The sequence below is a fragment of the Gopherus flavomarginatus genome, chromosome 3, assembly GCF_025201925.1.
Source record: "Gopherus flavomarginatus isolate rGopFla2 chromosome 3, rGopFla2.mat.asm, whole genome shotgun sequence".
NCBI classification, from domain to species: domain Eukaryota; kingdom Metazoa; phylum Chordata; order Testudines; family Testudinidae; genus Gopherus; species Gopherus flavomarginatus.
The window spans coordinates 62,664,962-62,793,819 of NC_066619.1; the positions used below are offsets into that span (position 1 = coordinate 62,664,962).

The window sequence follows — 128,858 nt, forward strand, 5'->3', positions numbered from 1 at the left end:
GCTCCCTGGGTACTAACAAACACTCCAGAGTTAAACACAAGGTTGTTCTTGGGTGCTGTTGTCGGTGCTGCATCCTCCAGCTTGCATGGGCTTGTTTATTAATTGCTTCTCACAGGATAGCAGCAGAGGGCTCCAAGTAGCTAGTTTTTCAGATGGTCCATTATCAAGATGTAATATGAAGGCCAATCAGAATTTTTGCTGACAATGTGTAAAATGTATACTACATTGTAGTGGGTGGCAGTGCCACACCAAATAAACTCTTTAGTATGTCTTACTATGTTCCTATTATTGGGTCTGAATCTTTGTTTCCAGTCATACGTTACCTGTAGCATCGTCAGAAGACAATGTGTATTTTATAAAAAAAAAATAATAAATGAACTTCAGAAAATGAATTCAATAAATGCAGTCATCAGGTAGTCAAAAAAACAACAAATTTATTAATACTCTGAGTATAAAACCAATCCAAAGATCTAGCTAAGTTTTTTTCTGTTTTTCTTTAAGCTGACTACAAAACATGGCCATACTGGAACAAATTAAGTCACTGAGCACTATTTTTGGGACTACAGTTTAAATCACTTAAAAATTAAGGACTAGATGGAAATGGATCCACTTGGACTCATCCCAGGGCCCACCCTCCGCCCCACTTAAGTCAAGGGGTTTCAGGCAAGTGCTGAGGTGCAGCTGTTGAAATCAACTTGCAGGATCCAGCCGAGAAGGACCTAGATTGTGAGTACAAATAACTGCAGATGCAAAACTGCACTGACAAAAACTGGGATTCAGTTAAGGCTTTGAAAATTTGGTGCTTAACTTTTTTTCAAACGATTAACAATCATTCTGACAAATTTAGAAAACTGAAGATTCACTCAATTTTTCTGAATACTAAGAACCTGAGTATTTAGTAAAATACTGTTTTGAGATGGATTTTTCACAACTGCTTTTGTTTGTTTCCCAGAAGCTGCATGCGATCCTAAAGCGCTGTTTAATTAGCCTGTAAAGTAAAATTCAGAATCTGTTACATAGGTCATGCTAGTTCTAGAGAATAAATAGTACACAGCAGCTAATCTACACAGACTTTTAGCCATGTGTACCATTTCTCAGAGTGTTGGAGGATCTTGACTGCATTGTACATTCTAATGTTCAAAGATAAAATTGATTAAATTTATGTTGGTCACATGCAACAGTCAGAACTAACACTTCTTAAATGAGTGATGGTTAATATGCCCTAAGGTGTCAGAGTCTTTGCATCCCTGTTAATTTTCTTTTTGGGGTCAATTACTCTGAGAATAACAAAAACAATCTTTTTCTATTTATTTTTAGTTCAGAATTTCAAACTACATCTCTCCATGTCATGGAGAGAGAGAGAACATCAGTTTAAAATGTTTACAAATGCAAAACTGCAAGAGATGCAAAATTCAGTTGACATATGCAGATTTGTGTTTCAAACAGCTTGTCAAACACATTTCTTGGCATGGTTATAAAATCAATTTTATAAATATTTACCGCAATAATTTTGTGGGTGTCTGTTCTACTCTGGTGCACATTCAGAATTCCCTTTAGTATGAATTTAGTAACAGTGACCAGTGGTGAGGGCATTTCCTGACAGTTACTGAAGGACATCATAATCAACAAGAAAGCAGCCATTCCTTTAGTGTTCCACTAACAGTTTCACTTCCATCTGAAGAGCACAAAGCCCTTTACAAACATTAATTAAATAAGCATTACCACTTTAGTGAGGTAGGGAAGTTTTACAGATAGGATTCGAAAGCCCTGACCAAGGATTGCTAGCAACCTAGAAATCACACTTCTGTCTGAAGTTTCTGATATTTCCCATTCTACCTTATTACAACTGACAGATCTGAGGAAAAACCAATCTGTTTTCACTTTAAGATTATGCATTTGACAATATTTTGTGTACACTCAGTTTCTCCATTTCCCATTTTACTGTAAGATGACCATCTTTCTTCTTTGTCTTAGGTTTGTAATAGGAGAAAAGGCCCAATTATAATAAAAATGAGTAATATTTAGTAATCACTTTTAAATAGGTTAATCTTCTGAAAAGGACATTTATTTTTTAAAAGTGCACTTTCATTAGTTGGAAGAGCTAATTAACAGCAAATACTGAAATCACTCTGACCCTATCAAAAAGTTACTAATTATACTGATCTAAAATATTAAATATCTTGATCCTGTTGAACTTTCAGATTCAGATCACATTCTAGTATTACTCTAATATAATTCTATATTAAAAAGGAGTATAACACTTAATATAAAGGTAAGCGAGTAATTCACTTTCCACAGCCAAATAGGGCATAATAAAAAATGCTCTCATGAAGCAATAGCCATATAATTATAAAAAGAGGAGGTATAGGAAAAATAAGTTAGTTATTCAACTGCACTTCTTATCACTTCTACTTTTGAAATGTATTTATCCTAACTTTAATTGCAACCTAATTATAATTGCAAACTTATTTTTCCCATACCTCCTCTTTTTATAATTATATGGCTATTGCTTCATGAGAGCATTTTTTATTATGCCCTATTTGGCTGTACATCTTGATACAGGAAAGGATTAAATTCCTCATGGAATTATTATTATTACATAAATTATTTTGAAGGACTGACTGCAGATTCACAAAATACAGATAAAAAGCAAGTGCTAAGAAATCATCTCACCTTCATAATTTCAATACATCTCCATGTTAAACTAGCATACCTATAAACATTCCATTGCTGGGCTACCCTGAGCAGAAATTGCTAGCTGTACCTAGTGTTTGGCAAGGGGATATAAACTTCTATGTCATCTCATATGTGGAGTGTTCCATTTATAGTTCAGTTGTGTACTCATCCATTTTCTGTAATTTCACAAATTAGCTTTTCCTCAAAATAGAGTAGTAAATCCATTTTTTAGAATTCAAGTATTCCAATTTTAGAATTCAAAATCCCCAGTTTACACAGGCCACGATGAGCAATTTTTATTGCTCAACAATTGTGGATGATGGTTTATTATTGGATAGAAGGTGTGCATATAGAGCCATATCTTGCTCCTATTGAAATCAACAGTCAATCTCATACAAAGGAACAGAATGGGGCCCATATCAGCAACTCTAAGTAAATCTCCTCACCCCAAAACAACAAAAAAGCTTTAGATTTTTTAAAATGTTCACTGTTTTGTAATTTAAATTCAAATATTCAAAGCCAGATGCAATAAATCCTTCACATGTTATTTTTTAACCATATTTTGATTTTTTCAAAGTTTATGTCCATCCATCGTATATTTTCTTCAATGATTTCTACAGCTTGTTGGACACAGCGGAGCTGTGAACTTTTTTCATCCAGAGAATTGAAGAATTCTTTCACCTATCAGAAAAAATTAGAATAAACAGTTGATGCATGATTAAGAGGCAGTGAAGTCTAGTAACTAGTGCACAAGTATAATGGCAAAAAACTCCAGGTTTCCAGTATGACCTATGGTAAGTCTCTTAACTGTCTACATGACAGCAGTTTTCTAAAAAACTTCACAGCATTGGTAAAACCAGAGCTCTGCCACACTGAGGCACCTAGTGTTGAGAAGGCAGCTAAAACAACAGCAACCATTTTTTAATATCATCTCAATTAAACCGGCTCAGAGCAGCGGCAACAGTGGATCATTTTTAGAAACTTTTTTTAACCCCAACCTACAGCAAAGTCAACAGGAGGCTGAGGGCTCAGCATGGAAACCCCCATGGTAGCTCTCAGCCCTGGTATTCCCCATATCACACCCCCATTGCAGTGACAGAGCCCTGTTGTCAGACCTTCCTCAGCCAACAATTACTTCCCAGCTAGTGTTTTTAAGAGAGAGTCCCAACCATCGAAGGGAAAGATAGTCTGTGGTACAAGTTAGTGTTAATGACCGACAAATGCTACCAGAGGTCACTACAAAACTTTCCCTATTATTGAGATGTGAGAAGTCATGCTTTGCAGAGTTACTGGGGGAAAACAAGTCATTTTGTCATTTATTGAATATATTCATGTTTGTTTGAAAACATGACCTCTGCTTGATCCTACAGTAAAATCAGATTGAAGGCCATGTGGCTGCTGCTGCAAGCAAGACCTAAATTCTGCAGCAAGTTCCTTGGATTCTGTAGCAGCTTAGCGGTGAAGCTCCATTTAGATTTAAAGCAGAGGCTTTCAATGAAGATTACAACTAACAATATAATCAATATAGTAACAGTGCACGCATTTTGCACTGGGCCTCAGGTTTTCATCTGAAAAGTGGCAATAGAACTTCCCAACCTCACAGGAATGTTGTGAAGATACTGTACATATTAATGCTTGTGAGGTACTGGGATACTATGATGAGCACCATAGCAGAGTGTATAAATAAAATTGGCCAGGCTAAACTTGACAGAAGCGTACGGAAATGACAAGCCTTCCTATTGCAACTTTTCAAATGAAAATCTGAGGCTGAGGCATTAAGGAGACACAAGAACTCCATGTCAGAGCAGGCAACAGTCACCTGACGCTCACCCAGTATTAACCACAAGGCCCTTCTTTCCCTTGCTCTTGGCACATACTGCTATGCTCAGGGTCCTCAAACCCACAGTTTGTATAGCATTTGTATAGCTTCAGGGGAGCTACAGTACTACTTCAATGTTTACTAACTTCCAATATTTACATGATCCTTAGGCTTAATCCCAGTTATGCCTATCATCTTCATAAAACCATTTCTGCACATAAAACACACTCTGATGTTTCCAAAGGAGTCTAAGGAAGTTAGTCATCCAGCTCCCTTAGGCAGCTCTGAAAACCTCAGCCAGAATGCAAGATCTAACAGTAAGACACTTCACCTCTGCAAGCTGTTCCCTCGTAGAATATTGATTTGTCACTCCGATTACCATGTGGGCTATAGAAGCTGAGCCAAGTTCAAACCTAGCAAAAAAGCCAAAAACCAATTACCAAAGATTTATGAAATGGATGATTTAATTTAAAACAGACACATAGGTGTCAAATATAGCTCGCATAAAGGTCTGAGGAAAACAATCTGCACAACTTACTTTTGTACAAGTTTATTCCAGTTTTCCTTCAAAAATTTCCATGCTAGATGATAGCCAGATGGGTTTTTAGCAACAAACACGATGATATATGGAAGATCCTGGGTTTTTACTACATCACCAAGCAAACTTTGATCCATCATCCTAAAAAACCCCAGTGAGGATGGAAATGGAAAAGGTAACTAGACTGTTAGGCAGAGATGACGGATGGGTTACACTGTTAAAACTGCACTTCTCAACACCTTGGCTAATCACTATAACTGTCTTACTTTTTTTAAGATAAAATTTGCTTTAGCAAAAGACTTCTGAGCCATTTGCATCACCCTAGTCCCATGATGTTCATGAAAGTTATTAAGATTATCTCCATTTCAGGAAACCTAGAATAAAATCAACATAAAGCTTTGAACTTTAACAGCACCTTTCATCCCAGGATCTCAACATTAATGTGAACCTTAGTTGTCCTGAGAGAGAGAAAAGTATCATCCCCTTTTTCCAGATAGGGAAACTGAGGCATTCATAAAAAAAATTGAGTGCCTCTTGGTAGCATCAACGCACAATTAAATGACTTGCTCAGCTTCACAATGCAAATCAGTGACAGAAATGGTATCAGTAACATTTCTAAATGTTCCTTTCCTCCCATGATGCTAAAAGGAGAGAGGCCGTGGAGCTGTGGCTGGAGCTTTCTAAAAACACTGAGGGACAATGTTTTTAAGAGTCAAGCCCCCTTGCATGCGTAAGATATATATATAGGCACACTGCAATTACAGTAACTTTACATGCAAAAGGTAATCAAGTGCCTAAATAGTCACTTGTTTCTGCCTTTCTCCAATTGACAGCTGAAAATGCAAACGTGTATGCACCAGCCTCTGGTGTCAACTTTTAAATTGCAACTTCCCCTTCTTTTATAAGGCATTTTATAATACTGTACATTGAAGATGCTAGAAAAGTGCTCATTGCTGTAGTTCACATTTCAACCAAGTTTGGTTCCTCCCTCTCCACTGCCATACAAACACTGCCTTCATAAAATAGTAAATTACTCACCACTGAAGTTTGTCCTTATTTCTGCTAATACTGAGAGCAACTTCAATCTGATTTCTCTCAGTGTTGAACCAAGGCAGCCTGTATTTACTAAAAAGGAAGTCCCAACCTTCGATTGTCTGGGCTCCAACAGCATATACTGCAGTTTTAACATCATTGGGCAAACTGCAATAAATTGGACACCAAGTTACACTCTGCTTCATATTTCCATTATGATGGATATGTCCATTCTGATTCACTACCCCATTACCCCAGTTTTACACCAGGAATCATTCTGGTGTAACAAAAGGGTGAATTAGGCCTTTAATTTTGATCTGTCTGTCCTATTAAGGATTCCTAAGTGTTGCCAGAGGACGAGTTTGCCTTCAGTCTAAAAGTATCCTGGTATTTACTGTTAGTGAGACTGAGGGCTTGTCTACATCAGAAAGTTGCAGCGCTGGTGAGGGAGTTACAGCGCTGCAACTTAGGAGGTGTACACATCTGCAGGGCACCACCAGCGCTGCAACTCCCTGTTTGCAGCGCTGGCCGTACTCCCGTTTTGTCTCGGGTGTAGAGGATCCAGCGCTGGTGATCCAGCGCTGGTAATCAAGTATAGACACTTACCAGCGCTTTTCTTGACCTCCGTGGAATAAGCAGGTATCCCAGCATACCTGAGGAAGCCTCTGGTAATCAAGCTGGTCTCCTTCCCCGTCTTGCTCTCGCGTTCCCCGAACCCCGAGCAAGCAGGTCTCCTTCCCTGAGGTTTGCTGGGTGGTTCCGGGAACGCGAGAGCAAACCGCGGCGAAGCTGGTCTCCTTCCCCGGTTTGCTCTCTCGTTCCCCGAACCCCGAGCAAGCAGGTCTTCCCTGCGGTTTGCAGGGTGGTTCGGGGAACGCGAGAGCAAACCGCGGCGAAGCTGGTCTCCTTTCCCGGTTTGCTCTCTCGTTCCCCGAACCCCCGAGCAAGCAGGTCTCCTTCCCTGCGGTTTGCAGGGTGGTTCGGGGAACGCGAGAGCAAACCGGGAAAGGAGACCAGCTTCGCCGCGGTTTGCTCTTGCGTTCCCCGAACAAGCAGGTCTCCTTCCCTGCGGTTTGCAGGGTGGTTCGGGGAACGCGAGAGCAAACCGCGGCGAAGCTGGTCTCCTTTCCCGGTTTGCTCTCGCGTTCCCCGAACCCCCCTTGAAGCCGCCCAACAGCGCTGCAGTGTGGCCACATCTAACACCACTTGCAGCGCTGGTTGCTGTAAGTGTGGCCACTCTGCAGCGCTGGCCCTATACAGCTGTACTAATACAGCTGTAACAACCAGCGCTGCAAAATTTTAGATGTAGACATGGCCTCAGTAGGCAGCACATGCTATCTTGAACTTAGAAGATCTGGATTCAAGCCTCATTCCAGAGCAGATCCTGTTTTGCCAAGGAAGAGTTTTATTAAGAGATATTAGTCATTCAGAGATGTTTAAATACTAGTTTTGTTACCTATGTAAGAGTTACAGATCCTATGTCACTTTTTTAAAGAGGTGTCCTGGTCAACAAGGTCTTTCCCAAAGATGACTGGCAAAAGTTTTTTTAAAAAATTGGGCTTGTTTCATTATTTGGGTGTTTTTCACATTGGAAATATCAGGAATTCTGGTTTTGCTAGATGGTACCTCAGGATGGTGATATCTCAGGATGTTTACTGTGAACTCAGACTCGTTAAATTAGGGGGTGGAGAAACTGAATCTTTAACAAAGATGGCCTGTATCCAAAATGTTAGTGAGTAGCAGGTGATCTGAAAGTATATAGTATAAAATAAAACCCTTCAGACCTTCTTTCTCCATCATAAAAAAGCAAAACAAAGGGGCACAACTCTAATTTCCATTTTTCCTTTCACCTTTAGTAAATCAAGTTCCAAAGTACAAGGTTGTGTATGAGCTATCAATGAGTATACAATAGCTGTCAAGTCCAGAGGGAATTGGGAGACTGTGAGATGAGAAAATTCCTGAAAGGGCTGGAGTATGGGCAGCTGCTTTATTACTAGATCAGTTCACCAATACTAAATCAAAAGGGAAAACATTAATTCATCCTCCACCTCTACTGATTTTACTATGAAAACAGACCGTAAAGTTCCATTGGATTCCTTCCATTTCATAAAATATTCTTCTGCTTTGTCCACACACGGTTGGTATTTGCGCGCACACGCAAACAGGAGTAGGGAACTGCGAAGCATTCTCTCGGACACTGAGCCCTCATCATTCCAGGACTGTTTGTCAATTAGGTCTTTAAACAGATTGACTATGTACCCCTAAAACAATTTAATAATAAAAAATTATATTTAACACACTTAAGTATAAATACTGCCTCTTCAAATGCATTACTTCTGCTGTTGTTGGCACTGGTAATTTAAATCAACATCTAAACCACTCATCTTTGGTTAAATCCTCCAATAAATCTTCAAACCCATGTCATTTTTTAAATATTTTCATTTAACAAATTTTACCAACATTTAGCAAAAATTAACTTATTAGCTGCTCACCTCTTTTTCTGAAAATCAGGTTTTTGTGCCATACCAACCATCAGTTACTTTAATGCATCAGTTTTAAATATAATGGGATGACCAGTAGTTTCAGTGTTCAACTACTTCACCAACTATTACCATGATCCTACAAACAGACCGATGTGGACAGACCCCTGTGCAGCCACCATTTAATTGTCCCCTCTCTGTACATGCAGGCTGACAGCCCCCCAATACAAAAGCAGCCCAAATATAGTGGGCATCTCCATGGATGTAAAGATTCACCCATGTGAATCTGATTACAGGATTGGGGCCTACACTCCATGGGACCTAGTGCATTCAACTCCGTGCTCTGTGTAAAATTAGTGGGCCAAATCCAGTGCAGCCAGTGCTATTCCAGGGGTGAATTTGGTTCAGTAAAGTTAACTCAGCAAATTCTGGAACAAGTGAATTAGAAAGAAATCACATCTTTCCTAAATAATATAAATCATCATTACTACAGCATCACCTTCTAAGTATAATTATAATACCAAACAATAGTTCAAGCTATTGCATCTCAACATTCTCCAAGGAATTGCTCTGAACGCTCTACCGATCTCATTTTCTCCAGAACTATACTTAGAGAAAAGAATAAGATTTGAAACACCCCCATTTCTTGTAAACACACATTTCTTGATTATTTTACCATCTTCTTGTTTCACAGCCTTGCCTTCCTGGCTGTTGAGAGCAGGGTCTGGAAGTACTAATCTGACAATAAACAGAGCAGAGTAGCCCGACAGACAGAACAGTCTTGTAGTTAAGGATAGGACTCTACAGATCTAGACTCTGCCTGTGTCTCAGTTCCCCATCTGTAAAATGGGGATAACACTTTCCTACTGGGGTGCTGTGAGGATAGAGGCATTAAAGTTTGTGAAGGGCTCAGATACTGCTGTGTTGGGGCTATAATAGTCTTTAGATACATAGCAGAGGCAGCAGTCTTGGTAGGATACTTGTGGTCACGAGGAGGACCACTGCACTTGGACTGATTGTGTATTTGCCTGGCAGCTACATACCACATACAGAGAAAAGCGGATTGAACAGTGGCTGCTCCAAAAGAGATAAAACTACCAGGACCTTGCTACATCTCTGGCAGCTGCAGGCTTTTCTGAACTGCCTGGATACTGGAACAATAGAAAAACATTTAGCCACCAGGGAAAGGAATTCACTCCTGGTAGCAGTCCCACCCCAGGGTTTCTCAGGCTGGCAGTCAAAGGCTCATCTTCTCTTTCCCACCTTTTTGTCTGTTTATCTGCAGTTGACATTTCATCTTGTCAAGTGCCTGCTCCCTCTGTTCTCCCTTATTGCCCCTGGAAAAAAAGTCCTTTCTCCTCCTGTGAGAGGGAGAAAGCAGTAAGGACTGATGGGGCTCCCAGCATAACCTCTGGTAGAACACTGCTGCCGGGTCACAGTTCTACACATCACCATGATGGCAACTTCCCCACCTACTCCCTGCCTTCGGCCAGGAAATGAATACAGAACCAGAGGCTATAAAGGAAAAAATATGACTGAAAAATAAAGAGTTTAAATTTGGGTTTAAAATAAAATAAAAACACTCCACTCTACTGGCTTGCTATTAATAACTGTATTTTTAAAGGTGTGCTTACAAGGTATGCCACTATTTTAGTGGTAGCCAGTTTTATGTGCTTTCCATCTTACCTTTAACTGATTTTCTACATCATCCATGTCCCTTTTCTCCATGAGCTTGTACATAGGAATCAGCTCATTCATACCTTGGAATACAGGCATAATTTGGGATTCATGTTTCAAATACAAAGATAAATCAAGAGCTTTAGAAATTGATAGTTTTCCAATACTGAGAGAGAAAAAGAGAGAGAGGGAGAGAGAGAACATTATAAATAAAATTAAATGAGCTAATTTCTACTTAATTCCTTTAGAATCCTGAAGTTATCATCACACAAATGGAAAAGCCTAGAAACAAACTCCTGAGAGACAAATGTGACTGACAAACTACACAAGACATGAAACCTTCTGGTATCTGATACAGCAGGAGGTGAAGATTAACGTGAATTCATGGGTTATAATGGAAGGGACTAAAATCAGTCCCTGATCTAGCTGGAAACCTGGGAGAGTTGGCAGGTGTTTGTGGTTTTTGTTTGTTTGTCTGTTTTGCAGTGGTGATGGTGGTAGTATGATTGCAGTCCCCTGGATGACAGTACTGCATGAACTAGATGGGAGGAGTATTTTCCACCACACACCGACTTTCCTCCCAGTACATCAGCAGTAATGAGAAAAGAGCATATGGCTTATCCAGTTCCACCTTCTCCCTCCCCATATTCAAGCATGGGGTGTGTGTGTCGGGGGGAAGCTGTTTAGCTGTGCTACAGAACAGGATGTGAGCCTGGAAGTGCTACTGATCTTTAGTGTTGCAGGCGTGCATTCCCAGTGAAAACTCCCCTTTCATAAGCTTCTGTGAGAGACAAATTTAGTAGGCCCAACTCTGGGTGTTGCCTACGTGTATCCGAAACAAGGGAAGGACTATAAAAGCATCCTCATGCACTCAAAAGTGGGACTATGGTGAGCTCATAGGTACGGGCTGGAGACATATTCTCTGCCTGGAAAGGCTTGCAACCTCTTTAGAAAATGGTGTAACTGTGAAAAGGGTTAAAAGATACATGTTCATGTATCTATGTACTGTCGTATATTAGTGCATGGTAAACATCAGTAGAAAGCCTTGCATGGGTACAATTCTGTACAATTCTGCTGCTGCCTGGAACAGCTCTTTCAGGTCACTAAGTGTGTGGGGTGTTTGTGTTCTTAGACTTTTTACAGTTTGTTGAGGTTACTGTCAAGTGTGAATTGAGGTAAAGTAGCATGTCATTAAAGGCAGCTTAGTTATCACATTTTGGAGAAATATTTGGAGCTTGCAAAAGAGGGTAAAGACTCAGCCTACAAAAGCTCTTGAAATCCTTGCACGGTTATGCCAAACACTTGACCTGCAACAGGAAATGGTTCAGTATCTAAGGTAGTGGTCGCACACAGGCCCCTCCAGACTGCAAAGTGAGCTTAAGTGATGGGGTCGTGAAAAGTGAACCACTGCCCATAAGGGACTGATTTAAGACACCAAATCTTAGGTTTAATTGAAAACCTTATTCTAATCCTAATTTTCAAAAGGCAGCAGATCAGCGCTGCTGGAATCCACTGATTTACACAGTATCACAGACAGTTTTTTGATTATAATAGTTATGTTCTCAGGGTCAGTGTATGTTCTCAGTTACATGACTCCCCTGAAGTCAATGGAGACATTCCAGATTTGCATTGCTGTAAACAAGATCAGAATCTGACCCCATCTCTGTTTAAAGGATTTAATAACAAATTATACAAGAGTAAATGTTTTCTGCTTTAGTGATACACAATATGAATTGTCTCATTTGTCTTTTTAAGACTCATACAGTGTGCCTTACCTCACAAGCTGAAATACATTGTTAATGAGACTTGCTCTATCATTGCTGCTAATTGCTGTATGGTTTTCTTTTAAAAGGCTAATCAGAGCATCCCATCCATCATCTTCATAGTGCACAATGTAATAACCATTCATTCCCAGATTGAATTTTATCCATTCTACCTCTTCTGGGAGGATGAGGACATCTGCAAACAAAATAAATTATAACTCCATTCTCTCTTTATTGATTCAAACACTTTGACAAGAAGACCATGTAATGGATAAAGAGCTCAGCACTTGCCATTTCATACATTACATTTGGACAAAATATAATCCTCATAAAATAGCTAATGCTGGTCTTGGTCTCTTTTTCAGAAAAGGAAGAGATGCTATAGTTTCTGAATACGTTAAGAGATACAGCTCAGTAAGATTGTCATAAGAGTCTGTCAACATTTTCACTACAAAACCCAATTTTTCCAGCAGGTTATATCTAATTCAGCTGTTTTATATCTCATCTGCCAAAAGCTGGCATTCTCTTGTCCTCGTGAACCATTCTTTTTTAAAAGCAATATTGAAATTAGATCTGTGATAACAAAAATAAAATGCAGACTGCCAGTTTCATCCCCCCACCCCGTCAAATAGCTGTAGAGCTAAAATGGCTAAACTTTGCAAGCACTGTAATTAATCCTTCAAATAGATTGATCACTTTAAAGGAAGTTACCTGTTTTAGTTGTCAGCAAAAATCTTTGCACTGTGTCAGATTTACTAGTAATGTACGTTAATGGAACATGCCACAAGTACCTATTGCAAAAGTAAAAATGGTTATTTTAGTGACAGAATATTTAATTGCAATAGCTACTCTAGAGAAGGTTGGACCTATGTTTGAGTAGTGAGCTACACTGTTATGTTGAGGACAGATTCGGACGTGACTGACTCTGAAACACTTCTTGGGAGTATGTGGAGGTGAGATTCATGGTGTAGGGAGACTTACGCAGACTTCATTACTTTCTTAGCTGAGACAAAATGTGGTCATCCTTTTGCTACAATATCCTACCTCAATCTCAACTTACAAGAAGATTACCCTAGAAAGCCCAGATATAAGACACTTTTATTTCTATGGACTTATTATAATGGACCTCAGTTATAGCTTCTTAACACTATACCAGATTTCAAATAAGCAATGCCAAATTGTAATTTTTGTTCCTTTAAGAACAGCAATAGCAGTTACTACTATGCAGAATAAATTGTCACTAGTGGATTTTCCAGTCTGCCTAGACTATGACGGAGAGCATCATTTGCTCATTTTCTGTTATTACCCGGTTGATGGAGAAGAATCTGATCCCTTCATATAGTGCTCTTGATGCAGATGGACAGTCTTTCCTTTTACTGTGACAGTTACTAGTGGAAAACCCTTTTGTAATGTCCAAGTGTTCATCATTGTTGTCACATCAAGAATCTCTCTCCTGGTCCAGTGCTGATTTATATGGGGAAAAACAAAATACATAAGAACAGAGTGAGGATGAAATATACTGGAAAGAAAGCAGAGATGAGTGAGTGGCAACCTCATAAGAAGTACCAACCGTTGATAATCGAAAAAACAAGTTTACAGGACTTATACAGTGAAATTTGGATTGGGGCCTGGGATATCATTGAGACTTTTTCACCTTATGGTGGACAGAATAACCTTTAAATGCTTATATGGCTGTTACTGCTATTAATCATAAGTGCACAATCAGTATTGGGCTCTTTGGGGGAAAGATTTTTGTTCCATCTCAGGATTTGTTCAAGCAAGCATGTATTCAACAGGTAAAACCCAAGGAAAATTTTTAACAGTAATATAAAGTCCAGGCTTCCAGCAGTATTCAATAAACTTATATTCTCACAAGTAGGGTTCTGAGCACAATAGGCTCACACTCTCAGGAAGGGAGTATACTAATTTAAAATGATGAAAACTGAAGAATTAAATGTTAGTGTACAGTAACACAGCAGATTTATAACTAGCAATAAGTAGAAAATAGAAGCTTACTGCACTTGAAGATGTCTGTTGGTTTCTGGTGCAAAAGCCATCACCTTGCAGTTGGCTTTCCTGGGTGTCACCCGCAGGACAAGTCTGAAAAAATTAAATATTATTTCCCTTTAATTTTACAATTATGAATAATTAATGCAGCTTAAAGTGATTAATCTGTCCAGTAATATATTAGGTTGAATGGTGGTTATTCACAGGGAGATACTTGGGTACAACCCCCTATGACTTTGCACTCCATATCTTTTATAAAAAGAACAGGAGTACTTGTGGCACCTTAGAAACTAACAAATTTATTTGAGCATAAGCTTTCGTGGGCTACAGCCCACTGCTTCGGATGCATAGCTTATGCTCAAATAAATTTGTTAGTCTTTAAGGTGCCACAAGTACTCCTGTTCTTTTTGCGGATACAGACTAACACGGCTGCTACTCTGAAACCTGTCATATCTTTTATGGAAATATGCTTATGAGTGTAAATATAATGTAACTGGAATACAGTTTATGCAAAAGGTCTCTTGTAAGGTATCATTGCAAAGCGTATAATCTACTGAGTGTGTTCATCCTATTTGTATGAATGTATCATTCTTGTATCTGAAGCTAAAAATATGAAGTATTACTCTGAAGTCCTATTTTAACTATGCAAAGTGTGGGCCATTAATGGTGGCTTGGAATCTTGATGGTTCCCATTAACCAGGACAATTGGTTGTAAATGGCTCTGTTTACTTGTAAGCCTTCCTGTATAGTGGGTGCCAGCCAGTAGGTAATGAAGTCTCACAGGACATGTGATCATGTCACCTGGTACTGGAATCCATCTTAAACCTGGTGCTTTGCCATGTAGAAGGAGAGGTTGGGATCCAGAGATGCAAAAGATTCCCGCCTTGTGCCAAAGCTATAAAAGGGGGTGAAACAGAACATACGGGGCTGCCAGTCATGAGAAATCCCTGAGTTACCACCTGAGCTGGAACTAACAAGGTCTGTACCAGGGGAAAGGATTGGGCCCAGCCTAAGAAGGAGTCTAGTCTGTGAAAGAAGCTTATTGATACATCTCTGAGGGTGAGATTTACCTATATTCAGTTTCTTAAAAGTATTAGGCTTAGACTTGCATGTTGTATTTTATTTTGCTTGGTAACTTACTTTGTTCTGTCTGTTATTACTTGAAACCACTTAAATCCTACTTTTTATACTTAATAAAATCACTTTTGTTTATTATTAAACCCAGAGTAAGTGATTAATACCTGGGGGAGCAAACAGCTGTGCATCTCTCTCTATCAGTGTTATAGAGGGCGGACAATTTATGAGTTTACCCTGTTTAAGCTTTATACAAAACAAAACGGATTTATTTGGGGTTTGGATTCCATTGGAGTCTGGGTGCTGGAGATAGGAAATCTGCTGAGCAATTTTGGTTAAAGTCTGCAGCTTTGAGGGCGTGGTTCAGACCCTGGGTCTGTGATGCAGCAAAGTAGCATGTCTGGTTCAACAAGATAGGGTTCTGGAATGGCAGGGAAAATGGGCTCAGAGGTAGTTTCAGCATGTCAAGTGACAGTCCCAAGGGGGTCTCTGTGACCAAACCCGTCACCCTAGCCCCCCAAGAAATACTTGCATGTGCCAGACTGTTCCATAGATCTTCGTTTTTTGTATTCTGATAGCTGTACTTCCGCAGATATTGTACAAGACCAGCTTTAAACACATCTGCATTCAAGTAATCCCTTAACATATTTAGAATACAAGCTCCCTGCAAAGGAAGTGATAAACATTTTACAAACTAATCTTTAGATCGGGGCAGGGAAACTTTTTGGCATGAGGACCGCATCGGGTTTTGTAAATTGTATGTATGGCCCTGCCCCCACCACCTATCTGCACCCCCACTCCCGGGACCCCTGCCCCATCCAACCCCCATTCCCTGACGGCCCCCCCAGGACCCCTGCCCCATCCACACACACCCGCTTCCTGTTCCCTGACCATCCCTGGACTCCTGCCAACCCATCCAACCCCTCCTCTCATTTCTGACAGCCCCCCAGGACCCCTGCCCCATCCAACCCCCCCTTCTCCCTGTCCCCTGACTGCCCCCAGAACCCCTGCCCGATTGCCCCCCTGTCAGCCCATCCAACTCCCCCTCCTTAACTGCCCCCCCCCCAGGACTCCTACCCCCATTCTAAGCATGCTTCGTGAACAATATTCACGGAAACAAAAGTGTAAGGAAAAATAGTTACATATACCTCTACCCCGATATAACGCTGTCCTCTTGAGCCAAAAAATCTTATAGGTGAAACTGCGTTATATCTGGGCAGAGGTGTAATTTACCTTTTCATAGGAAACATCATCGAACATTTCTTGAATTTGAGCTGGATCTTCCACAGGAGTAGACACAGGATGTGAGGAATTTAATGCATCCACCTCCATGGCATCAAAACACTTGCCTAAAAAATAATCTTCCTAATAGGGGAAAAAATGTTTTTTTTATTCAAGGACTACTGAATACAGATGTAACAGCAAACCAAACTGAAGATGAAAATATTTGCACTTGAAATGTTTTAGATTTCTTCCATGTGATTTTCAGACTGTATAAAGAAAACAAAGCATCTTCTTTTTAGAATATTTAGAAAAAATATTCTAAATATTTTAAATATTCTTTTTATTCCAGCACTTGCAGTAAATGCATTATTTTAAAACAAAATACATCTCATTTAGAGATTGCAATCACCCATTATAAAGCTATTGCAATGCGCAAAATGCTGCACAGACTTATTAACATAAATTGATGTCAGTGAAACTACTTATATGAGTAAAACTGAACAAATGGGGTTTATCCTAAAGCCCAGAAAAGTCAATGGAAAGATTCCCACTGATTTTACTGGGTTTTGGATCAGGCCCAAATGTCTTTGTAGGAACGCGCCCAAAGTAGCGATCTCTGGTGAAATGAGAATGTGAAATCATCTACATTCAGACATTCCAAAAGGGTGATAAGTCTTTCTAAGATACAACACACCGGCTTGGTCCACACTATAGACTTATGCCAATACAACTATGTCGCTCAAGGGAAAATCCACACCCCTGAGTGACGCAGTTATATCAACCAAACATCCAGGGTAGACAACATGATGTCGACGAGAAGACTTCTCCCGTTGACATAGCTAACGCCTCTCGGGGAAGTGAATTAACTACACCAACAGGAGAAGGTCTCCCGATGGCATAAGTCGTGTCTTCACTAAGTGCTACAGTGGTGCAGCTGTGCTGCTGCAATGCTGTATGTGTTGCCCAGCTTCACTGCAATCAGAATAATCTGTAATCAGCTTTGATCATCTGTATTTAGACAATGTTATAATTTCTTTGTAATCCTTAAAAGATGATTAACCTAATTACTCTAAATTAATTATTAAAAAATATATAAAAACAACAACATTAGCTCACGGAAAATCTGTGTGCTGCCCAATAAGCTTACCATTCCAAATCATCAATAAATTACTCTCAGCCATTTTAAAATATGGTTTAAAATAAAAAAGGGGAAGTAATTAACACTTACAACTTTCAGATCTGGATGAGTAATACTGACTGACACATACTCCATAAACTTTGCAAATCCTTCATTTAGCCAAAGATCATTCCACCATTCCATGGTAACTAGGTTTCCAAACCACTGAAAAAAAATATTGCTCATAATTTGTCAGCCTTGTCTTAAATTGACTAGTTAATTCACTCACTAATTTATGCAGACCCAGGAGAGAAAGGTTTGGGAGTTCATGGGGCAGTGTGAAAGATCCCTAGCATGAGTTTACCACTCACTCCACCCATCAATTCTGTAATGTGTTCCTGTGGCGTGGGTCCTCATGCCCACCTATGGGCTCAAGAAGCGTCCAAATCAGTCATCCCAGTAGACACTTTGTTTTCACTCTTCTTATTGCTGTGTAAATTTTAAATACTTTTCTTATTCTTTGTCATAATATTTTGTCATTCTCTAACGGAGGACAAAGACGAGTTAAACACAGTATAAAGGTCTATGATAAATGGACTTTAACCTGATTAAGGGCTTCCTTATCAAACGTGGCTCTAATATAAAACAGTATTAAAATGTATCCAAGAAATTACACTTTTACACCCACAAGTTTCTTATGAGTAACACAGTTAAAATACTCTGGAGAAAATAAAAATGATGCAATCATGTTAGCCCAGTAAATAATATAAAATCAAGTTACAGATGATTCAGAACCTTTTAGTCTCAAAAGCCAATCTATTTCAAAAGTTTCTAATAAGTTTAACAATTTGTTTTCAATGTATACATTTTTCTCAAATATCTAGGATGACTTGATATTGTACCACACTGCCAATAAAACCAAACCAACAAACATTTAGATCCCATCGTACTCCCGTAACCATTACCTGATGAGCCAGCTCATGGGCTATTATCATAGTAATCCAAAGTTTAGCTGATGCCGAGGATTTTTCAGGGTCATATAGCAGAGAAGATTCCCTGTATGTGGTCAGTCCCCAGTTTTCCATAGCTCCAGACTGAAAATCAGGAATAGCAGCAAGATCTAAAAATAAATAATAATATCTCACTTATCTGTGTGATCTCTCTCTCACCCTCACCCATTTAAGACAGTATCAAACACATTTTTATTAAAATAAAGAGAAATAGTTTTCATTAGTTTCAGTAGTTCAAGTGCAGATTTTATATATTTTGAAGTGATATGAAGTATAACTTGACAGACTGTTCTGGGTAGCACAACACAAGATGCATGTCACAAAATCTGTGGCAAGTAATGACAGCACAGGGCAGAAAGTGGTTAATTTTATTCTGGACCTTCTATTGTGCAAGACAGAGAAGGAGCTACTCTACGTAGTGTGACAGACCCAGACCAGTGTGGTACAGGAGTCTGGTCGAGGGCAAATATACTGATCACTGGCTGAGTAGTTTTCTGTTCTCTGAGTGACTAGAGCAGGGGCTGCACTGGAGTAATCAGGAACCTGCTAGAACCAATTAAGGCAGACAGGCTGATTAGAACACCTGCAGCCAATCAAGGCAGGCTAATCAGGGCACCTGGGCTTAAAAAGGAGCTCACTCCAGTCAGGGAGGGAGGAACTAGAGGAGAAGAAGTGTGTGTGAGGAGCTGGGAGCAAGAGGCACAAGGAGCTGAGAGTGAGAGGCTGTGCTGCTGGAGGACTATGGAGTACAAGTGTTATCAGACACTAGGAGGAAGGTCCTGTGGTGAGGATAAAGAAGGTGTTTGGAGGAGGCCCCGGGGAAGTAGCCCCGGGAGTTGTAACTGTCATGCAGCTGTTACAAGAGGCACTATAGACAGCTGCGATCCACAGGGCCCTGGGCTGGAACCCAGAGTAGAGGGTGGACCCGGGTTCCCCCCAAACCTCCCAACTCCTGATCAGACACAGGAAGAGTTGATCCAGACTGTGGGGAAGATCACTGAGGTGAGCAAATCTGCCAATAAGTGCAGGACCCACCAAGGTAGAGGAGGATCTTTGTCACAGTAGGAAACTAGTTTTTTGTTAACAGTTTCCTTTACCTGATACTGGGTGGGAAAAGCTCCCATCAACTTAAATGAAAAAGATAAGCCAATGCTGAGGGTTTTTTTGAAAATCTTACTGAGTGTATGGAATCATTACTGCTTACATTTTAGGGAATAAGTATTCATCCATTTTTCTACAATTTTAATTTTTTTAAACATAAAACCATTTTTTCAACAAAGCAAGGCACTCCAAGATGTGTGGTGTGTGGCCACGTAGGTATTTCTGAGGTGGTTGGAGTGCTTGGCCTTGGCTCTCATACCTAACAATGAGCCTGAAGTGTGACAGACACTATGAGAGCATGGCTGCCACCCACTCATGTTTCACTGGTTAGCTGAAATTCAGCCAGGTGTGGAGAGATTATGCTAGGTTCCCCATATAACATTAAATCCACTGTAAAGATGTGTAGAGGTGCCTTAAGCAGAGCAGTGGCAAAGTGGGAAAAGGACTCTGCAATCCTTAATTGTCACAGAGGGGATCTCAGCAGCCACATCCATATAGGCCAGTTTGGAGAGTGATAGTAGGGACATGTCTGGAGGAGGGCCATAGGATCTAAGGTCACATGGATGCAGTGGCTCTATTCTCGAGCAAGTATCACAGACAAGGTAGTAGCATCTCACTGACTGGAATAATGGTTGCAGGGATAGGGGCTGCTGTTACCTGTTAGCTCTGTGTTCTTGGGGAACCAGAACACAGTATTTAACTTGTCTGACTCACGAAGGACTCCCCTCCCCCAGCCTCTCTTTGAACCAGAAGAAAGACTTACAAAAAGCAATGAAAAGTCAGTGGAAGACACACATAACCCCCTCCGGACAAGGGTGACAGAATTAAGGCAACTCCCTGAGCCCCATTTGCATTGAAGATGGGACAGGGAGGCATCTCCATTAGCATACAGAATGGAGAACAGAGATTCCAAGGCAAGAACTGCACTGACCTCTGGGACCAGAAAAGCAGGGAAGCACTGATAATGGGGGATCTCTGCTCCAGATGTTAATGCACCCACCCCAGCACACACCAGCTCAGCAGTTATCAGACCAATTCTAGTAATAAATCCTTTATTGGCATCCAAAATACTGACGCCGCCTAATTGCATTGTGAGCTTCCTCGAAGGAACACTGCCCATAGCCAGGAATGATCAGTTCCTATCGTCTAGCCTGAATGAAACAATATTGGTATATTCCCTTGAGCCATCAGTTTACCCATAAACAAATCTAGTGTTCTCCCTTGAACCATTGTTTTTTCCCTACAAAAAACCCCTACCCATGCTCAAGTAAGTGTCTGATGCCTGGATCCAAAATCTGCATCAGTTCCCTTGGGACTTCATCTTCTCCTAACCGATTGTGCTGGGGGCTCTGCCTGTCTCCTGCACTCTGGACCTTCAACTATCACCTCTACCTGGGAACCCTGACTGGTTCAAGCTTCACAGAGTGGTGAGAACCCAACTTTGTCTCGCCTTTTTTTTTTTTTTTTTTTCCTACTCTAGGTATAGTTTCTAACCCAGACTTACATGATCAGGCATAGTTTTCTAAACCTGACTTTTGTAATCTTAAACTAGATTTAATATTGTAACTGGTTTGTTTGTTTGGCTTTCCTTGTATGGTTATTACCTGGCAATAAGTAACTTTTATGGTTAAGCTGGTTGCTTCCTTCCCTCCCGCTCTCTCTCTCGTGTTTTTGGCTTCCGCATTTGCTCTGCAGCAACGCTCCTCTTACCTAAGCTAAAGATCCCTGCAGTGCCCAAAAATCCTGTGGAGTTTTCTCATCAAGTGGGTTACTACCCGAATAATCGCAATGTGCAAGTGGCGACAGGGACGTGCTGAACCTGTGGCATATGAGGCTGGCAGCTTGGAAGTGCTGCTCGACCCAGCCTGCTGAGTTCAGGGACAAATAAGGGGAGTGCTGATTGACCTGGTCCACTCAGATGAGCTCTGTTAATGTGTGTGTGTTCATCTGATTCTGAGGCTCGAGGAACCCAGCCCTGGGGAACCTAGGTCCTGCAGGATAGCTCCATTGGGAGGGAACTTGCAGAAGGGAGAAGTAGAGCTCCATATGAAAACACAAGTGGTACACTGATAGAATTACAGAACACCACCATCACCACCAAGAGTAACCCTAATAAATGAGCATACCCCAAAGTAATGGGCAAATCTGGTAACACTGCATTTTGACCCCATACCATGGCCCAGATTAGAGACTGGTTCAACCCTTATAAAGTCAGAGATTAATAAAAAAACCAAGTGGCGGAAACGTTTTCAAGCAGTACTTTTCACAGACTAATTTTCTCTACCTGAAATATCAACCAACAGTGCTGGCAAGGAGGCAGCATACAATATGTTACATTATAAATATGTTAATATTTTCACAGGCTATGTGATATCATGGAAAAACAAAGGGCCAAGTGTTCCCTCCCCTACTCAAAATGAATGCCCAAGTCTATGCAAGACAATTCTGGAAAAGTCAGGAGGCACTGAGGAACATGGTCACCGTCTGTTGCAAACTTGATCCTATCCTACAAACTATATTACATGATTTGTGTTCTATTAAACTCAACCTAATAAGGAATTTAAATAGAATGAATGATAAAACACTTGCCTTGTTTGGGTAAGGGATATGGAATGCTGAAGTAATTCTCATAGAAGTCTAAAAGTTTCACTGCTGCATCCAAGGCATAATCAGCTTGGTTGATCTTATCTGGTACAGTATATACAGATATCTAAAATACACAAGCACGGAAGGTTTGTGAATACAAATATAAGTAGTTTTAGAATAGAAACTGATTTGTTCTCTGCCTTATTTCAATTATCGCCAAAAAATATGAGCACAATTAGCTGCTTGATGCTGCTTCCTTGCCTCAGAGGTATCCTACAATTTGTAAGAAAAGCATCAAAGCCAGGAATGAGTTTTTTAAAACTGAATTTAGATTCAGTCCCTTTTATTTATTCACCAAACAGGTACAATTGCAGCGCAGGTTTTCCCACTTTACCCAACCAAACTCAACCCTTTTTTGATGGGACCAGAGATGAGAGCACACAAACAGATTTTAAAAGTAAAACTACTAAAAATCATAATTCAAATAGTCCATCTAATTAAAAACACATTACTTTCTTCTCGCTCAATTCCATAGCAGCTACAGACATGTAAATATAGTTAACCAAGACCTTTAGAATTAAACCATTTGCAATTTTTATTGTTCCTATCACACAGCAAGATTGTAGAAAACGAGACAAATTTACCTTAACTCCACTGGTGGTCATCTTGCTGACTGATTTAAAATCCGAAACAATAAAGGCCACTAGATAAGTGCTCATCTTTACACTAACATCAAAATGGTCTTCAACTAGCCAATTAGCAACACTCACAGATTTCACCTAAAATTAGAGCACAACTTTTGTCACACAACAATTCTATGAGCTGGAACACCAGAAGGTTTGTAAAGTTTTTTTTTTTTTAAATTCATCACTATTATTTAAAGAGTCACCGAATAAAATAAAACAAAACTAAAGGAAAACCCACCCTTTTGTATGAACTTTTTCTTATCTAGCCTGTTATACTTAAAACTGAATGAAATTAGAGAAATAATTTCTTAATTCTTTTTCCATTTGCTTTGTACATTTGATAGTACCTTGCTGTCTGCTGTACCAGTCAATTGGTTTGTCCTGTGGCTGCATAAAAGAGCCACACAGGGAAGAGGAAAACAGTTTAAAAAGACCCAGTGAACTCAAAATCTTCTTAAGATGACATTCAAAATTTCTAATTTCTGAAAGAGAACCCTCTATATAATATGTTCTTTTAATTTTTTTTAATTGGCTTTTTTTTTTTTTTTTTTTTTTTTTTTTTTTTACTGTTCCCCTGTTTGTGTTTATAAGGGTCTCTTCAGCAAATAAGAAATTGACAATACAGAGGAAACAGTGAAACCTACTAGACACAAAGTGCTATCCAATGCACAGGCCAACAAACCAAAAACAATTTTTTCTTTCTAACTGTTTTCAGTTGTAGATGCTACTTGCAGGTATAACACACACAAAATTTTCAAACAAATGTGATTTTTCAAGTTGACTCTGTCTCTTAAAAAAAGCAAAAGCAACCTTTAGTAGATGCTCAGGAGTACATTTCAGTACTAAGGCTACGTCTAGACTACCCGCTGTATCGGCGGGTTAAAATCGATTGCTTGGGGATCAATATATCGTGTCTCATCTAGACGCGATATATCGATCCCCGAGTGCGCTTATATCGATTCCGGAACTCCACCAACCCCAACAGAGTTGCGGAATCGACAGGGGGAGCCGCGGACATCGATCCCGCATGGTGAGGACGGGTGAGTAATCCTATCTTAGATATTCGACTTCAGCTACGTTATTCACATAGCTAAAGTTGCGTATCTAAGATCGATTTCCCCCCGTAGTGTAGACCAGCCCAAAGATGTAGTTGCATAACTCCCTGCATAGTTAATACATGTCACACTGCATCATGCTATTTATCCCTTCCTCCAAACTCCCTTGAAGGTTAATTTTTAAAGTCTGGATGGTCCAAGTTTCATGTACAAAATATGGAATTATGGGCTAGATCCTACAGGTCCTGAATGCTCCCAACTTCCATTGCCTCCCATGGGAGCGAGGATGCTCATCATCTCACAGGACTATCCCCTAAATATGAACTTTAAAACAGCCAACAATGAGGAGATAATGCATTTTTCCTTTTTAATTCAATGTTAGAACTACTAGAAACAACAGTACACATATGAGCATCAAAGTAAAACAGTTTAATATCAAAGTGAATTGCTCTTGCTTGGATATTCTGCTCTACTTTAACTTTTTCTTAAACTAAACAATTCTAAAATGTAACATTAGAAATATCCACATACTATTGGCATATTAGATAGTGCGAGGTGCTTTGGTTCTCTCCTAATCTTAATAGAAAATCTGGCTTTGAAGGATGGTTCATCAAAACATGGGAAAGCCATGCGAGCAGCTGTTGGCTCAAACTGTGTTGATGCAAGTACCCTGTAATTAAACAATGGGGAATAAAAAAAATCTACATCTGAAACATGCCCATACATTGCAGTATCAATACAGAACATCCATCTCTCTGGTGCAAGACAGAAAGGTAAATTTGATGTTCACTTCGTAACTAGGTACTTTTATAGCCCCCATTTCAGCAGTATCTGAACAACTCACAATACCCCTTTATCAGGCCAAGAAGTACTACCCCCATTTTATAGATGGGAAACTGAGGTAGGAGACTAAGTAACTTGCCGAAGATCACACAGGAAAATGTGGCAAAGCTGAGAATAGAACCTGGCCTCCTGAGTCCCACAGCACTCTAACCAGAGGACCATTCTTCCTTGCATCAAAACTTCCAGTAGTATAAATAGGAGTTCTTGTGCATTAAGGACCACTGAATTTGGTCCATAATGAAAAAATTCAATTCCTTTCTAAAAGGACTGAAAGTCCCAACAAGTTAAACACTGGAATATGATTTGGTACAAATTCAATTCTCTATAACAAAGCATAAGTCTCAGTGAAGAAAGCAGAGGCTCTAAAAGAGAAATTAGAAACTAAATGAGAATAAAATCTAAAAGCAGCAATTTAGCACGGTTTATACCTAAAAAGTCAAGTATAGTTCACTCTTCAGAAACAAATGTTAATTGAAAAGATGATTACCTCACTTCTCCTTCCTGGGTTCTATAGGTGCTTTTATAAAAGCCGTGGAAACTCTCTGACAGATTTGCAGAATATTCAATGCTAACAGTGTAGTTTTGTCCAACATGCAATGGAAAAGCTGCCAGGAGGGCAATCTGCTCAAATGGTGGGTATTCCAAAACCATCACTTCTTCTTCAGTGTGACTATTTCCCATTCTCCTTTGGATGGCAGCCCTGGTAATTTGCAGGTGTTTGCTGTGCAGGATGACTGAACTAGTTTGTTGGTTTACTGTAATCTCTATTCTGGCAAATCCAGTAAAAGTTAGAGTTGTAAGATTAGGATGGAGAAGAAGATCATAATGCACTGGGATGACATGCTTGGGAAGCCTCATTTTATCCCAAGGAAACGGTTTGCTTCCATTGCCAGACACTACATCAGCTGTCTCCCTGTTCTTGCTACTGTGGTCATTATTCACAGAAACTGCAACATTTAAAATACTTATGGTCATCATCATCATCATGAGAGAGGATTTATCTGCAAATGGCAGAGTAGAGAATAAGGCTGCCATTCTTGCCTTACTTATGTTGATTTCCACATATGATAATCTAAAAAAGAAATATGTGTAAAACACAGTTAGTATTAAAGATTTTTCTTTATGGTAAATGTCATGGACATCACCAATGAGTACTGCCTATGATCTAAAAAAATACAGTAAGACCCTCATACTGCAATCAAATCCACATGGGCAGACCCTTAACCTGTGTGGAGCCCAAACGACTTCTGGCACAGAATCACAGAAGCTTTGGGTTGGAAGAGACATGGGTCCAACAGCAGGATCAGGCCTAAATTATCTTCACATTCTGTAACCATCTGTGTCTATTTCCATTAGCAAAGAGATTTATACACTTTTTCTTGCCATGATCCTTCCAATCCTCTTAATTTAAAATGTCTCTGAAGGCAAACCTTTCAGGCTGTCAGTAAGCTTTGATATTTTTAAAGCCACAGTGTACTCACTGGTTATAAATAAATAGGAACAAGTTTTAATTGCAATGTTATTTACTGGGAGAGAATATAAACACATAAAAGCACAAAACATTATACAAAAAACAAAAGTAACAGAAGAAAATGCAATTCTTATCCCTGACATACAGACCCTGGAAGGAGCAAATCAAGGGGAATGAAGATACTTCCAAGGTTTTTGCTAGAAAAGAGATCAGTAGTTTGATAATTTAGCAGGCTCATGCCAATCAGTTTCTTCTGGAAACAGCTGATCTCTCTCCTGCAGAGAGAGCAAAACATCTTGAAAAAAAACAAGGCTATTCAAGAAGTCCATAATGGTGTTGCACAAGAATGCCAATGTCAAGTAGAGGAGGATAAAGTGAACTTCCATTTTATTCTGTTTGTCAGTTGTATATGAAAAATATTCATGTCCTGCCTGACTATCTGTGAGAAGGCCATTCCTGGCATGAGTCTGACATTTGCACAGCTTATTTTCAGGGCACGGTGCCAAAACAATGTGTTTGCGGGTTTTAAAATCTGTAGTGGTGCAGAGTTGTGAAGCAGGTGATGTTGGGGGGCTCAGGTGAGTGTATTGGGACACTGTTTGGCAGTGGAGATGTAATGTTGGGGGGCTCAGGTGAGTGTGCTGGGGCACTGTCTGGCAGTGGGGATGTAATGTTGGGGGGCTCAGGTGAGTGTGCTGGGGCACTGTTTGGCAGTGGGGGTGTAATGTTGGGGGGCTCAGGTGAGTGTATTGGGACGCTGTTTGGCAGTGGGGATGTAATGTTGGGGGGCTCAGGTGAGTGTGCTGGGGCACTGTTTGGCAGTGGGGATGTAATGTTGGGGGGCTCAGGTGAGTGTGCTGGGGCACTGTTTGGCAGTGGGGATGTAATGTTGGGGGGCTCAGGTGAGTGTGCTGGGGCACTGTTTGGCAGTGGGGGTGTAATGTTGGGGGGCTCAGGTGAGTGTATTGGGACGCTGTTTGGCAGTGGGGATGTAATGTTGGGGGGCTCAGGTGAGTGTGCTGGGGCACTGTTTGGCAGTGGGGATGTAATGTTGGGGGGCTCAGGTGAGTGTGCTGGGGCACTGTTTGGCAGTGGGGGTGTAATGTTGGGGGGCTCAGGTGAGTGTATTGGGACACTGTTTGGCAGTGGGGATGTAATGTTGGGGGGCTCAGGTGAGTGTGCTGGGGCACTGTTTGGCCATGGGGGTGCTCAGGTGGCAGTGGTGGGGCGCTCGGGGGCGTTGAGGGGGGAAGATTTCGCGGGGCTCGGGGCGCTCTCTGGGTGCGGACGCTGCAGCCCCCTCAGGGCCACGCTGCCCTGCCCGCCTTTGGCGGTGAAATGCAGCTCGGCCCCCGCCCCCGCCCCACCGCCGGGGGGACCGGGACGCCTCCCCCCGCACTCTGGGCCCGGGCCTCGTGTTCCCCCGCCCCGGGAGGCGAGGCGGGTCTGCTAGAACCATGCTGCCCTGGGAGCGCTGGCCCTGAACCACCCGGTTCGCTACCTGCTCCGCGGAGGCCCGGGCTGGGTGAGCGGCGCCGGTACCTGCTGCCGGGCCCAGCCAGATGGAGGAACCGCGCCGCCGCTGCCTGCATTAGCTGCGCCTTGGAGAGTGAAAGTGAAAGCAGAAATGCCTCTGGGGCCCTTCCAGCTCCTCCGCCCCGCAGGCTCTGTTCTGGGGCTCCCCCACATCCCCCGCTCTCCTGGACTGGCCCCAGCAGGAAGGCGGTTTGGGCGACCCTACAATAACATAGTCCCCTGCCACCGAAAGACAGCCACAGGGAGAAGCCCGATCCAGCGGGATGCTGAGCTCTGAGTGCCTGGAGCACCCACAGGCGGCCATGTGGCTCGGGGGGTGCCAACAAAGGAGCAAGTCCAATGTTGGCTCTTAGCGTCTGTGGACGAGTGAGAGCAGGGGCGGCTCTAGCCATTTCGCCGCCCCAAAAGCAGGCAGCACGCAGCGGGGGGGGCGCTCTGCCGGTTGCCGGAGCCGCAGGACCAGCGGACCCTCCGCAGGCATGCCGCCGAAGGCACCCTGCTGCCGCCCCCCCGCCAGATGCCGCCCCAAGCACGCGCTTGGCGTGATGGGGCCTGGAGCCCCCCGAAGTGACAGTCAACTACTGGCCAGCACCGATCAGACCACAGCAGGCTGTGGCTGTGGCTTTACTGGGAGTACCAGGTCTGTCTAATACACATTAGCTGATTGTGATTGACCCCTAGGGTGGGAGCCTATTGTTTAGGTTAGTTGTAACTTTCTCTTTAAAACTATGTTCACCATTATATTTTAATGCATGGCCTATTTTCCTAGAGCAGCCCTGAGTTCTTTGGGGGTGTTGCCAACACACAAAGTGCCAGAGGCAAGCAACAGCGGTTCCTTGCCCAGCGTGCTTAGCGCCAATGAACACACCAGGGTGGAGAAGCAAACAACCAAGTTTATTTGAGCTCAAATAAGGTGCAAGGGAGAAACACTCTCAAATCCTGCACATCACACACAGATGGGGTACTAGTATTTATAACCCCCCTCTTGTATCCTTTTTTCTATGATGTGTGGGCTACTTTCTCATGCACACGGCCTTGGCCATCACATCTGCTTTTCATTTATCTTATCTAGTATAAGCAATATCTAGTAGTAACCAGCCCTGCTAACTACAGCCCTATTGTTTTAGCAGTTAGCTTATAACACAGGTGGTTACAGTCAGCACTCATTAGTACAGAAAGTTACAGTCAGCATTTTAGTACAAAAGGTTACACAGGTTTAGTGAGGCTGACACAAAAGCTTCTAACATGGAAGTACTTTGGTTCACGTAGGCCTTAACATCGGCCTTAAGCAAGGAGATTTCTACCTAGTGACACCAACAGGGGTAAGGGCCACTCTGTTCAGTAACACTAAGAAATAATTTTGGTCTTGTAATACTAAAAGAAAGAGTGTTTGGAGGCTGTACAACTCAGATATAATTATAACAGCCTGCATCATTTACACCTGTGGTTCCACCTTATTTCCACCACTTTTTTTTTCAGTGACTTAAGGATTCCAAAAGTGCAACCCATACAGAGCTGTGATATAGTGTATGATCTTCTGCAGCCATTCTGTTCATTGTGGAATAGACTGTTCCTCACCCCTACACCTGGCTGTCTAGATTCCATCTCTCAGAGCAGAGGCAAGATCATAGGGGCCTAATTCTCCCTCTTCTCTCCATGAGCAAATGGCCAGAGGGGACAGAGCTGGTCAAGCATGAGGAGCTTCCTTTCCCTTCAAGACCTGAACACCTCAGCAAGTTAGACACTGAGGAATTGTAACTGAAAAATGACTAGGAACAAAAAATTTGTTCTTTGACTCATGGTAGTTAATGCATGTTGAAACTTGATAAGCAATTGTAATGTAGATAAGTCCCCTGATTCAAAATTTCTTCCTGGTGCTCCTCCTGGGACACTGCAGGTAGGCACTTGTCTCTTCCACAGCTCTGAGCAGAAAGGCCCAATCTAGCCCTCTGCCTCAGACAGACCAATGCTAATGATTCTAACAATGCCAAACCCCAAAGTCTGCTCTCTCTCTACATCTTGTGGAGCCTTCATCCTTGTCTATATGAGAAAGTTATACCAGTGTAACCAAATTAGTTTAGAAACAGGTTTATTTATCCATGTATGTGGATACTTTAAGTTTTCAGTCTTAACTTTAGAATGCCTTATATCAAATTAGCATAAAAAAGGCACAGAACCAATTTAAGCTAAATTAAGGCATTCCAAAACTGAAATAAGTATCCACACAAGGGATTTGCATTGATTTAACTAAATCTGTTTCTAAACCAATTTAGTTAAATCAGTACAACTTCCTTGGGTAGACAGCCTTTAGTTTTCTGTTTTCCTCTGTGATGAAGTCAAACAGTAAACAATATTATGCTGACTTAGTTAATTATCACTTATTGGATGCTTTAAGAAAAATCCAAATTGGCTTTATTGTTTATGATTAAAGTTTCTGTAGCAAACTAGCCAAACTTTTTACTAGTAATGTTAGTATATCACATATTAAAACTACAACTGTGCAGTCTAATCGTATCTCTTAGCAGGGGAGTCAGTGGCAAGTAAACCCCCAAATTAGTGTAGTATGAACTTAATCATGTTGATTACTCTCAAGACTACAGCTACAACTCAGAAACAACCCCTCATTTGTCTGGAGTGTTCAGAATTGTAGCAGGGTGGCTTGCCCATGGGTTGGAGAGCCTGGGCCTAAACCAGCCCTGATTACAGGATGAGCCACATCTTGGTTGAATCAGGTGATCCTGGGTAAAAGACAACAGGAAGCTGCAATCCCTAGTGGGTTTCTTGAAGAGAAGGAACTGAGTAGAGCTATGTGGAAAGAGGGTCTTTGGCAGTGATCCTGAGGAAGGGAGAAGTCTGCAGGAAGGCAGGGTTATGCCTTGCTTAATCCTGAGTGGATGATTGTTTTTGTGTTTGAGAATATTGTTAATTTTATAAAAATGCAGAAGCTTCTCAGAAGGACTGTAACTAAAAGAGGGAGTGTGGAGTTTGTTTGTTGGGGTGGGGAAATAGGAAGGGTGCAGAAAAGGACCATGAGGGGGCATTTGGGTAGCAGCTGGCCTTATTATGAGTGTATTCTATGACAAGGTTAGCAGGGAATTGTATCAAGTATCAGAGGGGTAGCCGCGTTAGTCTGGATCTGTAAAAGCACCAAAGAATCCTGTGGCACCTTATAGACTAACAGACGTTTTGGAGCATGAGCTTTTGTGGGTGAATACCCACTTCGTCGGATGCATGTAGTGGAAATTTCCAGGGGCAGGTATATATATGCAGGCAAGCTAGAGATAATGAGGTTAGTTCAATCAGGGAGGATGAGGCCCTGTTCTAGTAGTTGAGGCGTGAAAACCAAGGGAGGAGAAACTGGTTTTGTAGTTGGCAAGCCATTCACAGTCTTTGTTTAATCCTGAGCTGATGGTGTCAAATTTGCAGATGAACTGAAGCTCAGCAGTTTCTCTTTGAAGTCTAGTCCTGAAGATTTTTGGCTGCAGGATGGCCACCTTAAGGTCTGCTATAGTGTGGCCAGGGAGGTTGAAGTGTTCTCCTGCAGGTTCTTGTATATTGCCATTCCTAATATCTGATTTGTGTCCATTTTCCTTTTCCGTAGCGACTGTCCAGTTTGGCCGATGTACATAGCAGAGGGGCATTGCTGGCATATGATGGCATATATTACATTGGTGGACGTGCAGGTGAATGAACCGGTGATGGTATGGCTGATCTGGTTAGGTCCTGTGATGGTGTCGCTGGTGTAGATATGTGGGCAGAGTTGGCATCGAGGTTTGTTGCATGGATTTGTTCCTGAGCTAGAATTACTATAGTGCAGTGTGCAGTTACTGGTGAGAATATGTTTCAGGTTGCCTGTGGGCGAGGACTGGCCTGCCACCCAAGGCCTGTGAAAGTGCCTTTGCTACGGAAAAGGATAAATGGACACAAATCAGATATTAGGAATGGCAATATACAAAAGCCTGTAGGAGAACACTTCAACCTCCCTGGCCACACTATAGCAGACCTTAAGGTGGCCATCCTGCAGCCAAAAATCTTCAGGACTTAGACTTCAAAGAGAAACTGCTGAGCTTCAGTTCATCTGCAAATTTGACACCATCAGCTCAGGATTAAACAAAGACTGTGAATGGCTTACCAACTACAAAACCAGTTTCTCCTCCCTTGGTTTTCACGCCTCAACTACTAGAACAGGACCTCATCCTCCCTGATTGAACTAACCTCATTATCTCTAGCTTGCCTGCATATATATACCTGCCCCTGGAAATTTCCACTACATGCATCTGTTGAAGTGGGTATTCACCCACAAAAGCTCATGCTCCAAAACATCTGTCAGTCTATAAGGTGCCACAGGATTCTTTGCTGCTTTTAGGGAATTGTATGAATTTACCTGTCTGGATAACTGTGCTTCCCTCTCACTGTGTAGTGCCATCCCAGGGAAAACCTAGGAGAACACTAATTGAACCTTTCTGTGCCAATCCCAGAATCTGAATACAGGAGGCATATATGAACTAGCTGGGGACTGGGAGTTCATAAAATGAAACATCTCAAAATTACAGTAAATACAGTGCATGAACTGTAGTATGGTGCATGGCATTGCTTTCTTGGTCTTCAAACCACTGTAAAAGTGTTTCTAATGCAATGGAGGCATCAGACTGTGAAGGGATGTTGACTTGTTGTTCTTCAATATAACTCTGATCTGTTTTTTGTTTTGTTTTCACCTGTTGGAAAAAATGGTTCATATAACTAGTCATTTTGTATAATTGGTATTTATAAAATGAATGGTCTACTGTAACTCTGAATGTGGAGGGCTCCACCGGTGCCTCTCACCATTTGAAAGATAAATAGGTTTTGTCAGTTCAAAAACTGCAAAAGCAGAAGCTTAAAGTCCTATTGTAACTATTTAAAATGTCCAGCAAGAGGATCAGAAGTTCTCTGGGAGCATTCAAGCATGCTAATCTAAACCACCTTGTGAAAGTTACAAGTAGTAGCTAGAAAGCAAGTAGGCCAATAGCCATGTTGTCTATTTTTATTTTTTTGGTCTGGTACAGACCAGATATCCCTTACATGGATCCAAAACTCTTAGAAATGGCAGTAAGTTATACCACATTTCATCAGACTTTGATCAGTGCTATAGCTGGGTACTAGGGCTCTCAAATCACTTTAATCTCAGAGAACAGTGATGACTAGAGTTAATGTAGCTTTAAAAGATATAGAGCTGTATACTCTCATATGCCCCCCACATCTCTGTCCCTCTTTAATGTGGGTCTTCTCCAACAGGTGTTTGTAGCCTTTGAGGCCTTTATGGAGAATCAGAAGAAACAGGTGTTTATCATGGTTCCAAGTTGCTGATGTATAAAAACCTCTTTTGAGCAGCTGTGGCAACAAAACTAGTTGCTTACAAGTTATATGCAGCATTTATACAGATGCTCAGTAACATCGTGATGAGCTAGTTATAAAATCTAGATACCTATAGATACACAAACTCTTCCCAAAAAGTTCTGGTAATAGCTTGTTTTCTCTTCAGTTGCTGCCTTCAGGTGCATTCTTTTTCAGAACTTTCCTCGTGTCATTGCCTCATTTTACACAGCTGAAAACATACTATTGATTTATACTATCCAGTGCCTATACCAATATGGGAATCACGGCTGACTCAATTTTTTGTTAATCCTGAAGTACTGATATTGTGTGGAGGAGGAGTTGAAATAATTTGGGTTATTGAATTTTCTATTAAAATGCTTCTTTCCAAGAGTCAGTTATGTGGGCCATACTATCAAGTAGAATTAGCTGCAATATGTGATCATGAACAGTTCGACTTCGTTACTGAAACTTGATGGCCAAGCCTAGTTTTTGCTGTGATCATTGGGCATAATAGCATTTTATGTAGTTCCTCTGATACTTACACAGTATGATTAGTATCACAGTCCTGGTCTTGAGACCTTTATCTAGGAATGATGTCTAGGATTCCTAGTGAATTTCTTTCCTTCATGTTAACAAAAGAGGTTAATACAATTCTAAAATATAGGGATCATATGTAGAATTGCTCTGAGTGTCATTAATTATTGTGTGGATTAGTGACATGGAGGAGAAAGAGAGTCTGGAAAGGTGGGGTGGAAAGTGGATAGTATTCAGTTTATTTTTTTTGGTGATTCTGGTGTTTGTCAATTATGGAGAAGTGTTTTCATAGTGATTTTATTTTTCTAACAAGTGCACTGTTTTTCAGAACAGCTTTATGAAAAATACTGCACTGAACAATAACATCAATATTTCTCTTCTGCACAATTAATGACCAAATGTTATAGTCTCAGAAAGTGCTGTTTATTTGACAACAGTTATGACAATAGAACAAAAATCCTGTACAGAAATAGGGAAGACAGCCCATGATTATGACAGTCTTTTTGGAGAAAAATCCAGTGGAGCAGCTCATCAGATCTTTGACTTCAATGGACTTGTGATAATTTACACCAGTTTAAAATCTGTACTGTTGATTTTTATTTTAAGGTTTTTTAGTCAGGGGTTTTCAAATGCGCCTGGGAAGTGCCTATGTTTATTCCTTTTCTATTTTTAAAGCTTTCTAAAATGTCAGCCTCCAGTACACATCTTTACTTGTAATGCCTTAAAAGTAGTTTTACTACAATTTCAGTTTTAGGGATAGCTGCAGAAGAAAAAGCATATAAATGTTATTTGTGAAACAAATACACGAAGTATGGGACAGCAGATTGCAATATTTTATCAGAATGCAAAGTTGTTTCTGAAAAGATAAAAAATCTTTCAACTCGCAGCCACAAGAGGTTGCTATTTTCCTACTTTTGTCTCAACAAGAGTGGGTGATGACAAACTGAAAAGAAACTGAAAATAAAAGGACCATTCTGCCTTCTGTACGGTTAAAGAAAGAGACGAGACGGTAACGTATTATAGCACTTGTTTGCTTGTTTTATTTATGTTCTGTATTTTATTTTTACTAGATTTTAAAAAAATTACATACATGCACTGTTAGGTATGTATATATTTATTTATAAATAAAAATAACTGAATAAGAGAACCCTTTATGTTATCCTAGGCCTCTCTTACTGGGTTAAGAAAGATTAAAACAATCAGACACTGAAGGTGAAATTCACTCTGTGCAGAGGGCCAGCAGAGGTCCTGTGCAACACTTAAATCATATTTCAAAGACTAGGCCCTGATTCAGCAAGGCACAAAACCTTACAATTAACTTTAAACATGAGCATTCTCTAGAATGTGTGAGGGCCTGAGCTTGAGCCGTAAGTGAGATTTTAGGGTAAACCTTCTTAGTAAACCTTCTGCTGTCCCTCTGCACGGGGGATGAGGAGCGGGAGGTGAGAAATCCAGACTGAGTTTACAGCCAGCAAACAGTGTTTTGCACATATAGCAAATACTTAAGGGGAGGCAATAGACCATCACATTTACCATAGTTCTTTATTCACTGATAAAGACAATTTAGAGATTTTCCATTCACCATTAAATCTCGGGAATGACGGTAGCTTTGTTTTTTCCTGATGCTAAGTTGTAACTATTTGCAAAATGTCTTTCATAAATGAATGACTTTAAAATGTGAGTTGGAACTGTGAAAAATAGTAATACATATGTAAAACTGGAGATATCTTTATTCACTCAGCTTCACAGTAAAATAACTCTCTTGCAAGCAAAAGTACAAAATATAATTTCAGTAGTTTTACTTTTATCATTTGGGACAACAAATTAAAAACAGCCAGGTACTGAGGCTTAGAAGTGGGGCCCTGATGATTTGTAACCAACAGACAATGTTTAACTGAATTGGTTGCACATTTTTAGTGTGGGTCATTGGTGCACAGTTTGATTGGTATTCTGTCCTCTGGGCATTTTAAGTACAATTTGTGCTTCTAAGAGTGATTTTTCCAGTTTTGAGCCTTCAATTTTATCTAACCTATATATCTTGTATTTATATATTTTGTCATGGATATTTTTAGTAAAAGACACGGACAGGTCATGAGCAATAAAAAAAAAAAAATTAACAGAGGCCTGTGACCTATCCCTGACAAAATGGGGCACTCAGCTGTGGGGTCCCCACACTACCTGCAGAGGTTGGGCAGCTACGGGGGCTGCTCCCAGCTCTGGGGGCCCCCACTTCCTGTGGGGATTCAGAGCTTCAGAGTCCCCCAGCTCGGAGCTCCAAGGTACCCACAGTGCCCATGGCGGCTCAGAGCTCTGGGGTACCCCACCCTCTGTGGCAGCTGGGAGCTCCAGGGAGCCCCCACCACCCACATTGGCCGGTAGCTGTGGCGGGGGGGGCCCTGCTACCCGCTGCAGCCTTGCCGCTGGCAGCTCCATAGGGCTACCAGCTCCTATGTCCATGGGGAACTGCGGGGTCCCCCTGCTGCCGTGGGCGGCTGGGAGATCCTGCAGATCCTGGCTGACAGGGCTGAATTCACAGAGGTCGCAGGAAGTCATGGATTCTGTGACTTCCACGACCTCCATGAAAAAATTGTAGCCTTTATTATAAAGTATCTTAAATCAAATCACAGGTTTCTTTGACTCTTCTCTTTAGTTGAGCTCCATACCAGAGCTGTTAGCCAGACGTGTCTGAGTTGCACAGCTCTTAAAATTTCTTCAGTGGTTGACTGACATTCAGGCAGAAAAATATCTGCACCTAAGCTATGGCATCACAGCATCATTTGTAGGGGCCCTGATCTCTGACATTTGGCTCTCTGCTGCTGCTGAAATGCACAGCTTGGTTTGTAGCACTGGGTCCTCTGGTACTACATTTGGGTTGTTTTGAAGGGCCCTACTTGGTTTCTCAGGGCTGCTTGCTGCATCGTCATTTTCATGGCTGCTGAGACGATGCTAAATCTTTTCTTCATCCAAGCTCGCAATTGGAGGAACCTAACATTTCTTATTGTAATCTTGCATTTGTTTTAAAGACAGGCAAGGTAGTGCTAAATACAGAAGCAAAAACAAAGCAGGAAGAGCCAAAGAGACTTTTAAAGAATTATTGGGGGCGGGGGGGTTCCCCTTCCGTTGCACAAAAAAATTCATTCACAATAAAGGCTTGTTTTTCAAAAATGAAGGTATACTGCTAGCATGATTGCAATCAGGTTTTTAAGCTTGCAAATACATTTCAGTCCACTACTAGCCCAAATACCTTGCACTCTCACATAGCTGTGATAAATATGCATACAGTTGCACACACTTCTGAGTTTCAGTTTTTGAAAATCAATCCTTAATGATGCCTTCACCTGAACATTGAACAAAATACTTAAAAACATGGGTCTGGATCCTGCAATCAGATCCATGCAGGCAGATCCCTATACCAGCATGGAGTAGGCTGAATGATTGGGTCCGTGATGGGCAAAATCCCTACTAATTGGCAGCGCAATGTTAACTCATTTTTTAAATAAGTCAGGTTTTGCCCCAAATAACTTGATTGTACATATATAGAGTGCTCATATTGGTCCTTTTCTGCCTTTCAGGATAAGCAATTAAGAAATTCTCCGCTAGACAGAAGATATGCGTTTTTGTTTTTGCTTTTTGATTGTTAGAATAAAATGCTGAAGTAGCTAAAATACAAAATCTGATAAACAAATACAACATTTCAGTGGCCAGTGGCAATGCTATTGCTTTTACTCATTTTGAACTTTGTTGGAATTAATTATGCCCTCAGTGGAGAAAGAATCATTGAAAACACATCTTTTCCTATAGCAACAAATGGACAACCATTTCCGTGGAATAAATTAAGGCTCCCTGGTTGGATCCTCCCAGTCCATTATGACCTTGTAATTCACCCGAATCTGACTTCATTAATATTCACGGGATCTGTGAAGATTGAAGTCACTGTGGTACATGAAACTAGCACCATAGTCTTACATAGCAAACATCTGGAAATCATCAGTGCAGCTATTGAGGAGGAAAATGGAAAGACCCAAGCAGATTTAAAACAAATGAAAGTTTTGGAATACCCGCCCCATGAGCAAATTGCCTTTCTATATGCTGAACCATTGCAAGTCGATAAGAAGTATTTCCTTTCTATAAACTATATTGCCAATCTTTCAGACGGTTTCTATGGCTTTTATAAAAGTACTTACAAAACTAAGGATGGTCAAACAAGGTAAGTAAAGGCTACAAAAGACTTCATACCATATTGTTATATTGATCTTTTCAATATAAAGCTCTTGTACTTTAAACTGGAGAAAATAATGCTGACTTTTTATCTCTAAGGGTTTTATTTTGTTTGCTGTACATTAATACTGCTATTGTTGTATTCTACTCTCTTCATGTAATAACGTCTCCCATACTATAATTGTTGGTTTGTATTGTTGCTGTAGTTTTTCTTTTCTGACTTTATGAAAAAGATTAACAATGTAATATAATATATATATATATATATATATATATATATATTCTATTTATATATATATATATATATATATATATATATATATATATATATATATATATATATATATATATATATATATATAATATTGTTAATCTTTTTCATGAAGTCAGAAAAGAAAAACTACAGCAACAATACAAACCAATAATTATTCTAAAGCTCTATTTAAATAGAAACTATAAGAACTGATTACTATATCAACCTCAATGAATACACTTTTAGGATAAAATACTACTGCATTCTGTACAGTGAATACGTTGTCTAGAGTGTAGATTTCAATTTCATAATCTGATCTTGATTCCAGTGTGAGACTTGCAGTGGCATCAATGGAAATTTCAGTCAGCTGTCAAGAATCACTGAGAGGCAGTTTAATTAAAGTCAATGGTGCTTAAGTTCTTAAATCACTTAGGTGCTTTTGAAAATTTTATTCTCTGTAGGTAAGGGTGCAAACATCTTCATAAACTTTTCAGGGGTGAGACAGTCTTCCACTATGCGCTTGTATAAGCATCTCGGAGTTACCAATGTCTGTGAGAGTTTATAAGTAATTCCTAATTAATTGTTCCAAAAGAGTAAGCAGAATAAGAGAATCTTCACTTTTTTCTTATACTTCTTCTGTATTTATATGTTTTATGCTGTAGTTTGTCACCATTTTGGTCCCAGGATATGAGAGACTAGGTGGGTGAGGTAATATCTTTTATTGGATCAATACAGTCATTGGATCAATTTCTGTTCGGGCCCTACCAAATTCACAGTCCATTTTGGTCAATCTCACGGTCATGGGATTTAAAAAATCATAAATTTCATGATTTCAGCTATTTAAATCTGAAATTTCACGGTGTTGTAATTGTCGGAGTCCTGACCCAAAAAGAAGCTGTGGGTGTATGTCACAAGGTTATTGGTTGGGGGTGATGCTACCGCTAGCCTTACTTCTGCACCACTGTTGGCAGCAGTGCTGCCTTCAGAGCTGGGCAGCTGGAGACCAGCGGCTTATGGCCAGGAGCCCAGCTCTGAAGGCAGAGCCACCGCCAGCAGCAGAGCAGAAGTAAGGCTGGCTTGATATGGTATTGCCACCTTTACTTCTGCACTGCTGCTGGGAGGACACTGCCTTCAGAGTTGGGTGTCTGGCTTAACAGCTGCTGCCCAGATCTGAAGGCAGCGCAGAAGTAAGGGTGGCAATGCAATAACCCCCCTAAAATAACCTTGCAACACCCCTGCAACTCCCTTTTGGCTCAGGACTCCCAATTTGAGAAACACTGGTCTCCCTCATTAAATCTGTATAGTATAGGGTAAAAGCACACACACAAAAAAAACAGATTTCACAGAGGGAGACCAGATTTCACAGTCTGTGATGAGGTTTTCCTTGGCCATGAATTTGGTAGGGCCCTACTTACTGAACCAACTTCCGTCAGTGAGATAAAGACATTACCTCACCCACCTAGTCTCTTTAATCAGATTACATGTTGTTCTGAAGAATCAAAAATCGCTTCAGTGGCAGCATGGTTACATAGTTAAGATCTGTCTCTGTTATGACTTAACCATTTTGTAACTTTGCCAGAGGACAATTGTATTGTGACCTGGTATCTGGATTTTGTCATGGTCAGAGAACCTAGTTACAACAAATGACAGGATTCTCAAAGGTATATGAGTGCCTAACTCCCACTGAAATCAATGGGAAAATATTTGAAACCAATGGGAGTTAGATGCCTAAATACTATTGAGGATCTGGACCATTGTGCTTCAAGGACAGCACCCACTAAGTGCCTAGAAAAGTCTCTATGGCTACCTTACTGTTTTTATTTTTGTTATCCAAGCAATTTTCCTTATAGGCTATCAGTGAATGTCAAATGAGTTTTGGTTTAGTAATTCACCTTGGTAAAGAAAAACACTTTTCTTGCAAATTCTGCTGCTTGCTTTGTCCTTTCAGATTGTTGGCTTCTACTCATTTTGAACCTACTTCAGCCCGGATGGCATTCCCATGTTTTGACGAACCATCCTTTAAGGCAAATTATACAATAAAGATTCAGAGGGATGGGCAACATAGTGCACTATCTAATATGCCAAAGGTGAATTTTTTCATATCCTCAACTGCTTTGCACCCATGTATGTGTTTTCTTCCTTTCTTTATTGGGTGGTTGCTATTCATGTGTTTATATGAGACCAAATAAGGTAGGCCTGTGCTTTCCTTATATCATGCAAAGAGTTGTTTTGTCCCTTGTTTTTACGTTGTCCATAACAGGAGAATAAGGGGGTACATAGAACTAATTCAAAGAAATAATTCTTCTTGCAGCATCAGTCTGAGGAATTCATGGCTGTAGAATGTCAGAGGCAGATACCATGGAAGAGTAATTTTGTGACCTCTTTAGCAGCATCTATAATTATACATGCTAAAATAGCAGTAATCAAATCTCATGGCATCTGTTATTCAAGATGTCAGAATAGATGGCCTTAAAATCTGAATGTATGAATCACACTTCAAGGCATAAACTGATTACTAACAGGGACAGGAAGGAATTTAGCAAAGCAGGAAGGAATATTGCAAAAAACATTCATTTACCTTTCTCTGAAATATCAGGTATGGACTATTGTCACAGGCAGAATACTTTGACTTGATCAACCAATAGTCTGATCATCTGGTATGGCAAATCCTATATTATTATTCTGTTCTATATTAAAAATAAAAAATATCTAAGCTGATAATCGGTCCTTTAGTCACCAATTCTAATTATTCTATCCTTCAGCTGCAGGAAGGTTAGGCAGGTAATCTACTCCGTCTCCCAGTGCTTGCCTAAGTTCCTTCTTAACTTTCACATTGGATAATGTTGAACAATTTTAAAAAGAACAATGGCAGTTTTATTGAAAAATGAACTGTAGCTACATACTAGAAGTAGAACTGAGTATATGTGGTCTGTCCCAATTCATGTTTTCTAGGTAAAGACTCTAAAGCTAGACAACAACCTGTTTGAAGATCACTTTGCAGAGAGCGTAAAAATGAGCACCTACTTGGTAGCATTTATAGTTAGTGATTTCCAGTCAGTCAGTGGTACAACTTCATCTGGAATTAAGGTAGGTTTTAAAGATGATTATATATTCAATTGAGAAACCATCCATTTCCCTTCCTTCCATGGTCAGCATAGATCACCCAGACTTAACAATTGGACTTGCTTTCAGAACCTGTCAACAGTGCTCTTTACTTGGCTAAAAGGGTCAGCAATGTGCAATGCAAATCAAGTAACTTTTACCTTCCAACAGTTTGAGCATGCTGCCTACACAATGGTCCTAGCCTTTGTTGAACTTTTAGGAATCAAATCTAGGGTTTTCCCAACTAAAATAACCAACAGATCACATCAAGCACTTGCCAGCTATACTGAAGATATAGAAAGTGGATAAGAAGGTATGGAGTGTTGGTTGTTTATTGGTATGTTCTCAGTGCAGCATATTTTGCTCATGGGATCTGGACAGGTAGACATTCTTCTTTTTGCTTTAGCAAGATGGCATAGGTGCAGATCCACAAAGGTAGTTAGGCACCTAAATCCTAGTTTTAGGCACAACTGCAATCCATAAAACCAGTGCTCACTGCCTCCTAACCCTATAGGTGCCTAAACTTACTCAGTTGCCTATATTTTCACTGTAAAAATTCCCTAGATGCAGGAGTTTCTGCCCCTGGGCATGTACACTGCTATCTCGCTTTAAGCATCTGTATGTCTGTCTCCCGCCTAAGCCTTTGTGCGATGCATGAACCATTAAGATAAGCAGAGGAGCACCCACCTCATCTGTGGGGCCCAATCTAGTAGGCATGCTGCCAGATCAGGTCCCATTCAAAATCTGGTACAAGGAGGAGATGGTGCTGCTACTGCCCACATTATAACTTTTAGTATAGTGGTTAGAGCATTCACCTGGGATGTGGGAGACCTGGGTTCATTTCCCTTCCACTCCCTAAGTGAGAGAGATGATTTGAACAGGGGTCTCCCACATCTCTCAGGAGAATACTTCACCCACTGTGTTATGGGCTATTCTGATGTCAGTCTCCCTCAATCTCTCACTCTGGATAAATACTTAGTTACTGAAGCAGGGGGACAGGACCTCAGGTCTCCCACCCAGGGGTGGCTCCAGGCACTAGCGCTCCAAGCGCGTGCCTGGGGCGGCAAGCCATGGGGGGCGCTCTGCCGGTTGCCAGGAGGGTAGCAGGCAGGTTGCCTTCGGTGGCATGCCTGCAGAGGGTCCACTGGTCCCGTGGCTTCGGCAGCCCTCCCACAGGCGCGCTGCTGAAACCACGGGACCGGGGACCTCCCGCAGGCAAGCCGCCGAAGGCAGCCTGCCTGCCGTGCTTGGGGCGGCAAAATACCTAGAGCCACCCCTGCTCCCACCTCCCAGGTGGGTTCCCTAATCATCAGGCTACAGAGTAATTATATCTCTCATCTAATGACTCTTTAACAACAAGGAGTCCAGTAGCACCTTAAAGACTAACAGATTTATTTGGGCTTAAGCTTTCGTGGGTAAAAAAACCTCACTTCTTCAGATGCATGGAGTGAAAGTTACAGATACAGGCCTCCCTGCAACCTGAACTTGGGTGTCTCGCTTTGTGAGAAGGGTGGGCTTAGAATACACCCCTTTCCTAGGCTCCCTGCCTAGTATATTGGCTTTTGTAAATAGCATTCTTTGGCACCTATTTCTTCCCAGTTATTATACAGGGAACCTAAGCACCTAACTCAGGCTTTGTGTATTGCATTGTTGTTCCAGTGATTTTTCTAGGTGGCTAAAATCACATTGACAGTCACAATGTCTAAGTCCTTTTGTGGATCCAGTCCATAGTTCTTACTCTGCATTTTGCATCCTTAAACTAAATTCAAAGGAAGTGAAAAGCAACCAAACCACTGCTTCATTGAACTTTAAGCCATATTTCATGTAGTTGTATATATTGTATTTATTCAACAGGTGTCAGTATATGTCACTCCAGAGAAACTGAATCAAGCTCGTTATGCACTGGAAGCTGCCATAAAGATATTGGAATTCTATGAGCAATATTTTGGTATCTATTACCCTCTCCCAAAACAAGGTAATTTGCCTAATGTTCAATAAAACAGGAGGTTGTAAGATGGTAAGTAAATATGAGCCCATTATTATTTATTTATTGTTGCTTTTTATTTATAAAGTGTGGTGTAACAGGGTACAATCCAGACCAGGGGTAGGCAACCTATGGCACGGGCGCCGAAGGCGGCACACGAGCTGATTTTCAGTGGCACTCACGCTGTCTGGGTCCTGGCCACCGGTCCGGGGAGCTCTGCATTTTAATTTAATTTTAAATGAAGCTTCTGAAACCTTATTTACTTTACATACAACAGTAGTTTAGTTATATATTATAGACTTACAGAAAGACCTTCTAAAAAGGTTAAAATGTATTACTGGCACATGAAACCTTAAATTAGAGTGAATAAATGAAGACTCGGCACAACACTTCTGAAAGGTTGCCAACCCATCATCCAGACTAATGAGTAGCTGTGTCACTCCTGCTCTGTAACCTAGGGTGTCCTTCACAATGCCTTGCTGCTCACAAACAGACTCCAGCATGTAAGTCACTCCCAGTATGTCTGTGTTTGCTACAGCCAGCCAGACACACCTTGGCTATTACCAACCTTAGTTTACCACAGGGTGAACCCAATACATGCCCAATCTTGGTTTTCCCCCCCCCAGGGACATATATCCCATACTTCCCAGCCCTCTCCTGGACAGTGCAAATATACTGAGTCCATTATTCCTTTAAGGAAATAATATGTGCACAACTTGTTGTCCCAAATGGAGCTACTCAGACATGTCAGCTTGAACACCCTGGATCAGATAAAACAATAAAGCAAGTGTATTAGCTACAAAGAGAGAGATTTTAAGTGTATACAAGTAATGAGACATAAAAGTCAGACATGGTTACGAGAAAAATAAAGACAGAACGCTTATTAATGCCTAACTTAACAAATTATATTCAAAGCAAAATTTTCTCACCACCTACTCTTAGCAGCCTTGCTGACCAACTTCTGTAGGTCACGACCCCTCCCCCAGAATCCAACACCTGCTTCTTTTGTCTCTTCAAGTACAGTGAATACATTAGGCAGTGAAAGAGAGAGAGGTGCCTTCGAGTATTTGTTCCTCCTTTTTATAGTTTCAGTTCCTCACTTAAAAAAGTTTCCAGCTGAGAACCAGGAGCCAAAAAGTATATGTGGAAAAATATTCCCTGCTGTTTTTTTCACTTGTATGAACTTTGTCTTCCCTTCCTATTTGATGATTCTAACTTGCATTTAAGCAGTATACAAACAGAGCACACATACCTTTGTTTAGAACAAACATGTTTGCCAACTTAAGTTTGGGCAGGGCTGTCAGGTTTGGAACATGTTAATATCATCATATAGGAGAATCTCATAACTTCACAAACAATGTCGCCACACATTTTATCAGGACCATACTGACCACCAAATTATCAGTTTCCAAATGGTACCTTACAAGGCATGTGTACAGAGATTATTACAATAGTGAGTAGGGTGTGAATACATAAGTGTGTTATGTCACATATAGCATGTATAAGTGCTTTGCTTAAAAACCATGAAAATGAGATCCCTGCCGTGAAGATCTTGCAATCGAAATAAACATACAGAAAAATGAAGGAAGGCATACAGCAAAAGTAAAATATTTGCGCAGTGACATAACCTGCATCCTGTTAGTTCCAAAATTTCCTAGCTTTTGTATATGTATTTATTTTATTTATTTATATATCTGAACCAGAGAGACATAAATGTGGGAAGTGATTGCTAATGGTATTCTTAGGGCTAAACAATTATGAGGATCCTTGAGGGGATGGTTGAGGATGCTTTGCCTAATTATTAATCTAGATATTTGGTTTGGTAAATTAGGGAATCCATTTTTTAAAGAAGTGATAAATAGAAGTAGTTACTTTACAGTGGCCAAATTCTCTTTCTCATGCTCTTGGAAAGATTAACAATTACAGAATAGTCTCTTTGAGCAAGTCTTGCTTCTCTTGGCAGCGTTTATTCTTGGATAACATTAAAGAAATTATACAATACCAGGAAGATACTTCACTTTTGATCATTTTTTGGTGGCAGGAGGCACTGTAAAGAGGTACTTCCTCTGTATGTGAAAGTTAGTTCCTGTAGCTATTGAAAGCTATAGACCATCAAAGCATTTCTGGTAGCTGGAAGAGATTTAAGTATGTGGTTATTATGTTACCTATTCACATATAGCCTGATCAACTCCCATTGACGTCAACGGGACCTGAATCAAACCAATAGTGGAGACATTTTCATTTAGTATTTCCTCTACTAGACTTGAGCACTGATTCAAATGTCCCACATATAAATGTATATTAAGTTCCGTTGCTTTTCAGATCTTGTTGCTGTCCCTGACTTTCAGTCAGGAGCCATGGAGAACTGGGGCCTGACCACATACAGAGAGACTTCTCTGCTTTATGATCCTGAGACTTCTTCAGCTTCTGACAAACTTTGGGTTACCATGGTGATAGGACATGAACTTGCTCATCAGGTAGTCTAGTTTGGATAGTCTGTTGTGCATGTCCATCAGAACATGGAAGGATATGTATTATAAATATTAATCAAAACAGCATTTTTATTTTTAAGTATTTCTGCTCTGAAAATTGACTCTGTAAAAACGGCATTATGGATTCCATGTACATTGTATCTAGTGTGTCAGTCATTAAAGTGCTCATTTTAGATGGGAAAACATGTCTTTCTAATTACCAGCTCTGCAAACTCACCCTAAGATCTGAGTGTTAAACTGGTTTCTTTCTTTTTGTTCATCATCACCACTAATAAAGGTACCTTAGGCCAGATTATGCCCTTAGTTAAACAGTGAAATTCTGCTGCTTTCAGAAGGTTTGCTAAGTGTAAATGGCCTTAGTTAAAAGTTCTGTCTAATTAAAATGGCCCCCATCATTAAAGCATCTAGGCATTTTATAAACATTAATAAACTATTCACACACAACCCTTATAAGATAGGGGAAGTTTTATAGCTTCTTTTTTCTCTTAATAAGTGGGGAACAGAGGTACACAGAAGCTAAGTGCCTGACTTCCAGAAGCACTCAGCACTCACACTCTGTTTGAAGTTATTGTGAAATTTGGATGCTCGGTGCTTAAAGTTGCTTGGCCAAGATCACATAAACAGTCAGTCTCAGAGCTGGGAATTGAAACTAGATCTCTTGAATCATCAGGTTGTTATATAAACACACAGACATTTTCCCTTTCTGAAATGATAATGTACATCAGTGAAGAGAATCCAGTTCTTAGCTATATTGGCTCTGCAATATAGTGTCAAAAGTTGTTGTAAACCCTTATATTTGCCACTTTACTAAACAACTATGATTCTGAACACAAGGAATAATGTATTTTGAGTAAGAAGTTCCCATTTTTTAATACTTTGCAGAGTAGAACTGCATTTTAAGGAATTAATACCATGATTTATCAAGAGGCTTCAGATTAACTGATGACAGTATGGTAAAGCATTGACATTAAAAACTGATTTTCTATTGATTCATAAATTAGTCTGGTTTTGATTTATTAAGGACTAATGTAGATTTCCAATTAATTTCTGTAGCAGATATAGAAATTAACTATTTGTTTGAGCTAGCATATTGAAAATATCTATATATCTCATAAGCTACTTTACTAAATATCTTATTTACTGTATTTCTAAAGTCTGGGTCAAATCTTACTCACTTGAGTCCTGAGAATGGTCCCACTGGCTTTAAACAAACTACTCCATGCTAGTAAGGCAAGCAGGGTTTAGCCTTAATGAACACTTTTTTATAAAAACCAGTGAAACATTCTAAAGATGAATGCTGGCGACATTCATTTATGTTCAAAAAAAGATTCAAGTAATCATCCTGTAATGGCTTTCCTAATAGTATACCATCTTCAATATACCCTCCTTATTTATTTAAATAAAAATAAATTGATGATTAAGAATTTGGTGTGATAAATGAACAACACACAGTAATGGTGAACACTGCACTCATCATCCATTTTATTGCCATATGTTAGAGAATGACCTTTGCTGCTAATTGATGGCATAGCTTTCTGAATGCCAAGTGATTTCCTGAGTGGTAGGATCATTGTTTTAGGTAATAAGAAATGGCTCAATTCCAGATCCTGTCCCAGAGGAAGACTAGGGTTGGGATACTGGACATGATGGCACAGCACTTGCCAGAATTTGGCCTTGTCAATAGATTTATTATTAATGTACTTATCAACTTTTTGTGACTGAGAAGAGATGCTTCACTATTAATTGGAAATCAGGCATACCTCTATCTTTTAAAACACTCACTGTCCAAAGTAATATTATTGATTTAGTTGGAAAAAGTTCTTTATCCTTCTTCTCTGTCTGGTAGCCATTAATGAACATTTTATTTCTTGATGAACCATTTGTCTTAATTCCTTTATATCTTCTTTATCTGTTTCTGAAAATATATTTTAATCTATTTTTAGTGGTTTGGTAATCTTGTTACCATGGAATGGTGGAATGACATCTGGCTGAATGAAGGGTTTGCTCGATACATGGAATTTATATCTGTTGATGCCACATACCCAGAGTTGCAAGTGGTATGTAGGGTAAATTGTTGCCTGCTTCATTTATAATTCAAGATGGTTTTCCTGAAGTGACTACACAATTACCATCTTTTTACTCTTCCAGAATGATTATTTGTTAGGTACCTGCTTTGCCGCAATGGGAAGAGACTCTATGAACTCATCTCGCCCCATATCTTCAAAAGCAGAAAACCCAACACAGATCAAGGAAATGTTTGATACTGTGTCGTATGACAAGGTAAATCTGCTTCATATTCATATGTAATGGCAATTGTTTTGAGTTGTATGACTGGTTTATAACATTACAGGCAGCATAGACAGGAAACTTGACATTGAAATAATATTAACAACTTGCCTTTATAAAAGAACAAAACGTGTGGGGGAGGGGCAGGATTTAGTATTAAACTAAATCGTGTAGAGCCCTCCAGAATGATGCTAAGCACTCTCACCGTCCACTGACACCAGAAGAATGGCAGCACCTTGCAAGATCATACCCTTATTAATTTTTTGACTTAAGCACTTTAATAGTCTGGTATTATTCCATTGTAACAAATATCAAAATGTCTGTTCACTTTGGTGAGTAAAGGACTGAGCCATAAAGACTCAATCTTGCCTTTAGCTCCCATTGACTCCACTGGTAACTGGGGTATGGAGCGCTTTGTAATTCAAAGAGAGTTGCACATTGCAGGATTGTGCCCTAAAGTTTATAGAGAGAGAGAATTCAGCATGTCTCTCCATTTCTCTTTGTGAATATGGAATTTCCATCTGTAGTTTCTCATCTGTTCTATAAATTCTTAATTAAATCTTCTTATAATAGTCAAAATAACTAAAGTACTTTGTTTAATCTCATTGTCTATGTTTAAATTACAGCTTGGAGAGAAAAGGTGCTGATGCTAATGGGAAAAAATGAGTGGTGACATTTTGGTTCCAAATGCTCTAAAATCTATCATTTTCTCACACCAGAGTGTTATAGTTGGTCTGCATTTAGTTGTCATAATACAGTTATATGCTTGGCCAAATTATTCTAAATGGTTATAATTTATGAACCATCTACTGTGAAAGAAACTGAAATAATTAGCTAGTAAAATAGTAACCTTAGATGGGATAGCTGTTTGGACAATTTACAAGATTATATAGTTAATGTCTTCCTGTCAAGGGGTGGTCCCCTTGTGAGTCCTTTCAGGCCTTGACCACACCACAGCAGGCCACCACCTGTAGTGCTATTTACATATATTTACACTCCTCCAGCCAGCTCCCCAACTTGCTCCTGGGGAAGGAAACAGAGCTAGCAGCAGTCAGTCAGTCCTGCTCACTTCTGTCTTCCTTTGGACTCTCAGCTTTCCCTTCTGGGCTTCCTTCCTCTCAATTTATATGTTCCCCACAGCTGGAGCTGCTTCCCCCTCAAATTAGCCCTAGAGTTCTACTCAGTTAATAGATCTTGTGGTTAGTTCCCAATTAACCTATACTGACAAGGATTTCAGTGACAGTGCTGAGTCAGCTCCTGGCTCAGCGTACCCTGTTACGCTTCCCAACAGCATCTTAATGAAGGACATTTCCTACTGTCTGTCTGTAAAGATCACCATAAAATATTTTAAACTTTGGGGGCCAGAAGGGAATACATTTGGGTAAAGTGAAGGCAAAATAGGAAGCTTGAAGATCAAATTTCAGCTTGAATTCTGTAACGTCCTGTTACATTGTTAGATTTCTTTTACATTAAAGAACAAAATCTCTCTATCACTTTGTCTGAGGTAGCTCACAGCTATGAGTGTAAGGTTCAGGTCAGACTGTCAGAAGACAGGGCAGACACCCAAACTGGCAGCATAGTCTGTAATTAGATTTCACCAAGCCAGTAACAAATGTGCACTCCTGGATTACTGTATTAAACTCACCAAGGAGTCACAAACAGTCTCTTTAGGCTCTCCAGTGCATCTTGCCACCCAGACAAACTAGACTTTGTGATGAAGGGTTATTAAAACCAAAAATCACCTCACATTAGGTTACTCCCAAACCCAAAGGATCAGTCATCTACCCCAGGTCAATGGATACTCTCGATTTTACCCCAAAAACAACACTGGCAGCTATTTTCTCTAGTAAACTAACTAAAGGTTTATTAGCTAAGAAAAAGAAATTAGCATTATTGAGAGGTTAAAGTAGGTAAAATACATTAACAGGTGAGTCAAAGTTTGTAAATCCAAAATGATAATAGTTGTAGTAATCTGCCAGGTTTCCAAAAGTTCCTCAGGGTTACCCAGAGTAATTCTGGAGATCTCTGCCCACTTGTTCAGTATTTCACCTTGTTAGAATCCAAAACAGTTCAGAGCTACAGAATCGATCCCTGGATCCATTCTTATAGTGTCTTTCCATGGAAGGCAGTCTGGCAGGCGTATTCATTCACTGTGTGGGCTCTTCCTTTGTTGATTAAATGCAAACAGAATCTGTGAATTTCCACTGTCTAACACAACAACCCATGCTTTGAAGTTACCAATCTTTTACAATTTACAAGGCTCCAATTTTGTGTGATGGGTAGATATAATATAAATAGAATGTGATAGCCCGAAACAACCCTTCATTAGTTTCCATTAAGTAAATTCTCTTCTTAATATTAACACACACTTTTGATCTAGGGTTAATTAAGTACAGGAATATATATAATGCAGTAGCATTCAACAGGTTACAGATAAGTGAAGACAATATCATTCACATTTCCTTTTAACATTTGAGTGAATTGGTGCACGTAGCATTTCTTTGATATTCACACACAAGTGAATTGGCCTGTGGCTCTGACTTGCTGGCTTGTCAGCGTTGTGCTCTTTCAGAATTTTGTTAAGTATAATTTTGTATTGGCAAGTGTATTTATTTTTATGCTGACTGACATCTCTGCTTAGATTGTTGCTCAGCCTTTCATCAGGTTTGCCTTTCTGCTTTTTTTTCTGAGTCTAGTTAAACTCCTTTTGACTGATCACCAAAAGCATTTTATTTCAGGCAGGATGCATAATTTCATCTGAGGTCACAACTCGTGCCACTTTATTGACCAGAGAGACTAAGTCCAGTGAGATATTACTTCGGGAGTCACATTCTGTGCTGATTTACACTCCATCCAATCCCAGTGAAGTCCATGAAGTTGAATGGGGCATAAATCAGCACTAAATTTAACCCTGAGGGGAAATTATTTTCAGCAGGGAGCTATATGGGAGCTGAGGAAGGACAAAATCCACCTTTCAAGCCCATGGGTGAGGCAAGGGCAGATCTGTAGCTACTTACTTTAGCATCTGGGTTAGAATAATGGTCACAGTCCCTTATGCACCTGCTGCATATGGGTTTGTGGTCACTAGATCCACCTAAATACAGATCCACTGATCAAGTTTGCACCTCTTTTCTCACCTGCCTCAAAACCTCCCCTAAACACTGGGTTCGGAGGATCTAGTGCCAAGTCCATTTCTTCCATACAAAGGTGATGGAGCATCCTCCTTGCATACCTTCTCTTTAGCTGTCTTTCCACACATCAGAACCACAGTGCTTCTGTCGTGTTTGGGGCTTTCTACAGCTCCTATTCTCATTGCACCCTCTGTGCTTTAGTTACAGTTGGCAGCCATCATCTTGAAATAACTTGTGGCCTTTCATCTTGGTGCACATTTGTGACTTTTCACCTCTTATGTTCTCAAAATTCTCCATGTGTTAACAATTTTGCATTGTTGTATAACATAGTTATAGGTATTTCAAGACAGCTGGAATTTATATGCTGGTTCAATTGTGTCAAATAATCTGCAGGGGGCTTGCATTCTGCACATGCTGCGGAACTTTCTGACTGAAGAGGTGTTCCAGAATGGAATAATTCATTACTTAAAAAAACACAGTTATAGTAATGCAAAGAATAATGATCTCTGGACCAGCTTGGCTAATGTAAGTTCCCTTCTTTTATTTTAGCTAACATTAAGCACACTCCTATACATATGCATCTTGGGTGAAACTTACCCCCATACAGACAGCTAGCACAAGGTCTACGTGCAGTTTAAATACCATTTAAGCCTTGTTTCGAGGACACAGATGATGTGTAGCTCTTGTGCTGTCTTTGTGCATTGGAGTGAATTTCACAGCCCAGTGACTTTCTTGCACTCTGTCTCAATGTGAAGCTGTTCAGAAAATCAGCCATTATAACTGGGCTTTTTAAATCTTTAAGAGACTTAGAGAAAATGTTTACAAAATACAAATAGATTTAAAATTTGAGAGGCACGTTGGCAGAAACGCAGGAAGAAGAGAGCTGTGGAATGGAACGGCATATTGATTGTGACTAATTCCTATCAAAGTCAGTGCCTTGAGGGATTAGGCTATAAGTGTGGAGTTGGGAGAACAAATAGACACACTTCACTGTATATGTACCGATGTGAACTATAACATTAGGAGCAAAAAAATTCATTAAATAGATTCAGCTGAGTTGAGGTGATGCCCTAAAGACCAGTAGAGCAATAATAAACTCAATACATTATTTGATACAGTAGTTAACTACTATTGTGCACGGAATGATTTCAAATGTGGAGGAATTAGCAATGGGTACAAACGATTACTTCAGGGCAGTTCATCAGCTGAGTTTATGATGCGACTTTGTTGGAATAATCATAAGACAAAGCATTGCATTAGTCCAGTCTTTAGGTCTCAAAGATAATAACAACCTTAGCATAATAATCCATTTGATAGAATGAAGGTAATACCTTGTACACTTTTTCCAATGACAAAAAGATAATGGACCTGTTCTTCAACTGCTGTAAATGAACATCAAAGCTTCATCAAATCCAGTGGGGCTATGCCCATATTCACTAGATAAGGATCTAGTCCAGTGGCCAGATCAATCCCTGGTATAATTCTGTTGACTTTAATGAAGTTTTTTATTCCTAATGCTTCTGTTTGCGTGGTTACATGTACAATGTTGTGGATCTATTCTCTCAACTTCACAGTGAAAACCCAGCTTTCTTACTGTCTACTCATTAATGGGAAGTGCATCGAACAAAGTATTTGGCTGGAGTCAAACCCATAGACAAGGTTACCCAACAATGAAGCATCATCTATTGGATATACACAGTTCAAGGAGAAAAAAATTACCTAATATTCCATTCTGCAACCTAACAACATTCCTACAAACCAGGAAAAGTCAGCATCTCAGATATAATAGAGTTGAGTATTATTAGCCAAGCAGTGAGTCACTTAATGGAAAGTAGAAAACAAGTGAGGGCATGTGCAGTACAAACAGAAGAACACTGTGTCCAGTGAGAACCCTGAGGGGCTGTACAACATACCAGGTCATATTTAAAAAAAGAAAAAAGAAGCAGCAAACTGGTTATGGTCTACTATAAAATATGTGAAGTCTGTAAATATTACAACCAAAAACCAAGTCAGTATCTTCTAAACATTTTTTTAAAAGACATGATTAAGAGCAATGTCAAGTTTATTCACATCAAGGAGCTTTAGTCATAAAAATCTATTGGAGTCAGCCTGCTACTTAACATCAGGACTAGGCATCTGGAAATTGGCAGTCTGAACACTGAGTTATAGTGTCTAAAGTTCTAGGCAAGAGATCAAAGAAATCAATATTGCACAGGTGGGACTGTTGCTGGTGGTTGGGTGAATACTTGAATGGGACCAAGTTTAAAGAGTGATTTACCGATGTAAACAGCAGTTGTACAAAGGGCAAATTCTGGATGTGACAGATTGTACCAGAAAATGACTTGAGAGACATATTTCATGTTTTTCAGGGGCAATTTCACCAGAAGGTTTTGATAATTTGACTCAAAGTATTACTAAAGGCTTTAGAATGTTTCTTCTGGGATAAATGACTTTTAAGTGTTGGTAACTGGCTGAGATTTTTCTCTTGCTGGATAACAATTGCTAACATTGAAATAAGAAAATCGGGACTATAGTAAATGGTATTTTCAGTATGACTTGCTAATCCTGTTTTGAAAATGTGTATTTTTACAGACATGTTCAGAAGAGGACTTTACTTCTGGCAAATTTTGTTACAGCAAAAGTCAGGTGGCTAAGAATGCAGTGAGTACATATTGCTATCTGCTTTCTCTTTAGTTCTTTCTGCACTAGTCTAATAATCAGTTGCATCCTTGTAATTTAACCCTTAATGTAGATATCTATTGAGCAGATACTTCCGCGTCTGCTTCACTGACATTGTGGTTGTGCTGAAGTTGGATGGAGTAAGATTGTATATCTGCTTTTCACCTGTGTTCCTTATAAAAATGGGATATGTGTTTCATCAGGCAATCTCTGTGGGGGAAAAAAATTGATTAAATAAACAACTGTAGATACTTAAATTTGTCAGGGAAAAAAAGAAAACAGCAGTGGCAAAGAAATAAAGACAAGGATGAGACTGCAGAAGGGAAACAAGGCTTTCTAATCAATTTAAAAGGACCCACTGAGCTCCACTGTCAAATATCGTCACATCAAATGACTTTAGCCAGGGCTTTGGAATGTGAGTGTAATAGAACATCATTACACAGCCTGACATGGCTGTGGTCACTTGTGAAAGCAGGCTAGAAAATATCAACCACTTAAAAAGAAACTATCAGATCAGAGTGCATGTGCGTGTGTGCGCGCACATGTGAAAAAAGTGCCCTTACTTGTGTTACTGATAGAATTTCAGATGATTACAAGTGCAAATAAATGAATAAATTCTAATATACTTTTCACCATTTTTATTTAGAGTATTTTTTTAAGATTTATCTTGACTTAGTCAGTTACCTTTGGGTATGAGTACAGGGGAGTTGCTGTTTGTACCTTTCACTCCAGTTTTTCTTGTGAGTGGGTGAAGCACATCTTTGCTCAAATCAAGAGTCAACGTTGCATTCTTGGTGTGTCCCCAACATCATCCCTGATGGAGCAAATCTGCCTTTGAGCAGGGGATGTCATTGGGCAGCCACATAAGTGCAGTGCACCTGCTATAGAAGTCGGGATGTCCCTCTTCAAGATTCACGTGAAACTTAGTGACACCTGCAGCGGGCTCTGGGCCACCAGCGCTGAAGGGAGGACGATGTGGCTCTCAGTTTTTAACATGTATTAGATCAGATTCACTGATACACTATGGCTACTCTGCTCCTTTGGCCAATTAATTCAGGTTTACAGCTGTTTTGCATCACCTTTGCGGTACAATGCAAATGAAGTGTACTGATGAACCTGGTCCAACAGCTGTTCCACTGTTAGGCATAAAGCTTGGGTATAATTAGAAGAACAGAGTGTTCAACCTGACCTAGCACTGTTCTGTTGTGCCTACAGAACCAGTTGTCATCTTGGCAGCATTGGAGACCCAGTCTATCCCAGGTTGATCTCTAGTACAATTGCTTCTTGGGTAGAGACATTTGTTCTGCCTTTTCAATGGTCCACCAAAGAGCTTCGTGATAAGGATGCAATGAGCGAACCCCTTGCTTACACTGGTTTTAGATTAAAGGAGTCACTCCTGATGTACACCTGTGTAACAGAGAGGAGAATCAGTCTCACTGTATTTATCTTGAAATTAAATACATATTTTCCTGAAGACTGCTAAAATATTAGTCTTTTTTTCTTTAAGATATTTTGTGGATGTGCCTGTAATTTTAAAACAAATGACTAAGATCTTTTTTGACTTCAGATATTATCAGATACTACTCTGAAAAGTGACAGGTAATGTTGGGGTAAATAACTTTCTGTTTTGCACTTTTTTCAGCATAGCTATTATGTTGATGAACAGTTTGATATCGCGGAGATAATGAACACATGGACACTCCAGAAAGGAATTCCACTGATTACTGTCAAACAAAATCATAAGAGAATTAAAATAAGACAAGAACGCTTCTTGAAAGGCATTTTCCCACATGATCCTCAGTGGGCCTCAATGCAGATTGGGTAAGTGCAGGCACATGCTGATGCTTGTAGAATTTGATTTACATATTTGAACCCCTATTGACATTTTCGTGTCATTTTACTGTTCTCTTCTCCTTTTTAGCTTCCTCTGGCATGTTCCCTTGACATACATCACAAGCCACTCCAAAAGTATTGGAAGACATTTACTGAAGAACCACTCAGGTATAGATTGACTTGTCAATGTCCTGTTTTGTGTTGTAGACATACCTGCTTATACTGTAGTCCTTTAATTCTCTTTTTTAAAAAATATCCCTGATCCCAGCATAGTTACAAATACAGGACCTTCCTGGAGAGTGGATCCCTGTTAATAGCAGTTGCTTGCATTTTCACATTGCTAGAAGATCTTTAATATGAAGATTAAAAAGGTGATTGTGTGTGCATTTCTGTAAAGCCTCTTTTAGACATTTTAAAACTTATTTTTCCCTTCGGAAAAGGTCTTGTCATAATTATTTACTCTGTATCTATGAAACTGCCGAGTTCTCCATTCTTTAATGAAGCAGAACTTCCGTTGAAGGCAATGAGGCACAGAGCACAGAAAACCCACAGTGTAAGAATTAATACAGGGAATTGGAGAGCACTGTGATGGTTGCCTACAGTTTTGTTAATTGAAAATTGTGGTAGATCAGTTGGGAAAACTGCAGGGTTGCTTTGTGGCCACCATTTTAGAACAAGCATCATTTTAGAATTTTTTCTTTAAAGCAACAAATGAAGATCTTAAAATTTTCAAACCTTCTAGTCTACTAAACAGAATTCAAAACAAATGTGCTTACAGTTACTTTAAAACATCAAAAGTGCCCAAGGATACAAAATTACCACCACAATAGTACGGTTTGTGAGAATTTCTAGGTCCTGTTATACAAGTTCTTGATGATCTGGTAAATCTTTTCTGTAGTGCCATCTCCTCAATGGAAATTCCTCTTTAAGGACAGTGCCTGATTGAAAGTTGAAGTCCTTGATATTGTGGCTCCAATCAAGTGGTCAGGATTGGGTGCCAGAGTGGCTGCAGAGTGTAAGGGTTTCCATGAGTGTGAACTTGACTTCCAGCCAATCCACCTTAGGAGTAGATTCTGTGACCTATTCCACAAATCTCACCATCTCATGTAAGGATATGGGGAAATATGCATGAGGGGATTTCTTAGAGACTTACCTCCCATGAGCCACATCCCACAGGCTTTTGTGCAAGAGCTGGAGATCTGGACAAGCCACTTTGTATGATGGTTTGATTGCACCTTTACCAAAGGCACATCAATTAGTACATTTTAAATAGATGAGGGTTAAGTACTACGGATATATGCTCAGTTTAAATGTTGTAAATACTTCACTTTGGAGAAGTGCTGCAAGTTGGCACTGTCCTGAGGTGTGGCTCCTTTCCTGCCTTCTCCCTGCAGAAACTGCCTTCACCATGTCCTTTTATTTTAAGTTCCCTCCACCCTTTTCACAAGAATCCCTATACAACATTCTGTTTAAAATGCTGACCTAGCTTTTGGCCCTCCCACGAAGGCCTAATGGGAATAGAGGTCTCCTGACTGTGAATCTCTGTGTGGCTAAGCTCAGCTAATCCTGTTTCTCCCTCTCACCCTTGCACTTCTTTATTATGCCTCTTCTTATCAACCCTGGGCTCCTGGGGTAATTGACTCCACCAGCCAGACTGATTGACTAATTACCCCATCAGCTTTCTCTAGGGGAACTAATTAATATCAGAGTGCAGGCTCACCTGCTTGCACCCTACACTCTGTCACAGGCACTTAGAATAATCAAAGACATTGAAGAACCAGCCAAGTGTAATATTTCCCACCAGTCCCACTTACTAATCAACATAGAGCTACATTTTTATTTTCTGCTTTATTTCTTCATATGAATTACTATCAACGAAGCATTCCGGACCTGAAAACTTGTTAACTAGTGCAACTTCTCTAGCAGTACAGGAATCTGAATTCATGGTGAAATGCAAGACCCTACATCAGTTTTCCAAGAATAGAGACTTAATTGGCTAAAATTTGCTATTAAATTATAGAAAACATTTATGAAACAAGAAACATAACCTATGACCATACACTAAAAATGTCTGGCTTTAAGATTTAGTTGGCTCAACTATGTTTATGATCTGGACAGTTACTTATTCTGATTAATAAAAAGGCTTGAGGATTAATACCATGCAGTCTTTCCATGGATTTCAGATCACCTTTCTGAAGTTTAGATATCCTGGAAGTATTTTTGGTCACATCAGAGAATGTCACTAAGAATATTTAACTGTTCAGTAACTTTTTCTGCTCTCAGATACCATAGAACTAGAAGAAGACGTCAATTGGGTAAAATTCAATGTAGACATGAATGGCTATTACATTGTGCACTACGAAGGGAATGGATGGGACACAATCATTAAACTGTTGACTCAGAACCACACCCTCTTCAGCTACAAGGACCGAGCCAGCCTGATCCACAATGCATTTCAGCTAGTCAGGTAATAATTGTTCTTTTAAAAAAAAATTCTTATGGCACAATTTGCAGCTGTCAGGACTTTGCCTATGACCTGAAGGGCCAGATATTTTAAGAATCTCCCTCCCTGCAAGTTGAATATTCTGGGATGGATTTGTCTTTTCTAAGTTAAATTCCTTTATCACCCACCCTCTGATTGTTGTTAATGTAGCGGAACCCTTGCTTTTGATTGCACAAAATAGTAAGATATTTAACAAGGCACACATATACAGGTTGGGAATGTCTCCACACAGAGCAGCTCTGTTGTCTTCTTTTTCAAGTGAGATCTGTGCAAAATTTTTTTCTGTCTCCCACCTCCTTCTAAAAGACTTTCCCTTTGGCTGTCATGCATGGTGACGTTAATTTAGCTGATATAAAATGGAGAAAGGAGGCCTGAAAGGAACATTGGGAATGGGGATGTACAAGGAGATTCTGTCTCCTCCCTGAAGTGATTTGCATCCCAGTAGGTGTCCTGAAGGGGTAGTCCCACGCTCTTCTGCCCACAGGGATTGCAACAAAGAATGGCGGGATATGCAAGGTGAGGGAGGCTTCTGGCACATTCATTCTTTATGCCCTTGCATAAGCACTAATCATACCACACTGGAAGAAGAGCAAGGGGCAATGGATGTGGTTAAATGAGGCCGCAACTTTAATCACTTAAAGTGGGAGTACTTGGCAATACATTGTATGGTGCAGGTCATCTTTCTTTCTTTAATCACTCCTGCGTAATTTCCAACCTGGTCCCAGCTATCTTGCTGCTAGGACCCCGCCATGTTCCCCTTGTATGAGGATTAAGGGGGCTAGAAAAGAAGGGTGGTTTGCTCCTCACCATACCATACATAGGAGCTGCAAATTCCCCTTCCTTGGCTTCCTTAAGGGATGCTTTCTTTTAAATCCTTTTCCAGTACACTTTATCCAATGACTGTATCCTTCCATAACAAGTACCTGCACTGGACATCTGCCAGACCCACCGCAAGGAAAGAAAACCCCGCCCATTCCTTTCCTATTCTGGCAGTGAGGGAAAAATTCCTTCGCAGCCCCCAAGGAAATAGCGCAACTAGCATAATTCCCACAGTGGGTCATGAGGAAACCCTGTACTTTTCAGATCCCCTGGGTGGGAGGGTGAGTGCTGCCAGCCCGACCCATGTGAAAGACAGTTTCCACTGTTGCACGAGTGTAGATAATCCCCACTCTTCCAGTCAGCTGGAAAGGCAGTGCCCTCCTCTCCCGGGTTCAAACACTACTTACTCACTCTCTCCCCCAATGCCTGGCTCCATCCAGGTAAACAGCCTGTAGGCAAGGATCCAGCACATACAGTTACAATGAGCACAATGTAGCCCTTAGATCCTAAGGTTCTTGTGGCAGGAATACACCTGTGTGTGGTTTGTAAAGCACTCTGTACATCTGTGTTGCTCTTTAGGCAACAAATACTATTAATAACATTGCCACTCCTTTCCTTCCCTTAATATATCATTAGAAAGACATTAACTTATTCCAAACAACCTCTTTCTCAGTGCAGGAAGGCTGTCACTGGATAGAGCTCTTGATCTGACGCAGTATCTCCAACATGAATCCAGTAACATAGTACTTCTGCAAGGCCTGGGTTACCTGGCAGGGATCTATCGAATGATGGAGAGAAGAAATATTTCGGATGTCACAGAAAGCCTCAAGGTTCACTGTTAAAAATCTAACTATGTAGTTTTATGCATTTATTTGTTCATGAACTTTAATCTGTATTTGTTTTAATGACACTTCTTGGTGACACTGAAGAGTTGAAAGATGGATACCACCGTCTTTGTAATTAGAACAGCTGTTTCCTGTTAATATAACGATGTATATTTTGATATACTTATGAAATATGGAAACATTGCTCTTAATGCAGAGTTTACTGCTTTTATTAGAACTTTGGAATATACTCAGGATGGCAGATTTAATTGCTTGTAAATGAACTGTGCCGTGTTCTCTTTGCAGAGGTACATCCTGCAACATTTTAAGCTGGTGATTGACAGGCAGACCTGGAGTGATGAGGGTTCCATCTCTGATAGAATGCTACGTTCTGCCCTCCTCGAGCTTGCATGTGACCTGCAATATCCTCCCTGTGTCCAGAAGGCAAATGAGCTTTTCAGCAAGTGGATGGAATTGAGTGGAAATTTAACGTAAATAATTTGTATTCTTCCTAATGTTCTTTTTTTCCCGTACTTTTAGTTTGTTCGCCAACATAAGATTTGGAGAAAAAGCAATTTATTGTAAACTAAATAGGAAACTGTTGTTTCCTGAAATGAAAGTAACAGAAAATCTTATGTTCTAGAGTAAATGTGTTATATATACCATATTGTCATGTAACCCATGCTTAATCATTGTGCCTGTCTACTGGCTGGACCATACATGGGTCTAGGAGTCTGTACTGCCTTTGAGCTAACAGACCAAAGTTTCTTAGCTCAGGCAGTAGCTCACAGTTTTAGATCCAGAGGTTCTGGGCTCAGTTCCCCATTGTTGACATCTCATCCAGGGCGTTATGTTGCAGTAGCATAAAATCCCTTTCTAGCTAAGTACTCTTTAGCTGTTTGATATTTTCTTCCCACTTCATCATTATTATTAGTAGTAGTAGTATTATTTTATTTATTATCTGTTTCTAGTACCACTCACAATGTGCAAATTGCTGTACAAACATAAAGGAAAGTATAGTCTCTCTTTTGAAAAAATTTGACCCACTCTGACCCTGATCCTGCATTGAGATCTACAAGTGAAGACCCCTGCATCCATGCCAAATTCCACTGATTTCAAGTGTACTCCATAGAGGAGAAGGGTCTGTGTCAGTATAGTCCATTGTAAGATCAGGGCCTGCTTTTTCAGCCATTTAACTGACTTTCATTCAGCCGTTAAAAACCCTATATCACAAATCTCAATAGAACTCTATTTCTTATATTCTTGATTATTTAGTAACATTCCTTCTGATGTCCTGGAGACTGTGTATTCTGTTGGATCTAAAACAGCTAATGGCTGGAATTTTCTTTTGGAAAGATATAAAGTGTCCATGTCTGGTGCTGAACAGAAAAAGATCTGTTCAGCTTTGGCAAGCTGCAAAGATGATGCAAAACTAACAAGGTAGGAATTGTAACATGGGGTGACTGTTTACTCACATTCTCTTCTTTCAATGTATCATTAAATTGGTGCTCATGAAGCTCAAAATGAGCTAGACAAAGCCTACTCATCTGAAAGTTGTAGCTGCTTGACACACGTTTTTACTTGTTTTTTATGTGTACACCTCAATTTCTGAGCATGACAGAGACGAAAGGTGGGTGAGGTAATTTTTTATTGAATCAACTTCTGTCAGTGAAAGGGACAAAATTTTATTTTGTTTCCACCAACAGAAGCTGGTCCACTAAAAGATATTATCTTGCCCACCTTATCTCTCTAATATCCTGGGACCAACACAGCTACAACACCACTGTAAACAACAATAGAGGACTCATGATACGCTAAATCTCTTAGGAAGATAATAATAGCCATTCGTCCTTAAATGAATCCCTTATGAAAAGCCACAAACTGGATATGTCTTTTTTACCTCCCTATATACCTGATCTCCATCATGATAATATGACAGTTAAGAGAATGAACAGGAGGAATCAATCTTCATCTGGCCTATTATTCTGAGCCACTGGTCCAAGAGAATAAATGTTCAAAGGTGGTGTCAGGTTGTAGAGAGCCAGTAGCTATGAGCCCTTGAAGCATTTCATAATGCTTGAGATAAAACTGAAAAAGAGAAGTTACACAGAACAATTTCCTGTAAGTGCAAGTAACCAAGAAATACATCATTTTTTTTTATCCTGGCTGAAATCACATTAGAGGCCTGATCTTTCAAAACTTGCTAGCATGTATCCATATATAAATATATAACCTAGCCTTTTCTTGGTTTCCTGGGGATGTTTTTTGATGCTTTAGGTTGCTGGAGCTTGCAATGGAGGGACATATTATCAAGACTCAAGACCTGTCATCAGTTATCTATAGTGTCAGCACAAATCCAGCTGGACAACATCTTGCATGGAAATTTGTAAAGAAAAATTGGAGCAAACTGCTAGAAAAGTTAGTATTTGTAACTGACAGAAACTGATTTGTTTTTATTGGAAACAACCTGTTTAGGCCATAGGATCGAGAGTCAAGAGTTATAGATTCTAGTCTCAGCTCTGCTGCTGACTCAGTGTGTTACATTGGGCAAGGAACTTCACTGCCCTGTGACTCAGTTTCCCCTCTGAAAAAGGAGGATAATACTTAACCACCATTGCACAGAGCTTTAAGATCTCTGAATGGAAAGTGCTATATAAATGCTGACTATCTCTGTTATATTGAGCTTTAACTTTTGAATTTTTTTTTGATTTTGAAAAATTCTGCAATAAAGATGAGCAAGCATCTGTAATTCCTCTTCTTAATTGAGTTTTCAATCTCAGAATCACTGACACTAGGTAGAGAAGAACTATAGTAAACTCAGAGAACCATGAGGTGAAGAGTTGTGCTCTAATCCTGCATTGTAGAGAGACTATTCCAGAAAGTATGAGGGAACAATTAAAATAAGCTATTGAGGCAGTGAGTGCACACTGTAGCCACAGAGCAGGCATTTAGGGCAGTCCTGCCTGCCTCTTCTTCCCACTGGCTGGAGAGTCCTGAATAAAAGGAACCTCTTCAGAGGTGGTGTAGTTACAATATGCAAGTGAGTGCATTGGATTCAGCCTTGAGCGGGGAGAAATTTTTTTTGGACAAAACTTTTTTTTGGTGAAAAAAGGAGATTTGGCAACACCAAAACTTCGAATTCTTGTTGGTTTTGCAGAATTGTTTTGACATGGAAAAATACCAACCAACAAAAAATTTTAGAAAAAAATGAAACTTTTTGTTTTGACATCTGTGAAACAAAATGGATATTTTGGTTTGAAATAACTTTTTGTTCAGAAATGTCCTTTAATTTTTATTTTATTTTTTTTAAAATGTCACCAAAAGTCTCACAATTGAAATAAAGTATTTTGTTTTGAGTCCAATGCAACTCAAATAATTCTTTTCAACTTTTTGATTCACCAAAAGTTCAAAAAAACTTTTGGTTTGACCCAAAACAAATTTTAAAAAATGTATCTGAATGGTCAGCAAACCAAAATCTGTTATTCACACCTCTCTTGTCCAGATGTTCCATGCGTAGCTGTGTAGTGGTTTCCGTATTCCAATGTGCAGGTGGGGTTGGGTCTAGGTTGAGCATGGGGAGGGGGCTCTGGATGTGTGACTGTGAGAGTCCACTTGCCATCCCTCTCCACTGATGAATGGGAGGTGGGGACACAGCAGCTTTTTGACTAGCCCTGATGCTAAGGAGGTAGCTGCAGAGCAGTACTGCTACCCTCCAAGGCCTGGAGAGAAAACTGTGGAAAGCTCCTAACAGCAGAAACACAGAAACTTATAATGGGGATTTACAGGAAAGACCGGAAATAATAGGCACATCCTCCCACAGGGGCTAAGCACTCAGCACTTCCAGCTCCTGATAGACACAAGAGACCAAGAATAGAAATTGAACTTGTCTCTTATGTGGCAATGAAGAGTAATGTTTACAGGCCACTAGCCTGAACTGATATTCATATATATTGCTATAGATCACATTTATTGCTACTAACATTTTACATGGAGATACATTTATAGGGTCTGTAATTTTCTCTTCTTTTCCTCAGATTTCCTCTGGGGTCCTTCTCAATCAGAACGATTATAATTGGATCAACAGCACAGTTTTCTTCAAAACAAGAGCTGGAAGAGGTTAGTCTGAGGCCAAAAGTAAAACAGGTGTCATTTGCATTCTCGTTGCTACTTAAATCATTGTCCTTCTTGCTGCATTTTGAGTTTTTGAATTCTTACTACGTACCAGCACGCTCTACTTAGTGTAAAGCCTCATGAGACTGCATCTCTGACAGAGGCCGGGGACTTTTGGTCCCAAGCACAATGAGGGGCTAGCTCCAGCTTCCCTGTGGATGCTGGGGGAAGAGCTATAAGAAGGGCGCATGGGAAGAGAAGACTGTGTGCCCAAGTATTGAGTGAACCCCAGGTTGAGTAAACTTATTAGGCTTGTTTTGCTTATTGAAATCATTTTTTAAATTATGGCATTGTAACCGAGTCCTTCGCTTGCCCCTCTTCCTGAGGCCCTCTGCTGCCCCAATAAAGCAGAGAGAGACTTCTCTTGATGCAGCACCTGTGGCTTTATTTACACAAGTTCCCACCACCAGTGATACTATTTACAGAGCTTACAGGCCTTGCGGTCTCCTCTCCTACAGGGAGTCTGCCCTCAGCCTGGAGACTGACCTTCCCCTGGCCATTCCCCCTTCTTCTGGCTGCCAGCCAGCCTTTATAGCCTGTGAACCTTCAGGCCCACAAGTACAGCCAGTTCTAGAGGCCAGGCACCAGACTTCTCCCCAGCCCCAATCTGTTCCCCTCATTGGAGCTGGCGCAGCAGGGGCTAATTAGGTGCCTTTGCAGCAGCACCCTGCTACAGGCATTTACACCTGCTGATAAAAACTGCTTTATTTCTGCTCAGCCACCCCACCAGTCTGCCCATGAAATATACTGTAATGTGTAAATGTTAGTGTTCAACTATATAAAATTTTATTACAATCCAAGGCCTGCCCCATACCATGTCCTATAAAACGATCTCTGAGTGTTAGGTTTTGTTTTGTGAGTCAGTGGGAATTGCGGGTGCTTGGCACTTCGCAAGATTAGGCCCTGAAGGAATAATCTCGAACACCACTGCAAATAGTTTTAGAATTTGTCTAGAACTATACATCCCACTTTCATTTTGGCCTGATCCTGCACCTTTGAAATCAATGGGAACAGTGCTAGGTCCTGAATGTGGATTTCTGTCATGTGAAATGTTCAAGCAGTGTAATGTGGCTCTTTATGTTCTGTACTGAGGCTTGGCTTTTGGCATGATCTTCAGCACCACACTCGGCACTAGGCCCCAGGTGGTGCCTCTTTCCCCACCCCCCATCCCTCCAAATATAGACTTTGGCAAACACTGCAGAGAGGAACCAGCCAGAGACTCTAGCCAGTAGGACCAGCTACAGAAGTAGCCAGAACAGGAACCTTGGGACATTCAGAGACCTATCTACAGCTTTTATTACATTTCCTCTGCTCCTGTACTGATTGGCTGTTTGTTCCAATCGTCTCCCTCCTTCTTCACTTCAGCGTCACTCTATACCTGCCCTTCTTACCCTCTTGTCTCCTACCCTGTCCTCACTTCCCTTCCCTTTTCTTTCCATTTAGCTTACACCCTCCTATGTAAATCCACCACCCCAAAAAATCATGTCACTAACATGAAGTTTGCTGCCATCACATTGTTCGCTCTGCTTGTGTGTTCTAACCCTCGCTCTGCCCTGTGCCTGTCTCGTCTATTTAGATTTTAAGCTTTTCGGGGCATGGGCTGTCTGCTACTCTCTTTGTGCAGTGCCTAGCACAATGGGGACCCAATATCCATTGGTCCTTAACAATGTTTATTATGGTAGTGCTTGTTAATAGTAAATTCTGTGTGTCTCAAGAGAAAACACAATGTAAATTGAGGTTATGGTCCAGGGTAGTAACACTATACACTGAATCATGTTAGAGCTCTTTTTTAGGCTGTACACTCCTGGGACTGGGATTTATCACTTAGTTTTCTGTAAGTAGCGTGCCTATGTAACCCATTGGTTAGTGTATGTTACTGGTCTTCCCGTGTGCCAGATCCACAGAAGATATGTATTTGTTACAGCCCTAGCTAGGAAGTGTTGATTCTTTAGTCCAAGGTGTTGCAGCTCAGGCTTGTAGCCTTGGAGGTCGCCCCTTCAGTCCCTAAGATGGCCAAGATGGGGGCTGTCACACTTAAGGATGTCACAATGGTAATAGTGAGCTTTTTCATAAGTAAAAACTGTCACTAATGTCATTATTTTCTTCAAATCTGATCGCAACCTTTTTAATTGATATCTTTTATAGGTGAAGTTGTTTTTTGAATCTGTAAAGGAGGAAGTGTCACAGCTGAGAGCACCCCAGATCGCCGTGGAGAATATTGAGAAGAATATAAAATGGCTGGAGAGAAATTTAGTTACATTAACAAAATGGATATTAGAGAATCTTAAGTAAAGCTGCTTGAGATCAAATGAAGGAGTGTGGTATTACTCCATGCTTTAAAATAACACATTTAAAATCAAACTAGATTTTTTTCTTCTGAACAAGTGCATAATTGCTACAGTACTTTGCTGAACATCAGTCTTGTTGAATTATGCAGTTCATTTAATGAAACCTTCCTGACATCTGATGATTTATTTTTATGAAATTTGGACTGCCATGTTTACATTGGTTTTGCGTTTTGTCTTTATGGATATTTAAGTGTTTAAGCCAATTGAAGGACTGTAGCTATAGACTTGGAAGAGTGTGTGTATGTGCATGTGTGTGCGTTTTTGATTTCACAAGAACCTTGTAAAATTAACTTTGAAGTTCCAGGGTGGGATACATATGTAACTTAGGCCTTCTACTAAATTTCGTAACAGCTGCATAGAACCCAGCCCTGCCACTGTGTGCCTTACTTATTGGTCTTGTCAGTGATTTCCTCTGTTCCCTAAAAAAAGCAGCTTTCCCCAGGTTTTGCCTTTGGCAGCTTAAGAAACATAAAACAACTTCTATCAAAGACAAAATGCTGTGTAAGTGTCATGATAGATGGAAAACAACTTAGTTTAATTTAAAAAAGCCTCACAATAAGCATATTTCTACCTTTTTAGATTCCTCTAGCATAGAACTTGTATGTGTCTCAGGCAAATCCAAAATCAAGTATTTTTTTTAAGAGATCAAAATATTTCATAGGTGTGGGATAAATTTTTAGCTAAGAAACTGAAACAAATTACTACTGTATGTTTGGATAATATTGGAGACTGTGACATGAAACAAATTGTAACAAAAAATCCAACATTAAGCTTGACATCCTCAGGGAAACAAATCTAGGACCCTTTTTGAAGACTTTTGGTTGGCCATCTTTCCTTCAAGCCGGGGCATTGTGAAAGTAGAATGGAGTAAAGAAATGCTGTATGTTCCTTTAAGCAGGAATGAGGAATGCTGAAATAAAGTTGTCAGGAAGAGAAACATTAAGATGTGGAACAATGGGTCCACTTAAGCTAATGGTGGGACCTTAGCAGGAGATCCGTAAGAGTTAATAAGGAAATAAGATATGAGTGTCTAGCCTCAGGTAAATTTACCAGTTCTGTTCCCTTTGTTATCTTGTTAAGTTCATGCCCTTTTTGTCTGTATGAATAAAGTAGCTTAAGCCTTGCATGGCACTCACACATTATCTAGGTGTATTAGCAGAGCGCTTTGCTAATAAAACAGAGTGGTCTGGCAAATTGTGAGTCTTGAATCTGACTTTGACAGGCAGCTCTAGCTTTTTTGCTGCTCCAAGCATGGCAGTCAGGCAGCCTTCGGCAGCTTGCCTGCGGGAGGTCCCCAGTCCCGCGGATTCAGCAGCTTGCCTGTGGGAGGTCTGCCAGTTCTGCACCTTCGGTGTACCCGCTGCCGAATTGCCACCGAATCCGCGGGACCGGCGGACCTCCTGCAGGCGCGCCACCGAAGGCTGCCCGACTGCCGCCCTTGCAGGGACCGGCAAGGCACCCCCTGCTGCTTGCCGCCCCAGCATATGCTTCGAGTGCTGGTGCCTGGAGCCGCCGCTGCTTCAAGGCCCAAGATTTAATGAGTAACTCCAAACCATGTCATATTGCTGTGCCATGTACACTTGGTAACAGAGAGGGTGGCCCAGATCCTCAAAGGTATTTGGGTGTCTATCTCTCATTGAAATCCATGGGAGTTAGGCACCTATTTACTTTGGAGGATTTGGGCTTATGTCCTGAACTGGGATGTGTGTTCATGGAGGAAATTAGGAGAAGTAGTAGATTGTGAGGATGGGGAATCTGCAAGTGTCTATGATAAAGGGAATCATGACTTGATTCTCCATGGGGCTTAAGTTAACACTCCAGAACACTCTGTCAGCACATATCTTATACTTCACACTGCGTAGCACTGGAGCATGAGCAGTACATAGCGCTATAGCAGCACAACTTCCAACCTGCCCTGGGCGAGCTCGAGAACTCCCATGAGCTGGGGACTCCTGGGACTCTCATATAGCAGCATCGTCTGAATGGGTCCGGCTTTCAGGTCTACTATTTTACTGTTCTTTATCTTATGTTAAAACTAATGGGACTTGTGAGCAGACCCTGAGAAAATATCTCTGTTTAATCCTGCCTTATTTCAGTGGAAGTTGTGAGCATTTAGAACTGTGTAGGATTGGGCCCTCGGGAATTTTAATTTGAAGTTGGGCTTTTTTTCCCTCAAACACACATTGTGGGATGAGTTAAGGACAGAGGATTAGCCTTAACTTTGAATTTCTAGGCTTTCTAGGGCTTGACACTTAAGCAAAATTCCCATTGACGACAGCTGCCGTGCTGATCATTTCTGTTCTAAATATGGGACTGCCACGCTGATCAGTGCATCGAAAACTGTGTCTCTTATATATCAATCAATTATAACTGATCTCCTGTACCTGAGAGAGAAGCTTTAGAAGCATTTCTGTGGCAGTGACTGGTTCCAGGGCTGCCACTACTAGCCACTATTGCTGTCTGGCAGTAGGAGTGCCTGGAAAACTCTTTAAAATACCCACTATTCACATCATTTGCATTCCCTAGATTGCACCCTTCCATCCTGGCCATGTATTACCTCACATTACACTCAGCTCAGCCATAAGAGTGGCTCACAGTGTGGAGTGGTGTGCATTTGTCTCTGAGCTATGCAGAAGGCTTTGGGAATAACGACTGAGTCAACACCCTTTGTTAATCAATAGCACTTTTGCTTTTCTTTTTTGTTTGTTTTTGTAGAACTCAGAAACCTTTAGGACTGTGCCTGTGGACTGAAAATCCCTGAGGCAAGGGAGGTGTTGTTCTTTTTGTACAAATTTGAATTTGTTGTTCAATAAATAAATAAATTCAGTCTGTTTTGGTTTTTTTGTTTGTTTTTTTTTTGCTTTGCAGCTGCTAGACTTTGAAATACTGGGGAGTTAATTTTGATTGCAGAATAGTTGTTTTATTTTCAAGTCAGTCATTATGGGCTACTGAATTCTTGAAATAAAAGCTCTGCCATACAATAAAAAAAAAGAAAATAACATACTTGCCTGTTTGTGACATGTGAAAACCAGCTTCCCAGATCAAATGGTTCCAATTATCTGGATTAGTTTTCCACCGACTGGAAAACCCCTTGGAAATAAATGAGAACCGTAAATCAGTTATAACTGAAGGTTGTTTTTGATTGTTCTGTCATAAGCTTATGATCGGTGGCTGCTATCAGTCTAGGCTTTATTATAGATTCACTCTGGTATTATAATTTTCTGTCCCACTCAAAAGAGTTTTGACACCATTGGTTATTGTGAAGGATTCTGTGCTATTAAACCACACAAGATAGTAAGATGGGCGCACACAGCTTGCTTTGACTTAGTGTGATAAATGATTGTCATGAGCTGTATTTGGTGAACAAACTTCGGAAACCCCCTGGTTGCTGCCTCCGAGTGAAAACAAAAGTGAAAATAAAAGCAGCGCAATTCAAGGCTGCAGAAGCAAATGGGAGATCGTGATATACAGAGGTCTCCGTGTGTTTGCTTAAAAAAAAAATCTAAAGCTGTTTTTGCAGAAAAGATGTGATCAGACAGGAACATGCCCTGGATCACGTAAGAGAGCAGCACTGAAAGGGGAGGCTGTGCGTGGGGAGGAGGATTCATTCTGTGCTTGCGGCAGAAGCTTTGTTAGTAGAAACTACCTGTCATGGCTTTCTGCTCCTAATTATTTTCAATACAGTCGTCAGCCATCTTTTAAACAACATGGTGTATATATACCACAGATAAATATTCCACTTTCAATGCTTTAATATTTCTTTTTGACCTGTTTTTTACTTAAACTAATATAAATGAATTATTTAAAAAAATTAACGTGCAGTTTTTATTCCAATCTTGTTTTAGGAGATTCATTTGCACAGCTCTCTTATTCTCTTTTGAGCTTTCTTAACTTTTATGGGGGTGCTCCACTGTCCAGATAGTTCATGTGGTTTAGTAGGCAAGTAAGTGAGCAGAGAACCTTGCTTGAGCCCTCTGCCCCTGAGCAAATTGGCCCCATTCACACCTCTGCTATAACCTTCATACAGTGGACAAGGGAACGATTTGGTAAGAAGAGTGAGGTAGTCTCATAGACAGGCACCAATGACCATTTTAGCAGCTGCATAGCGGTCCAGAATGCAGCTGCTACAATTACACCACTAAATAAAGACTTGCTGTGAGAAATGACACATTGCTGTGAGTACCTTATTCCACAAGTCCTGACTCCAGGTTAAGAGGAAATAGATGTGGGAGTTGAAGTCTTCCTCTTGTCCTCTGCAAATATCATAATCTCAGACAAATGCAGAATTTTTCTTCCAGGTCTGCTGACCTTCAGGGCCTGCTGTGAGGTATAGATTTTTAGGAAAGCTGACAATGAAGCAAGTATCAAGGGTGTTTAGGGAAAGTGGAGAATAATTATTTTTTCTTACTACATCTTTTTTTTTTATATAAACATTAACCCTACAGTATATTTATTTTGATATGTTGATCTAGGCTGCAATTCAGCAAGGTACTTAAGCACATGTTTAATTTCAAGCACATGAATAGTCTCTGCGGGGATAGGGCTTTATTGTATTTTCAAACAATTGTCTGAGGCACATAGGGTACATCCACAGTGTGATGAAAGGCCCGGGTCACAGCTGTGGCTGGCCTGGCTCAGCTGGCTTGAGCCCACAGGGTTTGGGCTGCAGGGCTATACAATTACAGGGTAGACTTTCAGGTTTGGGCTGGAAGCCAAGCTCTGTCCTCCAGCCTAAGCCCAAACGTCTACACTGCAATTTTATAGCCCTGTAGATGAGCCCCTTGAGCTTGAGGCAGCTGACCCAGATGACTGGTGGGTTTTTTATTAAAATGTAGATACACCCATAGAGTTTCAAGTACCTCTTGCCATTTTAAACATTTAAATATGTGTAAACTGAGCCTTCATTGTCTGTTTTTTATGCAGGAAGCTTGATTATTACAACTAAAGATTTAACAAGTGAGGCTCTGACTTTTCTTACAGTTAAGACACCTGTTTTATTTTTCTCTAGATGATACTTCATTAATGGAAAACTACATTACTGCCAGTGTGTAATGCATCCTAAGCAAACAATATTTTCAAGACCTGGAAATTTTAGCCAGAAGAAGCTACAGTTTTTTCTTTTGTTCTAGAGAGGATCTTTCGATACATGCATTTGCAATGGCTAGTCTCTGTAGATTATGTTCTTTGGTATTAGTGCTGCAGCTATTACACATTTATTCTCTGGGAGTTTATGGATTTAAACATCAAACAGGTAAAGACAATGTAACTTCCCCTACCAATGGCAAGCTATTTCCTTGGAATAAGATGAGGCTTCCTGATACGGTAGTCCCAATCCAATATGACCTGTGTGTTCACCCTAATCTTACTACTGTACATTTTACTGGACTGGAGAGGATAGAGATCTTTGTGAGAGAGAATACTAGATTTATCGTCTTGCACAGCAAAGGCCTTGAAATCACCAGTGCAGTTCTTCTGCCCAAAGATGACTTGGGGTCCAGTAAACCAGGAAAACAGCTTCAAGTTTTAGAACATCCTGCACATGACCAAATTGCCCTGCAGGCTCCTGAAATATTAACAGCTGGCCAGAGGTTCCTGGTTGTCATAGAGTTTCATGGAAGACTGGCAGATGGCTTTGATGGATTTTACAAAAGTACTTACAAAACTCGTGATGGGGAAACAAGGTAAGGAGTCTCTTCGAAGTTTTCTGGAGTGACAAGGTGGGTGAGGTAATATCTTTTATTGGACCAACTTCTGGTGGTGAGAGAGACACTTTCAAGCCACATAGAGCTCTTCTTCAGGTCTCATATCTTGGGACTGACACAGCTACAGCTACACTGAATAAGGTTTTATAGGTACTTATGCCCTGACCTCAAGGTTTTATTTTTGCCTTATATCACTGTTAATGGTAATTATATGTTTTCCTGGGATGTGACCTATATGAAAGCAAAGTGATTAGCCCCAACTTTCTGTGTATGAAACTTTCAGTGAAAATGCTAACTAAAAAGCAGAAGGTTCAGTGGGATCTGTGCAAAATCAGTCTGGGGGGAATTAGCTCCCTGAACAAAGAGCAGTATGGGGTTCTTCTCTTCCGTTGGGCTTGGGGCATGGTGCGCCTTGCTCTGTTCAGCAGGAACCCTGCTGGCCCAATTAGGAGTGCTGCTGCTGTGCTCTGAAGGGAGTCTGGTTCTGTTCTTTTGGGTCAGAGGAAGGACGGTAGCTGTTATGTGGTGCCTCAAAGGACTATACGCTGGGGAGCAATAGGTGCTCATCTGAGAGTGATGAGGAAAGCCCGAAAATTCAATGGAAATGCGATGGATAAAAATGATAGCTGAGAAGTCTTGTAGTACCTTGTATAGCTTTTGATTCCATGTTGAGGGCTTCACTTATATTTGATGGCTTAGATCAGCATTTCCCAAATGGGGGGTTGTGATACATATGTTCTGCGCGGTGAGAGGCGTCTGCATGCCTCGCCTCAGCCAGTTGCTTCCACCTCACTGTGCCAAGCAGTGAGAGGCACTATAACTCCTGGAGGCACTCACTCTGCACCCTACTCTGCGCACCAAGGTGGCAGCAGCCAGCAGAGCGGGGTTTGCAGCTGCTTTTGTGCCAAGCCCCGGGGCAGGAGGAGGGGGGCTGACTTGTACCCGAAGGTACCAGCACCATTCAGGTGCATTGTTTTTAGTAGCCTTTTTGCTTACAAGCAGCACTGCAAGATATACAATCTAGGCTGGCTAAACCAGACTCTTACTAGATGAAGGCAAAAGTGGGGAAGGAAAAGGACTTGTGGGGAGGAGTCTTATATCCCAGGTGGTGGTCAAAATTTAGCCACAAAAGTAGAAGTGGCTATCATGGATATCATGACATTTTATGAACTTTCACTCACTTCTCACAATTGTGATAAATTTGTAGACCCCATTATTACAACAGGCCTCCTTGGTTCAGAAACTCTGCCTGTGGGGCTCCCTTGTTGAGACCTCTTATTGAGCAAAACAGGTAAGCACACGCTCAGGTCCATCCTTTTTCAACAAAACACAATTCATGTGCTTTTTAAACAAGTGCTTTGATTTAGTTTGTATGAGTGCCAGAATTATTATCTTTATCTGTGAGTCACAAAGCACATTCATTCAGTGTCAAAGGTCTCCTCAGTTGAATGTGTTAATTTATAAAACAAGTCACAAATCTGATGATGAACATTCCCAACTGAATGTAATCATGTGACTGTTGTCAGCACAGGGGCCGACTTTCATTTTTCCAGGTAGGTGCTCCACTCCTGCTCTGCCCCAAGGCTCCACCCTCACTCTACCTCACTCTGCCCATGCTCTGCCTCCTCCTCCCCAGCACCTCCTGCCCATCGCCAAACAGCTGATCGGCAGGTGGCTGGTGGGTACTGAGCACCCACTATTTTTTTCTGTGGGTGCTCCAGCGCAGGACAACCAAAGAGTCAGCACTTATGATTTTCAGATCAAGAAGTTTAGTTCTAAATTATTTAAAGTTACGTCTATCAGCTGGTCAATTCTGTAAAATAGTCATGGTGCCTGCAGTATACATTTTCCCCCCATGACACGAGCATCTATTATTTTTCCTTTTGAGTAACAAATGGATTTCAAGTGATAATGTGCAATTGGGTACTGACACTGGAACAAAGTGGGCAGAGATCCCAAAACATTCAAGAAAATCTATAATTTTTACTGGTATTTGAGCCATATTTGAACAAATAAAAAAGCATAAAAGCACTGTTTAGAAACTCTATTCTTATAACACTTGCTATAGCACGGTCTAAACCTGTTGCAGGCTAAGATACAAAATTAGTGTCATTCTTGATTTCATGTTTAACTTGGATGAATTTGTTTCTGTGTGTCATGTCTCACAGGATAATAGCTACTACAGATTTTGAGCCTACCTCAGCAAGAATGGCTTTTCCATGCTTCGATGAACCATCTTTCAAAGCCAACTTTGCCATCACGATAAGGAGAGAAAGAAAACATATTGCATTATCCAACATGCCAAAGGTATGATTTTGTTAAAGGATTGATGATGTAGTCAGATAACAGCTCTTAATGTTCAGTTTCTAATTCTTATTTTTGATTGACTGAAGTTCTATTCAGGAAATGTTTTTTCCTGCTGAAAATTTAGATAAAAATGAAAAAAAAAGTTTTTGTTGCTATTTTCAGGAGAAAATATCAAATGTTTATCCAAAAAACAAAACTCCCTGATTGAAACTGTTAATAGTTTTCAGTTTTCCAATTTTCTGATGAGAAATATCAAAACTTTTTTTGAGGAAAGCAGACCCTTTCCATGAAAATATTTGTCAAAAATTCAATTTTTCTTAGGAAAAAAGATTGTGAAAGAAAATTTTAGGCCAGCCCTGTGTAAAACAGAATGCACTGTAGACCAAAGACAACCTGGTGCTGCAAATCCTTATGGATTTGGTCAACTACATGAACGTGCATAGTTCTGTTGAAGTCAATGGGACTATTCATATGTGTATAGCTAAGCACTTAGTAAGTGTAGCAGCAGTGTACCCAGTTTGGCATTGGGCTTGTCGACTGTCTTAGTTTACCTTCTTCCTTAGTCAATCAGATGCCCACAACTGGAGCCTTTTTATCAACTCATCTTTTTGGGTATCTGGTTTCTTAATATAAAATAACAGCTGAGCTTTACATTGTTCAGCCCTCGTTCCCCAGGGTCAATAGTTCCTTCCAGCCCTTTACCAGGGCATCACCATCCTTATAGCCCATTCTCCTTATATTCTTCCCTCCTAGGCTTCACAGTCCCTTACAGTGCTTTCCTCCTCGGGCTTTCCCACAGTGGGCTCCCTCTCTTTGCAGGTCTCTCAGCTTTCTAAGCTAAGCCAAGCCATATATTTCCCTAATATCCAGCAGTGGGTCTCCTGGCTGTCACATGACCTTGCAGGACTACAGTTCCTCAGATCACTCAGGAGGTGTGCCAACAGTCTTGCTTTTAAAAGGGCCAAGCCTTGGAACAGAGTTGACTGGCTCTAGGCCATCACTACCCTTTAAGAGGAAAGACTATCCTGTTCAGGATCGGGCCCACAATTTTAAGCTCCTCAGCGCAGGGACTTTATCATCATATTTGTATGGGCAGGCTCTAGCACACTGTTGCTGCTGCCAGCATGCAAATAATGAATAATTTTTCCTGGTATAACTTTATTAAACCCTGGGTTGATTTTGGTCTGCCATCTGTTAAATAGGTTACTCACAGCATCAATCTATTGGTTTGTGGGACGTTTTAATGGAAGAACATTGCTTTTTTTTCCAATTTGCAGATTAAAACAATTGAACTCGAAGGAGGCCTGTTGGAAGATCATTTTGATGTGACTGTGAAAATGAGCACTTACCTTGTAGCCTACATAGTTTGTGATTTTAAGTCTGTGCAGGCCACAACATCATCAGGAATCAAGGTGAGTTCAGGTTTCAGTATGGCCGATAACTGAGGTTATTTGAGGGCTTGACATTTTTGTATTAGAGCAGTGAGGTTTGCAGGCAATGAGGAGAGAGACTTAAAATGTGAAATCATATACCCAGGAAGAGGAAATAGACAACACAGTTACAAATGAGTCGATGTAACCAAACAGCTACACTTATTGCATTAAAGCAAGTTAATTTCCACTTTTTCTGCCTAATAGCATTTATAATAAAACTTTTGCGTGGTACCAAGTCCTGGAGTTGCTGCAGAGAAAGTATGTGATTGAGGATGGGAGGGGAATTGATCCAAACATGATCCTTATCTTAACAATTGATCTATAAAATGAAGAAGTTTAGGAATCACTGTTGTAATCAATTTTCACAGGTATCCATCTACGCATCACCTGACAAATGGAGCCAGACACATTATGCCTTAGAAGCAGCAGTGAAACTACTGGAATTTTATGAGAAGTACTTTGATATTAGCTTTCCCTTACCAAAACTGCGTAAGTCAAACGTCAATATTGGTACAGTTCATATATAACTCTTTCAGTCACAGAATTTCTGTTTAATTTCTCCTTTCTCACACAAAACTAAGTGATAAATTTGAAATTTTATTCTAGCTAAGAAAAGCCAACATGTTATATGAAAGCTTACATTTTGCAATAGAGTGGTTATAGGCTTCTCCATAGTTTAGCTGAAATCAAAATGTTTTCTCCTTATAAGGGCAAAATTCTGTCCTCTGATCTATACCTTGGATAAACCCGAAAGTCTTTAATTAACTATGTGAGAACGATCAAATACGAGACTCATGCAGGATATTGGAGTGGGAAGTTATCCTCTTGAAATAATGGGGCAACTGAAAGGGCTTGGAGCACCTGAGATTCCACTACAGCGTAATCTCGTTTATCTGAATGCCCTGGAAGGCAAATGAATAGATTTAGATAATCGAGGGAATTTTCAGTGTAATTAATAAACTATAGTGCATTGGCTCCTGCTTCAGTTAACTAGGAGTTTCTAGTAATTGAAGTTTGGCTAATCGAATTTGTACTGTATTTAAAAAATCCTCCTGTTATGTCCTCAGTTATGGCAACTCCTTAAATCAAGGTACAGAGCCTTGCTAAGTACACAAGTATGTGCCCAATGCTGCAAATGCAAATGCAAATGCTTACTCTTGAGAATAGAGCAGTGGTGCCCAAACTTTTCCTCTCACCCTCTCCCTTCCCCGTAATGGAATGTGCCTGTGCCCCTCCAGGCCAGTAGCAGAGTCGTGGCCAGGCTGGGGCCAGCAGCCAAGAGTGGGAGCCAGGGGCTTACAGCCAAGCTGCAGCCAGGAGCAGGGGCCAGGGCAGCAGTTGCAGACGGAGGCTGGGGGTGGAGTCAGAGCGGTGCTGGGTGGCGCTCACTCCCCTACCCCGTGGGGACTGGCCCAGGCCCCACTGTGCCTCCCTGGATGTTCCTCTGTGCCCCCCAGGGAGGTGCGCCCCACAATTTGGGGACCATTGGAAAAGAGGTTTCTAGAATTATACTGAGCTCCCTGTAAAACCTGAGAGAGATTTTCTGGGGTCATTCTCTTCTTTCATTGATCCACAGCCCTGGTCAGGAGTCCTTTGTGACCACAAAACCTACTGTTGATAGTTAGGTTTTTCTCAGCATTTCAGATCTGTTGTGCTCCTTCATAATTAAAAATAGGGGGTTTTTTTTTTTTTTTTGTTTTAAAAAAGACTATTGGACTTCAGTCAAACGCGCCTTTGAATCAAAATTAGATTTTCCAAGGGGAAAACTATACTGAAATCGAGTAAATAATGAACTCTCACAGAACTAAATTTCTGTCAAAACGGTTATTGAAAAATTACAGAAGAACAAGACTCATGAGGGTTCTCATCCTCTCCTCATCTGCTGGAGATATGGAGACAGAAAACAACTCTGCAGAGCAATGAGAGCAAAGCAGCAGGGAGAGAGGCAGACCAAAGAGATTCAGCAGCAACAACAGCAGAAGTGCTCAGAAAAAGGGCAGCCTTTATTTAGCTTTTTACTAGGAGTAGTGTTAGCTGAAAAGCTTCATTGTAATGGACCTTTTTAATGCCCAGATCAAATATGGAACTAGCTTGCAAATGAGATAATAAATATTAAAAGCTCATGGTTCATGGTACCGGCTTGGCAAGAAGCAGATCATTCAACCTTGGCAAATAATCTTCCTTCTGCAGATAATACTCTTCCATTAAATTTTTGGTTTTCTTTTCCTTCCTGGAAATCTCATAACTTTTAGAAGAGGGGTTTGTTTGTTTTTTGAGCAAGTCACTCCCTCTCATACAAGATGTGCAGTATTTCATGTAAGACAAGCCAATCTAAATAGAAAAATTAACTTGTAACATTACATTTTACAAAATTGTTTACTATGGGAGCTATAGGATGACATAGTACATTTGCCAACTTGATTGCTTAGCTAGAAAGGATCACCTGAATGTGCAAATGTAACCAGGATTCATAGGGTTGATGGTAAGACACTTGCATTTCATATAGGTAACACACTCAGAATCAAAGGCTATGTCTACACTACTGTGGGATTGGCGCTGCTGCGATCGATACACCAGGGTCGATTTAGCGGGTCTAGTGAAGACCTGCTAAGTTGAAGAGTGACTTTGGTACTCCACTAGAATGAGAGGAGTAAGGTAAATTGATGGGAGAGTGTCTCCCATAGAGACCGCAGTAAGTCAGCCTAAGCTATGTTGACTCTAGCTACGTGAATAACGTAGCTGGAGTAACATAACTTAGGTTGACTTACCACGATAGTGTAGACATAGCCTTGGAGGATGCATAGTCTGTAGTAGCTTGTTATCTGATCAGCAGTAAATTTCAGGACTTTCATGTAGTTGGTAAGTATTTCTGTAGGAGTGTGCAATGGTGGCAGCTTCCAACAGGGGGAAAAAATTATGAGGGAGGAAAATGGAAGATCTCTGAGTTTCTGCAACTGCCCAGCCCAGCCCAGCAGTTCAGGACCAAGTGCAATACTCAAATGTAGATACTTTGCAGGCTGTATGTTGTCAGCTTGCCCCTACACTGGTTGTGTATATGAATATTTGATTTATTTCTGGATTTTTCTATGGTGCTTATCACCACAATAAATGAGCACTTCACGAATATGGATGAATTTATTCTCATAACATATGTATGGGATAGGGAAGTATAGTTAATATCCCCATTTTACATGTGAGGAACTGAGGCACAAAGAAATTAAGTGATTTGCTCAAGGTCACTCATGGCAGAGCTGGAAGAACCCTCAGGTTTTCTAAATCCCACTCCAAGGGCTTTATTCACAAGACCGTCTTTCCTCCCTGTAAGGTTACACAGGAAGCAGAGCTGGAGACAGTTCTCTGAGGTGGTAGGCCTGTATCTTACTACTAGAGCATGATGTCTCTCTGATATCCTTCTAAAATAAGGAAGAAAAGCTAAGCAAAATAAGTTCTCTCTCTGTCATACACTAGTCTAGGCTTTGTTAGCAAACACTTCTTGCCTGTAACGCTTATTTACCCAGTGTACAGTTCCTTGTCCAATAAAAAGGAACTCTTGTTACTCCACTGCTAGCTGTGCTCACAAGGGAGGAATCTGAAGTTGATTTGCTCCTGGCTTTCCACCTTTTTTCTCCTTTTCTCCTATGGAGGTCTGACTGGAGTCAATGGGAGTGATCGCACTGAGTTTGGGAACGAACACATGGACCACTGAACCAGTCAACAACAAAGGGCTAGAAAAGTTAATACTCAGTAATAACACAGGTTTTATGTTAAATCTTAGATCTTGTTGCTATCCCTGATTTCCAGTCAGGAGCCATGGAAAACTGGGGTCTCATCACATATAGAGAGACTTCACTGCTCTATGATCCCAAGACCTCCTCAGCATTCGACAAACTGTGGGTCACAAAGGTGATAGGCCATGAATTAGCACATCAGGTAACTTTTATCTGTATTTAACGTAGACGTCTTTCTTTGCAAGCCTGAAAAAAAAAAGTCACTTATATAGAGATGGCAGTTAACAGCTAAGGCTGAAGTACAGACAATCTAAAGAGCTTTAGCAGAGTTAGTTATGTATGGAGCCAAGAGAACAAATGACTTACAAGGGAGAAGGATTGTGAATAATAGTAATCAGTGGTATTTATTTAGGCACCTTTCTGCAGTAGTATTTAGAGTGCTAGATGGAACTATTTAGGACAAATTGTGCTCTCCGTTACATCAGTGTCAAGCAGAAGTAACTCCACTGACTTCAGAGGAGTCATTCCAGATTGACATTTGTAAATGCAAGCAGAATTTGGTCCATTAACTTTAGAAAAAAGAATCCCATCAATTCTTGCTACTTTGTCAACTTACAAATATCTAAATTCAGAAACACTCCCTGGCCTCTTCTATTGTGGCAGCTGCATGTATTAGCGAATGTTGACTTTCCTTATTGTGAAGGCTTCAAAAAATAGTGAAAAAGGAGAATAACTATGAATGTAATTGTGAGCCAAACAGCATTGAAAATGAAGCCTTCAATTAATTCACAGAACAGATTCAGCAAGCAAGCAATGGGAGCTTAAGCTTCTCCCACACTCTCTAACAAAATGCTACAATGCTAGTTCGAGGGTCCACTCCCAGGAGTAAGAAGATATTTCATCCCTCATCTCAACTCGGTCTTTTGCTTCCTTTGATTTAAAGTGTGACAGAATACAGAATAGATTTTTTTTAAAATTGCATATAGATTCAGACATAAAAATCCAGCTTTCTTAGATTTCCATTACATTTCATTAAATTCTGGTTTTGTCATTTTTGTCCTCCCTTTGTTCAATTTTCTTTGACATATAAATCAAATTTGATCTTAATAAAGCACACAGACGTGCCTGACTTGAGATAAAAGCTTCCTCGTTAAATATAGTAATTGCCAGGTTGTCTTTTCCTTTTGTTTACTTGAGATTTTGTGTTTTAGTGGTTTGGTAATCTGGTTACTATGGAATGGTGGAATGACATTTGGCTAAATGAAGGTTTTGCCAGATTCATGGAATTGGTTTCTGTTAGTGCTACGTACTCAGAGCTGCAAATTGTAAGTAATACAGCTATCTTGCTAAATCCTTTTTCTCTGTTGGATGCTAATGAAAAATCATTTACAGGTCACTACCAGGAAAATACAACAAAATTTATTGTCTGAAAAGGGTTAGCAAAGAGAGCATCTGAAGCTTAGAATAGCTGTATATTTTCAGAATTGATTCCTGGTCTGTAAGCACATTTTTGCAGTAAAATTTAGTCTCATTTTCCTTTTAAGTCCTATTTCCTGCATCTCTCTTCCCTAAATCTAAGCAATTTTGTTGTTATACAAAGAATTCCAGTAAAAGATGAGAGGCTGTCTGGTACGTTGCATTCTGGCACTTGCACCAATATAGTTATGGTTGAGAAGGCATTTTTTTATAGAGCCTTATTTTCTGGCACTTAAACACTTTTTTGAAAAAATTATGCTTTAGGCAGGAACTTCTCGTATTTGTTCTCCACTCAAAAGTGAATTTATCTTGAAATTCTGAACTTAATTTGCCTGGCTATTTTTGGATTATTTCTACATAATTTCCAGTCACCAGCCTTTATTCAACTGTGGATTATGCTGGCACACACTGCTCATTTGCTGTTTCAGCTAAAATAGCATTTAGCTGAATATTCCAAATGTATGCATATATATGTATGTAGCATAAATAATCTATTATAAACTATATTCATAAAGTAGTTTAGCATATAACAACCTTTTGCTCCCCTTAGAAATGAGGATAGGCCCAATCTTAAAAATTCTGATGTGAATTATGAACACTCAAAAACTGGATTCAGCCCTTTATGAAGATTTACCTTTAACTACAAAAGAGCCGATGTTCCACTATAATAGGGGCCAGTTTTGGATCTGAACTTGCATTATGATGATCCTTATCTTCACTGAATTGGGGAGTTTGGGTCTGGGAATTTGTGTCAGGTCTGTTTTTGTTAGGAATTAAAATTTTGGAGATTGTTTGCAAGAGGGGTTGTTTTTTGGCTTTTTTCTTTTTTTTTTTGCAAAATTTGCAAATTTTTAGGTCTTTCAGATGTGATACAAATATATCAGTATAGTTGGAATCTTTTCTGTACAGGAGTTGCACTTGATCATTATGCCAGGGAAGAAGTTTTTGCCTGAACATTTCTGTCTTTGTACTGTGTATTATTTCTGTCCTCATAGTGTGTATCTATTTGAATCCATATCATGTCTTGAAGGTGATAACTGTCTGTACATCCCACAGGAGGATTACTTTCTGAATGTATGTTTTGGTGCAATTGCAAGGGATTCATTAAATTCATCTCATCCCATCTCCAACCCAGCAGAAACTCCTACTCAAATAAAGGAAATGTTTGATACTGTGTCCTATGACAAGGTACTGTATATCAATTCATAAATGCAAAAAGATTTTTCGCAGTCACAACTCTTGAAATTCTAAGCAACCTGAAAGCCAGTTGTTTGGAGGGAAAACTCTGTGAATCTTGCAGTATGATGACAGATTTGACATTAGTTCTCTGCGTTTGTCTAACCTCCCATGAATGGATTAATTATTATGGTTCCACTTTGCTAACCCCTTGGCTCCAGCCACCCAGGCTTCCCCACTGCTAGATTATAACTACGGTGAAATCCTGGCCCATGTATGGTCTGAATACATGGGCTGTGTGCAGGAGAGTTCCACAAGAGCTGTGTGTGTGTTAAAATTCTTCCCTTTATGCCATTCCATGACCCCACTGCATCTCATGAGATGTGTTAGCCTTCCAATCCAGCGGCATTTCTTCCCCCATCTGTAGAAGTGTTGGCCAGTGCATCAGTGTAGTCACATCCTGCTTCAACTCATCACACAGCTCTGCTTTGCCATGGACAGAACCTCACTTCATGTTGCATATAGGGTACGGACAGGCTGTTGCATAGGCTTCTTGATCCTGCCACCAACCCACATATAGCAAAACCACACAAGTTCCTCAGCCTACTGAAATACTCCCCCTGTGGGCAGTATTTGCCTCACTAAAGAGTTAAGTGTAACATGCAACTTATCCTTCCAGTTTTACTAGTGAAGGCACATTCTGATTTTAGTTTAAGAGAAATCATGAATATAGAAGGCAAACACGAACCAGAATGGGGTGATTTTGGCACTAGATTACTTTCTTATACCAATCGTAAGTATGAATTTATATTGTGCTGTTTCCTGTCCTCCTTAGATCCCCTGAGATGATTCATCAGCATTGAAATATCTGATGTATTTAATTTGATATATATAATATTTTACTAGTTTGACCTTCCAGTGTTTATATGTTAATTGGCTGGCAGAGCCATCCCATCTGAACAGCTTAAACTAGAGTGCACGCAATAAGAGCAGTAAAATGGCCAATCCAATCATATAATCTATGGTCTATAGTCATGCTAGCACATACGGTTGACCTTTATAACATATCCTTGAAGGAAAACAGGCTGCCAGTGCAGCTATTAGGATGCACTTCATCCATTTTATTTATTTATTATTCTGCAACAGCAGCCAAAGCTGAAGCCTACCCTGGCTTCTCAGTTGCACCAGTTTAACTAAAACCAGTTATTGAACAAAACAGAGTTTATATCAATGCAAAAGATGGTGTGGATTTTGGTTTGAGTGGCTTTCTTCAGTTTCACTTAAACTGATTTTCAGTAGATTTAAGATCATTGGAAGTAAGTGGGTCCTTTACTAAAATAGGAGTGTCCACAGAGGAGTTAGCACTTTTAAAACTATATTGGTTTAAATTCACATTAAGTTGTACTGGTGTAATTGTCCCATGTAAATAAGGCCCTTTTTGAGATGTATAAAACACAGATGAAGTAAAGAAGGCTTTACAGTCAATGTAGTGGTCCTTCTCTTAGCTAACTTCAAGCTGCCTTCGCTTTGAAGAGCAGAAAAACTGGCAGCTCCAGTGCCGAGCTTCTTTTGGGGATTCCAAGAGAATAAGGGCAATACTCAATATAATTTTGGGTATTTATCAACTGTTTGGGATTAAAGTTCAATACACCCAGAGACCAAAGCAGGGCACACCAAATTCTATCAGCTTTAAATACATATGACAGTAGTAATAAACATTCAACATTACTTGATTTGTGGTGTACTTCTATGATCTTTATATTAACAATATTAAATTACAGCATCATTGATTGTAATTACCCAAAACAACAGAAGAAATTAATTTATGCGTTTACTTCATGTGAAACTGAATTGGCATTTACTCTAGAGACTAAATTCTTTCATCATGCCAGATCAGTATCTGATCCCCACTAGAAGCTGACAGAGTACTCATGTGAATTTGTGTGGAATTCTTGACTTAAGTTTATTAATCGTCCTCTCTAATAGCTGTTAAAATTAGTTAATTGCCCAAATATGCATGCATGCACACTCTTTAGTACTAACATTAATTAATTACATTTTATAAAGAGTTCTGAGGTCTTTCAAATGAAAAGCATAATGAAGCGCCAAGCTTTATTAGTTATATCATTGTAGAACAACCTTAACTATAAGATTAACCAGAGTCAATATGGCTGTGTACAGATGCAGGAGGATGAATTTTAGTGCCCATTATTGTAATATAACTGTTCTTTTGTCTAAAATCTGGAGTCAATGACTATGTCTGCAAATAACAAGAATCCATTTGCTCGTACTGAAATTTTGTCATTAATGACCTCCTAGCTGTTTGCAGTTTTCTGTCTGTAGAATCCACTATCGGATACAAAATTACAGAACTTGGTTATTATCCATAGAGAAAATTCCACTTTCTTTGGGATGCGTGGGATATCCTTTCACATTATATGACAGCACTGAAATCAGACGCTGGCAACAGTTATAATCAGGGCCGGCTTTAGACCTACTCCACCAATTCCCCCAAATCGGGCCCCACGCCTAAGAGGGCCCCACACCTGGTGAGAATCCCCTCCCTGGCTAGAGGTGCCTTTTTAATTTTTACTCACCTGGGGGCGCTTCGGGTCTTCAGCAGCACTTCAGTGGCAGGTCCTTCAGTGCCGCTGAAGACCTAGAGTGAGTGAAGGACCCGCTGCTGAAGTGCCGCCGAAGACTCAGAGCACCGCCCGGTAAGTACAAGCCCCACGTGTTTTGTTACGTGTTTTTTTAAAGTCATCCCTGCCGTTCAAATTGCTGTTCAAAACTGTTCAAATTGGGTCCCGCACTGCCTAACGCCAGCCCTGGTTATAATATAATAATATTACAAATAAATTTCAAAACCTTTGTGCTATGCTAAAGAATACCAGTGACCTGACCTCCAGAGTCCAACAGGTCTCCATGGTAGCTGTGACAGTTCAGAATGGTTCAGGGAGCCAGCCAATGTGTCTTTGGGCATCATGTCTTGAATACCCATTTTCACCTGGCTAATGAAAACATTCAGTACATATTGCTGAAGCAATTGTTTTATTTATACTGCATTACCAATACACTTTAAGCTCTCAGTTTAACCATCACTGGCTAAACAACATGTGAGCATAAAAATGTAATGTAAAACCATTCGTTTGAATACTTGCTACTTTTCTGTTTTAGGGAGCTTGTATTTTGAAGATGCTCCAAGATTTCCTATCTGAGGCGGTGTTCCAGAAAGGAATAATTCACTACTTGAAGAAGTACAGCTATAGGAATGCAAAGAATAATGATTTGTGGAACAGCATGGCCAATGCAAGTTCTGTCCTTTGTTGAAATATGTTGTATTATATCCTTGTATACAGTAGTTGCAAATAGGGAATTTAGATTTTATATACAATTAATAGAGGAATGTATTAGTGATTATACTGCATACTATTTTTTTTTTCAGTTGCCTTCACCAAAACTAGATTAAAATAACCAGGATGATCCTATCTGAGCTGAAACCACCCCCAGCATATTCCAAATAAATAGCCCAGTACATGGCCAATAAATGACCCATGCAGGCTCAGGAGTTCTCCATGTGGAACTCATTGCAAGAATGGGGTCTATGCCTACAACTCTCTTGGTATCTTTCACCACCGTAGCCTCAATCCAGCAAAGCTCATGCTTAGCTTTAAGCCCACAAGAAGTCTCACTGATTTTACCATGCTTAAAGTTAGGCATATACTTATGGATCATGTGGAACTGGGGTCAATATTTCCTTGACTAGTGGGTGCTGGACATGAATAGTATGAAACTAATACAGCAACACAGACATGCATGGAAATGGAAAAGTGATAGTCTCAATTATCACAGGCTCACAGGAATTGCTCATGCTGGGCAACATACAAAGCATTGAACTATGGACCAAATTTTCACCAGTCTGATGCAAATGCATCTGCAAAATTTGCTCACAAACTCTACAATTGCATGTACCAATCAGAATGGCAGATGCCTGCTGTGATGGGGCAGTGTCCCACACCAGCAGAGAAGGGGTTAAGGAGAGACTTTAGGCCTAGCTAGCCCCATCCCGCTATACCTGCAGCCAATGTCACACCTGGAGAAGGAATAAAAGGAGAGAGCCTGGTGCAGTCCGGGGCTGACTGCCAGAAAGGCAGCTTCACTTGTGACTACTCTGTAATGTTACTGGGGAGGAACAGCAAGACCTCAAGGAGCGAGCATGCTCAGAGCAGACACTGTTTGGGAACCAAGCCTGAAGGAAAGGGCAGAATGCCTCTTGCACAACTGCAACACTGAGGGAAGGCCCCGTAGTCAGTTATGTTTGCGTTTGTGTTGTAGAACATTTTGGGGTGGGGCTGCCTCTGTGGACTCTAGAGGTAGACTTCCTCCTGGTGCCAGGAGACACGCAGCTGCATCAGAGCACTCAGAACATCCACAAGGGGTCACTACTGCAGTCGCACCATATACCTACTTAAACAATTTTCATGCATGTAGAGGGTTTGTATGAAAATTAGTGCACCTGCAAAACTTGCAGTCTTTTTTTTGAGATCTGTAGAAAATGTGTCCCTATCATATAAGTACATTCTTCTGCCATCTGGGGCCTGATTCACTGCATTACTCCAGTTTTTCAGTGGTGTGTAACTCAACAATCTATTTAGTTGTATATGGTACTTTTAAAGGGTGCTGGTTTAAAACTGCAAAAATACAGTGGTGAATCAAACATCTTCATATTTAATTTCTTCCCTTTTTTCTCAGAGCTGTGTTCATAAGTATTGTTACTTTACTTTCTATTTCTCTTGTGCTCTCTTATTTACAGTTTCTTTATTGCTGAACAGAATAATTTGAAAAAATTATTGATAAATAATAATTTGAAAAAATTAAACTCCCTATTAATACAATGCTGATTTGTTTAGCTGCCATAATTCAGTGGGAAGGCGCTTACTATGATCCAAAGTCTGCACAGCATACATTTATGCTCGTAAACACCAGTTCATAGCAGTAAACAGCTGCAAACAGTCTTTCAGACAGAACAAAATGTAACAGACAAATGGACCTTTCACAATGATGGGCCTAATTCTCTCCACAGTTTTAGCCCAAGGTGTGTCATTAATCCATTAATTAGCCACTGAACATCATCACACTGAATTTGTTCACTGGCAATCCTCCAAATTAAGCAGACATGCCATTTATTTGGGTGCCAACTAGAGGGATTCTACTGTATATTTAACACTGGAAAAATGTAATGTATAGATATGTTGTCTGTCACTGTTAAATTTATCTATGCACAAACATACCTACTGAATATGCTCAAATGAGAGGTTAAGAAGCATTTGTGAGGGTCATTAGTAGCCCTTTGTTTAGTGAGTGGCACTTTGAAACTTCAAGTTACTTGTTTGGTCTCTTTTTGCTGTATTATTGGGTTTTTTAAAAAAACAAACATTTCTAAAAATATGTTGTGTGTGTCAGGATTCACCTTTCTGTTATGTTTTACAGACTTGCTTTGAAAGTGACTTCTCTTCTGGCAACTTTTGCTATACAGCTTTCAGGCCTCTTAGCAGCACAGTAAGTAAATTATTAGAAGATAAAACACTAGACTGACAAGGTGATGATATGACAAGATGTCCTGCTGCTGACTCTAGGGCTTAGAAAACAAATCTTGCATCTCAATTCTTCAGACTGGCAACTGCTGAGCTTGCCCTGGACTTGATGCACTCAGGCTCTGGAGAAAGTAGTTCTAGATATGCTGCATTTAGTAAATGAACTTCCTGGATTTAAACTACCGACCAGTGAAGCTTGTCAGTTGCTCTCCTCACTAGAGATAAGTTTGCAGTGAGGATGAGTGAATTAAAAAACCAAAAACAAGACAAAATTTAGGAGAAAAAAATGGCTTTGAACTAAAGAAATCCCACCTTAAGTCACATGCTGGACAATATATTATTGGTCAATAAATTGAATCACAGACTTTTTCTGAATAACGTTATTGCATGATACATTTTTATTTTGGAATACCACAGAAATACACAGGTGTATCAGCACAGACTGGCCACAAAGCATCCAAGACTCTGGTCCAGATTTTGATTAGTGGCCTTGCTCAGCACCTTTGAAAATTAAACCATTCGCGACTTGCTGCTAGGTATATTGTGACTTGCCTACAGTCACACAGAAAGTGTATGGCACAGCCAGGAGCAGGACACAGTTCTACTGTCTCCCGGTTCTGTGCCTTAGGCTTGAGATTATTCTTTGAGACACATACAGGAGATTTCTCAAAAACAAACAAAACACTGTCTTTTGGGGTCAGAGAAGATGTACTGGGAAACCTATGCTTCTTAAGGATCTCTTTACAATTTTTAAGTGTATGTAAATTCTCATACTGGCTTTCTTACTGTAACAGCTTCCCAGTGTAAAAGCTATACCGTAGTTGCCATTATGTGTTAAATGAATGTCTTGTACATAATCATCGCTCTCGCAGGGAGGAACCATTGTGATTTCTTGAATGGTATTTAAACTTTCTGCTCATTCAGTCCTGGCTAGCTCCCAGAACCAAAAGTCAAACCAGAGTCTATCAGATTGCCAGCATTGGCTGTCTGGCCTGCAAACCCAAATGTGTACAGATTTATTTTGGGGGGATACTTTTAAGTGTGTCATTGAATATAGTTTGTCTGTGGTCATTTCAGTTCAGTCATATGTGGAAACTTACGGAGATTGAAGAGATGATGAACACTTGGACACTTCAGAAAGGGATCCCGCTGGTTCTTGTTAAATGTGAAGGGAACACCTTAGGATTGCGACAGGTGCGCTTCCTTAAGGGTGTTTATGAAGAAGACCCTGAATGGGCTAACTTGCAGTCAAGGTATCCACACTTACCTTACTTTGGTGATAATATTTATATGGTGTTTGATCTGATGCTGCAATTTCCAGTGTAAGAAAAAGTGCCTGATATTCTGGCAGCTTGATGTTACATTACTATCTAATATACTTAGGTCAGCCTAGGCTGGAGGTAAGTTTATGAATAGATGACATGAAGTATATGAACGAGGCATAGTACAAGTGTTCCTGCTGACTTGGCAAGGATGGACAGCGGATGTCCACTTTCCTGGCTACTGGCATGGAGCAAATCAGCAGCTGGCTGTAAGGGTAGGACTACATAAGAGGCAAAATGTAACAGGAATTTATATAATGGGAAACTCTGTTGAGGACTTTGTCATAACCTTAGTCCCAGATTTGGACCTTAGCGTCCAAAATATGGGGGTTAGCATGAAAACCTCCAAGCTTAGTTACCAGCTTGGACCTGGTACCTGCTGCCACCACCCAAAAAATTAGAGTGTTTTGGGGCACTCTGGTCCCTCTGAAAAACCTTCCCTGGGGACCCCAAGACCCAAATCCCTTGAGTCTCACAACAAAGGGAAATAATCCTTTTTCCCTTCCCCCCTCCAGGTGCTCCTGGAGAGATACACAGACACAAGCTCTGTGAAACTACACAGAGTGACTCCCCCTCTCTGTTCCCAATCCTGGAAACAAAAAGTTCTTTCCTATTCCCCCAGAGGGAATGCAAAATCAGGCTAGCAAATCCAACACACAGATCTCCCCTGATTTCTTCCTCCCACCAATTCCCTGGTGAGTACAGACTCAATTTCCCTGAAGTAAAGAAAAACTCCAACAGGTCTTAAAAGAAAGCTTTATATAAAAAGAAAGAAAAATACATACAAATGGTCTCTCTGTATTAAGATGATACAATACAGGGTCAATTGCTTAAAAGAATATTGAATAAACAGCCTTATTCAAAAAGAAGACAAATCAAAGCACTCCAGCACTTATATTCATGCAAATACCAAAGAAAAGAAACCATAGAACTTACTATCTGATCTCTTTGTCCTTACACTTAGAAACAGAAGACTAGAAAGTAGAAACTACTTCTCCAAAGCTCAGAGAAAGCAGGCAGACAGACAAAAGACTCAGACACTAACTTCCCTCCACCCAAAGTTGAAAAAATCCGGTTTCCTGATTGGTCCTCTGGTCAGGTGCTTCAGGTGAAAGAGACATTAACCCTTAGCTATCTGTTTATGACACGCCCCCCAAATTGCAGACAGTGGGGAAGCTCACTGGCGGCGATTTCCTTCTAGAACTTTAAAATAAACAGATTAATACAACACTTGCACCTTTACATATACTACTAAGTATATAACTAACAGACTTTTACATTTTAAGAACACTTTTTAACTACTGAATTCTGGGAAACTCTCACGGGAGAGTGCATCAGCTACTTTGTTAGAAGCTCCTGTGATGTGCTGAATTTCAAAATCAAAATCTTGGAGAGCTAAACTCCAACGAAGAAGTTTCTTGTTGTTCCCCTTGGCCGTATGAAGCCACTTTAGTGCAGCATGGTCAGTTTGTAGTTGGAACTGCCGTCCCCAAACATATGGGCGTAGCTTTTCCAGGGCGTACACAATGGCATAGCATTCCTTTTCACTGACTGACCAGTGACTTTCCCTCTCAGACAGTTTCTTGCTGAGAAACACGACAGGATGGAAGTTGTGATCTGTTGCTTCCTGCATGAGCACTGCTCCTATACCACGCTCAGATGCATCCGTGGTTACTAGGAATGGCTTGTCAAAGTCCGGGGCCCTGAGCACAGGGTCAGACATGAGCGTTGCCTTAAGTTGGGTAAAGGCCTTTTGACACTCAGTAGTCCACTTAACTGCATTTGGCTGGGTCTTTTTGGTCAGGTCGGTCAGTGGGGCAGCGATTTGGCTGTAGTGTGGTACAAATCGCCTGTAGTATCCGGCCAAGCCTAAGAAGGATTGGACCTGCTTCTTGGACCGTGGGACAGGCCACTTTTGGATAGCATCCACCTTGGCCTTTAGGGGGTTTATGGTTCCTCGACCCACCTGGTGCCCCAGGTAAGTCACTCTGTTTTGGCCTATTTGACACTTTTTGGCCTTAACAGTTAGTCCTGCCTGCCTGATGCGCTCAAAGACCTTTTCCAGGTGTAGTAGGTGTTCGGGCCAGGAGTCTGAAAAAATGGCCACATCATCGAGGTAGGCAACTGCAAATTCTCCCAGTCCAGCTAGTAGACCATCTACCAGCCTCTGGAAGGTGGCGGGTGCATTTCGAAGGCCGAAAGGAAGGACATTGAATTCATACACCCCCGCATGGGTGACGAATGCTGACCTCTCCTTGGCAGGTTCATCTAGCGGTACTTGCCAGTACCCCTTGGTTAAGTCTATTGTAGAGATGAACTGGGCACGTCCCAACTTTTCCAATAGCTCATCGGTGCGTGGCATTGGATAGTTGTCCGGACGAGTTACCGCATTTAGCTTACGGTAGTCCACGCAAAAGCGTATTTCCCCATCTGGTTTGGGTACCAGAACCACTGGAGATGCCCATGCACTGGTAGATGAGCGGATTATACCCATCTGTAGCATGTTCTGGATCTCCCGTTCTATAGCAGCTTGGGCATGAGGAGACACTCGGTAGGGTGGGGTTCTGATTGGGTGAGCATTACCTGTATCAATGGAGTGGTATGCCCGTTCAGTCCGTCCTGGGGTGGCTGAGAACAATGGGGCGAAGCTAGTGCACAGCTCCTTGATTTGTTGCCGCTGCAGACGTTCCAGGGTGGTTGAGAGGTTCACCTCTTCCACGCCACCGTCTTTTTTCCCGTCGTAGTAGACACCGTCAGGCCACTCCGCATCATCTCCCTGGACTGTAAACTGACAAACCTGTAAGTCTCTGGAATAGAAAGGCTTGAGAGAATTAACATGGTACACTTTAGGCTTTAGTGAGGAATTGGGAAATGCTATGAGGTAGTTTACAGCTCCCAGGCGCTCTTGGACCGTGAATGGCCCTTCCCATGATGCTTCCATCTTATGGGCCTGTTGCGCCTTCAAGACCATAACCTGGTCTCCTACCTTGAAGGAACGTTCTCTGGCATGTCTGTCATACCAGGCCTTTTGCTCTTCTTGAGCATCCTTTAGGTTCTCTCTAGCAAGGGCTAAAGAGTGTCGGAGGGTGCTTTGTAGGCTGCTTACAAAGTCCAGAATGTTAGTTCCTGGAGAAGGCGTAAACCCCTCCCATTGCTGCTTCACCAACTGTAATGGCCCCTTAACCTCGTGACCATACACAAGTTCAAACGGTGAAAACCCTAAACTGGGATGTGGTACAGCCCTGTAGGCAAACAGCAACTGCTGCAACACTAGGTCCCAATTGTTGGAGAATTCGTTGATGAATTTTCGTATCATGGCCCCCAAAGTTCCATTGAACCTTTCCACCAGGCCATTGGTTTGATGGTGGTACGGGGTGGCAACCAAGTGATTCACCCCATGAGTTTCCCACAGTTTTTCCATGGTCCCTGCCAGGAAATTAGACCCTGAATCTGTAAGGATGTCAGAGGGCCAACCTACCCTGGCAAAGATGTCTGTTAGGGCCAGGCACACAGTGTTAGCCCTGGTGTTGCCTAGAGCTACTGCTTCTGGCCATCGGGTAGCAAAGTCCACTAAAGTCAGTACGTACTGCTTTCCTCTGGGCGTCTTTTTTGGGAAAGGGCCCAGAATATCCACAGCTACTCGCTGAAATGGGACCTCAATTATGGGGAGGGGCTGGAGAGGGGCCTTGACCTGGTCTTGAGGCTTTCCCACTCTTTGGCATACCTCACAAGACCGGACATACTTGGCAACGTCCTTGCCCATCCCCTCCCAGTGGAAGGACTTCCCCAACCGGTCCTTGGTTCTGTTCACCCCAGCATGGCCACTGGGATGATCATGGGCTAAGCTTAAGAGCTTCCCCCGGTACTTAGTTGGAACCACCAACTGTTTTAACGACTGCCATTCTTCCCGGTGTCCACCAGAAAGAATTTCCTTGTATAAAAGTCCTTGGTCTATAACAAACCGGGATCGATTAGAAGAGCTGAGAGGCGGTGGGGTGCTCCGTGCCGCCGCCCAAGCTTTCTGAAGACTGTCATCTGCTTCCTGCTCAGTCTGGAACTGTTCCCTTGAGGCTGGGGTCACCAGTTCTTCCTCAGACTGTGGACTTGGGCTTGGTCCCTCTGGAAGCGATGTAGGTGATGGGGTTGTTTCCGTTGCTGGTGAACCGCTCTCCGCTGGTGCACCTGAGGGTATTTCAGGCTCTGGCTGAGCCTTTTGGGTATGACTGTCTTTGGCTTCTGCCAGTTCTGGCTCGCTGGCGCCCTCTGGCGTTGAGTTTGAAAATGTGGTTGCACTTGCTGGTGCTGGTTGCTGTTCCAGTTCTGGGCCTGGGACTGGAGATGCTGTGGCTGTTTCAGTGGTAGGCATGGAATCCGGGTCCACTACCTCTGCCTGGGTCTCTGGTAACACAGACGGGGCCTCTGTGGACGGCTCAGGAACAGGAATGGGTCTGGAAGCTTGCCTGGTTTGGCTACGTGTAACCATTCCCACTCTCTTGGCCCGCCTCACCTGGTTGGTCAAGTCTTCCCCCAGTAGCATGGGGATAGGATAATTGTCATAGACTGCAAAAGTCCACATTCCTGACCAGCCTTTGTACTGGACAGGCAGTTGAGCTGTAGGCAAGTCTACAGCTTGTGACATGAAGGGGTAAATTGTAACTTTGGCCTTTGGGTTGATGAATTTGGGGTCAACGAAGGATTGGTGGATAGCTGACACTTGTGCCCCCGTGTCTCTCCACGCAGTAACCTTCTTTCCGCCCACTCTCAAATTTTCCCTTCGCTCCAAGGGTATTTGAGAGGCATCTGGGCCTGGGGATCTTTGGTGTGATGGTGGTGTAATGAATTGCACTCGCATGGTGTTCTTTGGACAGTTGGCCTTGATATGTCCCAGTTCATTACACTTAAAGCATCTTCCATCTGATGGGTCACTGGGCCGAGGTGAGTTACTGGAGACTGGTGAGGTGGAAGGGTAGGGTGTCTGTGGCTTTACTTGGGTGGTATGTGGGGTCTTTGGCTGTCCTCGGTTGTAGGGTTTATGGTCTATGTGCCCCCTGGGGTAATCGTTCCCCTTGACAGTAGCTTTCTTGCTTTCTGCCAGTTCCATCCATTTGGCTCCAATCTCCCCCGCCTCAGCGATATCTTTGGGATTTCCATCTTGTATGTACCGTGTGATGTCTTCAGGAACACCATCCAAGAACTGCTCCATTTGTATGAGGAGGTGCAGTTCTTCCAAGGTTTGAACGTTGTTTCCTGTTATCCAGGCCTCATAGTTTTTTGCAATGTAGTAGGCGTGTTTGGGAAATGACACCTCTGGTTTCCACTTTTGGGTTCTGAAGCGCCGACGGGCATGATCTGGGGTTATCCCCATTCTGTATCTGGCCTTGGTTTGAAAAAGTTTATAGTCATTCATTTGCTGCTTAGGCATTTCAGCTGCCACCTCTGCTAAAGGTCCGCTGAGCTGTGACCTCAATTCTACCATGTACTGGTCTTCGGGGATGTTGTACCCAAGACAGGCTCTTTCAAAATTTTCCAAGAAGGCCTCGGTGTCATCACCTGCCTTGTAGGTGGGAAATTTCCTGTGCTGTGGAGCAATAATTGGCGCCGGGTTGTTAGGGTTGGCTGGCACATGCAGCCCAGCTTTTGCCAACTCCAGTTCATGTTTTCTCTGTTTTTCCTTCTCTTCATTCTCTTTTTGTTGTTTTTCCATTTCTTTTTGGTGCTTTTCCATTTCTCGGCGGTGGGCCAACTCTTCTTCTGCTTGTTTCCTTCGGTAGGCCACCTCTTCTTCTTCTAGTTTTCTTTTGTGTGCTGCCTCTTGGGCTGCCTGTTCTCTTTGGAAGGCTGCCAGTTTGATGCTTTCTTCCTTTTCTTTCATCTCCATCTGTCGCCTGTGTTCAGCTTCTTTGAATTGCACTTCGGCCTCAATTTTTGCCTTAGAAGTCATGATTCCTGTTTTCTTGTGTTGGGGTGCCCTCCGGTGTTTATCTTCTGAACTGCAGGCTCTCTGTTGCCTCCTGAAGTCTGCCTAGCAACAATGCTTTTTTCCCTTTCTCTCTCTAGCTAATGTTCAATGAAAGGAAACCAGAAAAACCACTTTATTTGCATGCCTATAGTGCTGGTACTTGCCTCCTAATGGGAGGGCTATTGTGTGACAAAAGACCCTTAACAGTCTCTTAATGGCTTCTCGCTTAACATGCAAGCCACAAACTGCCAGAGAGAGCAGAAAAAAAAAATTCTCTTTGGTTCCCTTTTAAAACCAAACTGTTTCTCTCTGCTAAAAAGCCCTTAGCAGAGAAAAGAAAAATATAATATTCCTACTGGCTTCTGGATTCTGTCTATATCCCACCACTGCTACACCATGTCATAACCTTAGTCCCAGATTTGGACCTTAGCGTCCAAAATATGGGGGTTAGCATGAAAACCTCCAAGCTTAGTTACCAGCTTGGACCTGGTACCTGCTGCCACCACCCAAAAAATTAGAGTGTTTTGGAGCACTCTGGTCCCTCTGAAAAACCTTCCCTGGGGACCCCAAGACCCAAATCCCTTGAGTCTCACAACAAAGGGAACTATCTAATATACTTAGGTCAGCCTAGGCTGGAGGTAAGTTTATGAATAGATGACATGAAGTATATGAACGAGGCATAGTACAAGTGTTCCTGCTGACTTGGCAAGGATGGACAGCGGATGTCCACTTTCCTGGCTACTGGCATGGAGCAAATCAGCAGCTGGCTGTAAGGGTAGGACTACATAAGAGGCAAAATGTAACAGGAATTTATATAATGGGAAACTCTGTTGAGGACTTAACCACGGGAACAGGATGAAGCTGAATAGTGACATGTGTTCTTGGTTGGTACCATAGTGGAGTTAGGATGAGGCTACCCTTCTATAAGAGAGGAGCATGCACTTAATATCCAGTGGGAGCGAGAACTGATATGCTAGTGTTTTATAATATGCAGATTTCCTTTATATGCATGTAGAATGCCATTTCAAACCTGGATAGAGAAGTGATCCTTCACTGAGAGCGGTATCTCTGTTAGTGTTGGTGTGGACTTCTGCATGGTTATACCAAGCTTAACATTTCTAGCACTCAGTCTCATTCTCTATTGCTCGCCAGTTTATGATTAGTCAGACACAGGTAAGCAAATCAGTCTTCTTCTGTGAAAGCAAATTTTCCTTTATTGTATTTTTTCTTTATCTCCCAGGTATTTTTGGCATATCCCACTCACATACGTCACCAGCAGCTCCAACACTGTTCACAGACACATATTAAAAACTAAAACAGGTAATGAAGTCTGATCATTTGTTTTGTAATCAATAAATTGATTGCCTTAACTGTATAACAGGTTGACCTTTACTAATCAATTAAAAGAAATTTATTTCCTAAACAAAATTAATTTTAAGGATACGTGTTGGGGGTTGACCCTCTTGGGATCCCTGTTTGTTCCTTTCGTTATATTACTTCCCCTTCCTGCTTTGCCATGCCCTTGCTGCTAGCTGAGGAACACAAGCTGCAGCTCCTGATAGTGAATCTCTAGTCCTCTCCTAGAAACTATAGTGGGCAGACCTGTATGTTACTCTAAAGATTAATATATACGGTTGAAGGGGGAGAGGGAACATGCTGGAGTTTCTGCTAACATTCTCAATAAAACATACAGATGACTTTAAGAACTGAATTTAATTAGAATAATAGATTATTAGGGTTGGAAGGGACCTCAAGAGATCATCTAGTCCAACCCCCTGCTCAAAGCATGACCAATCCCCAAATGGCCCCCTCAAGGATTGAACTCACAACCCTGGGTTTAGTTTCTTCTAAATAACACACACAATATTAATTTATATTATCACGGCCAAAATTGGGAAATGATTCCAGGTAGGGACAAATAAAAAAAGATTGAGAGAGCATTTAGTGCTTGGGAAAAGTCCTGTACTGGCCTCTGGCCAGCTACTGTGCAAGGTACCCTGACTTGGAGGGATTATGTTACTTTAGTTTGTTCCCAAGTCTATTCGGTCACTGGTCTCTTTGCTGAGAAATGGACAGAGAACACCAGCCAATTTCACATAAGCCATTAGAGAGCTACAAGATGGCAACAGCTGTTGATCTAACAGGATTTGATCCAGCAATGTAGAAGAGAGGAAAAAGGACCTATCTCCCATTACCAATCCCATAAATCCCACTGGGTTCTCAACCTGTTGAAATATTCTCAATCTAAACTATTTGTCTACATGGCGTGCTAGTCCACACTGACGGGGTATACATTCTAGTGTGCACTAGAGAGGTTGTCATAAACAGATAGTCAAGGGTTAATGTCTCTTTTACCTCTAAAGGGTTAAGAAGCTCAGTAAACCTGGCTGACACCTGACCAGAGGACCAATAGGGGGACAAGATACTTTCAAATCTTGGTGGAGGGAAGTCTTTGTTTGAGCTCTTTGTTTTGGGTGTTGTTCACTCTTGGGACTAAGAGGGACCAGATGTACATCCAGGCTCTTCAAATCTTTCTGAATCAGTCTTTCATGTGTCAAAATTGTAAGTAATAGCCAAGCAAGGCGGATTAGTCTTATGTTTGTTTTCTCCAACTTGTGAATATTTCTTTTTGCTGGAAGGATTTTTACCTCTGTTTGCTGTAACTTTGAATCTAAGACTAGAGGGGGTTTCCTCTGGGCTATATGAATCTGAGTACCCTGTAAAGTATTTTCCATCCTGATTTTACAGAGATGATTTTTCCTTTTCTTTCTTTAATTAAAAGTTTTCTTTCTAAGAATCTGATTGATTTTTCTTGTTTTAAGATCCAAGGGGATTGGGTCTGGACTCCCCAGGGATTGGGAAAGGAGGGTGGATGGTTAATTCCTCCTTGTTTTAAGATCCAAGGAGTTTAAATCTGTGTTCACCAGGGAATTGGTGAAGCCTCCCAAGGCAACCCAGGGAGGGGAAAGTCTGCGGGGCGGACAGGGAGTGTGCCTGACACTGAATTTCTGGCTGGTGGCAGCGTTACCAGATCTAAGCTAGAAATTAAGCTTAGAAGTATTCATGCAGGTCCCCACATTTGTACTCTAAAGTTCAAAGTGGGGAAAGAAACCTTGACAGAAATGCACTAAAAGTTCCCTAATGTTTGAAAATGGACTACACTAATGTGCACTAGTGAACTGTTAGTGCAAGCCAACAGGTCCACTCAGGCCAGCTGATGCACGACAAGCCAGTGCATACAAGAGTTTACACCCCTCTGGTATGGACTAATGCACTGTGTAGAGAAGCACCCAAAATAAAACTCTCTGGTATAAGGACTTCAGGTTAGCAAATAACTTTCTAATTCCATTTTCAGGTGTCTTCTCGGTAAATCTCATAGTTCCCCAGGTGACACCACTGACAGGTGTAATATTTGCCTATGTTTTGATTTTAATTTTTCATATGCAGTAAAAAAAAAATTTCCATGTAAATCTCTCCCATTCAGACACACTAGAACTGGAGGGAGAGGTCGCCTGGGTGAAATTCAATGTGGACATGAATGGCTATTACATTGTGCACTATGAAGAGAATGGGTGGGACAACATCATTGAAGTGTTGGATCAGAACCACACCCTTTTCAGCCACAAGGACCGAGTGAACTTGATCCACAATGCATTTCAACTGGTCAGGTAACAAACCTTTCCTATTTTAATCTGATGAAAAAAATACCAATTTTTAATGGGGAAGAAGCAAAAATCTGTGTGCCAAAACAAAAAAATAAACTGTACCCACTATGGTGCATGCATTTACTGCTGTATCGTGAAAATTGGATGAATGCATATTCAGACATTCACACAGGTATCTAATTAACCACTATGAAAATGCCCTTGACAGTATTTTCAGGCCCAGTCAGAGTCACTTTTTTGTTAGCATGAGGGTAACCTCCTGTTGAAAACTGGACCATCAGAGTGAGAGCCAGGCACATTCAAACGTAATTTTTAGTACCGCTCCGTGTGATGTGGGTCCAGAAGCTAAAGACACAGAACTCATTTCCTGAACATAGCGCTGACTCTCCTACAGGAGGATTGCGTTCAGCAGCAAAATATTTAGTTAATAGTGAGAGAGACTGTGCAAGGGCAGTAAACATTTCCCTGCTTCCCTAGGTCAAGCATAACCCTGAAGCTGATGCTCCTTGAACAAAACAGACCCCCTCATAGGTCCGTAGAGTCCAGCTATAGAGAGGCTGAGGAAAAACTGTTTGGCTTTCACTTCATCACCTTTCTCTTAATTTCATTGAAGGCAATTACCAGCATGTGGGGATGGTTTGGGCTCATTGCTCTTTCCCATAAAGATAGGCCACCTCTTTCTTTTTAATTTTCTTAGAAGACTTTACTTGGGAAAGATCAAATAATGCATTCCTCCTGAAAACTATATTATGGACAGCCGTTTTCTGTCTTTGAAAAAGAATTTAAGAGAAAGGTTAGCTGTCAGTTTCATGCACTATTTTAATTGCACATGCCTGCTTGAATCATTTCCAAGGAGGACGTCCAATAAAGAGGTTTGAGAGAGCTGGGTAAGGCACCCCTCATTTCCCTAAGTTTGGACACGGCTCACAGAACTCACGGATTATTGTGGTGTTGAGCCACTGGGGCAGCAGGGTTAGAGTGATGGATAAATGGTGCAAGTGTCTCCAGCCAGCCTGTGAGGTGGCACTTGTTACGTCCACGGAGGAGGGTCACTTCCACTTCAAGTTAGCAGAGACCATAAATCTTTTACTTTTGAGTTGGAATGCTGCCTTGTACAAAGAGACCTACATAATCGAGAAATTCAGATGAGCACATATGCAGAACTCAAATATTTTCTAATTGTTTTCTTATGTCCTTCCCCCCCCATCAATCTTGCTGTAGCCACCTGTTGTCTCTTGTCTAATACCAGATTCTAAGCTTTTCTAGGGGCAGGGACCATCTTTTTGTTCTATGTTTGTGCAGCACCTAACACAATGGGGTTCTGATCCATGTCTGGGGCTCCTAGTTGCTACAGTGTTACAAATAATAAGTAATGATCCTAGGCAAAGGGAAACTACCAATATCATCTTTATATTATGCTGTTTTGCCCCAATGAGATTTCATCCAGGCCTTCTCTGTCCTTTTTGTACTGAGTGAGATGCTAACTCCTACACAAGAGATTCATGTCCCCAGCTTTCTTTTTAGTAGTGGCCACTGTTGTCTGCCTCTTCCCCCACAGTGTGTAGGGAAGAGTGGCCACCTTTTCAAAAAATGCACTCTAAGGTCCTGGTCCTGTAATGAGAGTGGTGCAGGAGCAGGGGTCCATCCCTGCAGAGCTCATTGCAAGATCAGGGCTTAAGTTTGTGCTCTCAAATACCTGCCTTTTAGTGAGCTCCTGTGGGAGTTCCACACAGAAACTGGAGAGTTACCTCTGCAACTATCTGCTTTGTGGGCCCAATTCTGGGCTTTTGCACCTCAGATAGTGGGTGAAGATTGAGAGGCTCCTTTGGCAAGTCACTCCTACAGTAGCATCTAACTAATAGCACAATAGAGACATTGTGATTGGGGGTATAATCTGGTGGATAAGGCTCTGGACAGGGATGTAGGAGAGCCAGGTTCAATTCCTGGCCCTGCCACAGATTTCCTGTGTGCCTTTGGGCAGGTCACTTACGCTACCCTGTTCCTCATCTGCATAATGGTGATTGGCACGGTGTTTTATGAGGATGAAATCTGTTTGTGACCGGGAGGTGCTCAGATACTAGAGTGATGAGGCCCATATATGTACCTAGAGACAAGATAATGGTCAAATACAATACTATACATGCTCTTGTTGCTTCTTGCTCCAATAGCTTCTTTCAAAAGTGCAGGACTCTATCGCCTTTTAGACAAGAAAAGAAAATAGAATTAATAAAACGTCTAAAGTAAAGATACGATCTAATATGTGTAGAACTAAGAACACTGTTCTAAAATAAGCATTAAATCTTGAAACACATAGCTAGAGATAGGATATGCATCACCTGAAGTCATAGCAGAGAAGTGGTCCTTTTTGTTCTGCCATTTAAATGGGCAAAGCAGAGTTTGCAAAAGTTTATGCACATGACATCTTTTCCAAAGTGCATGAAGACTGTGCAGAATTATACTTGGAGCAGAGTCACAAGAGCTCACATAATGGTCCTTTTCTCAGGCTTAATTATTTGGAAAGTTCTTTCTAAGGTCGTACCAACTAACCCAGTCTGCTTTGGTACATTGTGGAAGAAAGCCTGACACACTTGGTCACAGAGTTTTTTTAGCCATTAATTCTGATATTTTGGCAGAAGCCATGAACATTAGTGAATCTAACAGTCAGTGAGTACTTCACACACTACAGGTACAGTCTTCAGAAGTCATGCTCAAACCCTACTATAGTGTCTACTCCAAAATGCTGCCTTGACTGAGTTCTTTGTAACTGTTCGCTCTCTCCTGTTCTTTGAGCACCTCCGGGCAGGTAGTTTAAAGATGATCAGAGAAGACTATTTGCCCTCTAGAATGCTAGGTAGAGTAGTGGGGCCACAGCATGTGAAGAGAGAGTGCAAGGCTTTGACAGAGGAAAGTGGCGAACCATGACGATGGATGGGTTGTTGTTCTTGACTCCACGGAGGATCCCCAGGATAACTTTGGTTGTTATGTGGAGAATTTTAAGGAATTGTGGATAACGTATAAAAGAGTATCTGCTTAACATATGTAGGGCTCACCAATGATCTGATCTCCTGTTGTGGTTTATCTGAACCAAATAACTGAAGATGACATTTCACACACTCTCTTGAGTAGCCCACATGGATTCTATATCAAAAGACAGGATGTATGGCACATAGCAAACGACAGAGAACTGAAAACTAGTTCAGGCAGTTGTGCCTGCTATCCATGAGACCAGTTTAATCAAAATGTCTATTTCTGTATTGTCTTTTACTCCGAGCACTTCAGTCAGTCATCCATTCATCCTCTGAACACCCTGTGAGAGAGGCAAGTTTTATTGTTATGTTTGTAGAGCTCCAAAAATAAGAGAAAAATGACTCTGGTCCCAAAAGTCTTACAGTAATTATCCTCATATATACAAAACTCACACACAAACTTGGATTAAGTGATTTGCCTAAGGTAACATAGTTAGTGCATCATTCAATGTCCATTGAAGTTAAGGACTTCCACTGACCTAAGTGAGCAGTGGATTGGGTCCTTAGTCAGCAGCAGAATTGAGTATATGGCCCAGCACACCTGGTTTACAATCCTTAGTTATTTTGACAGGGCAAAGTGAGGCAGAGACAAAGTGCTGAGAAGTACAAAACTATAAAAAGTGCACGTTTTGAGCTTGTGTATATTTTTTTTCTTCAGTGCAGGAAGGTTATCGCTGGACACAGCCCTTGATCTGACACGATATCTCCGACGTGAATCCAATAATGTAGTACTTCTGCAAGGCCTGGGCTACCTGGAAATGTTCTACCACATGATGGAGAGAAGAAATATTTCTGATGTCACAGAAAACCTAAAGGTCCATTTTTAATTTGAAATAAAAATTGTAATTAAATTTTATTTGTAAGGAATTGGGGGACACGGAACGAATGCTCAGTTAATATTCAGAAAAGTGTCCTCTTGAGAGAAAAAGAGAAGGAAAAAATCCTCAAATTCCCAAAGGATTCTATTTATAAGCTAGCCAAGCTCTAAACACCACATTCCACTCTTGTCTTTCTGCACATTATCAACTCATGCACTAACGGCCCGTGGCTGTGGTTTCTGCTGCTCCACTGTGAACTGGCCTTACTCATGTTGTTGGAGTTACCCCATGAGTCTGCTGCTGCAGAGTGAGTAGCATGGTGTCAGGGCTTGCATTTCAGTGGCACTGGGGCCGCCTGGCTAATAAGCGCAGGAAAGCTCTTGTTGCTTTCCTCTCCCTCCTTTAGCCCTCGCCTATGTTAAGTCAATATAGACTGTAAGATCCTTGGGGCCAATACATAAATAATCTCTGTCCTTTGTGTGGGAGGGAGACTCTGCATAAAGACCCATTTAAAAACCTGATTTTTGCCACCTATGTCGTGTTAAGCAGAACTGCACTTATCAGATGTTTTTGAATGTGATCACAGCTAGCTCAGCTGCGGATGCCTTGTGGACGTGCTTTGTTACAAAGAACTCGGCACAAAACAGTGTTTGGGAGTAGATACCATAGCAGATTTGCGTATGACTTCTGAACACTGGAGCTGCAATGAGTGGAGTACAGCTGGGTAACTGTTGAAAAGCAGATTTATATACAGGTACACAGCACTACATAGATTGTGGCACTTGGACCTAACTGTGATCTGTTCTCTCTGCAGAGGTACATCCTGCAGCATTTTAAGCTGGTGATTGACAGGCAAACATGGAGCGATGAGGGCTCAGTCTCTGACAGAATACTTCGTTCTGATCTCCTCAGGCTTGCGTGTGAGCTACAATATCCTCCTTGTATCCAGAAGGCAAATGAGCTTTTCAGCAAGTGGATGGGATCTGGTGGGATGTTAAAGTAAATGGCTTTCCTGCTTTCTAACATTCCTTTTCACTTAGGCATCCTGTACTGGGGTTGAGTTTGCTTTTCTAGCAAAAGTTTTACAGGAAAGTTGAAATAGGAAACTTTTTGTAATCTAGAATGAGGAAAAAAATGTACTGAATAATCTTTTTTCCTCTAGTAGAGGGGTCTCAAACATGTGGCACATGGGCTGCATGCATCCCACGGAGTTATTTCCTGCAGCCCGCCATAGGCGCTGACTCCACTGGCAGCCAAGTTTCCCCTCACCTCCCGCCTTCCTCCCCCGATTGCTCTGCATCCCTGCTCCTCTGCCCACCTCCCAGCACTTCCCACCGCCAAATAGTTGTTTGGCGGCTCTTAGGACTTTCCAGGAGGAAGGGGGGAGGAGTGGGGATGCTGCATGCTCAGGGGAGGAGGTGGAGAAGAGACTGGGCCGAGGTGGGGATTTGGGGAAGGGGTTGGAATAGGGGCAGGAAGGGGGGCAGAGTTGGGGCAGGGACTTTGGGGAAGGGCTTGAAATGGGGGTGGGGAAGGGGTGGAAGAGGCAGGCCTCATGGAAGGAGTGGAGTGGGGGCAAGGCCGGGAGCAGGGAGGGGGCTTTTGTATGAAAAGGTTTCAGTGATGTGGCCCTTGGGCCAATGTACTAGTCGTCATGTGGCCCTCGTGGTGATTTGAGTTTGAGACCCCTGCTCTAGTATGAGTGTGTGAGACTTACCAATATAGTACCAACAAATAAGTTAGTTAGTATTAATTACTTTTCAGCTGCTTGCTCCTTTCTACTGACTTAGCTCACTGTGTTTTCTCTCCTGCTTTTTCAGTGCAATCTGGGCCTCGGGATTATTTGTTTGTCCTGATTTGAAAGAGCCACATATCCATATAGCTAAAAGAAAATCTAAGTTTAGGGCTTGGCTGTAACTCTTCAGGTCAGTCCTGCACTGGTGGAAGGGCAGAGGTGCACCACATTAGTAACTGTAGGAGGCACTGTGTCTGAGGCACAGTGCTTGCTGGAGCTCCAGAGAAGGGGTCCACTGCAGTACCCTTAATAAGAGTGCACTGTACAAAGTTTAGCCTTCCTAGTTCCCTTGGACACAGCAGAGGGCCATGACCCCAACCCCTTCTTACTCACTTTGGAAAACAAAGTTCTGGCAGTGGCACTAGTCTCATGCATTCAGAAGTTTGAATGAGTGCAAGGTCTACCATTGTTCCCAACTCCTGCATCGAGTTGCAGGAGAAAGGCTCATCATGCATTCTTCCTATCCCCTCTTGCACCTGGGGCTGAGTACGATCTTTTTCTTACCATGCTTGACTTTACTGCACTAGATGGGACAAAAAAATTCCACAGGCATTGTACCATGGTAAATATAACTACCAAATCTAACTCACCAGGTACTATACAGCCCCCCAACACCACAGTAGGTGAGCACCATACACTATAAGAAGTTGTAAATGTGAATTTTTCGATTCATAAGGATATCCACTGTCACTTGCTTTATTGCTGGATATTAAAAATGGGTAAGCCATAGGGGACATATTAGACTGGAGTAACCTAAAGAGGTTATACAAAATATACACATCTACCACCAGTAGTCTTCTGTTCCCATCTTAATCCAGTTAAAGGTATCATTTAGTGCTTGTCTTTCCTTTCCTATCCTATTCAGCTAAACACAGAAATAACACACTTTTTACAGTTGTGGTTTATTCTGCTGGTGGATATGCTAGAAATACCACACAAAATTGTCATGAAATTTTCCAGCCCAGGCAGAAAATTACTTCCACAGCCCTGGTCTCCACAACGATGACTGGTGATCTTGAAAAAAGTCATTTGACCCTCCTTCTCTTTCCCTTTCTTTGTTTGATGCCACAGCCTTCCAGCAGATGTTCTGAAGACAGTCTACTCAGTTGGAGCACAGAAAATAGCAGGGTGGAATTATCTACTGAAGCAGTATAGCCTCTCGATGTCAGGTGCAGAAAAGAACAAAATTCTCTATGCTTTGACAACCAGCAAGGACTGTGAAAAACTGACAAAGTAAGAATTGTCTTTGCTCAATTATTAAATACAAAACAATACCAAGGTCCTTCACCAACATGCTATGGAATCGTGAGAATCTCAGCAGCAGTGGGAAACACATTGAAAATGTGGAACTGTATTTTTTTTTTATTTACTTCATCACTTTCCTAAATAATTATTGATGAGATGCTACCCTAAGGGATCTTGGCCTGATGTTGATGAAAGGCCATTAGGAAGAAGCTCTTGAGATACTATGCATACAGTGTACACAACAAAGAAATTCAAATCCTTTGAAGTGTATTTCTGTTCTGAAAAGTGACCATGTAAGAATTGTTCTCAGTATTTCCTGTTTATATTCAGTCAGGTCTGAGTACATAGTGACTAAAACAAGTGTTTGTTAGCATTCCAGAGCCCATACTGCTCCAGCAGAGTGAGCTGGATTCTATTCTGGCTTGCATATCATCAACAAAATTACAGAATGCAGATTGTTTAGTGTGGATGAATAGCCAGAAAGACTCCACCAGGATTTTCAGATACCACTCTGGGTTTGCAGGGTTGGCAATTCAAATATATCATTTTATTTTGTTAATTGAGAAGATTTGAGCTGGACGTTATTGAGCAACCAACAGTCCTCTTACTAAATAGAAGAACCTCATTTTATGTGATGATTAGGGCCCCTACCATGTTAGGTTTTATACCGAAGCCCCTATTGAAATCAATTACCTGCAAGTCAATGGTACAGTTATTCCTATAATGTGAAAAAGTTGTAGTAGCACCACTGAGTTAACTTGAAAATTGATATTTAAAACACTGAACTATCATCCTGAACATTATTTTCCATACTATTTTATATTTAGTCCCTATGTTTGAATATCAAAAGGAAATGTGCATTAAGTAGTGGTCTAGCAGTACCTCCTAGAAGCTGAGTAGAAACAAGCTGAAGCTAACTGATCTGTTTTAATTTGTACAGGTTAATTGAGCTGGGCATGGAAGGTGAGGTTATCAAAACTCAGGATCTAGCAGCTCTTCTCCATGCTGTTGCCAGAAATCCAGAGGGACAGGGGCTTGCTTGGAATTTTGTCAGAAAAAACTGGAACAAACTTCTGAAAAAGTTGGTATTTGGTTATCTACTTTAGCCACATTGGTGGCAAATCCTGACAAGTAAGAGTGTAAAGAGGGATAAGTTATTCCACTAGAGAAGACACTTACCTTATTTTTTTATATAACGTACCTTTATGGAAGGGAGCCCCAAAAGCATTAGCTTCTACCACTAGATCTAAAGAAGAAACCCTGAAGGTCCCGGGGACAATTTAATGAGCACAGGAGTGGTTGTCTTTCTTCATTAGAGAGGAAGCAGGTGCCCTGCGCTTCAAGATGGGGTACAGGATCCATGCTTGCACGGTGCTGCTAGAAACTGACAAGAAACAAGCTGAAACTGACTAGTCTATTTTTATTGTCCCTCTGGGAGAAATGGAGAGAAGTTCAAACAACAGAAAGACTGAAAAGCAAATTAGACAGTAGAAAATGCTTTCAGTTTGATAGCCTAAAGTGGCTATAAATCCATATCGCTAAGGATATATGTTTATAAAATATTTTTTAATTTGATAGTGTAACTTCATAAGAACAAAGATGCTGCCATACTGGGTCAGATCAGGTCCATCTTGCCTAGTGTCCTGTCTCTGATAGCGGCCCATACCAGAGCTTCATTAAGAACATAGAGAACAGGGCTGTTATAGAGTCAGCCACCCCTGTCTTCCACTCCTGATTTCTGTTAGTCAGAGGTTTCAGGTTGCCTCTGAGCAACGGGTTAACGTCTCTGATAATTTTGGCTAATAGCTATCGATGGACCTATCCTCCATGAACCTATCCGGTTCTTTAACTAAAAAATATTCACATACTAGAAAGAGACTAGTTAAAAAATTCGGTACTGATACAAGGTGCAGTTCAGATATTGGTACAGTGTATTGTTTATATTACTGTATAGTTTTTCTTTCTTGTTTACAGATTTGAATTAGCCTCTTTTTCTATAAGAACTATTATTGTTGGCACTACATCTCACTTTTCCTCCAAAGACAAGCTAGAAGAGGTTTGTGACTTTCTATTAATACTTATTGGTAATTTATAGTCTCATATTTCTTAAGCTAACAAATAAAAATGCTTAGCTGCCCAGAACAGCCCTCATGAGAAAATGCTCTTTCACTGTCACAATGATGAAAAGGAAAGTTATGTTAAAGTTGAAAATCCATTTAATAGCTTGACAAAAATGCTAGCAGTCATTCCAAAGTAACTTATCGATGAGACTTGCATATATTATGTGTGTTACATTTTAGTGTCCAGAAAAAGTGTTCGATCTCTTGTTGTACTATACACATTTCTTTGCTGTGCATACTGGAAGAGATTTATTCTTTGGCTGTTCATGTAATTGCCAGTATTGTAGTCTATATATTTTGGTTCCACGTGGGGAAAAAACATGTTCAGCTCATTGCATAACCACATATATGATTAAGGAGCCAATGCTTGAGGTTGCTGTATAGGCATGAGGGAGGCATTGCATGCTCCTTGCTACAAAGACTATCTTAAAAAACAGCAGCAACAACAATAAATGGATGATGGTCGGGTGTTGGGGGAGAAAGGAGGAAGGATATAACATCCAATCCATGGCCTCAATTCTACAAGAAGGACCATCTGAGTTCCCCGTGCCCAAGCAAAGCCCTGCCGAAGTCATGGGGCCCTGTGTGATTGAAGGAAAGGTATCAAGTGGTGAATGGTCAACATATTTCAGTTCATTTTTAATAGACATATATATTGGTTTTATTTTTAGTATTAACAATTAATTTTTATTCTTTGGAGAGTCCTTGGCTGAAGGTGGGAGAGGATTTGTGGGAGAGCATAGTGCATGTCACCTGAGTTTTGAAGGAGCCACCATCAGGATGATTAATTCCAGCAGGTGTTCAAATGCAGCCAGAAATTAACCCGACATTTCTCAAAAAAAATAACCCCCAAGGCATTAATGATTATCCTGTCTTCTAGGTGAAACACTTCTTTAGGTCTCTGGAGGACCAAGGATCACAGCTAAAAATCACTGAAGTTGTGCTGGAAACCATAACAAAAAATATTAGATGGCTGAAGAGGAAACTCAATACTTTAAGGAACTGGCTGCTAAATAATCTTTAATGCACACTGCAAAGCAGAGAGGATTTCAGTTTGATTAACGGTTCCCTTTCACTCCCCACTGTGGTGATACATATTTGGGGAGTTTGCCATCCATCGCACAGTATAGATATGTTGACAACCTCAAATATGTACAGAACGTTTTTTACTGATCCAGTACTGGCTAAGGAAAGAGGATCTATTGTGAAGTCTGTGAACTGTTTCAGTAATCTGTCTCAATGTAATGCTGTACATACCCATCTAATGATAGGTACATGGGTACAAAGATGGAGTACAGAATTTTTCCATGCCTTTTTTTCTTACTGTTTGTTGGAATTATTATTTGGGTTTTTTATGATTTCTGGCCACAGGCGACATGAATAACCCACTTACTAATAGTTTCTCTCTTGTTAGGTTTAGGTTGAATTATTTAATCAGAAAGAGTGAGGAATTTAGAACAAACAAGACACTTCCTCCAGACAGAGAGGCAGCATAGTCTAGTGGCTAATATGCGAACAGGAGCTGCTAACAGGGAGTTTTGCAAGGGAGTTCTCCAGGTGAAGGAGGAGCACAGACAGCATCTGTGGGGTAAGTGACTGTCTGCAGTGTTTGGGTTTGTGTGTGTGTTTGGGGGTTACTTGCTGTGTGCTGAGCTTGTGTTTGTCAGTCTGTTTGGTTTGTTTGTTTGAAGGACCGTGTGCTGTAGCTGGCAGTTGGAGGTGGAGCTACTAGGAAGGTTTGAAAGCTAGAAGCCTCTGGTAATTGGCTGAGCCTTAACCAGTGGGCGGGGCATTCACTCAGGCCAGGGCTTTATAAAGCTGCGCACAAGCGACCAGGAGCTGCTAACAGGGAGTTTTGCAAGGGAGTTCTCCAGGTGAAGGAGGAGCACAGACAGCATCTGTGGGGTAAGTGACTGTCTGCAGTGTTTGGGTTTGTGTGTGTGTTTGGGGGTTACTTGCTGTGTGCTGAGCTTGTGTTTGTCAGTCTGTTTGGTTTGTTTGTTTGAAGGACCGTGTGCTGTAGCTGGCAGTTGGAGGTGGAGCTACTAGGAAGGTTTGAAAGCTAGAAGCCTCTGGTAATTGGCTGAGCCTTAACCAGTGGGCGGGGCATTCACTCAGGCCAGGGCTTTATAAAGCTGCGCACAAGCGACCAGGGAGCTTAGCGAACAGGAGCTGCTAACAGGGAGTTTTGCAAGGGAGTTAGGAAGGGAGGGGGCGTCCCTTGTCGGTCTCATCTGTGACCCATTGGTCCCTTGAACCCATAACCTGAGCCACATCGAAAACCTTTCTGTTCACAGCAAAGAGGAGCGGACAGAGAGCTGTAGACAGGAATTTGAGACTTTGACAGAGGGAGGCTTAAAATGGTGAGGAGGACCCGTAACACCTGTGCCAGCACTGCTTCTGTCTCCTCCACCTGCGCCTGTAGCCAGACAGAGCACCAAAGCATGGATGCTTTTACCCAGATTCTGGTGTGGGCTTGCAAAGACTGTAATTTGCAATTTCCACTTACTGATATCCAGGCTGGGGGTGGCATCCAATGTGAAAGGTGCCTACTGGTGGAATCTCTCAGGCAGCAGGTGGGAGAGCTACAGGAGGAGGTGGCCTGGCTGAGGAACATCTATGTCCATGAGCAATTCCTGGACAGTATCCATGTGGAGACAGCTGATGGTGCTGTCCCAGTTGACAGGACTACTGACACTGCAGTGGAAGAGGAGATGCCTCAGGGTGTACCTGACACGCCAGTGGAGGAGGAGGCTCAGGGTGGACACAGCCAGCTGGTTACTTCTAGCAGCGGGCAGTGCTCCACCACTGCTGCGAACCCTCCTGTTGTGGTAAAAGATACAGGAGAGAAGAAATCACCCCCAACAGTTAAGGGGGTGAAGCCTCGTACCCCTAAGGCTGGGAGGTCTGCTGCCACCACTGATAAGAAACGTAGGGTAGTGGTGGTTGGAGACTCTCTGCTGAGGGGGACGGAGACACCCATCTGTCGCCCTGACCGTTCATCCCGGGAGGTATGCTGCCTGCCAGGGGCCCGTATCCGAGACGTTACACAGGCTTTGTCGAGGATTATCCGGCCTTCTGACTACTATCCCATGCTACTCATCCATGTGGGCACAAATGATACTGCGAGGTGTGATGCTGAGCAGATCAAAAGTGACTACAGGGCTCTGGGAGTACGGGTTAAGGAGTTTGGAGCGCAGGTGGTATTCTCTTCGATTCTTCCTGTTGAAGGTAGGGGTCCGGGCAGAGACAGATGCATTGTGGAGGTGAATGCCTGGCTGCGAAGATGGTGTCGCCAGGAGGGCTTTGGCTTCCTCGACCACGGGATGCTACTTGAGGAAGGACTGCTAGGAACAGATGGCGTTCACCTTTCGAAGAGAGGAAAGGCCTTATTCGCGCACAGACTGGCTAACCTGGTAAGGAGGGCTTTAAACTAGGTTCGACGGGGACAGGTGAGCAAAGCCCACAGGAAAGTGGGGAACAAGACCTGGGAGATGGGTTGGAAGCAGGAGGGAGCATGGGCTATAATGGCAGAGAGGAAGGAGGGTCAGGGCAAAGCTGGGAGGCAAAATCAAACCAGTATCTTAGATGCCTTTATACAAATGCAAGAAGTATGGGTAATAAGCAGGAAGAACTGGAAGTGCTAATAAACAAATACAACTATGACATTATTGGCATTACTGAAACTTGGTGGGATAATACACACAACTGGAATGTTGGTGTGGATGGGTATAGTTTGCTCAGGAAGGATAGACAGGGGAAAAAGGGAGGAGGTGTTGCCTTATATATTAAAAATGTACACACTTGGACTGAGGTGGAGATGGACATAGGAGACGGAAGGGTGGAGAGTCTCTGGGTTAGGCTAAAAGGGGTAAAAAACACAGGTGATGTCGTGCTGGGAGTCTACTACAGGCCACCTAATCAGGCGGAAGAGGTGGATGAGGCTTTTTTCAAACAACTAACAAAATCATCCAAAGCCCAAGATTTGGTGGTGATGGGGGACTTCAACTATCCAGATATATGTTGGGACAATAACACCGCGGGGCACAGACTATCCAATAAGTTCCTGGACTGCATTGCAGACAACTTTTTATTTCAGAACGTTGAAAAAGCTACTGGGGGGAAGCTGTTCTAGACTTGATTTTAACAAATAGGGAGGAACTTGTTGAGAATTTGAAAGTAGAAGGAAGCTTGGGTGAAAGTGATCATGAAATCATAGAATTTGCAATTCTAAGTAAGGGTAGAAGGGAGTACAGCAGAATAGAGACAATGGATTTCAGGAAGGCGGATTTTGGTAAGCTCAGAGAGCTGATAGGCAAGGTCCCATGGGAATTAAGACTGAGGGGAAAAACAACTGAGGAAAGTTGGCAGTTTTTCAAAGGGACACTATTAAGGGCCCAAAAGCAAGTTATTCCAATGGTTAGGAAAGATAGAAAATGTGGCAAAAGACCACCTTGGCTTACCCTTGAGATCTTGCGTGACCTACAAAATAAAAAGGCGTTATATAAAAAATGGAAACTAGGGCAGATCACGAAGGATGAATATAGGCAAATAACACAGGAATGCAGAGGCAAGATTAGAAAAGCAAAGGCACAAAATGAACTCGAACTAGCTATGGGAATAAAGGGAAACAAGAAGACTTTTTATCAATACATTCGAAGCAAGAGGAAGACTAAGGACAGGGTAGGCCCACTGCTCAATGAGGAGGGGGTAACAGTAACGGGAGACTTGGAAATGGCAGAGATGCTTAATGACTTCTTTGTTTCGGTCTTCACTGAGAAGTCTGAAGGAATGTCTAGTATAGTGAATGCTTACGGGAAGAGGGTAGATTTAGAAGAGAAAATAAGCAAAGAGCAAGTAAAAAATCACTTAGAAAAGTTAGATGCCTGCAAGTCACCAGGGCCTGATGAAATGCATCCTAGAATACTGAAGGAGTTAATAGAAGAGGTATCTGAGCCTCTAGCTATTATCTTTGGGAAATCATGGGAGACGGGGGATATTCCAGAAGACTGGAAGGGGGCAAATATAGTGCCCATCTATAAAAAGGGAAATAAAAACAACCCAGGAAACTACAGACCAGTTAGTTTAACTTCTGTGCCAGGGAAGATAATGGAGCAGGTAATCAAAGAAATCATCTGCAAACACTTGGAAGGTGGTAAGGTGATAGGGAATAGCCAGCATGGATTTGTAAAGAACAAATCATGTCAAACTAATCTGATAACATTCTTTGATAGGATAACGAGCCTTGTGGATAAGGGAGAAGCGGTGGATGTGATATATCTAGACTTCAGTAAGGCATTTGATACAGTCTCGCATGATATTCTTATAGATAAGCTAGGAAAGTACAATTTAGATGGGGCTACTATAAGGTGGGTGCATAACTGGCTGAATAACCGTACTCAGAGAGTAGTTGTTAATGGCTCCCAATCCTGCTGGAAAGGTATAACAAGTGGGGTTCCGCAGGGTTCTGTTTTGGGACCGGTTCTGTTCAATATCTTCATCAACGATTTAGATGTTGGCATAGAAAGTACGCTTATTAAGTTTGCAGATGATACCAAACTGGGAGGGATTGCAACTGCTTTGGAGGACAGGGTCAAAATTCAAAATGATCTGGACAAGTTGGAGAAATGGTCTGAGGTAAACAGGATGAAGTTCAATAAAGATAAATGCAAAGTGCTCCACTTAGGAAGGAACAATCAGTTTCACACATACAGAATGGGAGGAGACTGTCTGTCTAGGAAGGAGTATGGCAGAAAGAGATCTAGGGGTCATAGTGGACCACAAGCTTAATATGAGTCAACAGTGTGATACTGTTGCAAAAAAAAGCAAACGTGATTCTGGGATGCATTAACAGGTGTGTTGTAAACAAGACACGAGAAGTCATTCTTCCGCTTTACTCTGCGCTGGTTAGGCCTCAACTGGAGTATTGTGTCCAGTTCTGGGCACCGCATTTCAAGAAAGATGTGGAGAAATTGGAGAGGGTCCAGAGAAGAGCAACAAGAATGATTAAAGGTCTTGAGAACATGACCTATGAAGGAAGGCTGAAGGAATTCGGTTTTAGTTTGGAAAAGAGAAGACTGAGAGGGGACATGATAGCAGTTTTCAGGTATCTAAAAGGGTGTCATCAGGAGGAGGGAGAAAACTTGTTCACCTTAGCCTCCAATGATAGAACAAGAAGCAATGGGCTTAAACTGCAGCAAGGGAGATTTAGGTTGGACATTAGGAAAAAGTTCCTAACTGTCAGGGTAGTTAAACACTGGAATAGATTGCCTAGGGAAGTTGTGGAATCTCCATCTCTGGAGATATTTAAGAGTAGGTTAGATAAATGTCTATCAGGGATGGTCTAGACAGTATTTGGTCCTGCCATGAGGGCAGGGGACTGGACTCGATGACCTCTCGAGGTCCCTTCCAGTCCTAGAGTCTATGAGTCTATGCTTGACCAGGAATTCAGAGACTGGGTTCTATTAGTGAGTCTACTACCTGCTGCAAGTCTTTGGACTAGTTGCATCACGTGTGTGCCCTCACCCTGCCCCAATCTCATGTCTTTCTTGTCTATTTAGATTGTAAACTCTTCCAGCCAAGACTGTCTTCCCTATATGTCTGTGCAGTGCTTAGCACAATGGGGCCCTCATCTCAGTTGGAGCCTATAGGTGCCACTGCTATAATTAATATTAATAGCTTATCTCCTGGGGAAAACAGTGTAGTTCTTCTACACATATTATCAGTTCAGCTCATCCCTAAGATGAGAGGGCAATTTTCTCCTTAGCTTCTTTGCTTGTATTCTCTTTTTCTGCACAACCTAAATAGCCAAGATGAACTGTGCTAAAGATGTTTTTTTTTCCTCCTTCCATTTTTCTTATAGCCTGTTATCAAACAATATACAAGCACCAAAAGCAAACCTTGGAGTTCAAGAATAAGTAGTGTGGTACTTCAGACAAGTAGTGTAGTACTATAGAGAGCTTCTGACTAATACATTGCTTTAAAAGTATTTTACTAACAAAAGGTCCTTTTCCTAAGAGGCTGGGGTTTATGGTGAAGTGTACTTGTGGCAATTTATTTATAAGATTGCAACAAATGAATGCATTGTTTAAAAGATTTTAATTGTGAATGAACTCAATTTTACTGTTGTAAAAGCATAATCTGTTGCCTCTGTTGTTAGATACCTTTCTGTCATACACAAAGAAATACCGTGGCCGTGCAGACAGATTTTCAGAAGTGGTCACTGATATTATGTACCTCCATTTGTGTGCCCAACTTGAGACATTATGTACCTGGTTTTCACAAGGTGCCTAAGCTCCAGAGCTCACAATGAAGTCAGTTTTGGGGGCAGGGAATGCCTGTATGTATATATAATACCCAGCATAATGGGACCCTGATCCTAATTGGGGTCTCTGGGCTGTTTTACAATTAATAAGTATTGTTAATCTGCCACAGCAGCATTTGAGTCTTGGGCTGTTACTTCTTTTCCTAAAACAGCTTGTGTTTGCCACATTCTATATACACTATTGATAATATTTGTTCTTCCATTTGGGAATCTGAAAAAGTTACAAATTCTAATGAATTAAACTTCACAACACCCCTGGGAAGTGGGGCAGGGAAGCATAGAATATCATCAACTCACTTCTCCCACACAGTGAAATGCACTCTTTGCTTGTGGGAAACTGTCCCCGCTCAGTCTCATTTTGGTCATTGTCAGTTTGTCTAGTGAAATAGTATATTATAGTAATAGTGACTGACAGTGGCCCATCACCACTGAATTAATGTTTGTCCATTGCTTTATTCATTTCACACCGCACAGCCTTTCTGTGTTATATCATCCTACAGGTCCAATTTGTAGAATAACATAAGTTGGAGAAGATATGGAGATCTCAGATTCAAAACAAGACAGAGTTCACTGACAGCATTACATTTGCCTATTCTTAGTCTTGTTGCATCATCGCCTTCGTGTCTGAGACTAGGCTGGATATATAGGCTTGATGTGGGAATGACATGCGTTTTTGTCATGTTTCATCAGTCGTCTAATTTATTTTGTTACTGGCCCTTCTAGACGTAGTAAATGGAGCCTACACATATTCTGTAGTTTAAATTTACTATCCTAAATGTTATATCCACAAAAAGATGAATTGGCTCTCAGAAGTTGCTAGGCACATCTTTTACACACAGAATGACCAATCAGCCAATGAGAGTTGGTTCTGATGATACTGTATTTCTGCCCTGTGTTTTGATATTGACTGTTGTCACCCTGTTTCCTGCAAAGGAGAGTGATGAGGGAGGAGACCTGGAATAAAGCCAAATTCCAATGCTTTCAGCTTGCCTGTGGTTTTTTCCTAATTTGCCTTAGACTCTCAAATTCTATTACTCCTGACACACCATTATTGGCTAAAAAAATCTTTCCTCCTGGCATACTTAACAAAATCTGGAAACTGTTGATGCTCATATGTGCAACAACTGGAAGGAGAGCAGATGGGTAGAACTGTGTGAAATAATCTCATTGATTCTCAAACCCACTTACACTTAGCCTCATTTATACATTTTGAGGTGCTTACAAACCTTAGCCTGTGTTCACAAAAGTTCACGAATATGATGTTCAACAGATGGGAAACCTACCCATCCCATTCCCTTGAGTGCCCCCTCATCTTTCTCCTAAACTGATGCTTTTCCACCTAGGAATCTTACAATGGGGCTTATGGAACCTCTTTCCTAGCATGGGGATGCTAAAGCTTATGAAGCTTCTCTCAGTAATTTGCAGCAGAACTAGCTGGTGGGAGTGGCGGCTCCTATTCTAGCCGAGTGGGTGGGCTGCTATATATTAATGCCACCCACAATCATGTGCTATCATTTAGTAGTAGTTTGAGTCTATTATTAAATTGTGAGCCTGTTGGAGCATATACTTTGTCTTTGCCTGTGAAGCATTATCTTCACCAAGAGCTTGATATAAAATAATGATAAATTTCATCATAAATCCATGTTTGCTGATATCAATAAATAGTGAATGTAAAGTAGAGATCATGTTTGTTAACTTTTTATATGAAAGATTACACACAAACTTTAATATGTTTTTCCATTTAGAGATAAATAAAATCGCAGTGCTTCCATTTTTAAAAATAAGTTATTAGCCACCATATCACTTGTCTTAATCCTCGTGCTACTGTGTGGAATAAAACAATTCAAGAGAGAGAAATCATGAGCTTTCCCCAGGTACTAATGATACTCTGAGTTCCCTATGGTATTTCAACCACTGCATGAGACAACTGTCTGATCACTTGCTGGATAATGTGGTGTGTCACCAGGGGGCTCAAGCATGCAAGCAGGGCCAAGCTGCTACCAAACACAGGACTCTCAGCATGTAATACTGGTCTGTATGCATGCTCTGTAAAAGATCTCTTTCCTGCAACTTTGCATATGTGCTGCATCACTTCTTACTAATGTCACATGCTGCACTAGTTAAGACTAAACAATTCCTTTTTGTTTATAGGCACCCAAAGCTATTTATTCTGTTTTGGGTATTTCTGTCCCCCCATTACTGTAGTGTCTGAGCACCTCACAACACCTCTGGGAGGTAAGGAAGTACTATTATTGTCCTGAGACATAAAGTGGCTAGGTAACTTGCCCAAGGTTATGCAGGAAGCCTGTGACAGAGCAGGGACTTGAACCTGAGTCTTCCATGGCCTAAGGTAGTGCAAAACCATTGGGCCATTTTTCCTGAGTAAACCAACTTCAACAATTTTAAGAACAATTAATATTTTTATGGCATCTCCCAGCCTCCCAAAGTACATCCTAATTAAAATGAATTCAGTATCCCAAACCAGGATAAAATAGCACTCTTCTTAAAGTACATGCACATATTTCATAAAAAATGACAGTACTGCTGAAATACAATGCAGTACCAATATAAGAGTGGAGGGGACACGCTGCTTGATTGGTTTGATTAGTTTAAAATTCTTCCTATTTGTGTTTCCCCCATAAACTGTAGCTGTGTTAGAGCAGCTGGGACATGCTTAAGCTAAGAAGCAATGGTAATGTAAGTCAGCTGATTTCAGCTTCCTTCAAGAAACTGACCCAAAGATCCTGTGCTGTTGGGTCCTCCCTACAAGATGGTTCTGAGCAGCAAACATTCCTGATGCTCCTGCTGCATCTTGGCACCTCTCACAGTGGTAGGTCCTAAGACTGAGGCACACAGTATAACAAGAACCTTTCATAAGAACGGCCGAACCGGGTCAGACCAAAGGTCCATCTAGCCCGGTATCTGTCTACCGACAGTGGGCAATGCCAGGTGCCCCAGAAGGAGTGAAGCTAACAGGCAATGATCAAGTGATCTCTCTCCTGCCATCCATCTCCATCCTCTGATGAACAGAGGCTAGGGACACCATTCTTTATCCTTCCTGGCTAATAGCCATTTATGGACTTAGCCACTATGAATTTATCCAGTTCCCTTTTAAACATTGTTATAGTCCCAGCCTTCACAACCTCCTCAGGTAAGGAGTTCCACAAGTTGACTGTGCGCTGTGTGAAGAAGAACTTCCTTTTATTTGTTTTAAACCTGCTACCTATTAATTTCATTTGGTGACCTCTAGTTCTTGTATTATGGGAATAAGTAAATAACTTTTCCTTATCCACTTTCTCTACATCACTCATGATTTTATATACCTCTGTCATATCCCCCCTTAGCCTCCTCTTTTCCAAGCTGAAGAGGCCTAGCCTCTTTAATCTTTCCTCGACTGGGACCCTCTCCAAACCCCTAATCATTTTAGTTGCCCTTTTATGAACCTTTTCTAGTGCTAGAATATCTTTTTTGAGGTGAGGAGACCACATCTGTACACAGTATTCGAGATGTGGGCGTACCATGTATCATAACCTAGTCCCAGATTTGGACCTTAGCGGCCAAAATATGGGGGTTAGCATGAAAACCTTCAAGCTTAGTTACCAGCTTGGACCTGGTAAAGCTGCCACCACCCAAAAAATTAGAGTGTTTTGGGGCACTCTGGTCCCCCCCAAACCTTCCCTGGGGACCCCAAGACCCAAATCCCTTGAGTCTCACAACAAAGGGAAATAAACCTTTTCCCTTCCCCGCTCCAGGTGTTCCTGGAGAGATAAACAGAAGCAAACTCCGTGAATCTAAACAGAGGGATTCCACCCTCCCCGTTTCCAGCCTTGGAAAACAGAAGTACCGAGAGCTAATCTCTCTTCCCCCCTCACCCAGAGGGAATGCAAAGTCAGGCTAGTAAATCTAACACACACAGATTTCCCCCTAACTTCTTCCTCCCACCAATTCCCTGGTGAGCACAGACTCAATTCCCTGGAGTTCCCTACTAAAGAAAAACTCCAACAGGTCTTAAAAAGAAAGCTTTATGTAAAAAGAAAGAAACATACATAAAAAATGGTCTCTCTGTATTAAGGTGACAAATACAGGGTCAATTGCTTAAAAGAAATATGAATAAACAGCCTTATTCAAAAATAATACAATTCAAAACACTCCAGCAACTATACACATGTAACTACAAAAAAACAAACCTATCTTTTTGTACTTACAACTGGGAAACAGAAGATTAGAAAGCAGGAAATAGAGAAATCCTTCCCATAGCCGAGAGGGAGATAGGCACAAGACCAAGAACAAAGGACTCACACACAAACTTCCCTCCACCCAGATTTGAAAAAGTCTTGTTTCCTGATTGGTCCTCTGGTCAGGTGTTTCAGATTACTTCTTTCCAGGTGAAAGAGACGTTAACCCTTAGCTATCTGTTTATGACACCATGGATTTATATAAGGGCAATAATATATTCTCAGTCTTATTCTCTATCCCCTTTTAATGATTCCTAACATCCTGTTTGCTTTTTTGACCGCCTCTGCGCACTGCATGGACATCTTCAGAGAACTATCCACGATGACGTCAAGATCTTTTTCCTGACTCTTCGTAGCTAAATTAGCCCCCATCATATAGTATGCATAGTTGGGGTTATTTTTTCGAATGTGCATTACTTTACATTTATCCACATTAAATTTCATTTGCCATTTTGTTGCCCAATCACTTAGTTTTGTGAGATCTTTTTGAAGTTCTTCACAATCAGCTTTGGTCTTAACTATCTTGAGCAGTTTAGTATCATCTGCAAACTTTGCCACCTCACTGTTTACTCCTTTCTCCAGATCATTTATGAATAAATTGAATAGGATTGGTCCTAGGACTGACCTTTGGGGAACACCACTAGTTACCCCTCTCCATTCTGAGAATTCACCATTAATTCCTACCCTTTGTTCCCTGTCTTTTAACCAGTTCTCAGTCCATGAAAGGACCTTCCCTTTTATCTCATGACAGCTTAATTTACATAAGAGCCTTTGGTAAGGGACCTTGTTAAAGGCTTTCTGGAAATCTAAGTACACTATGTCCACTGGTTCCCCCTTGTCCACATGTTTGTTGACCCCTTCAAAGAACTCTAATAGGTTAGTAATACATGATTTCCCTTTACAGAAACCATGTTGACTATTGCTCAACAGTTTGTTTTTCTATGTGTCTGACAATTTTATTCTTAACTATTGTTTTGACTAATTTGCCCGGTACTGACGTTAGACTTACCAGTCTGAAATTGCCGGGATTACTTCTAGAGCCCTTTTTAAATATTGGCATTACATTAGCTAACCTCCAGTCATTGGGTACCGAAGCCGATTTAAAGGACGGGTTACAAACCTTAGTTAATAGTTCTGCAACTTCACATTTGAGTTCTTTCAGAATTCTTGGGTGAATGCCATCTGGTCCCGGTGACTTGTTAATGTTGAGTTTATCAACTAATTCCAAAACCATCTCTAGTGACACTTCAATCTGTGACACAAATGTTGGGAGTGGTGAAATAGGTCTCAAGTGGGCAAAGAGAAGGAAAGAACAGATGTCTGAGAAAACAGAAGTCTAGAATGTCAACACAGAGTATCCAGAGTTGGTCAGTTTTATTAGTCTGTTTTTCTTTTCTTCTCTTGTTCAAAGATTACAAAGTCACAAAGGATCACTCTGTTTATCTAGTCTGACCTCCTGCACATCACAAGCCAAGGAATGTCCCCAAAATAAGTCCTGGAGCATATTTCTTAGAAAAAAATCCAGTCTTGATTTAAAAATTGTCAGTGATGGAGAATCCACCATGACCCTTGGTTAATTTTTCCCATGGTTAATTACTCTCATCAAAAATTCACAGCTTATTTCCAGGCTGAATTTGTTTAGCTTTAGCTTCCAGCCATTGGATCCTGTTATACCTTTCTCGGCTAGTTTGAAGAGCCCGTTATTAAATATTTGTTCCCCATGTAGATACCCATAGACCCTTTAACCTTATCTTTGTTAAGCTATTTGAGTTCATCACTATAAGAAATGTTTCCTAATCCTTTAATCATTTTTGTGGCTCTTCTCTGAACCTTCTCCAATTTATCAACATCCTTCTTGAGCTCTGGGCACCAGAACTGGACACAGTATTCCCATGGTCGTCACACCTGTGCCAAATATAGAGATAAAAATAACCTCTCTTCTCCTACTTGAGATTCCCCTGCTTGTGCCCAGCTTACCAAGCAATCCACATCACTCTGGATCAGGACCTGTCATCTTCATTATTTACTGCTCCTTCAATTTTTGTCATCAGCCAACTATCATTGTTTGTTTATGTTTTCTTCCAGCTCAGTGATAAATAAATGTTAAATAGTATAGAGTCACAAACTGATCCCTGCAGGACCCCATTGGAAACACATCACTTGATGTCAAGTCCCTGTTTACAATTACATCAGCCTAGTTTTTATTTCCTTATTGTGATACACTTGCCAAAGGAAAAAAAGTATACAATGCTTTTAAGATTCATTTTAGAATGTTAATCACCAATGTAATAAGCATTGTATTTAAGCCCTTGATTTTACATCACTAGGCCACATCCTCCAAATTGGCATAGCTCTTTTGACTTTCTCAAAAAATGTAAACTGTTGTAGCACCACTGATCTGTCCCCTTACTTGTCATGCTGAGTTTCATTTTCCTTTGGACTGTGTACAAAAATGTGGAGAAATCAAAACTTTATGCTCTACTCTGAGATTTAAACCACAGAGAGAGTGCACATGCCAGCACACCTTCGGCATGAATGTCCTCAGCCTCTATAGTAGTGATCGCTGCCAGAGAACCAAAGAATGGAAACAACTGTACTGCCAATTATCTGCAAGTGTGTGCTATCATTATTATAACTAAATATGATCTGTTCAGTACAGACAGAGTACTCAGCACTGTATAAACCGGTACAGTTACCTTCTGGGTATAAGTAGGGAGAAATAGAGCCCCTCACTTCACAGTGGCTTGATTGGTTACAGTAGTAGTGTGAATGAGGACACATTCACCACAATTAGATTGGCAAAAAACACATTTATACAAGGTTCTTGCTAGCAAAATGATAACACATTGTTCCCTTAATTAACGCAGGCACTACGTGATGAACAATTTTGTTCCGTTTTTTTAAATCAAAGCCAGGCTCTAATGTTTTATTACAGGGAGCATCCCAAAAATCTACTATTCCAGCAAACTCTGTTAGCACCCTAATAACAAGAACCATGCATAGCTGTGGGGTTTGCAAACGTGGTTGTGGAGCTAGTGTACAGAAAGGCTTTGTTAGATCCATGACCTAGGCTGTAATGATCCCCTAACACAATTCTATAAATGAGATGTCCTCTCCATGCTACAGAACAAAAAACTGTGCTAGCACACACCCCGAACTATGTCAGACAACCATGCACTGGCACAATTAGACTTGCAGTGTAAATGGGCTTTTTGTTGCAGCAGCTGTGTCTAACCTCACTGCTAACAAAGAGTAGCGGCAAAAGGATAACAAATGCTGGAGTTGTGTATAAAATAGTGGTGACAGTTAAATGGTAAAACTGTTTTTCACCTTGGTGATTTAAAAATCTAGCAGAGTAATTTTACTGTTTAGCTAGAGATAACTGCACTTTTCCTAAATGGCCTGACCTGGACATTGTACAAGTCTTTATTTGCTTTCTTATAGAATTAGTTTCTGAAGGAACGCTGCCAATGCATGGCAGATGGATCACTCAGAGAGATTAATAGGAAACCAGAAAATTCACAGCAGTGAAAAGACAAGACTGTTACTGTTAAACAGCACTTCTATAAGTAAAATGGGGCTGAAAAAGACTTGAGAGAGACTCTGTAAATTTATGCTTCCAGATGCATTCCAGAGGTAGTGTTTCCACAGGGAAGTGGGGGTCTTTTCTGCTTCCATGGTTCAGTTTGGCTTCATTGCTGCTCTGGGATGACACACAGGTCAGTTTAGCACATTTTAACGGACACTGCTATGATGTGTGGATTGGTTATATCATGATCCTGTGCTGCTGAATATATGATGTGCCTTGAAACTACATCATCACAGCAGCAAGAGCACCGTAGTCTGCTATACTATTACAAAGAACAGGTGTGGGCATTCCCAAGAGATAATGTAACGTCTCTATTAAAATGTACATAGCACAATAATACAATATATCTTTCTTTAAAAAATGCACTGGTTTTTAATAATGTTATGTACTTGTTCTTTTCTGCTCATCTGTCTAACAAACAGCAAAGATTTCTGGCTGAGACTTGTTTCAAAGTCTCATGCAGCTTGAATAAAATTTGAGCTTTCAATACTGAGGATTTCAGAGGCACGTAAGTACTATTACAACTCTACCCTGATATAACACTGTCCTCGGGAGCCAAAAAATCTTACCATGCTATAGGTGAAATCGCATTATATCCAACTTGCTTTGATCCGCTGGAGTGTGCAGCCCCCCAGAGTGCTGCTTTACCACATTATATCCAAATTTGTGTTATATAGGGGTAGAGGTGTATCATTGTACTCTATGACAGAAACCCTGTACATTTTACTTATGGTATATTAAACATCCATTCTGTGGTAGTGAATAGAGGGCAACCAGGTTGGGGCCCCATTGCACGAGGTGCAGTACAAACTTGCTCAAGATAAGGCATCTTCTTATCTGGTTTTAGGTATAATGCTAAAATACTTTTTTTTAATACAAGACCTAAATTACTAACATTACTAGATTCTGATATACTAGCACAAACAAGAATACTCAGCTGATGGAATGAGCTCTAGTACAAACATGGTCACTGACTCACTGGGAGATGCTGACCAAGTCACCACCCCTCTTTTTCTCAGTTTCCCCATTTCTAAAAAAGGGACAATAATACTAATTTGCCTACCTCACAGGAAACTGTGAAGATCAGTTATTCTCTAAAGAGCTTTAAAAATGAAAATCTCTGTGGACATGCTAAGTATTATGATGGCTATCAACCAGGGAAATGCTTGCCTTCTTCAAAAAATGTGCTCATCCAACACTATGCGTGGGATTTTCAAAAGTGGACATTGATGCTGCAACTGCTCCTGTGAAGTCAGTGACAGTTGACATCAGTGGGGGCAGAGTCAGGCCAACATTCAGTGCTTTTGCAAATCCCACTGTAGAATTACTCTTGCTAGAGTTTCCATTTGATAGAAGCTGCTACTTCAATAAACCAGTCCTCAGCTCCAGTGAGGTGAGGTGTTTTTTTTAAATTCTTCCGGACTCGAAAATAATTTTTCTCAAGATTTCTAAGTTTTACTGTGAGGGAAAAAGGAAGAAATCACCTCCAGATGGCTGAAAATGATTGGGAAAGAAAGGCTAAAAACTCTTTGGAAAGTTCCAGAGTTAATGCTGCTGTTCCCCAATCTAAGGAGCAGCCTCATTCAGAATATTTTCTTACTGCAGTTCTCTGCCCCCTAAAATGTTGGCAAGTCATTTACGTGTGCACTTAGGCAGATGTTGATAATGTAGGACAAGTCATTGCCAATACAGGGATTTTAATGCTTGTTGGAACACAAATGAGATGTAAATGACTCTTAATAGTTTAGAGATGAGTTACAAAAATCATGCTGAAAATATCCCAAGAGAGAGAGAAAATCTCTGGATTTAATTTCAAGACCTAGATGCTTTCATTATAGCTTATTTCTTTTTAGACATCAACAAAAATAGCAAGTAGCAGCATATACTGCCAAGTAGTCAACATTACAATAAAGTGTTTAATGTCCTAATTCTGTTGTGACTCATCTTCCTTAAAATACACCACAGCCACTTTCTTGACATATCATAGGTCATAAAAATTGAATGCCAGTTAATCCTTTTTATTTGCTGCCCAATTTTAAATGCTCTTTAAAATCACAAGCGATCTCCCTTTTCCTAAAGATTGTCACAATTTCTACTGTTTTACTTTTCAAACTGCAGTTAGATCTCACGGTTGAGATCGGGGTAAATTTTTCAAAAGTGCCTAAATGGTCTAGGAACCTGAGTCCTATTTCAAAATGGATTTAGGGTATGTCTACACTGCAGTTAAACAGCCACAGCTGGCCTGAGTCAGCTGACTTGGGCTTGTGGGGTTTAGCTTAAGCTAAAAACTGTAAAACTGTGGTGCAGACATTCAGGCTTGTGCTTGATCCAATGCTTTGGGACCTTCTCCCCATGCAGGGTCCCGGAGCTTGGACTCCAGCACAAATAGGTGTTTGATTGCAGTATTCCTATATCTTTATACACTAAGTCATAATGACAATTAGGCTTCTAAATCACTTAGGTGCTTTTGAAAATTTTACTCCATATTTTAATTGAGTTTTTACAGGATTTTAAGTAAAATACACAGTTATATGATTAATCAAAAAACAAAGGGATGCAGATCCCAAGAAAGGAAAGAACTGACAGTGGAATAAAAAGAGAAAATAGGAAGTGAAGCAGAGAAAGGGTAATTCCTGGGGTGTTCAGTATGGGAGAGCAGGTTGTAGGGAAGTGTGACAGAGGTAAAATTATAATGTATAACAATGGCTTAATTATATAAAGCAGCTATTACTGTTGTGTAAGGATGTGACTGCAGAGGTAAAAAAAAGGTCATTCTCCATGCTGGATGATGGGGCTCTGGGATGCAGGCCAGAACAGGCAGCAACTCTGGTTTCTATGCTGTTAAAGTTATGGAGTATATGAATAAAACAATTTAACTGTTAAATACAAGCTCTCTTTGGGTTAATGAGAGAAACATATATCACTGATCATTCATGTCACAGAATAAACAGAATGGTTTGAGTCATGCCCAGGATCAAGGAGGTGCAGGTGGGTAGTGGTATGCTGCTTGAGTCTGTCCAGTTTGGCCACCAACATAATTTAGAAGAGCCCCAGGTCTGGAGCTGAGCTCCCTGGTACACCTTAGGAAATCTGTGAAGAAAGTCCGTTCCCTGAAAAACTTTGGAGCTCTGAAGGCTGCCGAGCTAAAATGCTCTTAAACTGCATCACAGGGTAGCTTGCTTCAATGTGCTGTACAAAGGGCCTAATCCAGATGCAACAGAAGTTAGCGGGAATCTTCCCATTTGGCCACTTCACATCTTACAGAAAAAAAAAAAAGCAGCAGCATCTGAGTCATGCTTCCTTGAAAATGTTTGAAAGCTGGTATTTGAAGTTGAAACTTCTGAAGCTCTGTCAGAGGGAAGCCCCTGCTACACAACCCCCAGTTCCATGTGCAGGTGACGGAGTCCCCCTCGGTGCACCAGAAGTTGGTCCTGGCAGAAGTCACTAGAGTTGGAGACCTCCTGGATTACCACCGCAGAGACTGGCTGGATCCCCTGACGCTCGCTCAGCGCATGGGGCTCTCCAGGCCTTGTACTCCCCAGTGCGTACTTCAGGAGGTGAGAGCCGCTTTGTCGCCCGCTGCTAGGGCCTACCTTGACTAAGTCCTACGAGGCCCCATCCAGCCTCCACCCCAGGCCCTCCGGATCTTTTCATCAGGCCCCTGCCCTGTGGACCCAACCGCCCCCCCCCCCCGCCCCTTCATCGTGAGCCGGCTGCACAACTTGCAGCTGGTTCGTTTCCAGATCGCACCAAGGAAACAGCTATACACGCTTGTGCTCCACACCATTCACTTCCTCACCCTCGCGTCCTGCCCCGACACAAAGTGGTGGGACCTCCTGCCACCTTTCGAGGGTGAGGCACCCTGTGGGCCAGCCTATACTCTACCCTGGTACCGAGGCCCACCAGGGATATCAGTTGGTGGCTCCTTCACAGGGCTGTGAACGTGGGAGTGTATTTGGCACGGTTTACCTGTCCTGGACACCTGCCCCTTTTGCGGTGTGAGGGATACCCTGGCGCACATTTACCTGGAGTGCACCAGGTTGCAGCCCCTATTCCAGCTCCTCTTCGTTTTTTGGTTGCACTTTTCCCCTCACCTTCTTATTTATGCACTCTCTATCCGTGGCCCCACGAAGTCACAGGACCTCTTAGTCAACCTCCTCCTGGCCCTGGCTAAAATGGCTATCTATAAAACCAGGGAGAGGAGGTTGGCTGATGTTGTCTCCTGTGACTGTGGGGCCTATTTCCGATCCTCCGTCCATTCATGCATCCAGGCAGAGTTCCTCTGGGTGGCGTCCACTGGCTCCCTTGATGCCTTCGAGGAGCAGTGGGTACTGTCCGGGGTTCTCTGCTCGATGTCCCAGTCAGGTTCCCTTCGTTTAACCCTTTGACCACATTCCTGTTCCTGTTATTTCATTAGATGTCCCCCAGAATCACTTGGCTTCCAGGTCCTGTGGGTCCTCCCCTTAGGCTGGGGGGAGGTCTTTTAGCAGAGAGTGGGCTTCCGTCCTCCCACTTCCTGGATCCCAAAAGGAAGCTCTGTCAGGAGGATACAGGGTCTCAAGCATTATTAGGAAACAGCGTTCATTTTCTATTTGTGCTACTATGAAGAAGGCAGTTACCTATAAAGTTAGGACAGATCGAAGACTGCCAAATAAAGGTGAACATACCATACTGTTTCTCCTTGTCCCATGATAATCGCTACACTTTGTGTTAAAAATAATTGTTTTAAAAAAGTGGAATACTAAGCTTTATATGTTTTAAAATTTACTAATCATAGCAGAAAATTTTGAGTTTGGTGATCCAAACTTTCAGCATACTTTCAAAAGTCAAATATAACCATTCCTGGCTGCTTTTTAAAAATATATATTTTAAGACTTTGAGCAGATTCAAGACAAGTTCCTGGTTATGTTTCAAATTATAATACAAAACTATGGCAACTGGAGTAAAGATGTGATATTGGACAGAATTTAACATCCATCAATTTTATTAATCACCTGTATTACTAGAACTAAGTCCAAAGACTATAAATATTTTACAGTAAAGCAGAATGTCTATTTGTTAGATCCCTATAGGATTTGTCTTTTTAATATTCTAGAAATTGTAGTCTTATGAACAAAAAATTTAAGCACAATTAATTGATAGCTTTCTTGTTAGCTTTGTCCTAAACAAAACTGATATAGAAAGCATTACATTAAAAACTCTATCAGCCCAATTTGCCCAGCTATAAGTTAGTACCACCTGGAAGCAATCACATGTTGCACTTGAGCAGTCTTCTTGGGAAATTGACTTCAATCAGACAATCCAGGTGCATAAAGTTCAGCATGCCCATAAAGGTGGACTAGATGGGGATTTTTAGTTTGGATTTCCAGCAAGAGCTGTCTTAGAAGAATGCATTATTCTACTATCAGAACATAATAGGAGAAGGTGTTTCAAGTTTCAATGAGGAAGCTGGGATGGTGGAAGGACTGACAGAGCAACCAAGACAAAATTATTTGTAGTACAGGTCTGTGTGTAGTCTCCATTTGATATGGTGTAGCATCCCAACACTGTAGAGTTTGCTGCCCAGGAAATTAATTTTGATTTAGTTTATTTATGTTTGGGTCACCCAGGATAAGTACTTACACAGGAAATCTCCAGGGAGGTTACAGCTGTTAGAACAATTGGTGTTGCTGATTCAATAGTCAGCTCTTTTTATTTTAAGTCAGGACAGAAACACTGCCTGGTGTTACAGGGCCCCATGCTGGTAGAGGTATCCTCTTTTGCATGGGATGTAACTATATATTGATATTTTAAATTGCTTTTAGCACTTATTGAACTTTGTGCAAGATTAGGAGTTAGTGCTAATGTTAAATTCTAATTCTGGTAACTGAGTCTCCCAAGTAGTTTCACTTCCATTATATTGGATTTCCTTGAGTTTCTCACTGTTGCTGACCCAAGTGCTTAAGAACATAAGTTAGCATTCAAAAATAATAAATTTAGCTTAAATTAAAAAAAAAGGGTGAGGCAAAAAGCCTTTTCTGGTTCATGGATCTTTAGGGTATCATGTCACATCTTCAAGCTTCCCCCCGACCCCCCCCCCCCCCAGGTGTGGGTGTTCCCTCCCCCCCCCACTTGAGAC

At 41.2% G+C, this 128,858-nt stretch overlaps 3 protein-coding genes across 10 annotated transcripts; 2 read left to right on the forward strand and 1 right to left on the reverse strand.

Moving 5' to 3' along the window:
- Positions 1 to 409: 409 nt before the first annotated feature.
- ERAP1 (endoplasmic reticulum aminopeptidase 1) lies at positions 410 to 28,170 on the reverse strand. Of its 2 annotated transcripts, none has more exons than XM_050945623.1 (19): positions 27,702 to 28,170; positions 25,176 to 25,760; positions 24,377 to 24,515; positions 22,749 to 22,883; positions 22,108 to 22,228; positions 18,373 to 18,527; positions 17,519 to 17,632; positions 16,300 to 16,431; positions 15,599 to 15,730; positions 14,002 to 14,085; positions 13,292 to 13,449; positions 12,697 to 12,776; positions 11,998 to 12,181; positions 10,232 to 10,388; positions 8,142 to 8,326; positions 6,072 to 6,233; positions 5,034 to 5,174; positions 4,827 to 4,908; positions 410 to 3,357 (listed from the first exon to the last, which is right to left on the reverse strand). In XM_050945623.1, the coding sequence occupies exons 1-19, from the start codon at positions 28,085 to 28,087 to the stop codon at positions 3,214 to 3,216; spliced, it is 3,276 nt and encodes a 1,091-aa protein (XP_050801580.1). In that variant the 5' UTR covers positions 28,088 to 28,170; the 3' UTR covers positions 410 to 3,213. The 2 variants fall into 2 exon arrangements, with proteins under 2 accessions (XP_050801580.1, XP_050801581.1); XM_050945624.1 differs by having other exon boundaries at positions 27,661 to 27,926.
- LOC127047462 (endoplasmic reticulum aminopeptidase 2-like) lies at positions 18,879 to 69,057 on the forward strand. Of its 7 annotated transcripts, XR_007773388.1 has the most exons (20): positions 34,393 to 34,593; positions 37,157 to 37,791; positions 40,004 to 40,142; positions 41,008 to 41,142; positions 43,012 to 43,132; positions 45,464 to 45,618; positions 47,577 to 47,699; positions 47,782 to 47,913; positions 51,444 to 51,575; positions 53,643 to 53,711; positions 55,372 to 55,550; positions 55,651 to 55,730; positions 57,846 to 58,029; positions 59,558 to 59,714; positions 60,015 to 60,199; positions 60,984 to 61,148; positions 61,986 to 62,126; positions 63,743 to 63,824; positions 66,024 to 67,516; positions 67,556 to 69,057. XR_007773388.1 is itself a non-coding variant. In XM_050945666.1 (19 exons), exons 1-19 carry the CDS (start codon positions 19,159 to 19,161, stop codon positions 66,168 to 66,170), a joined length of 2,775 nt encoding a protein of 924 aa, XP_050801623.1. In that variant the 5' UTR covers positions 18,879 to 19,158; the 3' UTR covers positions 66,171 to 69,057. The 7 variants fall into 7 exon arrangements, 6 of the variants coding, with proteins under 6 accessions (XP_050801623.1, XP_050801625.1, XP_050801624.1 ...); XM_050945666.1 differs by lacking the exon at positions 34,393 to 34,593 and adding an exon at positions 18,879 to 19,201 and having other exon boundaries at positions 37,386 to 37,791; positions 66,024 to 69,057; XM_050945662.1 differs by having other exon boundaries at positions 66,024 to 69,057.
- Positions 69,058 to 69,270: 213 nt separating this feature from the next.
- Positions 69,271 to 109,099, forward strand: LOC127047607 (endoplasmic reticulum aminopeptidase 2-like). Its single transcript, XM_050946066.1, has 19 exons — positions 69,271 to 69,783; positions 71,235 to 71,907; positions 74,097 to 74,235; positions 75,513 to 75,647; positions 76,037 to 76,157; positions 79,444 to 79,598; positions 80,608 to 80,721; positions 81,929 to 82,060; positions 85,226 to 85,357; positions 87,539 to 87,607; positions 88,720 to 88,895; positions 96,164 to 96,243; positions 98,408 to 98,591; positions 102,273 to 102,429; positions 103,247 to 103,431; positions 105,299 to 105,460; positions 106,413 to 106,553; positions 107,447 to 107,528; positions 108,473 to 109,099. The coding sequence occupies exons 2-19, from the start codon at positions 71,384 to 71,386 to the stop codon at positions 108,614 to 108,616; spliced, it is 2,832 nt and encodes a 943-aa protein (XP_050802023.1). The 5' UTR covers positions 69,271 to 69,783; positions 71,235 to 71,383; the 3' UTR covers positions 108,617 to 109,099.
- The last annotated feature ends 19,759 nt before the right edge of the window (positions 109,100 to 128,858 follow it).

What these genes read in the sequence shown, in the direction of transcription:
- ERAP1 (XM_050945623.1), bottom strand. Translation starts at nt 28,087, where the DNA reads ATGGCTAGAGCCGCCCCTGCTCTCACTCGTCCACAGACGCTAAGAGCC. An exon ending in TGACCACCAGTGGAGTTAAG is followed by an intron (nt 22,229 to 22,748) that starts GTAAATTTGTCT and finishes TGTGTATTTTAG; the next exon opens with ATATCTGTATATACTGTACC. An exon ending in CCCATGAGCTGGCTCATCAG is followed by an intron (nt 17,633 to 18,372) that starts GTAATGGTTACG and finishes ATTTTTTTTCAG; the next exon opens with TGGTTTGGAAACCTAGTTAC.
- LOC127047462 (XM_050945662.1), top strand. Translation starts at nt 37,295, where the DNA reads ATGCTATTGCTTTTACTCATTTTGAACTTTGTTGGAATTAATTATGCC. An exon ending in CAACTTCATCTGGAATTAAG is followed by an intron (nt 41,143 to 43,011) that starts GTAGGTTTTAAA and finishes TTTATTCAACAG; the next exon opens with GTGTCAGTATATGTCACTCC. An exon ending in TCTGGACCAGCTTGGCTAAT is followed by an intron (nt 51,576 to 53,642) that starts GTAAGTTCCCTT and finishes GTATTTTTACAG; the next exon opens with ACATGTTCAGAAGAGGACTT.
- LOC127047607 (XM_050946066.1), top strand. Translation starts at nt 71,384, where the DNA reads ATGGCTAGTCTCTGTAGATTATGTTCTTTGGTATTAGTGCTGCAGCTA. An exon ending in AATGCATTTCAACTGGTCAG is followed by an intron (nt 98,592 to 102,272) that starts GTAACAAACCTT and finishes TTTTTTCTTCAG; the next exon opens with TGCAGGAAGGTTATCGCTGG. An exon ending in TGGAACAAACTTCTGAAAAA is followed by an intron (nt 106,554 to 107,446) that starts GTTGGTATTTGG and finishes TCTTGTTTACAG; the next exon opens with ATTTGAATTAGCCTCTTTTT.